The sequence below is a fragment of the Triticum urartu genome, chromosome 3A (assembly GCF_056163025.1).
Source record: "Triticum urartu cultivar PI428250 chromosome 3A, HENAU_Tu73, whole genome shotgun sequence".
Classification (NCBI taxonomy): domain Eukaryota; kingdom Viridiplantae; phylum Streptophyta; class Magnoliopsida; order Poales; family Poaceae; genus Triticum; species Triticum urartu.
In genome coordinates, this window is record NC_141875.1 from 361,933,125 (window position 1) to 362,077,303 (window position 144,179).

At 43.6% G+C, this 144,179-nt stretch overlaps 2 pseudogenes across 1 annotated transcript; one reads left to right on the top strand and one right to left on the bottom strand.

Annotated features, from left to right (window-relative positions):
- The first annotated feature begins 29,490 nt into the window (after positions 1-29,490).
- Positions 29,491-33,603, top strand: LOC125546817 (O-fucosyltransferase 9-like; annotated as a pseudogene). Its single transcript, XR_015599308.1, has 6 exons — positions 29,491-29,663; positions 29,822-29,829; positions 29,931-29,989; positions 32,218-32,386; positions 32,521-32,711; positions 33,022-33,603. The product of XR_015599308.1 is annotated as an O-fucosyltransferase 9-like (transcript).
- A 13,324-nt stretch (positions 33,604-46,927) lies between these two features.
- LOC147979707 (uncharacterized) lies at positions 46,928-100,980 on the bottom strand (annotated as a pseudogene).
- Positions 100,981-144,179: the final 43,199 nt, after the last annotated feature.

Genomic DNA, 144,179 nt, shown 5'->3' on the forward strand with positions numbered 1-144,179 from the left:
TAAGTTGATGAAGATCCAGCAGCACGACGGCGTGGTGGTGGATGCAGGGCGTCACAGTAGCAGGGCTTCGCCTATACTACGAGAGAGAGACGTAACAGGGAGAGAGGGAGGCGCCAGGGGCTGGTGTTTCAAGTCCCTCCTCTCCCCCACTATATATAGGAGGGCCAAGGGGGGTGGTGCGCCAGCCTAGGAGATCCAATCTCCTAGGTGCGGCGGCCAAGGGGAGGTTTCCCTCCCCCCCAAGGCACCTAGAGGTGCCTTCCACCATTGGGACTCTTCCCTTTTGTGGAACCCTAGGCGCATGGGCTTTTGGGGCTGGTGCCCTTGGACCATCTAGGCCAAGGCGCAACCCCTACAGCCCATGTGGCCCCCCGGGACAGGTGGCCCCACCCGGTGGGCCCTCGGGACCCCTCCGGTGGTCCCGGTACAATACCGATAACCCCGAAACTTGTCCCGATGGCCGAAACAGCACTTCCTATATATAATTCTTTACCTCCGGACCATTCCGGAACTCCTCGTGACGTCCAGGATCTCATCCGGGACTCCGAACAACATTCAGGTTACTGCATATACATATCTTCACAACCCTAGCGTCACCGAACCTTAAGTGTGTAGACCCTACGGGTTCAGGAGACAAGCAGACATGACCGGGACGACTCTCCGGTCAATAACCAACAGCGGGATCTGGATACCCATGTTGGCTCCCACATGCTCCACGATGATCTCATCGGATGAACCACGATGTCGAGGATTAAACAACCCCGTATACAATTCCCTTTGTCAATCGGTATGTTACTTGCCCGAGACTCGATCGTCGATATCCCAATACCTTGTTCAGTCTCGTTGCCGGCAAGTCACTTTACTCGTACCGTAATGCATGATCCCGTGATCAACCACTTGGTCACCTTGAGCTCATAATGATGATGCATTACCGAGTGGGCCCAGTGATACCTCTCCGTTATATGGAGTGACAAATCCCAGTCTCGATCCGTGTCAACCCAACAGACACTTTCGGAAATACCTGTAGTGCACCTTTATAGTCACCCAGTTACGTTGTGACATTTGGTACACCCAAAGCACTCCTACGGTATCCGGGAGTTACACGATCTCATGATCAAAGGAAAAGATACTTGACATTGTAAAAGCTCTAGCAAACGAACTACACGATCTTGTGCTATGCTTAGGATTAGGTCTTGTCCATCACATCATTCTCCTAATGATGTAATCCCGTTATCAATGACATCCAATGTCCATAGCCAGGAAACCATGACTATCTGTTGATCAACGAGCTAGTCAACTAGAGGCTTACTAGGGACATATTATGGTCTATGTATTCACACGTGTATTACGATTTCCGGATAATACAGTTATAGCATGAATAAAGACAATTATCATGAACAAAGAAATATAATAATAATACTTTTATTATTGCCTCTAGGGCATATTTCCAACAGTAGTTGACATTGTATTTGTGGCAAAGCCACCGTTCATAATTCTTTTATACATGTCACTCATGCTGTTGGAAATATACCCTAGAGGCAATAATAAAAGTATTATTATTATATTTCTTTGATCATGATAATTGTCTTTATTCATGCTATAACTGTATTATCCGGAAATCGTAATACACGTGTGAATACATAGACCATAATATGTCCCTAGTGAGCCTCTAGTTGACTAGCTCGTTGATCAATAGATAGTCATGGTTTCCTGGCTATGGACATTGGATGTCATTGATAACGGGATCACATCATTAGGAGAATGATGTGATGGACAAGACCTAATCCTAAGCATAGCACAAGATCGTGTAGTTCGTTTGCTAGAGCTTTTCCAATGTCAAGTATCTTTTCCTTTGACCATGAGATCGTGTAACTCCCGGATACCGTAAGAATGCTTTGGGTGTATCAAACGTCACAACGTAACTGGGTGACTATAAAGGTGCATTACAGGTATTTCCGAAAGTGTCTGTTGGGTTGACACGGATCAAGACTGGGATTTGTCACTCCATATAACGGAGAGGTATCACTGGGCCCACTCGGTAATGCATCATCATTATGAGCTCAAGGTGACCAAGTGGTTGATCACGGGATCATGCATTACGGTACGAGTAAAGTGACTTGCCGGTAACGAGATTGAACAAGGTATTGGGATACCAACGATCGAGTCTCGGGCAAGTAACATACCGATTGACAAAGGGAATTGTATACGGGGTTGATTAAATCCTCGACATCGTGGTTCATCCGATGAGATCATCGTGGAGCATGTGGGAGCCAACATGGGTATCCAGATCCCGCTGTTGGTTATTGACCGGAGAGTCGTCCCGGTCATGTCTGCATGTCTCCCGAACCCGTAGGGTCTACACACTTAAGGTTCGGTGACGCTAGGGTTATGAAGATATGTGTATGCAGTAACCCGAATATTGTTCGGAGTCCCGGATGAGATCCCGGATGTCACAAGGAGTTCCGGAATGGTCCGGAGGTAAAGAATTATATATAGGAAGTGCTGTTTCGGCCATCGGGACAAGTTTCGGGGTTATCGGTATTGTACCGGGACCACCGGAGGGGTCCCGGGGGCCCACCGGGTGGAGCCACCTGTCCCGGGGGGCCACATGGGCTGTAGGGGGTGCGCCTTGGCCTATATGGGCCAAGGGCACCAGCCCCCTATAGGCCCATGCGCCTAGGGTTTCCATGGGGGGGGAGTCCCACTAGTGGAAGGCACCCCTGAGTGCCTTGGTGGGGAGGGAAACCTCCCCTGGCCGCCGCACCTAGGAGATTGGATCTCCTAGGCTGCGCACCACCCCCCCTTGGCCCTCCTATATATAGTTGAAGAGAGGAGGGATTTCATACCTCAGCCTTTGGTGCTTCCCTCTTTCCCGGTTACGTCTCTCCCTCGTAGTATAGGCGAAGCCCTGCTACTGTGACGCCCTGCATCCACCACCACGCCGTCGTGCTGCTGGATCTTCATCAACCTCTCCTCCCCCCTTGCTGGATCAAGAAAGGAGGAGACGTCATCCGTTCCGTACGTGTGTTGAACGCGGAGGCACCGTCCGTTCGGTGCTTGATCATCGGTGATTTGAATCACGTCGTGTTCGACTACATCATCCCGTTCTTTGAACGCTTCCGCTCGCCATCTACAAGGTACGTAGATGCATCTAATCACTCGTTGCTAGATGAACTCCTAGATGGATCTTGGTGAAACTGTAGAAAAAATTTTGTTTTCTGCTACGTTCCCCAACAGTGGCATCATGAGCTAGGTCTATGCGTGGTTCTCTTGCACGAGTAGAACACAAAGTAGTTGTGGGCGTTGATTTTGTTCAATATGCTTGCCGTTACTAGTCTTATCTTGATTCGGCGGCATCATGGGATGAAGCAGCCCGGACCGACCTTACACGTACTCTTACGTGAGACAGGTTCCACCGACTGACATGCACTAGTTGCATAAGGTGGCTAGCGGGTGTCTGTCTCTCCTACTTTAGTCGGATCGGATTCGATGAAAAGGGTCCTTATGAAGGGTAAATAGCAATTGGCATATCACGTTGTGGTCTTTGCATAGGTAAGAAACGTTCTTGCTAGAAACCCATAGCAGCCACGTAAAACATGCAAACAACAATTAGAGGACGTCTAACTTGTTTTTGCAGGATATGCTATGTGATGTGATATGGCCAAAAGGATGTGATGAATGATATATGTGATGTATGAGATTGATCATGTTCTTGTAATAGGAATCACGACTTACATGTCGATGAGTATGACGATCTACAAGGATGATCATGGAGCCCCAAGATGGAGATCAAAGGAGCTATGTGATATTGGCCATATCATGTCACTATTATTATTTGATTACATGTGATGTTTATCATGTTTTGCATCTTGTTTACTTAGAACGACGGTAGTGAATAAGATGATCCCTTACAACAATTTCAAGAAGTGTTCTCCCCTAATTGTGCACCGTTGCTACAGTTCATCGTTTCGAAGCATCACGTGTTAATCGGGTGTGATAGATCCTTACGTTCACATACAACGGGTGTAAGACAGTTTTACACATGCAAAAACACTTAGGGTTAACTTGACGAGCCTAGCATGTACAGACATGGCCTCGGAACACAGAGACCGAAAGGTCGAACACGAGTCGTATGGAAGATACGATCAACATGAAGATGTTCACCGACGATGACTAGTCCGTCTCACGTGTTAATCGGACACGGCTTAGTCGACTTGGATCGTGTAACACTTAGATGAATAGAGGGATGTCTAATCTGAGTGGGAGTTCATTAATAATTTGATTAGATGAACTTAATTATCATGAACTTAGTCTAAAATCTTTACAATATGTCCTGTAGATCAAATGGCCAACGTTGTATTCAATTTCAACGCGTTCCTAGAGAAAACCAAGCTGAAAGACGATGGCAGCAACTATACGGACTGGGTCCGGAACCTGAGGATCATCCTCATAGCTGCCAAGAAAGATTATTTCCTACAAGCACCGCTAGGTGATCCACCCGTCCCACAGAACCAAGACGCTATGAACGCTTGGCAGACACGTTCTGATGACTACTCCCTCGTTCAGTGCGGCATGCTTTACAGCTTAGAGCCGGGGCTCCAAAAGCGTTTTGAGAGACATGGAGCATATGAGATGTTCGAAGAGCTAAAAATGGTTTTTCAAGCTCATGCCCGGATCGAGAGATATGAAGTCTCCGATAAGTTCTTCAGCTGTAAGATGGAGGAAAATAGTTCTGTCAGTGAGCACATACTCACTATGTCTGGGTTACATAACCGCTTGACTCAGCTGGGAGTTAATCTCCCGGATGACGCGGTCATTGACAGAATCCTCCAGTCGCTTCCACCAAGCTACAAGAGCTTTGTGATGAACTTCAATATGCAGGGGATGGTAAAAACTATTCCTGAAGTATTTGCTATGCTGAAATCAGCAGAGGTAGAAGTCAAGAAGGAACATCAAGTGTTGATGATGAATAAAACCACTAAGTTCAAGAAGGGCAAGGGTAAAAAGAACTTCAAGAAGGACGGCAAGGAAGTTGCTGCGCCCGGCAAGCAAGCTGTCGGGAAGAAGTCAATGAATGGACCCAAGCCCGAGACAGAGTGCTTTTATTGCAAAGGGAAGGGTCACTTGAAGCGCAACTGCCCCAAATACTTAGCGGACAAGAAGGCCGGCAACACCAAAGGTATATTTGATATACATGTAATTGATGTGTACCTTACCAGTACTCGTAGTAACTCCTGGGTATTTGATACCGGTGCCGTTACTCATATTTGTAACTCACCGCAGGAGCTGCGGAATAAACGGAAACTGGCGAAGGACGAGGTGACGATGCGCGTCGGGAATGGTTCCAAGGTCGATGTGATCGCCGTCGGCACGCTACCTCTACATTTACCTACGGGGTTAGTTATAAACCTCAATAATTGTTATTTAGTGCCATGTTTGAGCATGAACATTGTATCAGGATCTCGTTTAATACGAGATGGCTACTCATTTAAATCCGAGAATAATGGTTGTTCTATTTATATGAGAGATATGTTTTATGGTCATGCTCCGATAGTCATTGGTTTATTCTTAATGAATCTCGAGCGTATTACTACACATGTTCATAGTGTGAGTACCAAAAGATGTAAGGTTGATAATGATAGTCCCACATACTTGTGGCACTGCCGCCTTGGTCACATAGGTGTCAAACGCATGAAGAAGCTCCATGCAGATGGACTTTTAGAGTCTCTTGATTATGAATCATTTGACACGTGCGAACCATGCCTCATGGGAAAAATGACCAAGACTCCGTTCTCAGGAACAATGGAACGAGCAACCAACTTATTGGAAATCATACATACTGATGTGTGCGGTCCAATGAGTGTTGAGGCTCGCGGTGGCTATCGTTATGTTCTCACCCTCACTGATGACTTGAGTAGATATGGGTATGTCTACTTAATGAAACATAAGTCTGAAACCTTTGAAAAGTTCAAGGAATTTCAGAGTGAAGTTGAGAATCAACGTGACAGGAAAATCAAGTTTTTACGATCAGATCGTGGAGGAGAATACTTGAGTCACGAATTTGGCACACACTTAGGAAAATGTGGAATAGTTTCACAACTCACGCCGCCTGGAACACCTCAGCGTAATGGTGTGTCCGAACATCGTAATCGCACTCTATTAGATATGGTACGATCTATGATGTCTCTTACCGATTTACCACTATCTTTTTGGGGCTATGCTTTAGAGACTGCCGCATTCACTTTAAATAGGGCTCCGTCGAAATCCGTTGAGACGACACCGTATGAATTATGGTTTGGGAAGAAACCTAAGCTGTCATTTCTAAAAGTTTGGGGATGCGATGCTTATGTCAAGAAACTTCAACCTGAAAAGCTCGAACCCAAGTCGGAAAAATGCGTCTTCATAGGATACCCTAAAGAAACTGCTGGGTATACCTTCTACCTCAGATCCGAAGGCAAGATCTTTGTTGCCAGGAATGGATCCTTTCTAGAGAAAGAGTTTCTCTCGAAAGAAGTAAGTGGGAGGAAAGTGGAACTTGATGAAGTATTGCCTCTTGAACCGGTAAATGGTGCAACTCAAGAAAATGTTCCTGAGGTGCCTGCACCGACTAGAGAGGAAGTTAGTCATGATGATCAAGATACTTCTGATCAAGCTCCTACTAAAATTCGAAGGTCCACAAGGACACGTTCCGCACCAGAGTGGTACGGCAACCCTGTCTTGGAAATCATGTTGTTAGACAACGGTGAACCTTCGAACTATGAAGAAGCGATGGCGGGCCCGGATTCCAACAAATGGCTAGAAGCCATGAAATCCGAGATAGGATCCATGTATGAAAACGAAGTATGGACTTTGACTGACTTGCCCATTGAACGGCGAGCCATAGAAAATAAATGGATCTTCAAGAAGAAGACAGACGCGGATGGTAATGTGACCATCTATAAAGCTCGGCTTGTCGCTAAGGGTTATCGACAAGTTCAAGGGGTTGACTACGATGAGACTTTCTCACGGGTAGCAAAGCTGAAGTCCGTCCGAATCATGTTAGCGATTGCCGCATTCTATGATTATGAAATATGGCAAATGGACGTCAAAACGGCATTCCTTAATGGTTTCCTTAAGGAAGAATTGTATATGATGCAGCCGGAAGGTTTTGTCGATCCTAAGAATGCTAACAAGGTGTGCAAGCTCCAACGCTCGATTTATGGGCTGGTGCAAGCATCTCGGAGTTGGAACATTCGCTTTGATGAGATGATCAAAGCATTTGGGTTTACGCAGACTTATGGAGAAGCCTGCATTTACAAGAAAGTGAGTGGGAGCTCTGTAGCATTTCTCATACTATATGTAGATGACATACTTTTGATGGGAAATGATATAGAACTCTTGGACAGCATCAAGGCCTACTTGAATAAAAGTTTTTCAATGAAGGACCTTGGAGAAGCTGCTTATATATTAGGCATCAAGATCTACAGAGATAGATCAAGACGCCTCATAGGTCTTTCACAAAGCACATACCTTGATAAGATTTTGAAGAAGTTCAAAATGGATCAGTCCAAGAAAGGGTTCTTGCCTGTTTTGCAAGGTATGAAATTGAGCTCAGCTCAATGTCCGACCACGACAGAAGAGATAGAAGAGATGAGTGTCATCCCCTATGCCTCAGCCATAGGTTCTATTATGTATGCCATGCTGTGTACCAGACCTGATGTAAACCTTGTCGTAAGTTTGGTAGGAAGGTACCAAAGTAATCCCCGCAAGGAACACTGGACAGCGGTCAAGAATATCCTGAAGTACCTAAAAAGGACTAAGGAAATGTTTCTCGTTTATGGAGGTGATGAAGAGCTCGTCGTAAAGGGTTACGTCGACGCTAGCTTCGACACAGATCTGGATGACTCTAAGTCACAAACCGGATACGTGTATATGTTGAATGGTGGAGCAGTGAGCTGGTGCAGCTGCAAACAGAGCGTCGTGGCGGGATCTACATGTGAAGCGGAGTACATGGCAGCCTCGGAGGCAGCACATGAAGCAATATGGGTGAAGGAGTTCATCACCGACCTAGGAGTCATACCCAATGCATCGGGGCCAATCAAACTCTTTTGTGACAACACTGGAGCTATTGCACTTGCCAAGGAGCCCAGGTTTCACAAGAAGACAAGGCACATCAAGCGTCGCTTCAACTCCATTCGTGAAAATGTTCAAGATGGAGACATAGAAATTTGTAAAGTACACACGGACCTGAATATAGCAGATCCGTTGACTAAACCTCTCCCTAGGGCAAAACATGATCAACACCAGAATTCCATGGGTGTTCGATTCATCACAATGTAACTAGATTATTGACTCTAGTGCAAGTGGGAGACTGTTGGAAATATGCCCTAGAGGCAATAATAAAAGTATTATTATTATATTTCTTTGATCATGATAATTGTCTTTATTCATGCTATAACTGTATTATCCGGAAATCGTAATACACGTGTGAATACATAGACCATAATATGTCCCTAGTGAGCCTCTAGTTGACTAGCTCGTTGATCAACAGATAGTCATGGTTTCCTGGCTATGGACATTGGATGTCATTGATAACGGGATCACATCATTAGGAGAATGATGTGATGGACAAGACCTAATCCTAAGCATAGCACAAGATCGTGTAGTTCGTTTGCTAGAGCTTTTCCAATGTCAAGTATCTTTTCCTTTGACCATGAGATCATGTAACTCCCGGATACCGTAAGAATGCTTTGGGTGTATCAAACGTCACAACGTAACTGGGTGACTATAAAGGTGCATTACAGGTATTTCTGAAAGTGTCTGTTGGGTTGACACGGATCAAGACTGGGATTTGTCACTCCATATAACGGAGAGGTATCACTGGGCCCACTCGGTAATGCATCATCATTATGAGCTCAAGGTGACCAAGTGGTTGATCACGGGATCATGCATTACGGTACGAGTAAAGTGACTTGCCGGTAACGAGATTGAACAAGGTATTGGGATACCAACGATCGAGTCTCGGGCAAGTAACATACCGATTGACAAAGGGAATTGTATACGGGGTTGATTAAATCCTCGACATCGTGGTTCATCCGATGAGATCATCGTGGAGCATGTGGGAGCCAACATGGGTATCCAGATCCCGCTGTTGGTTATTGACCGGAGAGTCGTCCCGGTCATGTCTGCATGTCTCCCGAACCCGTAGGGTCTACACACTTAAGGTTCGGTGACGCTAGGGTTATGAAGATATGTGTATGCAGTAACCCGAATATTGTTCGGAGTCCCGGATGAGATCCCGGATGTCACAAGGAGTTCCGGAATGGTCCGGAGGTAAAGAATTATATATAGGAAGTGCTGTTTCGGCCATCGGGACAAGTTTCGGGGTTATCGGTATTGTACCGGGACCACCGGAGGGGTCCCGGGGGCCCACCGGGTGGAGCCACCTGTCCCGGGGGGCCACATGGGCTGTAGGGGGTGCGCCTTGGCCTATATGGGCCAAGGGCACCAGCCCCTATAGGCCCATGCGCCTAGGGTTTCCATGGGGGGGGAGTCCCACTAGTGGAAGGCACCCCTAAGTGCCTTGGGGGGGAGGGAAACCTCCCCTGGCCGCCGCACCTAGGAGATTGGATCTCCTAGGCTGCGCACCACCCCCCCTTGGCCCTCCTATATATAGTTGAAGAGAGGAGGGATTTCATACCTCAGCCTTTGGTGCTTCCCTCTCTCCCCGTTACGTCTCTCCCTCGTAAAATAGGCGAAGCCCTGCTACTGTGACGCCCTGCATCCACCACCACGCCGTCGTGCTGCTGGATCTTCATCAACCTGTCCTCCCCCCTTGCTGGATCAAGAAAGGAGGAGACGTCATCCGTTCCGTACGTGTGTTGAACGCGGAGGCACCGTCCGTTCGGTGCTTGATCATCGGTGATTTGAATCACGTCGTGTTCGACTACATCATCCCGTTCTTTGAACGCTTCCGCTCGCCATCTACAAGGTACGTAGATGCATCTAATCACTCATTGCTAGATGAACTCCTAGATGGATCTTGGTGAAACCGTAGGAAAAAATTTTGTTTTCTGCTACGTTCCCCAACACATGCATCATTGTACATACCGGTACACCGCCGGAGGCATTCATATAGAGTCATATCTTGTTATAAGTATCGAGTTGTAATTCTTGAGTTGTAAGTAAATAAAGTGTGATGATCATTATTATTAGAGCATGTCCCAGTGAGGAAAGGATGATGGAGACTATGATTCCCCCACAAGTCGGGATGAGACTCCGGACTAAAAAAAAAGAGGCCATAAAAAAAGAGAAAAGGCCCAAATAAAAAAAGAGGCCATAAAAAAGAGAAAAGGCCCAAATAAAAAAGAGGCCATAAAAAAAGAGAAAAGGCCCAAATCAAAAAAAAATGAGAGAAAAAGAGAGAAGGGGCAATGCTACTATCCTTTTACCACACTTGTGCTTCAAAGTAGCACCATGATCTTCATGATAGAGAGTCTCCTATGTTGTCACTTTTATATACTAGTAGGAATTTTTCATTATAGAACTTGGCTTGTATATTCCAATGATGGGCTTTCTCAAAATGCCCTAGGTCTTCGTGAGCAAGCGAGTTGGATGCACACCCACTTAGTTTCTTTTTGAGCTTTCATACACTTATAGATCTAGTGCATCCGTTGCATGGAAATCCCTACTCACTCACATTGATATCTATTGATGGGCATCTCCATAGCCCTTTGATACGCCTAGTTGATGTGAGACTATCTTCTCCATTTTTTTCTTCTCCACAACCACCCTTCTATTCCACCTATAGTGCTATATCCATGGCTCACGCTCATGTATTACATGAAGATTGAAAAAGTTTGAGAACATCAAAAGTATGAAACAATTGCTTGGCTTGTCATCGGGGTTGTGCATGATTTAAATACTTTGTGTGGTGAAGATGGAGCATAGCCAGACTATATGATTTTGTAGGGATAGCTTGCTTTGGCCATGTTATTTTGAGGAGACATGATTGCTATATTAGTATGCTTGAAGTATTATTATTTTTATGTCAATATTAAACTTTTGTCTTGAATCTTATGGATCTGAATATTCTTGCCACAATAAAGAGAACAACATGGATAAACATGTTAGGTAGCATTCCACATCAAAAATTCTGTTTTTATCATTTACCTACTCGAGGACGAGCAGGAATTAAGCTTGGGGATGCTGATACGTCTCCAACGTATCTATAATTTTTTATTGTTCCATGCTATTATATTATCAACCTTGGATGTTTTATATGCATTTATATACTATTTTATATAATTTTTGGGACTAACCTACTAACCTAGAGCCTAGTGTCAGTTTCTGTTTTTTCCTTGTTTTAGTTTTAGAGTATCACAGAAAAGGAAAAACAAACGGAGTCCAATTTACCTGAAACTTCAGGAAACTTATTTTTGGACCTGAAGAAGCCCACGGAGTATCAGAGATGGACTAGAAGAGTCCCGGGCTGCCCACGAGGGTGGGGGCGCGCCCCCTGCCTCGTGGACAGCCCGGAGATCCACCGACGTACTTCTTCCTCCTATATATATCCATATACCCAAAAAACTTCGGGGAGCACAATAGATCAGGAGTTCCGCTTCTAGAAGCCTCTGTAGCCACCGAAAGGCAATCTAGACCCGTTCCGGCACCCTGCCGGAGGGGGAACCCCTCTCCGGTGGCCATCTTCATCATCCCGGTGCTCTCCATGACAAGGAGGGAGTAGTTCTCCCTCAGGGCCGAGGGTATGTACGAGTAGCTATGTGTTTGATCTCTCTCTCTCTCTCATGTTCTTGAGGTGATACGATCTTGATGTATCGCGAGCTTTGCTGCTATAGTTGGATCTTATGATGTTTCTCCCCCTCTACTCTCTTGTGATGGATTGAGTTTTCCCTTTGAAGTTATCTTATCGGATTAAGTCTTGAAGGATTTGAGAACACTTGATGTATGTCTTGCGTGGGATACCCGTGGTGACAATGGGGTATTCTATTGATCCACTTGATGTATGTTTTGGTGATCAACTTGCGGGTTCCGCCCATGAACCTATGCATAGGGGTTGGCACACGTTTTCGTATTGACTCTCTGGTAGGAACTTTGGGGCACTCTTTGAACTTCTTTGTGTTGGTTGAATAGATGAATCTGAGATTGTGTGATGCATATCGTATAATCATACCCACGGATACTTGAGGTGACATTGGAGTATCTAGGTGACATTAGGGTTTTGGTTGATTTGTGTCTTAAGGTGTTATTCTAGTACGAACTCTATGATAGATTGAACGGAAAGAATAGCTTCATGTTATTTTACTACGGACTCTTGAATAGATCGATCAGAAAGGATAACTTTGAGGTGGTTTCGTACCCTACCATAATCTCTTCATTTGTTCTCCGCTATTAGTGATTTTGGAGTGACTCTTTGTTGGATGTTGAGGGATAGTTATATGATCCAATTATGTTATTATTGTTAAGAGAACTTGCACTAGTGAAAGTATGAACCCTAGGCCTTGTTTCAACGCATTGCAGTACCATTTGTGCTCACTTTTATCATTAGTTACCTTGCTATTTTTATATTTTCAGATTTCAAAAACCACTTGTATCACCATCTCTTTGCCGAAGTAGTGCACCTATACAATTTACCATTGTATTGGGTGTGTTGGGGACACAAGGGACTCTTTGTTATTTGGTTGCAGGGTTGTTTGAGAGAGACCATCTTCATCCTACGCCTCCTACAGATTTATAAACCTTAGTTCATCCACTTGAGGGAAATTTGCTACTGTCCTACAAACCTCTGCACTTGGAGGCCCAACAACGTCTACAAGAAGAAGGTTGTGTAGTAGACATCACCGATCACCGGCAAGTCAACCAAAGTCCACACTTTGTTCCCATACATGGATCCCATCTCAGATTTCATGGCTTCAAGACATTTGGCAGAATCTGGGCTCATCATCACTTCCTCATAGTTCGTAGGTTTGTCATGGTCTAGTAACATGACTTCCAGAACAGGATTACCATACCACTCTGGTGCGGAACGTACTCTGGTTGACCTACAAGGTTCGGTTGTAACTTGATTTGAAGTTTCATGATCATCATCATTAGCTTCCTCACTAATTGGTGTAGGCATCATTGGAACTGATTTCTGTGATGAACTATTTTCCAATTCAAGAGAAGGTACAACTACCTCATCAAGTTCTACTTTCCTCCCACTCACTTTTTTCAAGAGAAACTCCTTCTCTAGAAAGGATCCATTCTTAGCAACGAATATCTTGCCTTCAGATCTATGATAGAAGGTGTACCCACCAGTTTCCTTTGGGTATCCTATGAAGACGCACTTCTCCGATTTGGGTTCGAGCTTATCAGGCTAAAGCTTTTTCACATAAGCAACGCAACCCAAACTTTAAGAAACGACAACTTAGGTTTCTTGCCAAACCACAGTTCATATGGTGTCGTCTAAACTGATTTAGATGGTGCCCTATTTAACATGAATGCAGCCGTCTCTAAAGCATATCCCCAAAACGATAGTGGTAAACCGGTAAGAGACATCATAGATCATACCATATCTAATAAAGTATGGTTACGACATTCGGACACACCATTACGCTGTGGTGTTCCAGGTGGCGTGAGTTGCGAAACTATTCCACATTGTCTCAAATATTCACCTCTATGATCAGATTGTAGAAACTTTATTTTCTTGTTACGATGATTTTCCACTTCACTCTGAAATTCTTTGAACTTTTCAAATGTTTCAGACTTATGTTTCATTAAGTAGATATACCTATATCTGCTCAAATCATCTATGAAGGTCCGAAAAATAACGATACCTGCCGCGAGCCTCAACACTAATCGGACCACATACATCGGTATGTATTATTTCCAATAAGTCAGTGGCTCGCTCCATTGTTCCGAAGAACGGAGTCTTAGTCATCTTGCCCATGAGGCATGGTTCGCAAGCATCAAGTGATTCATAATCGAGTGATTCCAAAAGCCCATCTGCATGGAGTTTCTTCATGCGCTTTACACCAATATGACCTAAACGGCAATGCCACAAATAAGTTGCACTATCATTATTAGCTTTGCATCTTTTGGCTTCAATATTATGAATATGTGTATCACTACGATCGAGATTCAACAAAAATAGACCATTCATCAAGGGTGCATGACCATAAAAGATATTACTCATATAAATAGGACAACCATTATTCTCTGAATTAAATGAATAACTGTCTCGCATCAAACAAGTTCCAGATATAATGTTCATGCTCAACGCTGGCACCAAATAAAAATTATTCAGGTCTAAAACTAATCCCAAAGGTAGATGTAGAGGTAGCGTGCCGACGGTGATCACATCGACCTTGTAACCATTTCCGACGTGCATCGTCACCTCGTCCTTAGACAATCTTCGATTAATCCGTAGCCCCTATTTCGAGTTGCAAATATGAGCAACAGAACCAGTATCAAATACCCATGTGCTACTACGAGCATTAGTAAGGTACACATTAATAACATGTATATCAAATATACCTTTCACTTTACCATCCTTCTTATCCGCCAAATACTTGGGGCAGTTCTGCTTCCAGTGACCAGTCACTTTGCAGTAGAAGCACTTGGTTTTAGGCTTAGGTCCAGAGTTGGGCTTCTTCCCGAGAGCAGCAACTTGCTTGCTATTCTTCTTGAAGTTTCCATTCTTCCCTTTGCCCTTTTTCTTGAAACTAGTGGTCTTGTTAACCATCAACACTTGATGCTCCTTCTTGATTTCTACCTCCGCAGCCTTGAGCATTGCGAAGAGCTCGAGAATTGTCTTTTCCATCCCTTGCATATTATAGTTCATCACAAAGCCTTTATAGCTTGGTGGCAGTGATTGAAGAACTCTGTCAATGACACTATCATCAGGAAGATTAACTCCCAGCTGAGCCAAGTGGTTATGGTACCCAAACATTCTGAGTATGTGTTCACTGACAGAACTATTCTCCTCCATCTTGCAGCTATAGAACTTGTTGGAGACTTCATATCTCTCAACTCAGGCATTTGCTTGAAAAATTAACTACAACTCTTGGAACATCTCATATGCTCCATGACGTTCAAAACATCTTTGAAGTCCTGATTCTAAGCCGTAAAGCATGGCACACTGAACTATCGAGTAGTCATTAGATTTAGCTTGCTAGACGTTCATAACGTCCGGGGTTGCTCTTGCAGCAAGCCTTGCACCTAGCAGTGCTTCCAGGACGTAATTCTTCTGTGCAGCAATGAAGATAATCCTCAAGTTACAGACCCAGTCCATGTAATTTTTACCATCATCTTTCTACTTAGCTTTCCCTAGGAATGCATTAAAATTCAAGGGAACGGTAGCACGGGCCATTGATCTATAACAACATAGATATGTAAAAAACTATCAGGACTAAGTTCATGATAAATTAAAGTTCAATTAATCATATTACTTTAGAACTCCCACTTAGATAGACATCTCTCTAGTCATCTAAATGATCACGTGATCCATATCAACTAAACCATGTCCGATCATCACATGAGATGGAGTAGTTTTCAATGGTGAACATCTCTATGTCAATCATATCTACTATATGATTGACGTTCGACCTTTCGGTCTCTGTGTTCCGAGGCCATATCTGCATATGCTTGGCTCGTCATGTTTAACCTGAGTATTCTGCATGTGCAAAACTGTCTTACACCCGTTGTATGTGAACGTAGAGCTTATCACACCCGATCATCACGTGGTGTCTCGGCACGAGGAACTGTAGCAATGGTGCATACTCAAGGAGAACACTTATACATTAAAATTTAGTGAGGGATCATCTTATAATGCTACCGCCGTACTAAGCAAAATAAGATGCATAAAAGATAAACATCACATGCAATCAAAATATGTGACATGATATGGCCATCATCATCTTTTGCCTTTGATCTCCATCTCCAAAGCACCTTCATGATCTCCATCGTCACTGGCTTGACACCTTGATCTCCATCGTACCATCGTTGTCGTCTCGCCAACTATTGCTTCTATGATTATCGCTACCACATAGTGATAAAGTAAATCAATTACGTGGCGATTGCATTCCATACAATAAAGTGACAACCATAAGGCGCCTGCCAGTTGCCGATAACTTTTACAAAACATGATCATCTAATACAATAACGTATATCACATCATGTCTTGACCATATCACATCACAACATGTCCTACAAAAACAAGTTAGACGTCCTATACTTTGTTGTTGCAAGTTTTATGTTGCTGCTACGGGCTTCTAGCAAGAACCGTTCTTACCTACGCATCAAAACCACAACAATTTTTCGTCAAGTGTGCTGTTTTAACCTTCAACAAGGACCGGCCGTAGTCAAATTTGATTCAACTAAAGTTGGAGAAACAGCCACCCGCCAGCCACCTTTATGCAAAACAAGTTGCATGTCTGTCGGTGGAACCAGTCTCATGAACGTGGTCAAGTAAGGTTGGTCCGGGCCGCTTCATCCAACAATACCGCCGAATCGAAATAAGACGTTGGTGGTAAGCAGTATGACTATTATTTCCCACAACTCTTTGTGTTCTACTCGTGCATATCATCTACGCATAGACCTGGCTCAGATGCCACTGTTGGGGAACATAGCATGTAATTTCAAAAAAAATCTACGATCACGCAAGATGTATCTAGGAGATGCATAGCAACAAGAGGGGAAGAGTGTGTCCACGTACCCTCATAGACTGAAAGTGGGAGCGTTAGGTTAACGCAGTTGTAGTCGAACGTCTTCACGATCTAGTACCAAACGTACTACACCTCCGAGTTTAGCACACGTTCAACTCGATGACGTCCCTCGAACTCTTGAGGGAGAGTTTCGTCAGCACGACGGTGTGGTGACGGTGATGGTGATGTGATCTGCGCAGGGCTTCGCCTAAGCACTACGACGCTATGACCGGAGGAGTAAACTGTGGAGGGGGGCACCGCACATGGCTAAGAGAATAACTATTGTGCTTTGGGGTGCCCCCTGCCCCTATATATAAAGGAGGAGGGGAGGAGGCCGGCCACAAGGGGCGTGCCATAGGGGGGGAACTGACTAGGACTCCCAATCCTAATTGCCCTCCCTTCCTTTCTATCGAAGGGGAAAATGGAAGGAGAGGGAGAGGGAGAGGGAAAGAGGAAAGGGGGTCGCGCCCCCTCCCCCTTGTCCAATTCAGACTCCTTGGGGGGGCGCCACCCTTGCGGGCTCCTCTCTCTCTCCCCCATGGCCCATGAAGTCCCATTACTTCCCCGGGGGGTTCCGGTAACCCCTCGGTTCTCGGAAATATACCCAAACCATTCCGAAACCATTATGATGTCCGAATATCATCATCCAATATATCAATCTTTAGCTCTCGGCCATTTCGAGACGCCTCGTCATGTCTGTGATCTCATCCGGGACTCTGAACAATCTTCGGTCACCAAAACACATAACTCATAATACAAATCGTCATCGAACGTTAAGTGTGCGGACCTTGCGTATAACGCCCACGATGCAGCTATATCTCCCACATGTCGAGGCACGACTTAGAGGCATAACCGCATGGTGGATTTGTCGCAAGAGGGGTAATCTTCACACAATCCCATGTACTAAATAAGAAAGGGATAAGGAGTTGGCTTACAATCGCCACTTCACACAAATAACAAGTTTAAACATACATCATCCAGAATACAATCAAGGACTGACCACGGAACCAAAATAAAAGAAGACAACCCCAAATGCTAGATCCCCGATAGTCCCAAATGGGCTCCACTACTGATCATCAGGAAACAAAACATAGTAAAGACCAAGGTCCTTGTTGAACTCCCACTTGAATTCGGTAGCATCACCTGCACTGGTATCATCGGCACCTGCAACTGTTTGGAAGTAGCCGTGAGTCACGAGGACTCATCAATCTCACACCCGCGAGATCAAGACTATTTAAGCTTATGGGGAGGATAAGGTAATGAGGTGGAGCTGCAGTCAGCGTTAAGCAAATATGGTGGCTAAAATACGCAAGTGAGAGTAAGATGAGAAGCTACACAACGGTCGTGAAGCTACAAGTGATTGGTACCTCTTGAGCACTGCGTTGGTTTTCCCTTGAAGAGGAAAGGGTGATGCAGCACAGCAGCATAAGTATTTCCCTCAGTTTTTGAGAACCAAGGTATCAATCCAGTAGGAGGCCACACACGAGTCCCTTGCACCCACACAAACAAATAAACCCCTCGCAACCAACGCGATAACGGGGTTGTCAATCCCTTCACGGTCACCTACGAGAGTGAGATCTGATAGATATGATAAGATAATATTTTTGGTGTTTTTATGATAAAGAGAAATAAAGATGCAAGTAAAATAAATGGCAAAGGAAAAAACTAAGTATTGGAAGATCAATATGATGGAAAATAGACTCGGGGGCCATAGGTTTCACTAGTGGCTTCTGAAAGTGCAACTATCCCTAGGTGGTTTTGGTAATTCATAACAACATATAGCTCATTGAGCTAATGCTATTCCAAGATGATTATTTCAGGAAAGCTCAATGATTGGCATGGCATGGATGTGAAAGTGGAACCCTCAAAATGCTAAGGACAAAGGATTGGCTCAAGCTCAAAAGCTCAAGACTCTTCATTTTATATTTTAGTGATCCAAGATCACATTGAGTCTTTAGGAAAAGCCAATACTATCAAGGAGGGATGAGGTGTTGCTTAATGAGCCTCTTGCTTCATGTGCTTAGTGATATGCTCCAAAACCCTCAACTACTTTCCCATATCCACATATGACCTAAACCCTAAGCCAAACTCGGTCCTACCGATTCTTCCTATCCGGCGCCACCGAGTTTCACTTGTCATTAGCCACTGCCAAACCCTAGCAATTCGGTTCTACCGATAAGGATCTCGGTCTCACCGAGATGGGGTTGCAAACTCTCTGTTTCCCTTTCGTAACTTTTCGGTCTTACCAAAAGAGCGAATCGGTCCCACCGAGATTGCAATGTAAACTCAGTGTTCCCCTTTGTAACTTTTCGGTCTCACCGAGTTCCACTCGGTCTCACCGAAAGAGCAAATCGGTCCCACCGAGTTTACCTGACCAACTCTCTGGTTAGCTAATTACCAAATTCGGTCTCACCGAGTTTGTGTAATCGGTCTCACCGAGATTACGTTATGCCCAAACCCTAACCATATCGGTCCTACCGAGTTGCATGTCAGTCCCACCGAAAATCACTAACGGTCACTAGGTTTATATTTTCGGTCCGACCGAGCTTATTGATTCGGTCCCACTAAGATTGGAAAACTGTGTAACGGTTGGATTTTGTGTGGAGGCTATATATACCCCTCCACCTCCTCCTCATTCTATGAGAGAGCCATCAGAACACACACACCATTCCAACTCATATGTTCTGAGAGAGAACCACCTACTCATGTGTTGAGACCAAGACATTACATTCCTACCATATGAATCTTGATCTCTAGCCTTCCCAAGTTGCTTTCCACTCAAACCTTCTTTCCACCAAATCCAAATCCTATGAGAGAGAGTTGAGTGTTAGCGAGACTATCATTTTGAAGCACAAGAGCAAGGAGTTCATTACCTACACACCATTTGTTACTTCTTGGAGAGTGGTGTCTCCTAGATTGGCTAGGTGTCACTTGGGAGCCTCCGACAAGATTGTGGAGTTGAACCAAGGAGTTTGTAAGGGCAAGGAGATCGCCTACTTCGTGAAGATCTACCGCTAGTGAGGCAAGTCCTGTGTGGGCGATGGCCATGGTGGGATAGACAAGGTTGCTTCTTCATGGACCCTTTGTGGGTGGTGGCTTCTTTGTGGACCCTTCATGGGTGGAGCCCTGTGTGGACTCGCGCAACCGTTGCCCTTGGGTGGAGCCCTGTGTGGACTCGCGCAACCGTTACCCTTCGTGGGTTGAAGTCTCCATCAACGTGGATGTAGGATAGCACCACCTATCCGAACCACGGGAAAAACATCCGTGTCTCCAATTGCGTTTGAATTCTCCAAACCCTTCCCTTTACATTCTTGCAAGTTGCATGCTTTACTTTCCGCTGCCTATATACTCTTTGCATGCTTGCTTGAATTATGTGATGATTGCTTGACTTGTCCCAAAATAGCTAAAATCTGCCAAGAACTAAAATTAGGAAAAGGTTAAGTTTTTATTTGGTCAAGTAGTCTAATCACCCCCCCTCTAGACATACTTTCGATCCTACAAGTGGTATCAGAGCTTTGGTCTCCATTTGCTTGATCTCCACAGCTTTTGGTGGTCATAGCCTTGGTTTCACAACCTAGGAGAGTATGGCGTCTAGCGAGGGAAATTATCACCGTAGAGGTCCTTACTTTGATGGTACTAATTTTGCTAGTTGGAAGCATAAAATGAAAATGCATATTCTTGGACATAACCCCGCCGTTTGGGCTATTGTGTGTGTTGGTTTGCAAGGTGACTTCTTTGATGGGAGAGAACTGAACCGTGAAGCTACCGCGGATGAGTTGAAGATGTTGCAATACAATGCTCAAGCTTGTGATATTCTCTTCAACGGATTGTGCCCCGAAGAATTCAACAAAATCAGCCGCCTTGAGAATGCAAAGGAAATTTGGGACACTTTGATTGATATGCACGAAGGTACCGACTCCGTCAAGGAATCCAAGTTGGATGTACTTCAAAGCCAACTTGACAAGTTCAAGATCAAGGATGGTGAAGGTGTCGCTGAGATGTACTCTAGGCTTGCTCTCATCACAAATGAGATTGCCGGCTTAGGAAGTGAAGAGATGACCGATAGATTCATCATCAAGAAGATTCTAAGAGCCTTGGATGGAAAATATGATATCGTGTGCACATTGATCCAAATGATGCCCAATTACAAAGATCTCAAGCCAACGGAGGTGATTGGAAGAATTGTTGCTCATGAGATGTCACTTAAGGATAAAGAGGAACTTCACAACAAATCAAGTGGTGCCTATAAAGCCTCATGTGAAGCCCCTACATCATCAAGTGAGAAACAAGACTTCAATGAAGAATTGAGCTTAATGGTGAAGAACTTCAACAAGTTCTACAAGAGTAGAAGCAAAGATAGAAGCTCCAAGTCAAGGTCCTACAATGACAAAAGATCTTCTAGTCGAGAGCGAAACTGCTACAATTGTGGAAGACCCGGACACTATTCCAATGAGTGTATGGCTCCCTACAAGAGAAGAGAAGATTCTCCAAAAAGAAGAAGCAAAGGATCACCACCAAGAGAGAGAAGGAGTAGAGATGATCGTTATGAACGAAGATACTCACGGAGAAGCAAGGATTCGGAAAGGAAGGAAAAATCATCAAGGAGCTACACAAGACGAAGACATCAAGCTCATGTTGGTGAATGGGTATCCGGCTCCGACTCCGACAGCCACTCCGAGAGAAGTTATCACTCCGACTCCGAAGATACTCAAGATGAAGTTGTTGCCGGTCTAGCACTTGTGTCAACCAACTCCTACGACATATTTGACTCACCAAATGAAGGAATTGGAAGATGCTTCATGGCCAAAGGTCCTAAGGTAACACACCCCGAATATGTTGATTTCAATAATGATGAAGATGACTTGTTAGGTGATGATTTGCTTGTTGACAACTCTAGTGATGAATGCTATGATAAAATGTCAATTAAACATGCTAATCAAGATAAAACGAATGACAATGATAAGGAGAAAATTGAGGCTCTAACTAAAGAACTAAAAACTCTTAAGTTAGCTCATGACACTATCTTCGAAGATCATCGAGAACTTTTAAGAGCTCATGAGAAATTACGCTTTGAAAAGCTAAATCTTGAGCAAGAGCATGAGTTCTTAAAGGCAATCAATGATGATCTCCGCAAGAAAAGTTCTTCTTACATTGCCAAGCGTTTACTCTTATCTACTTACATGCCTCAAGTCAAGTCTAGTAACAAGAAAGATTCTTCCTCTAGCATTAACAATGATCATGTTAAATCCAATATTGTTTCTTCTAGTAGTTCTCTTGATTACACTAATGATTCTCTTAGCCAAGTTACACTTGAGCAAGAAAATAGTTTATTGAAGGAAATTATAGAGAAAGGAGTGTACAAAAGCCTTGCCGGGAGTAAGCAATTCGAGGAAATTGTGCGTAAGCAAGGAATGCACCGGAAGAATCAAGGTGTTGGTTTTGAACAAAAGTTCAATGCCAATGGAGTTGAGTGGGAAGAAGATCAATACCCCAAGACAAAGTTTGTCCCTCAACAAGAGAAGTATGCTTCTTTCAAGGGGACACAAGCTCAAGATGATCTTCCACCACAAGACTACGAGCAAAAAGGCAAGGACAAGCTTCAAGAGGAAATTGATGCATTTAAAGAAGCTCCAAAGACCTTAGTCAAGTGGATTCCCAAGACTACTTCAAGTTCCACTTCATCAAGTACGACTACAACTCCAAGGATTCCCATCAAGATGATGTGGATCCAAAAAAAGAAGAACTAGAGAGTTCTTGAGGGTGACTCCGCCAACATACTTCACTCTTATCATTTTGGCAAGAACAAGTGCAATCAACTTCCACATCTTGCACTAGTTCAAGGAGTCACAAACCCTCTTGTTGGTAAGACAAGGGACAAGGTAACCTAAAAGTTTTCATGGACATCATCTTTTGTGTGCATCACTCTATGTCTATGGATATCCTTATTTGTTCCTTGTGGGACTAACCCATGTAGGTATTGAAAGTGCAATTCACTCAAATGGATAGCTCCAAGAGATCTACATCAACATTGAGCATCCACATCTTCAATATCTACATGAAGTCATCGTCGACAAAACTCAAGGTTAGTTCATCCCTCTTAGGGGGATATCACATCTAGGGGGAGCTTTACTCTAAGACTTGAGCTAAAGCAACTCTAAAGATGTGAACACAACAATGCTTTATGTAAAACTGGTAACCCCACTTGAGCTTAAACGATGAGTATGACCTATGATCAAGTGTTCTCACTTGACTCCTAAGTCAATATACTCATATATAGATGACCTAGTAATCGCAAATTGCTTGATAGATGCTAGAATTGGTTGTGCATGCCTTGTCACATATTTCATTTGCCATCTTATTGTGTGAGCATGCTGGTTGCATATTTTACTCATTCGAGGACATCCACTTGTTGTTTTGATTGTTTGGTTTTATCTTCTTTTGTCAAGTGGATGGACAAGAATGCCTAAGAACCTCCTCTAGCTATCTATGCTTTTCTCGTCTCAAACTCTATTCATGCTGCATCACAAAATTTGATCAAGTCAGATTCGAACCACTCTGTGTGAGGAGCGCTCGGAGTCCCCGATTCGTCATAGACTTAAACTTCCAAAACCTCTTTATGATTCCCGGTCTGACCGATACTCCACTTTCGGTCCTACCGAGATCATTAAGTTGATTTAGGTTTTCGATCTCGGTGCAACCGATTTGAACCTTTCGGTCACACCGAGTTTCAGTAACTGCACGCAGTTATGAATCTCGGTGCCACCGAGTCGTTCCACTCGGTCACACCGACAGGGTCGGGCAATATATAGTCACGGGTAAAATTTGGAAATTTCTCCGAACCCCTTCGCCCGCGCGATAGCCTGCTCTGCCCTCGTGGTCTCCGGATCATCTTCTCGCCGCCAGCAGCCTCCAGTCGCTGGTCTCCGTCGCCGTCAACGGGAATTCTGCCCCGCCGTTGCCGCCGTAGCAAGTCCCCGCCGAACTAGGGTATGGACTTGATCTTTGTGCTATTCCTCAATCTGATTCCTAGCACATTGTGATCATATTGATTCTAGCCACGTTTGATAAACTTCTATCCAGTCAAAACGCTCATAGATTAGGTTTGATTCGAAAATTCTAGGTTTAGGTTTCCGCCGAAACTATCTCGGACCCACCGAGTTGAAAAACTCGGTCCCACCGATTTGGCTTATGCCATTGCACAAGTGAGACTCGGTCTGACCGAGAATTACTCATCGGTGTGACCGATTTTGGAACTCTGTGAAACCCTAGCAGTCTCGGTGCCACCGAACTGTGACTCGGTCCTACCGAGTTCACTAGTTTAGGTTCCAAAACTGCTTCGGTATCACCGAGTTTGAAAATCGGTAGATCCGAGATGATTTCAGTGGGAAACTAAAACTAAGTTTTTGGATCATTCTTTTTGCAAAAATCTCTGCATTTTGTGATGCTCATCCACTCTATCTCTTCTATAAACTATTCACAGGGTCAGCAGTCAATTTGCAGCATGTCAGACCAGAGTGATAGCTAAAATCTGTCAGAACAGCAAGTAGTGATGAGTGAGGGCACTAGTCCCTCCAGTTCATCTGATGAAGGCAGCAGGAGCACTCCTAGCAATTTGCCAAAGGCTGCCACGAGACAAAGGAAGAAGAGGACTTCAGATTCCGAAGATGAGGACTATGTGATAGAGGAAGAGGCCACTTCCAAGAGAGTTGAGCCAGCTCAAGGCACTAAGCCAGGTCTGAAAATCAAAAGGCCAGCAGGCAGGCAGCCCATGTCAAAGGCAAGAGCCTCAACTGAGAAGCCCACTCCCCAAGAGCCAGTTGCAGCTGAGGGCAAGAAAAGAAAGGAAAGGGTGAAGAAGACTGTGGCTAGAGTGCTTGTCAAAGCTTCCATCATGGAAGAGGAAGAGGAAGAAGAGGTAGCTGCACCAGCACCCAAGGCACCCAAACTGATGGGTGATGCCATAAGGTCAGGGGCTACTGCATCTAAGCCCAAAGCTGCCTCCAAGCCAAAACCAAAGAGGAATACAAGGAGCATTCCTGCAGCTGAGAAGAACAAGGCCCCAGTGCCTGAGACTGTTGCTGAAGAAGAGGAAGAGAATGTCCCGAGAAAGCTAAAGCCCAAGATCCCAGACCACAACGATGCTCATCCTGTGGCTGAGGATATGAAGCTCAGGAGAGATTCAGGGCTGAGGAAATGGAGAGAAGCAGACCCATATGCTTCAAGAAGAAGGACATCAGTGGACTACAGATTTCACACCAAGGAGCAGCAAGACTTTTATGAGACTGTTTTGCTAAATAAGAAGCCAATTGTCTGTGATATGAGATGGGTTGATTGGGCATACATCAAGGAGAATGAGGAACACTACCCAGGAGTATATGACAGCTTTAATGCTTGTGGAGTAGCTGACTTTGTTGGGCAGAAGCTCACAAAGTGGAACGAGGAACTCATCATGCAGTTCTACTCCACAGCACACTTTTATTCAGATGGGAGGATCACATGGATGTCTGAGGGTACAAGGTACCAATCTACAGTGGCTGAGTGGGCACAGATCATTAATGCCCCAGAGGAGCAAGATGATGACTTGGATATCTATGCCAAGAAGAAAATGGACCACAACTCAATGTCAAATATGTACAAGGAGATTCCAAATGAAGCACTTGATACCTTCAAGTTTGGCTCAATACATTACCTTCTATCAGGACTGCCTACGATCAATTGGATACTAAGGCACACCTTACTGCCCAAGTCTGGAGATCACAAGATGATCAGAGGCCATGCTATCAACTTGCTACATGTGTTTGATGTGCCTCAGAAGTTCAAGGTGATGAGCCTTATAGTGGAAATAATCAAGAGGACTGCAGCAGATCAGAAGAGGAGCTGCGGATATGCCCCTCAAATTCAGGAGCTCATCAACTCCAAGATGGGCACGGGCATATATCTATTGGACAAGGAACACCTGCCCATCCGTCCAAATTTTGAGGACAATGAAGTGGTGATGACTGAGAACGAGCCATCGCCTGCACAAGCATATGCAAAGAAGGAGAAGCAAGGAAGGAGAAAGCTGCCAAGATGCCTACTCAAGAGGAGGCATCTGAATACTTCTTGAAGACCAAACAAGAGCAGCTTGGTTACTTGATTGCATCCACGCTGAGGATTGAGCAAAGTCTGGCCACCCTCACTCAGAATCAGCAGACCTAGAGAGAATCATGGAACAGAAGTTCTATGACTTGGATGTCAAAGTAACGGAAGTTCAGTCTGCAGTGGAGCAGCTCCAGGAGGACATGCAGGAGAGGAGAGGCAGGACTACTACTCATGCCTTTGCCAGAGTGCCAAGAGGTCCGAGGTCGTCTGCCATGCCAGTTGCTGACACAAGAGCCACCACCTCAGCACCAGCCACAGCCTCAGTTCCACCAGCTCCAGCATCTACTTCAGCTCCAACTCCAGCGACTACTTCAGCATCTACCGAAGCCTTTGTCCTTGGAGTGATCCGGACTCCACCACCACCTGAAGATCTAGCCTGAGCGTCGATCTAGTGCTATGCATTTTCTAGGAACTTTTTGGTAACTTGTTGCCAAAGGGGGAGAAGATGTATAGATCATAGGCTTCGAGAGAGAGAGAGAGTGTTGCTTTTCTCTCTTACTTTATTTGGTGGTTTTTCGAACTTGTTTGCTTTTGAGTGCTTGAGATACTACGTCATTATTTGTGAGACATTGATGATCATATGCTACACTTAATGCTATTATCTTATCTATCTTATGTGATCATTCATTATTCTTGGTGATGAGTGCATGTATTTCATTCTTATTATTTTAAGCGCTCCACCAAGATGTATGTGACATGGAAGAGTAACCCATGACTCTAACTCTTTATGCATTTGCAGTCCAAAGCAAATTTTAAATATGCACAAATTTAGGGGGAGCTCTTACTTATCACATACTTCTCAAAGCGACGATATATTTCATGATTATTATCTTTTGTCGAAGCTTTGATCTATATGTTGTCATCAATTACCAAAAAGGGAGAGATTGAAAGTGCAACTATCCCTAGGTGGTTTTGGTAATTCATAACAACATATAGCTCATTGAGCTAATGCTATTCCAAGATGATTATTTCAGGAAAGCTCAATGATCGGCATGGCATGGATGTGAAAGTGGAACCCTCAAAATGCTAAGGACAAAGGATTGGCTCAAGCTCAAAAGCTCAAAACTCTTCAGTTTATATTTTAGTGATCCAAGATCACATTGAGTCCTTAGGAAAAGCCAATACTATCAAGGAGGGATGAGGTGTTGCTTAATGAGCCTCTTGCTTCATGTGCTTAGTGATATGCTCCAAAACCCTCAACTACTTTCCCATATTCACATATGACCTAAATCCTAAGCCAAACTCGGTCCTACCGATTCTTTCTATCCGGCGCCACCGAGTTTCACTTGTCATTAGCCACTGCCAAACCCTAGCAATTCGATTCTACCAATAAGGATCTCGGTCTCACCGAGATGGGGTTGCAAACTCTCTGTTTCCCTTTCATAACTTTTCGGTCTTACCGAAAGAGCGAATCGATCCCACCGAGATTGCAATGTAAACTCAGTGTTTCCCCTTTGTAACTTTTCGGTCTCACCGAGTTTCACTCGGTCTCACCGAAAGAGCAAATCGGTCCCACCGAGTTTGCCTGACCAACTCTCTGGTTAGCTAATTACCAAATTTGGTCTCACCGAATTTGTGTAATCGGTCTCACCGAGATTACGTTATGCCCAAACCCTAACCATATCGGTCCTACCGAGTTGCATGTCAGTCCCACCGAAAATCACTAACGGTCACTAGGTTTACATTTTCGGTCCGACCGAGCTTATTGATTCGGTCCCACCGAGATTGGAAAACTGTGTAACGGTTGGATTTTGTGTGGAGGCTATATATACCCCTCCACCTCCTCCTCATTCTATGAGAGAGCCATCAGAACACACACACCATTCCAACTCATATGTTCTGAGAGAGAACCACCTACTCATGTGTTGAGACCAAGACATTCCATTCCTACCAGATGAATCTTGATCTCTAGCCTTCCCAAGTTGCTTTCCACTCAAACCTTCTTTCCACCAAATCCAAATCCTATGAGAGAGAGTTGAGTGTTGGGGAGACTATCATTTTGAAGCACAAGAGCAAGGAGTTCATTACCTACACACCATTTGTTACTTCTTGGAGAGTGGTGTCTTCTAGATTGGCTAGGTGTCACTTGGGAGCCTCCGACAAGATTGTGGAGTTGAACCAAGGAGTTTGTAAGGGCAAGGAGATCGCCTACTTCGTGAAGATCTACCGCTAGTGAGGCAAGTCCTGTGTGGGCGATGGCCATGGTGGGATAGACAAGGTTGCTTCTTCGTGGACCCTTTGTGGGTGGTTACTTCTTCGTGGACCCTTCGTGGGTGGAGCCCTGTGTGGACTCGCGCAACCGTTGCCCTTGGGTTGAGCCCTGTGTGGACTCGCGCAACCGTTACCCTTCGTGGGTTGAAGTCTCCATCAACGTGGATGTAGGATAGCACCACCTATCCGAACCACGGCAAAAACATCCGTGTCTCCAATTGCGTTTGAATTCTCCAAACCCTTCCCTTTACATTCTTGCAAGTTGTATGCTTTACTTTCCGCTGCCTATATACTCTTTGCATGCTTGCTTGAATTATGTGATGATTGCTTGATTTGTCCCAAAATAGCTAAAATCTGCCAAGAACTAAAATTGGGAAAATGTTAAGTTTTTATTTGGTCAAGTAGTCTAATCACCCCCCCTCTAGACATACTTTCGATCCTACAGCTTCTCTCGAGAGCATAAGTATTACGGTGGGTGAACAAATTACTGTTGAACAATTGACAGAATTGAGCATAGTTATGAGAATATCTAGGTATGATCATGTATATAGGCATCACGTCCGAGACAAGTAGACCGACTCCTGCCTGCATCTACTACTATTACTCCACACATCGACCGTTATCCAGCATGCATCTAGAGTATTAAGTTCAAGAGAACAGAGTAACGCTTTAAGCAAGATGACATGATGTAGATGAATAAATTCATGCAATTTAAAACTATAATGAAGCTAGCCAACTCACCTCCAGAAGGCTCCCCCGATTGGGCCTTCGTGGGCCGTCAGATCTGGCTCTGAAACACATCTAAGCCGTTAGATCTTCAGAACAGTCAAACTCGATTTTTACCTCACGGTTGTTTTCGTTGGCCAATGACTGGTGGGCTCGTCTCGCACGCTCTGGGTAAACTTTGTTCGTGTCCCCAAGGGAATTTGCCAATCCACTCCGCCCGCGCGTCAAAACCTTAGCCGCCAGCCCTGCTCGTCCCCTCCTCCCCACTCCCTCCATCCTCTCCCATGTCGCCGCCCCTCTTCTCCTCGCTCGCCTCGGCCGCCTCCTCTCCTCCGCCGTGTCGTCGACCCCCTCCCTCCTCCTACCTCCTCCTCCCTCCTCTCAGTCCCGTGCCAGTCGCCGCCCAAACCCTAGCCCCCGTTTCCCTCGATCCCCGCAGTAACCGCATCCACAGCCACCCGCTCCTTCTCATAGCCGCCGCACCATTCCTCCCTTCCGCCCCCTCCTCCTTCCCGGATCCCCACCACGGCGCCGACCTGCAGGCAAAGGGCGACGAAGAGTGGTAGACGAGGACAACGAGGGAGAGAAAGAAGGGAGATAAAAAGGAGGCCGGCGGCGAGGCCCAGCGACTAGCGCCTCTCCGCCTCAAGCCCCGGCATCACCGCCACCAGATCCACCTCGCAACCTCTCTTCCTCCCCTGTCTGACTGCTGCGTGGTCGCGTTAGGCCCATGCCGGCGCCGCCGCCACAGCCGCAGCCGCCGCCGCTGGATGGCTCCGTCGGTCCCTCCCGCTCCAGATCGAAAACTAGGAGAGCGACGGGAGGGAAGAAGGGGACCGGGGGAGGGGAGAGCACGGGAGAGAAGGCGAGCTCGCGGCTGACCGCAGCGTGCGAGGCGGACGGGTGAGAAACATTTGTCGTCGTGCCGCTGGCGGCTGGAGCTTTGGAATGCGGCCGTGGCCACTATTAATAATTTGTCTTTGCATTTTCTGATGAGTTCGTCGAGTTCCTTTCTCTATATGCTTAGATGCTTATCTGTCGGAAATTTTGTGTGACAACAGAAGTAACGGTGCTTGGTCTACTATTCTTTTTTGCTGTCTAAAGTGTTCCTTCAACTAATCCAGTAACCTGACATTACTTTGTGTTTAACTAATATCATTCTTATCACAGTGAGTACAGATATTATTCAGTTAGCCTCCTTTTCGTGGAAGAGGAGTGAAAGTGTAAAGGTTAGAAATGGTAACTGAATGGGTGTTCTTTTTTATCACCTCTGAATTTAAGGAATATATTTGCTAATATATCAATGCTCATTGGTACCATGTCTGGTTCTTAGGTGCATGCTTGGAAGTTTAAATATGTAATCAAGTTATGAAATAGAGTGCTGTAAGAGACACTTCTATAAGCAGAGGTATGTGCCTGCATTTAGACCTTAATTATCCCTTGCTTAGTATTGTTTGGTTTGTGTGATTCATGCTTCAATGATTTCTTCACTTAGTAATTAGACGGCGCAGTACTACGGCAGTAGTATACTTTGGTGTAGAAATAAACGATGACATGCTTTACATTCCAGATATTTCTTTGTGCCTTGACTCTGGCTCTATGCTTATTAATCATCTTAGCGAGCTTTAGGACTTCAAAAGTTGTCATTTCTAGGATCATGATTTCCTATGTTTTTGGCCAAGATGGCACACATGAATAGTTTGTCAAGGATGTACCAAATCTTATGTTTTTCCTTCCGTTTATTGCATTTATGGCTGCAAACTGTATTCTCAGATTCTAGGCTGGGTGTATAAACATATATTCCGCACACTGAATTCAATTTTTTTACTTCCTATCGTGGCCTTTCGTTTGTTTTGTTCGTCTGATGTTTCCTTTGGTGATGCTTACAGATTACACCTTCTTTGTAGAAATAGGGTCACACTTCAATCGATTAGAAAAGTTTCTTTTCTTGCAAAAGTTTGTTTTTTTGCTTACATTGCGAAGGTTTGTTCACTTCATCACCATTGTGGTGATGTCAGTATCTTTGTGAAATAGGAAAAGTAGATACCCATAATCTTTACTTGCTGTAAACACTAATATGAAATTGTACCTTATCCCTACGAGAGATAAAAAAATCATGTTTAAATGATGGACACAATAATGTACCCACCAACATGACAACTGTGTTAACTTAATTCCTATAATCTACATATCTTTAACCTTGGCTATGCCAATCATCAATTGATGTGGGAGGTGCCTGATGATGCGCGTCTATGTTACAAACTCAGTGTTTCTTTTTCTTTTTACCATAACTGATTCGCTGAATTCAATAGTGCACTGGTTTCTGCAAGATCAACTATAGGTATGTACATTGGTTCTCTTTAATACATCACCGATAACCTGGCGAGGACAAATATTTCACTAGCAGTCCAGCAGGGGAGGACGTTGATGAATCCTGCATGCATGCATGGTTTATTTTTATGCTTTAGTTGTTGATGTTCATAAAGTGATGACAGATGGCTTCATTTACGTTTGATTATACACAGCAAAGACCACCAAGATCCGAAATCTGTGCATTCAGGCTACGAGTCAAAAATACATCACGTATTGGTTGAGTGTCATTGGAACAATCAAGAAGATTGCATGCTTGCTTGAGTTCATGTGTTTTTTGGTGGACTATATATCCAAGTATTTCTTACAAAGAATTAAAAATTAAGGCCAAAAGATGTTATCATTCAGAACCGAACTTAGAATGGCACTAAGCTGTTATTATCATAATTCGACAGTGCAGTGCCAAAAAAACTCTGAGTAAACAAAGAACATACCCAATTCTGTCTTCCAAAGAAAGATCATTAGTTTACCGCCCCCTGCTTGCTTAGAAACTTTACTTTGTAATTTCCCTTGGTATGAGACAATTTTCACATCGGTCGGAAAATCAAGAGTATGGGCAACCTGTGTGTACCAAGCTCTAGGAACTTCAGAAATAAAGAAGCAGAAGCTTTTACACACAAGACACTTCTTTTTCACATTTCTTTAGCATAATTGGTACACGATTCGTGGCCATGTTTCGCATCCTGCTACAAGATTGAGTTTGTGGTGGCTTCCATTTATATTTGAGCCAGGTTTATAATTTCTCATCGGGCTTTACCTCCATGACCATTTATAGCCACCTGGGTTTTATATATTTAATTTCCGTTTCTTAGCATTCAAATGGTATATACTAATCAACTTATATCTTTCTGTTCACTACTAACAGATGTCACTAGAAGCATCAATTTTCACGGGTGCTGACATTTTCTGTTATACTAGAATTGATGTTTGTTGCTTAGTTTGTGATGCTTCAGGTCAATAATAATAACCTTTAAGTTCAGTGCCATCAGTTGCGTCTCTTTAGTAGCATTCAGAACAAATTTAGAAGCTTTCAAATATGTAAATATACTCACTAGAGCTAATATGTTAACTGACTTAATTTGAGCAGATTGGTATGATGCTTCGAGGCATGGGGTTTGACAATACAACCTTCCTCTACGTTGCGTCCGGTAAAATATACAATGCTGCAAAATACATGGGTCCCCTTCGCCAGATGTTCCCTCTTTTTACAAACCAAGGACACTCTTGCATTGTCTAAAGAGCTTGCTGAGTTTGAGGTATTGTTTCCGCCAGCCAGCCCATAAGCCTAGCTGGATGTCGTTCTGAATGTCAGATGAATATGCATGCATTGAACTGTTCATCAATTCACATTGAATCTTCATACCGTTACTCACCAACCTATTCTCTGTAGGGGTACTCTTCTCGGTTAGCAGCATTAGATTACACCGTCTGTGTTCAGAGCGAAGTGTTTGTGACGACTCAAGGGGGAACTTCCCTCACCTTTTTGATGGGACACAGGCGTTACCTGTTAGGAGGGAATGCAAAGACAATAAAACCCGACAAACGGAAGCTGGTCTTATCTTTTGATGACCCAAATATCAGGTAAGTTTGGGCTGCCATTATATCGTCAACAAAGTATTACAAATCACACCGAATCAGTTTCAGTTTTGAGTATATGCTGGAATCTTTCACCAAATCAAACTGCTGAAGCAGTTCGCTGCCCTTGTTGTTCCTTCACCATCCAAGACTGTAGCTATTCCCTACTTTTCGGAACGCATTAGCCATGTTAACAAATTGAAATACATCTCCGAGTTGACCTTCACATACATGCTCTAAATATTTTCCCATCTTTCCTTAACGTGTAAATGGATATAGTGGTGTATGAAACTCAAATTGTTTCTTTGAACTGCAGATGGAGTCGATTCAAGCACCACATGCTGGAAATACTGCACCATAGTGACATAAGGGGCATCACATTCAGGAAACCTAATGATTCCATATACACCTTCCCAATGCCTGATTGCATGTGCCAACAAGATGGAATATGATCTAGGCGTTAGCATGCATAACTGAGGGATGCATATCCTCTGCCTTTGTGCACCAAAGGCACCAAAGGCATGGCATTGTTGACTGCATGATCAGGATTTGATGGTCATGATGAAAATTGGAGTGAAATAAAGCATTTGGTGCTTCTCAGGAGATTCTGAAACCCTCTGGCATACCCCCAACCGTTCGATTCTGGATATAATGGTCAAAAGGTGCCAAATGACAATGAATTCCATAGTATCAGAAATTGAGAGGATGTGAGGGATTTTGTAAAGTTAGTAATCTGTAGGTAGTCCACCATATAGCAATCTCCATTTGTTCAATCCGTCTGTAGGTTGTAAAGAGAAGAGCTACGAGATTGGGTTGTAGATATGAGTACAACCTGAGTGCCTCGATGTATATTCGAAAAACAAGGGCTAACAACAACAAAGAACGGAAATTTTCAGTATATCATTACTCATCAGTGCTTGTTCTCGCATTTCATCTTGCCCTTGACAATTCATATTTATGAGCATGTTCTTACAGTTCAGACCTAACGTTCTTTTTTCTTTCCTTGGGCACTTCCTCAAGAATCTTGTTGAGGTGTCTGTTTCCCCTCTTTGTGTCATGAATGATTGTGATGGCTGCAGGGTCTTCGCAAGGAGTTGAAGGCATATAAAAACCATGGATCCTTTGCTCCCCAGGCCACAAAATGATCATAGTGATATCTACGACCTCCTAGATGTATTAATCTCAATCTCATGTTTGGTTTTCTTTCCTTTTCTCTTCTAATGATGTAATTTCTTTTACTAAGATAACACCATGTATCCTTTTTCTACTTTGAATGAATTTACTGTATATATTTCTTATTTAGTTTAGTTCATCATTCAGAGACGGTGGAATATTTTTGTCCTTCACAGGTTAAATGAGCATTGCGTAGTCCTTCACATGTTAAATGAGCATTGCGTAAAAGTATGTCTTAAGTTTTCTTTCTTCAAGTGCTTCAAGTAAATGAAATTGTCTATTTCGAATTTAATAGCTTTTAATAATAATCATAATGAGAGAGGGGTATGCTTCTCTCTCTCTCTAGAAATGTGTTTGAATCGCACAAAAAGAGTTCGTAGTTCTTATTCATACTTGAAACACGTGAGGCTCTGCAAATTAAACCATGTTTTTTTCAAGGCGCATATGGATTTAGTAGACCAGAACTAAACCGACTGTATATACATGGCCTGTCCTTAGTAAAGGAAACTATTTTCATCGCGAACATGGTTTTAGTTGAAGGTTCTTGCAGCATGAATCTATTTTCATCGACAACATGTCTTCAGCAGGTCTCTGCGCCATTTGCCGCAACGGGTCAACTAGTATGATATAAACCCCATCTTGTTATTCTCAATGGCAACAATACAACACGTGCCTTGCTGCCCCTTCTGTCACTGGGAAAGAACACCACAAGATTGAACCCGAAGCTAAGCACTTCTCCCATTGCAAGAAAGATCAATCTAGTAGGCCAAACCAAACTGATAATTCGAAGAGACTTGCAAAGATAACCAATCATACATAAAAGAATTCACAGAAGATTCAAATATTGTTCATAGATAAACTTGATCATAAACCCACAATTCATCGATCTCAACAAACACACCGCAAAAGAAGATTACATCGAGTAGATCTCCACAAGAGAGGGGGAGAACTTTGTATTGAGATCCAAAAAGAGAGAAGAAGCCATCTAGCTAATAACTATGGACCCGTAGATCTGAAGTAAACTACTCACACTTCATCAGAGAGGCTATGGTGTTGATGTAGAAGCCCTCCATGATCGATGCCCCCTCTGGCGGAGCTCCGGAAAAGGCCCCAAGATGGGATCTCGTGGATACAGAAAGTTACGGCGGTGGAATTAGGGTTTTGACTCCGTATCTGGTAGTTTGGGGGTACGTAGGTATATATAGGAGGAAAGAGTACATCGGTGGAGCAACGTGGGCCCCACGAGCATGGAAGGCGCACCTAGGGGGGTAGGCGCCCCCCCTGCCTCGTGCCTTCCTGGTTGATTGCTTGACGTAGGGTCCAAGTCCTCTGGATCATGTTCGTTCCGAAAATCACGTTCCCGAAGGTTTCATTCCGTTTGGACTCCGTTTGATATTCTTTTTCTGCGAAACCCTAAAATAGGCAAAAAAACAGCAATTCTGGGATGGCCCTCCGGTTAATAGGAAGTCCCAAAAATAATATAAAAGTGTATAATAATGCCCAATAATGTCCAAAACAAGATATAATATAGCATGGAACAATAAAAAATTATAAATACATTGGAGACGTATCAGTGATCAAGAAGTGATCCTGAAACTACTTACGTTCAAGCATAACACAAGACCGTGTTCACTTCCCGGACTCCGCCGAAAAGAGACCATCACGGCTACACACGCGGTTGATTCATTTTAATTAAGTCAAGTGTCAAGTAATGACCCACAAGTATAGGGGATCTATCGTAGTCCTTTCAATAAGTAAGAGTGTCGAACCCAACGAGGAGCAGAAGGAAATGATAAACGGTTTTCAGCAAGGTATTCTCTGCAAGTACTGAAATAAGTGGTAACAGATAGTTTTGTGATGAGATAATTTGTAACGAGCAACAAGTAACAAAAGTAAATAAAGTGCAGCAAGGTGGCCCAATCCTTTTTGTAGCAAAGGACAAGTCTGGACAAACTCTTATATAAGGAAAAGTGCTCCCGAGGACACATGGGAATATCATCAAGCTAGTTTTCATCACGTTCATATGATTCGCGTTCGGTACTTTGATAATTTGACATGTGGGTGGACCGGTGCTTGGGTGCTGTTCTTACTTGAACAAGCATCCCACTTATGATTAACCTCTATTGCAAGCATCCGCAACTACAACAAAAGTATTAAGGTAAACCTAACCATAGCATGAAACATATGGATCCAAATCAACCCCTTACGAAGCAACACATAAAGTAGGGTTTAAGCTTCTGTCACTCTAGCAACCCATCATCTACTTATTACTTCCGAATGCCTTCCTCTAGGCCCAAATAATGGTGAAGTGTTATGTAGTCGACGTTCACATAACACCACTAGAGGCTAGACAACATACATCTCATCAAAATATCGAACGAATACCAAATTCACATGACTACTAATAGCAAGACTTCTACCATGTCCTCAGGAACAAAAGTAACTACTCACAAAGCATAAACATGTTCATAATCAGAGGGGTATTAATATGCATAAAGGATCTGAACATATGATCTTCCACCAATTAAACCAACCAGCATCAATTACAAGGAGTAATTAACACTACTAGCAACCTACTAGCACCAATCCCGGACTTGGATACAAGAATTGGATACAAGAGATGAACTAGGGTTTTGAGATGAGATGGTGCTGATGAAGATGTTGATGGGGATTGCCCTCTCCCGATGAGAGGAGCGTTGGTGATGACAGTGGCGACGATTTCCCCCTCCGGGAGGGAAGTTTCCCCGGCAGAACAGCTCAACCGGAGCTCTAGATTGGATCCGCCAAGGTTCCGCCTCGTGGCGGCGAAGTTTCATCCCTAAAGGTTGCTTCTTCTTTTTTTCGACGAAAGACTTCATATAGGAGAAGATGGTCATCGGAGAGCCACCAGGGGGCCCACGAGGTAGGGGGCGTGCCCTGGGGGGGGGGGGGGGCGCCCCCCACCCTCATGAGAAGGGTGTGGGCCCCCTGGTCTTCATCTTTGACGAGGATTTTTCATTATTTATTATAAGGTATTCCGTGGAGTTTCAGGACTTTTGGAGTTGTGCAAAATAGGTCTCTAATATTTGCTCCTTTTCCAGCCCAGAACTCCAGCTGCCGGCATTCTCCCTCCTTATGTAAATCTTGTAAAATAAGAAAGAATAGCCATAAGTATTGTGACATAATGTGAAATAACAGCCCATAATGCAATAAATATCGATATAAAAGCATGATGCAAAATGGATGTATCAACTCCCCCAAGCTTAGACCTCGCTTGTCCTCAAGCGAAAGCCGATAACAATAAATATGTCCCCATGTTTAGAGGTAGAGGCGTCGATAAAAATAAAATACGGACGTGAGGGCATCATGATTATTCTCATAACAGCAACATACATAAATATTGTAATATGATTACTTATGTTCAAGTTATGATCTATTCACAATGCAAAAGTATGAATCAGAAACCTTATTGAGAACCAACAAACTAGAACCTCAGTCATTGAAGCAATTGCAATTTATCATAACATCAGAAAGAGTCTATGTCAGAGCTAAAAAGCAAGTCCACATACTCAACTATCATCTAGTCCTTCATAATTGCTAACACTCGCGCAATACTTGTGGTTACGGAGTTTTAATCGGACACAGAGAAAGATAGGGGCTTATAGTTTCGCCCCACAACCTTTTACCTCGAGGGTAATGTCAACAATAATAACTCATGCCCCCCTACATCCAATTAGATATATCTATCAGGATCTTTTCCAACACACTGTGCTTGCCAAAGGATAAAATGTAAAAAGGAAAGGTGAAGATCACCACGACACTTGCATAAGGTAGAAGATAATAATAAAAAATAGGCCCTTTGCAGAGGGAAGCAGAGGTTGCCATGCACTTTTATGGTTGGATGTACAAAATCTTAATGCCAAAGAACGTCACTTTATATTGCCCCTTGTGATATGAACCTTTATTATGCAGTCCGTCGCTTTTATTACTTCCACATCACAAGTTCGTATAAAGCTTATTTCTCCCACACTAATCATACATATTTAGAGCAATTTTTATTGCTTTGCACCGATGACAACTTACTTGAAGGATCTTACTCAATCCATAGGTAGATATGTTGGACTCTGATGGCAAAACTGGTTTAAGGGTATTTGGAAGCACAAGTAGTATCTCTACTTGGTGGTGAGAATTTGGCTAGCATGAGGGGGAAAGGCAAGCTCAACATGTTGGATGATCCATGACAACATACTTTATCTCAGATATAAGAAAACATAACCCATTAAGTTGTCTTCCTTGTCCAACATCAACTCTCTAGCATGTCATATTTTGATGAGTGCTCCCAATCATAAAAGATGTCAATAATAGTATATTTATATGTGAAACCTCTCTTTCCTTATTACTTCCTATTAATTGCAACGATGACCAAAGCTATGTCTGCCAACTCCCAACAACTTTTAATCATCACACTCTTTCTATGTGAAGTCATTACTATCAATAAGATCAATATGAACTTTTGTTTCTTCTTATTCTTTTTCTCTTTTCTTTTCTTTTATTTGGGATCATGGCAAAAATAAGCAAGCCCTTGACTCAATCACTAATCTTTATTATATAGCTCACGGACTCGATTACATAGAGAGATCATAAAGCAAAACTCGAAACTAGATCATGCCATAAACTTTATTCTACTAGATCAAAATACTACTAATAGGATCGAACTAAGAAAAATGGTAAAGATAGGAGTTGTGATTGTGATACGATACCGGGGCACCTCCCCCAAGCTTGGCAGTTGCCAAGGGGAGTGCCCATACCCATGTTATTATATCTCCTTGGTTGGTGAAGAAGGTGGAGGTGTTGTTGATGGATAGTCGCACATCGAGCGTAGGAGGTCTTCTAACTTGCGGATAATGCCCTTGAGTGCGATGATATGCTCCTTCAACAAAATATTTTCACATGTGAGATACTTATTTTGTATACAAGCCAACTCAATCATCTTGAAAGCTTCGATTTCTGTAGGGGTAAGAAGATTATGATCCAGTTGAAGGGTGTCTTCTGTTGTTGGAACTTGGTCCTCCATGGCCTTCTTGATCCCGTCATCCTTGTTAACCTCCATAGGTTCTTCTCTCTCCAGCTCTATCTTCATTAGCCAAGGATCGTTTCCCTCATGGTTGGAGGAGGAGGGAAACGACATAGTGCCTGGCCTTGACAACCCTGACAAAAAACAGCTCGAAAACAAAGACAGGAGATTTTTGCGTGATACAGGAGTTAAAACCTTCGGGAGAATATATAGTGAATTTTTACCGACCAAAATACGTATCGTGCAAGAAAACGGAGTCCGGAAGGCACACGAGGATATCACGAGGTAGGGGGCGCGCCCAGGGGGGTAGGGTCCGCCCTCCACCCTCGTCGGGCCCTCATGTCCTTCCCGGACTGCTACTTAATTTTCTATTTTTCTAAATATTCCAAAACGGAGAAATATTGGCTTAAAAATTATTTTGGAGTCGGTTTACTTACCGTACCACATACCTATTCCTTTTCGGAGTCTGAAACGTTCTGGAAAGTGTCCCTTATGTATTCCTCCTGGGTTACGGTTTCAATAATATTGGTTTCAACATTTATGGGATTACCTGAGATATAATGTTTGATTCTTTGACCGTTTACCACCTTCGGATTTGTGCCTTCGAAGTTGTTGATTTTTATGGCACCGTAACGATAGACCTCCTCGATAACATAGGGGCCTTCCCATTTAGAGAGAAGTTTACCTGCAAAAAATCTTAAACGAGAGTTGTATAGCAATACATAATCACCTACATTAAACTCACGCTTTTGTATCCTTTTGTCATGCCATCTTTTAAACTTTTCTTTAAACAACTTGGCATTTTCATAAGCTTGGGTTCTCCATTCATCAAGTGAGCTAATATCAAATAGCCTCTTTTCACCGGCAAGTTTGAAATCATAGTTGAGCTCTTTAATAGCCCAATAAGCCTTGTGTTCTAGTTCGAGAGGTAAGTGACACGCTTTTCCATAGACCATTTTATACGAAGACATACCCATAGGATTTTTATATGCAGTTCTATAGGCCCATAATGCATCATCAAGTTTCTTGGACCAATTCTTTCTAGACCTATTGACAGTCTTTTGCAAAATTAATTTGAGTTCTCTATTACTCAATTCTACTTGACCACTAGACTGTGGGTGATACAGAGATGCAATTCTATAATTGATGTCATATTTAGCAAGCATTTTATGGAAAACACCATGAATAAAACGTGAACCACCATCGGTCATTAAATATCTAGGGACTCCAAACCTAGGAAAAATAACTTCTTTAAGCATTTTAATAGAAGTGTTATGATCAGCACTACTAGTTGGAATAGCTTCTACCCACTTAGTAACGTAATCAACAGCAACTAAAATATGTGTATATCCATTAGAGGCAGGAAAAGGTCCCATATAATCAAATCCCCAAACATCAAATGGTTCAATAACAAGTGAATAATTCATAGGCATTTCTCGACGTCTACTAATATTACCAATTCTTTGACATTCATCACAAGATAGGACAAACTTACGGGCATCCTTGAAGAGAGTAGGCCAATAAAAACCGGATTGCAATACCTTATGTGCAGTTCTATCTCCCGCATGGTGTCCTCCATAAGTTTCGGAGTGGCACTTGCGTAGGATCTGTTCCTGTTCATGCTTAGGTACACAACGTCTAATGGAGTGTCGAACCCAACGAGGAGCAGAAGGAAATGATAAACGGTTTTCAGCAAGGTATTCTCTGCAAGTACTGAAATAAGTGGTAACAGATAGTTTTGTGATGAGATAATTTGTAACGAGCAACAAGTAACAAAAGTAAATAAAGTGCAGCAAGGTGGCCCAATCCTTTTTGTAGCAAAGGACAAGCCTGGACAAACTCTTATATAAGGAAAAGCGCTCCCGAGGACACATGGGAATATCGTCAAGCTAGTTTTCATCACGTTCATATGATTAGCGTTCGGTACTTTGATAATTTGACATGTGGGTGGACCGGTGCTTGGGTTCTGTTCTTACTTGAACAAGCATCCCACTTATGATTAACCTCTATTGCAAGCATCCACAACTACAACAAAAGTACTAAGGTAAACCTAACCATAGCATGAAACATATGGATCCAAATCAGCCCCTTATGAAGCAATGCATAAACTAGGGTTTAAGCTTCTGTCACTCTAGCAACCCAACATCTACTTATTACTTCCCAATGCCTTCCTCTAGGCCCAAATAATGGTGAAGTATTATGTAGTCGACATTCACATAACACCACTAGAGGCTAGACAACATACATCTCATCAAAATATCGAACGAATACCAAATTCACATGACTACTAATAGCAAGACTTCTCCCATGTCCTCAGGAACAAAAGTAACTACTCACAAAGCATAAACATGTTCATAATTAGAGGGGTATTAATATGCATAAAGGATCTGAACATATGATCTTCCACCAATTAAACCAACTAGCATCAATTACAAGGAGTAATTAACACTACTAGCAACCTACTAGCACCAATCCCGGACTTGGAGACAAGAATTGGATACAAGAGATGAACTAGGGTTTTGAGATGAGATGGTGCTGATGAAGATGTTGATGGAGATTGCCCTCTCCCGATGAGAGGAGCATTGGTGATGACGATGGCGATGATTTCCCCCTCCGGGAGGGAAGTTCCCCCGGCAGAACAGCTCTGCCGGAGCTCTAGATTGGATCCGCCAAGGTTCCGCCTCATGGCGGCGGAGTTTCATCCGATTCTTCTTTTTTTCTTGACGAAAGACTTCATATAGGAGAAGATGGTCATCGGAGAGCCACCAAGGGGCCCACGAGGTAGGAGGGTGCGCCCTAGGGGGGGGCGCCCCTACCCTTGTGAGAAGGGTGTGGGCCCCCTGGTCTTCATCTTTGGCGAGGATTTTTCATTATTTATTATAAGGCATTCCGTGGAGTTTCAGGACTTTTGGAGTTGTGCAAAATAGGTCTCTAATATTTGCTCCTTTTCCAGCCCAGAACTCCAGCTGCCGGCATTCTCCCTCCTTATGTAAACCTTGTAAAATAAGAGAGAATAGCCATAAGTATTGTGACATAATGTGAAATAACAGCCCATAATGCAATAAATATCGATATAAAAGCATGATGCAAAATGGACGTATCATCAAGTTCTCTACAACCGGATATTAACAAATTCCCATCTACCACATAACCGCGAGCATGGCTCTCGAAAGTTTATACCCCGCAGGAGTGTCCCAACTTAGCCCATCACAAGCTCTCACGATCAACGAAGGATATTCCTTCTCCCGGAAAGACCCGATCAGTCTTGGAATCCCGGTTACAAGACATTTCGACAATGGTAAAACAAGATTAGCAAGACCACCCGACTGTGCGGACAAATCCCGATAGGAGCTGGACATATCTCATTCTCAAGGCACACCGGGTGAGCAATCCGTACAACTAAAACCAGCCCTCAAGTTTCCCCGAGGTGGCGCTGCAAAGGGCTCTAGTTTGGACCAACACTCAGAGGAGCACTGGCCCGGGGGGGTTAAAATAAAGATGACCCTCGGGTCTGCAGAACCCAAGGGAAAAGGCTTAGGTTGTCAAATGTAAAACCAAGGTTGGGCCTTGCTGGAGGAGTTTTATTTAAAGCTAATTGTCAAGGGGGTCCCATAACCCCAACCGCGTAAGGAACGCAAAATCAAGGAACATAACACCGGTATGATGGAAACTAAGGCGGCAAGAGTGGAACAAAACACCAGGCATAAGGCCGAGCCTTCCACCCTTTACCAAGTATGTAGATGCATTAATTAAGATAAGAGATATTGTGATATCCCAACATAAACATGTTCCAACTTGGAGCAAACTTGAACTTCAGCTGCAACTAACAACGCTATAAGAGGGGCTGAGCAAAAGCGGTAACATAGCCAAACAACGGTTTGCTAGGAAGGTGGGTCAGAGGCTTGACATGGCAATATGGGAGGCATGATAAACAAGTGATAGGTAGTGAGACATAGCGATAGAGAGAACAACTAGCAAGCAAAGATAGAATTGATATCGAAGGTATGGTCATCTTGCCTGAACTCCCGCCAGGAAGTAGAACGAGTCCATGAAGTAGACGAACCAACATAGTCGAACGGATCCTCACAAACGCAATGTTACAGGAACTAACACGAAGAAGCAACACCGGAAAGAAGCAAACAACATGGTAAACCAACACACATAAACATGGCATGATGCACAATCAAGTATGATGCATGTCCGGTTTAAAGAGGCATGGCATGGCAAGGCAAAGTGCAACAAACAATACTACAAGTTAAGTGGAGCTCAATATGCAACGAGTTGCATATTGACGAAACACCACATGACTTATTTAGTTCTCTCTCGGTTATGTACTCAACAATATTAAATGTTGTTAAACATGGCAAGAGGTGAAGCATAAGTAAGCTAACTATTTAGGCAAGTTTAAATGAGGCTGGAAACAACAACCAACAAATCCGGAAAATCCCCATGTGCATACTTTGGATATGGTACTATTCTTCCCTAAACACAATTTTAGAGTTATTAAACATGCAAAGTGTAGCGACCCGACCTCAGAAGGTCAAGTCTCTGTGCTTACATGTCATCCCTGGATTGGTATGCTGACACACACAGTACTCGAGGATTTATAACAGAGGTAAATCACATGTATAAAATAACGTAAATACTATTACCTCCATCCAATAGCGGAAGTAACAACAAGGTTTTGGATTCCCATCAACACCAACGGCAAAGTTGAGTGTAGAAATCATAACCCTAACGTATCACTTACTCGTCGTAAGAATCTTGCAACAATGAGACATTGCAGCCACAAAGGGTCAGTACATTGAATGTACTGGCAAATTCACACCATAGGATAATGATGAATAAAGGCTATCACTACATGCATATTTGGCTGGTGGAAAGGCTCTATGGTTATAATGTTTTTGCGAAAAGCCAATTTTTCCCTACTGCAAAGGAATATAATTTATTTAACTACAAAGTTGGTTGAAAATATTGAGAAGGTTCCTCCAACTCAATCCCAAATTAACATCAATAACCCAAAAAATTATTTAAGTAACATGATGAGATCAATATGATAATCCAAGAACCAGATACTCAAGATGTCCATAACCGGGGACACGGCTAACCATGATTAGTTTGTACACTCTGCAGAGGTTTGCGCACTTTTCCCCACAAGACCCGATCTCCTCCATTGGATTTCTCGCACTACATGGTGTTTGAGAAACGAATGAACGAGACACAGTCTTTCAGAAGCATTAACCCCTTACTCCGGGCAGACCATACCAAACCTATCCCACTACCTGCCGATCCACCTCTTCGGGAGCTTCACGTAACTTACTCAACTATGCTAGAGCCCAGAAGTTTCTAGCATGAATAATCTTATGATCCCTTTGAGCCTGGGTGGCGGTCCATAGGAAGATCCCACGGGTACTCCAGGATTTCCAAAAATACAGGCAACACTGGGTAATCCAGGTGCCTAAATCCACCCAGATGTGTGTTTAAGTTGCCACCTTAAGTTGAACCATTAATTAACAATCTCACATCTGTCATGGATTTCACTCACCCAAACCACGTCTACGAGCATAGCATAGCAATATAAGCAACACATAGAAGTAACTCCCAAGGGTTTGAATGTAACAGGGCAATAGGTTCTACCTCATCAACTACTTCCCAACCCACATGTTAATAACATCCTAACCATGCAATGTTTGAGGGTTGAAACTAATGCATAAAAATTGGGTATGAAAGGGATATGATCAAAGTGTGAACTTGCCTGCATTGTTGATGAAGGTGATTCGCACTCATAACTCTTGATAGATCTACTCGTCACACTCCGGTCAATCTATCTATGCAAGCAATAGAACCACACATAAGCAATCACTCAACAGATCAGAAAGAACGAAGAAGACGATTCGGAAAATATCAAAACCAAATAACTGTTGCAACATAAAACAATTTCTAACAATACCAAAATTATTTCAATTTGGCCTTATCAGAAAGTGTGGGTCAAGAGCTTTAATTTGCAAAAACAATCAACTCAAACGGAGCTACGAAACTCAAGTTATGATCAAACGAAGTTTGAATCTAAATCTGATCTAATTCAAAATTTAAAATTTCAAAAACAAGTTCAAGTTGTTTTACTGGATAGAGGAGATCATAACGAAGAAGTGGGCGTTGGTTTCGTTGGATTTGGTTAAACGGGTAAAATGTAGTGATCGTTTGAAGCAGAGGGACTAAACTGTGAAGAAAGAATTCACAGATGAGTCCCTGACCGAAAACTAAAACTAAAATAAAAGAAAAGGACTAAATAGCGAAGGTCGCTACATAAACTTATATGACGAAAACGTTCGCTGCGAAGAACAAAACAACGAACGTTCACTACTTAACTAGGTTATTAAGAAAAACCGGTTTTAATCAAAAGAACCGAATCGGACCGGGGCAATGGTTTTACCGGTCGGGGCGGTTTTCCTAGAAAACCGGTGGCGGCGGCGGTTAGCTCCGGCGACAGCGAGGCGAGGCGGCGCGGCGGTTCCGGTGAGGCGACAGCAGCGGCAGGAGGCGGCGCGGGGCGGCTACGCGGCGTGAGGCAGCGGTAGCGGCAGCTGGCGGCGGCGGCGAACCAAAGCGGCGGCGGCGGCTTGGATTGGGCGCGGGCGGCGATCTATGGCGGCGGCGCGAGATGTGGGCGAGAGCGGCGGTGAGAGGAGAGAGAGGGGGCTGGGCCTCGGGTTTATATAGAGGAGGGGGGTGGCGAACCTCGCGAGGAGTCCCGATCTCCCACGGTGGCGCAGCGATGCTCCGAGCGGAGTCCCGCTCGAAGATGAAGGCGGAGGCGGTAGGGCGCTAGTGTAACACCCCGAGTGTCATGCTACAGTAACCCTCTGTGATTAAGCCTAATCATTTGGCTAAAGAATGCTTAATCACCTTTGTTCAATACCTCTTTTGAACTCCCATCTGAATTCCAATTCAAATCATAAGTGAAATTTGAAGTTGCACAAAAGTTGCTGGAAAAATGTTCATCATTTAGCAAATATTCCAATACAACTTGATGTAAAGAAAAATAACATCACTCCTATGCTCAAATGGACACTAACATTTATAACAGTGCCATTCCAGCAATTTAAAATGCAAATTCAATTATGAAAATTCCAAATGAATCTAAAACTCTCCCAAAATAATTGTGGAAGTGCCTAAAAATGTACTGGACTTTTATTATCATGTTCCACATTTTCCTAAATCCTTATGGTCCCCAGATAAATCTTTTTTCCTTCTCTGGTAATTAGAGAAAAAGAAAAGAAAAGGCGAGGAGAGAAAAGAAGACCCCATCTCCCCATGGGCCACGGCCCATCCCACCTCAGCCGGCCAGCCCACCCCGACTGGCCCAGCCGTGCCTACATAACCTTCCCCCGTGGAACCCTAGGGCCCAACCGCACCTACCCCCACTCCTCCTGATGCCCTAAGCTCCACTCCTCCCACGTTCCCCCCTTTCCCTCGTCTCCTCCCCCCGTCTGGATCGGGGCAGAGGAGCCAGATCCCGCGCCGCCCCGATGCCTGTCGCCTCCTCGACCCCGACGCGCTACCTCGCCACTCGCCGGACTGCCCCGCCGCCGCTCGGACCCCCCCTCGCCGGACCGCTGCCCCGACGTCGAGCTCCTTCATCCTCGGCCTCCTCCTCGCGCCCGCTGCCAATCCCCTGCATCGGACGGTGAGGCCGTGGCCTCCCCCTTCTCTCCCCTGCTCGCGGTTCCTCACGCTCCGGCCGCGCCCTGGCCGCTCTGCTCCGCGCCGCCCGCCGCATCCCCGCGCAGCGGTCGCTGGCTCCGCGGTCACCGCGCCCTTCCCCGCACGCACGCGCTCCCGCTCACCTCCTGGCCGCCCCGCTCACCTGCTACGCTGATCGCGCGCCCCAGCGCCGCTGCCGGTCGCGCCCTCCGCCCGGCGCTGCTTCGGCCGCCGCACCTGCCGCTGCGATGCTGCTGGCCGCTACTGCTCTTCCCCACCGCCATTGCTGGCCTCACCTGCGCCCGCACCTGCCTCCAGCGCTCGCCTCCCGCACCACCGCACGCCCGACTCCCCTGCTGCTGCTCTCTCTGGCCACGGCCTCACCTAGTGCTTGCTGCCCTGCGCCGCTGCTGGCCTCGCCGGCGGCCACCGCAAGCCCCTTGTGCGCGTCCGTCCGCCCGACGCCACGCTCGGGTTCGCCCGTTAGCGCCCGCCCGTCGCCCGCTAGGCTCCCCCAGAGCCACTGACACGTGGGGCCCGCCCAGAAATGTTTTTGTTAAAAAAATAATAAAAATAATAATAAGTAAAATAAATAATAAAATTAATTAATTAATTAAAGAGTTAATTAACTTAATTAATTTTGATTAATTAAACTAAATTAATTAACCTAATTAATCTTGTTTAATTAATCTAAACCTTAATTAACCTAATACAGAGAATGACAGGTGGGTCCCACGGGGCCCACACGTCAGGTTGACCAGGTCAATGGTCAACGTTGACTGCTGACGTCATGATGACGTCAGCAAACACTATTCTGAATATTGTTGATTAAATTAGTTAAATAAATCCTAAAAATGATTTAAATATTTTAAAATTAATATAAAATAAACCGTAGCTCGGATGGAAAAACTTTGTACATGAAAGTTGCTCAGAACGACGAGACGAACCCGGCTACGCAACCCGTTCGTCCGCCACACGTCCCTAGCATAGCAAACCTGCAACCGTCCTCCTCCGTTTCATCTGTCCGGAATCCGCCTAGCGCCGGGAATTCATCGTCGGATGTTTATCCCCTCCGTCTGCAACGTGTAGTATTACGTTAGGGCAACCCTAGCTCTGCCCGTCGTCATGTTATGCCTTGTGATGCATTGTTTGCTCTGTATTTACTGTTTCTTCCCCCTCTTCTCTCCGGTAGACCCCGAGACCGATGATGCCGCTGTGATCGACTACGTCACCGACGACCCCTCCTTCTTGTCTGAGCAACCAGGCAAGCAAACCCCCCTTGAGCATTCCGATATCGCCCATTTCTTTCCCTCTCATGCTTGCATTAGAACTTCTACTGCTTTCTGTATGATCCTACTCTGATGCATAGCTTGTTGTTGTTACCTGCTTTCATATCTTACCTACTGATCCTAAACTGCCTAGTATAGGTTGGTTAGTGATCCATCAGTTATCCCCACCTTGTCCTAGTTGCCTTGCTTTATGTTCGATGACTCGATCAACATGATCGACGTCCAGGCCCCGACACCGCACATCACCCCCCTAGTTGTACGACTCTGCAGAGTTACCATCGAGTGCCGAGGGTGGAACCTCTTACATCACTCCTGATGAGATCTCCGTAGTGTAGCTATACGGTCGAGGTCATCGAGGGTGATTTCCTCCTTAACCACTTCCGTTACGGCTCTGTCGTGCAACCCATCAAACGTGAACCTCGAGGGTGGATCCTCTTACGTTCACCTTGATGACAACATCGATTGGAATTCACCGGGGGTGATTCCTCGGGTTTTCCCTTTGGTGTTAGACACACAGTTACTATGGTTACTATGATTTTACACTGAACCATGTTACTAAAGACGGGTCGACCCTGAGGGGTACCCGCGCAAGCTTAATAGCGAGTGATGTGGAGTCGGGTTAACCTGGAAGGTGCCCGCGAGATACTTACGAGGCGTGGCCGGGCATTCTTAGCCCTTGCCGCAAGTACTCGAGACGGGGCGATGGGGTCACATCGATTGTGAGTCTCTGCTCGTTACCACGCGTTCCTAATCCACTACGATTTGGATATTTGATCCGAGGGGCCTCTGGCTTGATAGCACTAACCATCACGTGGGCATAGTATGGGCGTTCTGCATCGTATACATCAGCCGAAGCTTAATAGACGTCAGCGATTGAGCGGCGCGCGCCGGGTTGGACTGCGCAAGCTCCTACCTTGTTGAAGGAGGTAGCTAGGTCTGCTCACCGGCCGCGTACGCAACGTGCAGGAGTTCCTGGGGAGATGGCCCATGACCCCTGAGGGCATAGGTTTAGACCGGCGTGCTGGCCTCTCTATTAAGCCTAGGTCTGGTTGCGGCGTATTGTTTGGCCGAGGCCAGGCATGACCCAGGAAAATGTGTGTCCGGCCGGAGTTAATCGAGCGTGGTGGGTAAGTTGGTGCACCCCTGCAGGGAAGAAAACATCTATCGATAGCCTGTCCTACGGTAACGGACACTTGGAGTTGTATCCCGATCGATACAACCAGAACTGGATACTTGTGATGAGAACTGGATGGTGATGAGATTTGGAATGTGTTGACACTTGGATAGTATGACTCTGGGATTGCTTTCTCGCAGGGAGTCGAGAAAGGATCTCTGGCCGAGGTTGATAACATTACTGCTACGTTACTTTATGCTACTCTACTCCCTCCTGTTGCTGCAAGATGGTGGTTTCCAGAAGATGCTAGTTTTCGATAGACTAGGATTTCCCCTTCCCTTCTGGCATTCTACAGTTTAGTCCACAGATACAACCCATTCCTTTGATACAGATGCATACTTAGTTTAGATCTGATGTAAGTCTTGCGAGTACTTTGGATGAGTACTCACGGTTACTTTGCTACTTCTTTTCCCCCATACCCGATTGTTGCGACCAGATGACGGATCCCAGGAGCCAGACGACGCCACTGATGACTACTACTACCCGGAGAATGCCTACTACTACGTGAAGACCACAGACGACTTGGAGTAGTTAGGAGGCTCCCAGGCAGGAGGCCTTGCCTTTTTGATCGTTGTTGCTTTTGTGCTAGCCGTCTTAAGGCAATCTTGTCTAACTTATGTCTGTACTCAGATATTGTTGCTTCCGCTGACTCTTGTGTATTCGAGCTTATGTATTCGAGCCCTCGAGGCCCCTGGCTTGTAATATAAAGCTTGTATTATTTGAATTTGTGTCTAGAGTTGTGTTGTGATATCTTTCTGTGAGTCCTTGATCTTGATCGTACACATTTACGTGTATGATTAGTGTACGATTGAATGGAGGGCGTCACAAGTTGGTATCAGAGTCGACTGCCTATAGGATTCCCCCTTTCCAACTCCTTGGCCGAAGTTGAGTCTAGAAACCAAAAACCGTTTTACTAACTTGGATGTGTGGCTTACGGGCCCACGTCACCATTGGGTGGTATTAGGATCTTTTATTCCTCGTCTATACTCTCGGACTCTGATCTCTCGTCTATTCGGGTTAAACTTTTTACTAACTCTGATTCTAGGAGCTCGTAACCACTTCCTCTCGAGGAGCCCCGACATTACCGATGATCGCTTGCTTCGCCAGAAGATTCTGCAGATACTCCTCGATGTTTGTCGAGGCCCTGTGCCCACTGCCTTGCAGATCCTGACCATAGTCAATCCCCGTGAATAATATCCTTGCCGCTTGTACCTTCATATCCAGTTGCTCCTATTATTACAAGATGTATTCTCCGTTGTTTCAAGAATCCTTTGTGCCTTCTGCTTTGCGGCTTATTTTTTCACTATGGATAATTCACTGAACCCGTTCATCCCTAGTTGTTCATATGCTTTCCAAAATACTTGGAAATACTATCGATCTTCCAAAAATACTCTGCAACCTATTGCTCTTGATTCTCCTTGCCTGTTTGCATTAGGGTTAATTCCATATGTTTAGCAATATTCTTTTAAATTCTTTGTGGTTGTCATTCTGTTCCTATGGATTCAACGTGTGAGCGAATACTCACAATCATCAATTAATTCTTGGAAACTTTCTTTCTGGCTCCGACATCGCTCTGGTTATGAGCTGGTTCTTGCCCAATTAAGATTTGATCGGGTGCACCTCTAAGTCTATTCAACTTACTCATCTTTTGATCAGAGCCTCTGCTTCTGATCCTTCGACTTGAAATCATAACTCCTTTGTACTCAAGCATCGAATTATTCAGATGTTTCTATAATCCAATGCCTTTGCACTCTTTCCTTCTTCTGATTGAGTACTGATACTCACATCAGATCCATTAAGGACCACTGAATCCTTTGTTGGATTATTATCCGGCAATGTCCTTCATATTCAAAATCTCGTGCACTCTTCCCCTGATACTGAAAGTGCGTTATATCGACTAGAGGGGGGGGTGAATAGGCGATTTTTATGAAAGTCTTCAGAACATGGGAGTTTTGAAGAAAAACGATAAAATTGAACCTATTACCATGCAGCGGAAGGTAGACTACACTAGGCAAACCATAGTCAAGTATTCAATGAAGTGAAAGCACAAAGACTAATAGCAGCTAGGTAGGAAGGATCAGGTAGGAAGATATTGTGAAGTCAAACAGAACACGCAGTCACTCAGTGAAGACAAATGATAGAGCAAACATACAATGACTTCACAAGGAGTAACAGTAAGTAACGTGAAGTGAAGATGAAACCAGTGACTCGTTGAAGACAATGATTTGTTGAACCAATTCCAGTTGCTGTGACAACTGTACATCTGGTTGGAGCGGCTAGGTATTTAAATCTTAGGACACATAGTCCCGGACACCCAGTCCTGAACACGCAGCTCAGGACACCCAGTCCTCACCGTATTATCCTTGAGCTAAGGTCACATAGACCTCGCCCAATCACTCTGGTAAGTCTTCAAGGTAGACTCCCAAACCTTCACAGACTTCGTTCACTGGCAATCCACAATGTCTCTTGGAAGCTCAGAACGCGATGCCTAATCAGCTGGAGGATGCACAGTCCTCAAGTGTAATAAGTCTTCAGATCACACAGACAAGAAGACTTAAGTGATGCCCAATTCTCTCTGGCTCTGGTGGTTAGGGCTTCTATCCTCGCAAGGAATTCTCTCTCAAAGGCTTCGAGGTGGGTTGCTCTCAAATGACAAAATCTATACTCTCAATCTGAGCAGCCAACCGTTTATGGTTGTAGGGGGTGGGCTATTTATAGCCACTTGGCAACCCGACCTGATTTGTACGAAATGACCCTGGGTCACTAAGGAACTGACACGTGTTCCAACGGTCAGATTTCAAACTCACACGGCAACTTTACTTGGGCTACAAGCAAAGCTGACTTGTCCGACTCAGGACAAGATTCGCTCTCATAGTCTTCACTCGAAGACATAGGTTTTTGGTTTAGGCATCACTTCAGTCATTCTTACTGGTTCTCTTGGACCCCACTTAACAGTATGGTGGTTCCTATGACTCAACACAAAAGAAAAAGAACTACGAAAGATCTAAGTCTTCGAGCTCCATAGGCTTCATATAGTGTCTTCTCTTGTCATAGTCTTCAATGTGAATATCTTCATATACCACCTTTGACTTCAATGTCTTCATACATTTTTAGGGGTCATCTCTGGTAGTAAAACCGAATCAATGAGGGACTTCTACCTGCGTTATCCTGCAATTCTCACAAACACATTAGTCCCTCAACTAGGTTTGTCATCAATACTCCAAAACCAACTAGGGGTGGCACTAGATGCACTTACAATCTCCCCCTTTTTGGTGATTGATGACAAACTAGTTGAAGTTTTCAACGGGGAATATAATCTGTGAAATTGTAAAGGATAAGGAATTGTCTTCATAAGTTGCAAGGGCTCCCCCTGAAGATGTGCATATAAGTTAATTTGCTTTTGGAATGCAAATGCACATGGCAGGTTGTACTTGTGGAGATCCACTTCAAATTATGATGACAATCCACTATGCATGTGAAAGTATATGAAGATAATGACATGCATAATGGAAAATGGACGTCTGCAGAATGAGCTAAGTGCGGAATTTATCGTCGCACATGCGGAATTTATCTTCGCAAAACAAGGTGGCAAATAAGTAGCAGACGACCATCTAGTTTAAGTGTTACAACTCATAAGAACCAAATGTAGCAAAAACGAGAGTTGTAAGCACGAAGCAAAATATAAAGCACCCGCCCATATGGACCCGCTTGAAGACTATCAATCTCATATGCTTCTCCCCCTTTTGTCAGTAATGACCAAAAAGGTTTGAAGACATAGAGCCTCTACTCGTTCCCATGAGGAGTAGGTGAAGTAGCAGGGTTGTTGGTGTTGTTTGGCGGTGCAGAAGAGCTTGGAGGTGCTGAAGGAGGTGGCGGTGAAGTAGCATCGTCTTCTTCCTCAATAATTCTGGCAGTCACTGTGGCAGCAGAGGAAGAGAACTCAGAGTCTTCAAGGGATGGAGTTCCTAGCAGCACAACCCTTCGAGGAGGTGTGGATTCAAACTTGAATCTCTCAGTGAAGCCATCCTCTTGAAGATCAGCTTCAGAACACATCATCGTGAGCCCTTTCCATGTGCGGCGACAGGTTTCATGGGCAACGAAAGCATTCTTGGTGGCAAGATTTCGAGTGTGATTAACATCCACCCAGAGGCTTTTCATCTGACGCTTCAGCCAGTCATGATGCCTATCCTGTTTCTGATGTAGAGCCACAAGAAGCTCTCGGTCGTTGAGAACACGAGTGCGCTTCTTTGGTCTTGGAGCAGTGGCACTGTCAGTGGCTTCAGTGGAAGCAGGGTGTGGTGCACGTGTAGTGCCAGCCAAAGGATACACCCGAGAAACTGCTTCAACGCCTTCAACGTTCTGTGTAAAACTCTGATGTTCTGCATTCTGAAGACTTAGAGGTTGCTTGGCAGGCTCAGAATATATGGCTCCAGTAGACATGTCCACGTCAGGCAAGAAGATCTGATGGTTGCGGGCTGAGGGCTGATAAGAGATGGCGGAGTGTAGCTTGATCAGCCTCATGACCCAAGTGGCGTAGAACTTCAAACCAAACAAATCAATGCCTGATGCAGCAAGTTGGCGTATGAAGAAGTCCTGTGCATTGAAGCATTTGCCATGAAGTATATAGAAGACCAAAGTCTTCATTGCACCCTGAAGCTTGGCATTTGGAGAGTGCCCTTTGATAGGCCGGAGAGTTCGCCTGATGATGCGATAGATGGTTCTGGGCAGGTACTCAAGGTCTTCAATGAAGAACTCTTTGGGATACGCAGCATCTTGGGGCAATGGCTTCATCATGCTGAGCATTTGACTCATATCAGGTTCTGGCCGCTGAAAGATGCTCTCAATAGCTTCAGCATGCAACTGACAGCCTTGCTCGAAGAGATCGCCAGGAGTGGGCAAGCCAGTGAGCTCAATGATGTCAAATGCATTGGCTTCGTGATGAACGTTGCCAGTCATCCACTCCAGGACCCAAGTCTTCGGATCTCTGCTGTACCCTTTGATGTGAAGTGTGGCATAGAATTGTAGCAGCAGCTCTTCATTCCAATGCTCTTCATCAGTAACAAACTGTAGCAGACCCACTTGCTTGAAGCAATCCAACGCTTCTTCTAGACAGGGCAGACCAGCTATAGCTTCAATGTCAAGGCGCTTGTGTGGGAAGATGCGACTTTGGTTGTAAAGAATGCAAGAGTAATAGCTTCGCTGAGGATAGCTCCAGAACCGATCAGATGATATCCTTTCCCTTGAGTAGGGGTTCCTGGAGCTATTGAAGAACGTGTTGTCTGCCCTGAAGCCATTGATGTTGAAGGAGCCAGGTGCTGATGCAGGACCTGGAAACCTTGGCAGTCTTGGGATTGGCTTCTGGACCTGAGGCCTGTGCTCAACATGATAGTTGAATTGGGGACCGACAGCAGACTCAGGAACAGAAGTGGCGGGATCAGTGGCTTCGCTGTCTTCTGAAGCTTTTGCTGGGGAGGGCTCCACATTAGCTTCATTGTTGGTTGTGGCAGCCTCAAGATTTTCATCCTCCACTTGACTAGTTAGAGGGCCGGTCACAGGCACGTTCTCCTGGAGAACTGTTTCTTGGTGGAGCAGGGGAGTGGGATCTTGTGGTACTTCTTCTTCTACGGCTGATGCAGCCGGAATGTCTTCAGCAGAGACTTGAGGCCTTGGACCTTTGCGAAGCCTGCAAAACGCAGACGACGCCTGTGGAGTTGGAGTGGGCTGGGCCTCATAGTCTTCTTCCTCTTGTGGGCGATCCGCCCATGAAGCATCCTGTGTAATTGTCGTCAGTGGACGACCAATGCTGATGAGTTCGCTGTTTTCTAACTGAGGAAGGACTGCATCATCTTCTACATTGTCATGATGACCAATGTCTTCAGCAGCGATGGGATCAGCTGCTGGAATGTCTTCAGCTTCAGGAGCCTCTGTGGAAGCAGGCTCATGAACTGTCAGTTGACGTTCTGCGTCAGGATGAACCATAGAAATGGGTTCAACTATCAAGGGCTCTGTGGGAGCAGCCCGAGCTTTCTTGGTCTTTCGCTTTTTCTTGGTGGGCCAGTAGGAGAGTCTTCAGAGTGTTTCCTCTTCCTGGCTTCAGCCTCAGCAGTTCTTGTCTTCTTGAGCTCTGAAGCTGTTGACCGACTCTTTGGCTTCGAGCCAGTCATTCTTGTTGGGAAGACAATCGGAATTGCTTCTTGCCTTGGTGCATCAGATTCAGCCGTAGCAGGCTTCTTCTTCTTCTTTGCAGCCATCCTGGGGTCGATGCCAGGACGCCCAAGTGCCTTGCGCTTCTCAGCCTCATTATAGGCTTGCACACATCTGTCAGCCAGAGTCTTCATGCGCTCACGCGAACCCTGAGCTTCTGCACGCTTCTTCACAAAGGCTTCCTTGAGCTCGTGCATCATTGTCTTGAAGTTCTTCACTTCTTGCACGCTGAGCTTGGCCATATGCTTCTTGAACTGAGCCTTTTCATAGTCAATCTTTTGCTTCAGCTCAACAATGCGCTGGGCAATAGCAAGTTCTGAAGCAATGGCGCCTCGGAAGGCGACACTGAGGCCAATGGGTAGCTGCAGATCTTCAAAGCTGATGTTTGGCGTGTCAAACCACTCGTCAATGAAGTTGTGGATGATGGTGACATCAAAGAGAGGCAGATCATTGAAGATTTCTGCTTCTTCTTTGCTCTTGATGAGTTGCTCAAGAGCATCATCTGCAAGATCTTCATCACTTGACAGATCAATGTCGTCGTTGCGCAGAATGGCAGCAGCTGTTAGCTCTTTGCCAGTGTGAGACAGAGGCATCTTGGCCTTCTGGGGCCTTGAGACACATGATAAGTCTTCAGACTGCACACTGTCTTCAGGAGGTGCAGTTGCCAATGGCTTCGCCCTTGAGATTTTTGGTGAAGGGGCCGGCTTTGAAGCTTTTGGCTTCTTCAACTGCTTTGGCTTCGGCACTGCAGGCGCGTCATCAGACTCAGTGTCAGCTGCAGGCTCATTCACTGCAGTCCCTTGAACCAAGATGTAGGTGATGAGGCCTTCAAGGTTGGCGAAAGGACCGATGACATTGGGTTCTGCATGTCGTGTGCCATCTGCCCTTGGAGATGAGGGACCAGGGTTGAAGTCTAACCCAAAAGTCTTCTTGTTCTGCTTCGCTGAGTTCTGAGAAAACAGGAAGTTGTGCTTGAACAGATTGTCGTCACGACACCATAGCAGTGACGACGAGTGTGCATCAGCAGGCTGTGGTCCACGGACCATGCATGGATAGAAGCCTTGAGCAATGGCTTCATCTCTGGACCTGGGTAGAAGATTCTTGAATAGGATGTCTCCCCACGATCTCTTGATGGCGTTTTTCTCAGCATACTCCTGGGTCACAAATCTGTATTTGAACCATTGTTCTGCCCAATATCTTCGAATCCATTGGATTCGGGTCTTGCGCTGACTGTAATCCTCTTCAGGATCTGTCTTGTACATTTCTGAGAGTTCATCTGGCAAATCTCTGGAGGTCTCACCATGATGCTTTCTACCACCCTTCCTTGCTGCTTTTCTCTGAAGCCATAAACTTTAACTTGAAAGGCTTCAAGACATTCAAAGGCTTCAAATGTTTTTGTTTGCTGGACCAACAGGAACTGGCTTCAAGAGAATTTATGTGATGCTGTAAGAATTCTGCAAATGAATGCAGACTATGAGAACCAAAGGATTCTCCCACGGACATGTACCTGTGACAGCATTAAGGTGCGAGGGAAGGGGAAGAGGTCATATGCATTCTCAGAAGATTTTGAAGATAAATCAGTTTAGAAGACATTGACCTCATCGTGCGAAGACATTCACTCATAGATAAGAAGTTGGTTCCAGATTTGTACGAATCCACAGATCAGTACAAGTGAGGAATCTAACTACTTTGTGAAGCACAAGTGAATATACTAGGCATGTTTATGAGATGCAGTATGAGAGAGATCTAGTTTGTGTGAACAGAAACTGCTTGTGGTAGAAAGTGACAGATCAATAGGATCAACGGTGCTGTAAAAAAGGGAGTTTTATTTACCACACTGAGAACTGCTAGACGAAATGGGAGATGAGGCCGAGCAGTTCGATCTTCCGTGCCCTAACTTGGCGACGGAGGACACCTACGGCGATGGCGGAGAGGACGATGTCCGCGGTCGGCGTGAAGATGGCGTCGGAGAGGTTGCGGCAGTGAAGCGCTTCGTCGCCGGCGTCGTCGAGAGCTAGCGGTGGCGCTAGGGTTCGTGCGAGGGTGGAAGAAGAGATAATGACCGCTGTGAGTGTGTATTTATAGGCACAGGGGCGGCACTGTGTTATTACACAGGTGCCCCTGGCGATTCGCATTTGAGGAACATGTGGCCATTATGCGGAATTTTGGGGTTTGTTCCACGTCCCACGCACGCCTGGATTGTCGGGTGGTCGTTCCTACTTCTCCGGAATTCATGTGGAGGAATGAGCATTGAAAACGGACTTAATGGTTGTTTCTGTATCTTCTGCTGACAAGGACGCAGAGAAGACATTCGACAGTTTCAATAGAATGCATATGACTTGGAGAGATAGAGTTTGAGATAGAAAGCATAGAGAGGTTAGGGTCCGATCACATTCACTTAGTTCAAAAGATTCAACACAAAGACATAGCTATAAGTGAATGCTGTAGAGGACAGAACACTAGCATATATATATATATATATCTATAATCAACATAGTGAAGATAATCATGAAAATATGTTGAGATCGAAGCCAAACCAAATGTGAAGACATTGCAAGGTAACGCCATGAGTGAAACACTTCAAAATAGAACGTTTGGTGGTGGCGTTACCCACCGTATAGGAAGTATTAGACCCAGACACGGCGCACAATTATCGTGGCGCTCCAAAGTCAAATTCCACATTAATGTATTCACACTTAGAATATATGTCTTCATTGATTGAAGATATACTTCACTTCGTGTGTTGCACATCTAAGTCATCAATATGCATACGGGTTAGGATGTGTGCCTGATCACAGGACATTTGAGGATTCCAGGATATTTAACTCACACCGTAACTTGCAAAACCTCTTCTCATCCAAGGGCTTGGTGAAGATATCTGCCAATTGCTCTTCAGTGTTGACGTGTATGATATCAATGTCTTCCTTCACAACATGATCTTTGAGAAAGTGATGACGAATTTCAATGTGCTTTGTCTTCGAGTGCTGAACTGGGTTGTTAGCAATCTTGATGGCGCTTTCGTTGTCGCAGTAAAGTGGCACTTGCTTCAGATGAATGCCATAGTCCTTGAGTGTTTGCTTCATCCACAGAAGTTGAGCGCAGCAAGATCCAGCAGCAATGTATTCAGATTCAGCAGTGGAGAGAGATACACAGTTCTGCTTCTTTGAAGACCAACATACAAGTGATCGTCCCAGAAAGTGACATGTGCCTGATGTAGACTTGCGATCAACTTTGTCACCAGCATAATCAGCATCCGAGAATCCAACCAGATCAAACTCTGAGCCCTTTGGATACCATAATCCTAGAGTTGGGGTGTGAGCCAAATATCGAAGAATTCGCTTCACAGCTAAGTGATGCGACTCCTTTGGTGCCGCTTGAAATCGAGCACACATGCAAACACTAAGCATAATATCTGGCCTAGATGCACATAGATAAAGTAAAGAACCAATCATGGAGCGGTATACCTTTTGATCGAACTCTTTACCATTGTCGTCAGGACCCAGATGATGTTTGGCTGGCATTGTTGTTGTGAAGCCTTTGCAGTTTTGCATACCGAACTTCTTCAGGCAATCTTTGAGATACTTCTCTTGAGATATGAAGATGCCATTGCGTTGTTGTCGTATTTGAAGACCAAGGAAGAACTTAAGCTCCCCCATCATGGACATCTGATATTGCTCTTGCATCATATATCCAAACTCTTCACTGTACTTCTGATTGGTGCAGCCGAAGATAATGTCATCCACATATATTTGGCACACAAACAGTTCACCATCATATGTCTTCGTGAAAGGAGTGGGATCTAGGGAACCAGGTATGAAGCCTTTGCTCTTTAGGAAGTATTTGAGTGTGTCATACCAGGCCCGAGGGGCTTGTTTGAGGCCATACAGTGCCTTGTTGAGCTTGTATACCATGTCAGGATGTTTTGGATTTTCAAAGCCAGGTGGTTGTGCAACATACACTTCTTCTTCAATCTTGCCATTGAGAAAGGCACTCTTCACATCCATTTGATATAGAAGTATGTTATGATGATTTGCATAGGCCAGCAGTATGCGTATGGCTTCAAGTCTAGCCACAGGAGCAAATGTTTCATCGAAGTCAATGCCTTCCACTTGAGTATATCCTTGAGCAACGAGACGAGCTTTGTTTCTGACAACTTGACCATGCTCATCTTGCTTGTTGCGGTATATCCATTTGGTGCCTATTATATTGTGCTTCCGTGGATCAGGACGCTTAACCAGTTCCCATACATTATTCAGCTCAAACTGTTGAAGCTCTTCTTGCATAGCTTGAATCCATTCAGGTTCCATGAAGGCTTCTTCAACTTTCTTGGGTTCTGCTATTTAGACGAATGCGAAGTGCCCACAGAAATTTGCTACCTGAGTTGCCCTTGAATGAGTGAGTGGACCAGGTGCATTGATGCTATCAATTATTCTTTCAATCTGCACTTCATTGGCAACGCGAGGATGTACAGGGCGAAGACTTTGCTCTTGCTGTTCATTGTCGTTGTTGGAAGGAATATCTTTAGGCTGAGCATTGTCTTCATGTTGATCAGGTGCTGAAATGATAATTTCTTCTTCAGGATGAGCTTCAGAAGGTATAATTTCTCCAGTTCCCATTAGCTTGATTGATTCACTGAATGGAACTTCATCTAGCACATTTGGCAGCTGCTCTCTTTGTGAACCGTTGGTCTCATCGAACCGCACATCCACTGTTTCAACCACTTTGTAATGAAAGAGATTGAAGACTCTATAGGAGTGCGAATCCTTTCCATATCCAAGCATAAAACCCTCATGTGCTTTTGGTGCAAATTTTGAGGTGTGATGTGGGTCGTTGATCCAGCACCTTGCGCCAAATACTCTGAAGTAACTGACATTTGGCTTCTTGCCAGTAAGGAGCTCATAAGATGTCTTGTTCAGTAGCTTGTGAAGATAAACACGATTGATTGTATGGCATGCAGTATCAATGGCTTCGGGCCAGAATTTTCTTAGGGTCTTGTATTCATCTAGCATCGTTCTGCCCATCTCAATTAGTGTTCTGTTCTTGCGTTCGACGACGCCATTCTGCTGTGGCGTGTATGGGGCTGAGAATTCATGTGTGATACCCAAGGTATCAAGATATGTATCAAGGCCAGTGTTCTTGAATTCAGTGCCATTGTCACTTCTGATGTGCTTTATCTTGGCGCCAAAATTGTTCATAGCTCGATTGGCGAAGCGTCTGAAGATATCCTGCACTTCAATCTTGTAAAGGATTATGTGCACCCAAGTATATCTAGAATAATCATCAACAATAACGAAGCCATAGAGGCAAGCAGTAGTAGTTAGAGTTGAGTAATGAGTGGGACCGAAAAGATCCATGTGAAGCAGTTCGAAGGGTCGAGTAGTGGTCATGATTGTCTTCGAGGGATGTTTGGCCCTCGTCATCTTCCCTGCTTCACAGGCACCGCATAAGTGGTCTTTCTTGAACTTGATGCCCTCGATGCCTATGACATGCTTCTTCTTCGCAAGGGTGTGGAGGTTCCTCATGCCAGCATGTCCAAGCCTCCGATGCTAGAGCCAGCATTCTGAAGCCTTTGCTAGAAGACATACTGCAAGCTGTGGCCCTGCTGAGAAATCTACCACGTACAAATCATCTTTTCGATACCCTTCAAACACTAGAGACTTGTCAGATTCCATTAGTACAAGGCAATGATATTTTCCAAACATTACGATCATGTTCAAATCGCAAAGCATTGAGACAGACATTAAGTTGAAGCCAAGGGATTCAACAAGCATGACTTTATCCATGTGTTGATCCCTTGAGATTGCAACTCTACCTAGACCCAATACCTTACTTTTACCAGTGTCAGCAAATGTGATGTGGCTCTTGTCGGATGGACGTAAGGTTGAGTCCATAAGAAGACTTCTTTTGCCAGTCATGTGATTTGTACACCCACTGTCAATAATCCATTCTGAAGACGCTGGTGTCGTACCCTACAGTGCAGTTAGGGGGATAGGCTTCACCAAGAGCATTGTGAAGCAAAAACATTTGGCGAACCAGTGGGTTATGAAAGCTTAGATCTAGGTTAGGACTAATAGGGAGAGTAGCAAGCGATCCAGGTACGAAGTACATAGTAAGACCATTTGGGCATTTGATCTTGCGCCCTACAAGATGTTTAAGGTCCCCAGCAATAGCGTCAAACAATTTTGGTTTTCTGCTGGAGACCTTTCCCTGCAAAAGAGAGTTAAGCCTTCTTAACCACCCACATCTTCAAGGGTGGCTTAGAAGCAATAAGTCTAAGTGCAGCATCTGAGAATTTTGGCTTTGAAGCCTTAGCAAACAGTCTTGCAGGCGGACAATAGTACTCATAAGAATAAGCAGAATAGTTCTTGGTCTTATGAACATGGCGGTTTGATGAACCGCTCTCATATTCATATGCCTGAGTATGGTTTCCCTGCAAAACATTTGCGTTAGTGCGACTCAGGTGAGTCCTCTGTTTGTATGAAGCCTTTGGACCGTATGAAGCCTTTGGTTCGAGGTTTGTCTTCTTCAAGTGAGGTGTCATGAAGACATTCACAGGAAGATTTTCCAGACACCTTTTTGGAACCCAGATCTTCTTCATAGGCGGTCCATTCCTGCAGTTAGTACCAATGTACTTGGAAAACACTTCACCATTCTGATTCTTAAACAGTATATAGTTTGCATCAAAGGATTCATCAATGATAATGGGGTTAGCACAAGTGAAGCCAGTTAGATTGGATGGATCTGCTGAAGGTTCCTTTGCAGCAACCCACATGGTTTTGGGGTACTGCTCAGGTTTCCGGTAAGATCCATCTGCATTCATTTTCCTTACGAACCCAACACCCTCTTTCCTAGGGTTTCGGTTCAGAATCTGCTTTTTGAGGACATCACATAGTGTCTGATGCCCTTGAAGACTTTTGTACATCCCTGTTTCAAGCAATGTCTTCAACCTAGCATTCTCATCAGCAATAGCGGTGGTATCCTCAGCAGAGGGGTTAGCTACCACATCAACAGTTGAAGATATTGCAACAGCAGTAGCAGTAGAACATTCAGCAACAGAAGTAGCATTATCACGCTCAATGCATTTACGACATGGTGGTTCAAATCCTTCCTGAGCGGGACTGATCTGTTTGGCGCGAAGTGACTCGTTTTCCGTTTGAAGATCTTCATGAACCGCTCTCAATTTCTCAAGATCCTGCTTCCTTTGAAGATAATCATAGGAAAGCTTTTCATGAGTTGTTGAGAGAGTTTCATGACGACTTTCAAGTTCCTAATACTTAACGTGAAGACTTTTTATGTCTTCAATTAAGGATTCAGATCGAGTCATTTCAGCACCTAACAGATCATCGCTTCTGTCTAACAGTTTTTGAATATGTTCCATAGCTTTCTGTTGTTCAGTTGCAATTTTAGCAAGTGTTTTGTAGCTAGGTTTTGAACCACAATCAGAGTAATCGTCACTAGATGTTTGATAGTGAGTAGTGCGTGTGTTTACCTTGGCACCGCGTGCCATGAAGCAGTAGGTAGAAGCGGAGTAGTCCTTGTCATTTGCATCGGTGTCGGTGATGAAGTCATTGTCTTCAGTGTTGAAGATGGACTTGGCAACGTATGCTGTAGCCAGACTTTCGACGCCTGAGTCGGATTCCTCCTCAGACTCCACCTCCGCCTCCTCAGAAGCAGACTCCTCCTCTGAATCCATTTCCTTGCCAACAAACGCACGTGCCTTGCCAAATGAGCTATTCTTGTATGATGAAGACTTTGAGGAAGACTTGGAAGAAGAATTTGAGTATTTCTTCTTTTTCTTGTCGTCAGAGTCATATTCCTTGCTCTTCTTCTTCTTTTTGTTCTCATTGTCCCACTGTGGACACTCAGAGATGAAGTGGCCAAGTTTCTTGCACTTGTGACATGTTTTCCTCTTGTAGTCATGAGCAGGAGCTTCATCATTCCTTGAACTTGATCGGGAAGACTTTCTGAAGCCTTTCTTCTTGGTGAATTTTTGGAACTTCTTGACAAGCATAGCAAGTTCCCTTCCAATGTCTTCAGGATCATCAGAACTGCTGTCAGATTCTTCTTCAGATGAGGAGACAGCTTTTGCCTTCAAGGCACGAGTTCGCCCATAGTTTGGACCGTAGATATCTCTTTTCTCCAAAAGCTGAAACTCACGTGTGTTGAGCCTCTCAAGTATGTCAGACGGATCGAGTGTCTTGAAGTCAGGACGTTCTTGAATCATCAGGGCCAGGATGTCAAACGAACTATCAAGTGATCTCAGCAGCGTCTTGATGACTTCGTGTTTGGTAATCTCAGTGGCGCCGAGGGCTTGAAGCTCATTTGTGATGTCAGTGAGTCGGTCAAATGTGTGCTAGACATTCTCATTGTCATTTCGCTTGAAGCGATTGAAGAGGTTGCGAAGGACACTGATTCTCTGATCTATCTGGGTTGAGATGCCTTCATTGACCTTGGAGAGCCAGTCCCAGACCAGCTTGGATGTCTTCAAAGCACTCACACGGCCATACTGTCCTTTGGTCAGATGACCATAGATGATATTCTTGGCAGTAGAGTCCAGTTGAACGAATTTCTTGACATCAGCAGCAGTGACACCTTCTCCAGCCTTGGGAACGCTGTTCTCGACGACACACCATAGGTCGACGTCAATGGCTTCAAGATGCATGCGCATCTTATTCTTCCAGTAGGGATATTCAGTTCCATCGAAGACGGGGCACGCAGCGGAGACTTTAATTATCCCTGCAGTCGACGTAGCTAAAACTCCAGGTGGTTAAACCGAATCACACAGAACAAGGGAGCACCTTGCTCTGATACCAATTGAAAGTGCGTTATATCGACTAGAGGGGGGTGAATAGGCGATTTTTATGAAAGTCTTCAGAACATGGGAGTTTTGAAGACAAACGATAAAATTGAACCTATTACCATGCAGCGGAAGGTAGACTACACTAGGCAAACCATAGTCAAGTATTCAATGAAGTGAAAGCACAAAGACTAATAGCAGCTAGGTAGTAAGGATCAGGTAGGAAGATATTGTGAAGTCAAACAGAACACGCAGTCACTCAGTGAAGACAAATGATAGAGCAAACATACAATGACTTCACAAGGAGTAATAGTAAGTAACGTGAAGTGAAGATGAAACCAGTGACTCGTTGAAGACAATGATTTGTTGAACCAGTTCCAGTTGCTGTGACAACTGTACGTCTGGTTGGAGCGGCTAGGTATTTAAACCTTAGGACACACAGTCCCGGACACCCAGTCCTGAACACGCAGCTCAGGACACCCAGTCCTCACCGTATTCTCCTTGAGCTAAGGTCACATAGACCTCGCCCAATCACTCTGGTAAGTCTTCAAGGTAGACTCCCAAACCTTCACAGACTTTGTTCACTGGCAATCCACAATGTCTCTTGGAAGCTCAGAACGCGACGCCTAACCGGCTGGAGGATGCACAGTCCTCAAGTGTAATAAGTCTTCAGATCACACAGACAAGAAGACTTAAGTGATGCCCAATTCTCTCTGGCTCTGGTGGTTAGGGCTTTTATCCTCGCAAGGAATTCTCTCTCAAAGGCTTCGAGGTGGGTTGCTCTCAAACGACAAAATCCATACTCTCAATCTGAGCAGCCAACCGTTTATGGTTGTAGGGGGTGGGCTATTTATAGCCACTTGGCAACCCGACCTGATTTGTCCGAAATGACCCTAGGTCACTAAGGAACTGACACGTGTTCCAACGGTCAGATTTCAAACTCACACGGCAACTTTACTTGGGCTACAAGCAAAGCTGACTTGTCCGACTCAGGACAGGATTCGCTCTCATAGTCTTCACTCGAAGACATAGGTTTTTGGTTTAGGCATCACTTCAGTCATTCTGACTGGTTCTCTTGGACCCCACTTAACAGTACAGTGGTTCCTATGACTCAACACAAAAGAAAAAGAACTACGAAAGATCTAAGTCTTTGAGCTCCATAGGCTTCATATAGTGTCTTCTCTTGTCATAGTCTTCAATGTGAATATCTTCATATACCACCTTTGACTTCAATGTCTTCATACATTTTTAGGGGTCATCTCTGGTAGTAAAACCGAATCAATGAGGGACTTCTACCTGCGTTATCCTGCAATTCTCACAAACACATTAGTCCCTCAACTAGGTTTGTCGTCAATACTCCAAAACCAACTAGGGGTGCACTAGATGCACTTACAGATACATATTGCCTTCGGTAAATTGTATCCTCTGCTTATTGTCAACCATGCTCTGCTATTGAGCTGGTGTTATATGCCCTGGAAGTTAGTGGTAGGTGTTCCTAAGATACCCCTACGGGTTGAACCTATGCCTTCCCTAATCCGTGTGAACTCAAAAGAGATGTGAATCTTACTCTTCTGGTACTTCACCAGATAAATCTTTTGCACTACAATTTCTTCCAAAATGAGGAGTGAATGAAAGGTTATGCATTGAAGAAGTGGGAGTCGACCTTGAACTCTGTGTTCATGCCCATGGACCCGATGTAGAACTTATCATGAAGCTTCTTGTAATAATATTATTCCCCTTGTTATAACTTCATCTTGTATCTATGCTTGGTCCTTTGCAACCGTGGTTCCGACCATGATTGTTTTACTTGATTCCATTTCTCGAACAAGTTAAAGCACGTGTCTTCTACAGATCAATGCATCTCCGCAACCTCTATTTTGATCTTCCTTCAAGTATTGCCCTCCGGTATCTCGAGAATAACAAAGAACTGTGTTGCTTCCTATGAGTCTTCATATGGTATTGCTACTCGTCGATTTCAGGATTCCCCGGGTTTTGAGTTATTAGTCACTCGAGAACGCCGATAAGTGAATTGATTCCACACTCCGATTCTATAAGTATAAGTAATTTTTATTGCTTACAAGTTTAATAATCCTTCAAGTCATTCCTAGCCTGATCGATCGGCTATATCATTATCGTGCTAAATTTTAACTGTGCTACCTGGTCCTTCTTCCCGGAGCACAATTTTTGACGACGAGCTAAGCCTACGCCGATCTTCCTCGTCATATCATTTCGTCTTGGACAACAAGCTTAATTTCGAGTTTGTGTCATACCCATGGTTCCAATAACCTTCGCTTCATCATCCCTTTGACTGAATGTCATCGCCGATCGATTACCTCTTCATGAAATATCTCGACAAATGTGTTGTGATCATCATCAACATTCAGAGATTTTCCAGGATATCAATCGAATTCATGATGAGTAATGCGATCCTTTCCCTCAATGATTTATGTTATCATCGATAACATTCTTGCCTTCCCCAACACAAACTGGTTCATATAATTTTGGAAATACCTCCCTTTTGGCATGTCGATGGATTATGGCTGAGCCCGTCGGCCACACCCTCATCTTTTCCCTGCTAAAATTGTGTGACTTATTTTCTAAGTTGTTTCCGATGGATCCTTGGTGTATCCAAAGTCTAACCTTTGCTTGAAACCATGTCAATGCTATCTTGAAGCATGTCTGTGGTAATCCATTCTCCAAAAAGAACATTTGAAACACGATACTAAATTTTCTTTATCAATTATCCAAACACCGTTGTATGGGGAATGTCATGAATTTTCTTCCCCCTTACCTGAATGGTTTTATACTTCTATCCTGTCATGGATATCATGCCCTACTTGTCCTTGGGAAGGATATATCCCTGAAATATGTGTTTGAACACATTTTCCTTTCCATTGTTCTGTTTAATCTGACAATTACATTTTCCTTTCCATTGGTTTCTTTAAACCTTATTGTGATCTATATTATATAAGGAGTAATATTTCCCTGCTTATGTAAACACCTCGTTGTATCACGCTGTCAGTAAGACCCTGTTACTATTGTTGATGACATTCCGGTAACCACCGATGGACGAGAACTTTGCCTAATGGCCCGCCTCGTTCAACGAGCAGGAAAATGGTTCTCTTCACCCCTCGCCTTTGGTACCGACGTTGTTGCCGACATAACTGACAGGCTACCCTCTGACATGCCTTTCTATCATGACTGTGCAAAATGCTAGCGCCTTTTCTACTTTTAACCCACATGGTGGGCTCATAACCCACAGTCCCATATGATCGGAACCTGACTCTCCTGTATATCTTTGATTCCAAATTATTCTTGCAACTGGCTTCGTATCATGTCACGGCCACTTTTCGAGAGATATCTATTTCCAATGCTCTGAACCCCTTTCTCACACTCTGTTCAGGTATCAATTTGTCCATTCGCATGAAACTTCCTATTGTACCTTCATACTTTGCTCTCGATGTTTATTAAGTTTCAGCTCGAGAGATACTTCTACCTCATTCCCTGAATTGTTCACTAGATAATTAACCCTATAAGGGTCAGTTTTCTGAAGTTACTCTTTACTTCCCCACTTAAATCTCGGGACGAGATTTCTTGTAGTGGAGTGATGTCTACTACACAACCTTCTTCTTGTAGACGTTGTTGGGCCTCCAAGTGCAGAGGTTTGTAGGATAGTAGCAAATTTCCCTCAAGTGGATGACCTAAGGTTTATGAATCCATAGGAGGCGTAGGATGAAGATGGTCTCTCTCAAGCAACCCTGCAACCAAATAACAAAGAGTCTCTTGTGTCACCAACACACCCAATACAATGGTGAATTGTATAGCACTACTAGGGAAAACCTTATACACAGAATCTTAGCAGCAGCGCGGCATAAAAACAGGCGCTGCTGCTAAGTAGTAGCAGCGCGGCTACGGAAAGCTCGCTACTGGTGCAAACTTAGTAGTAGCGCGTGACGCTTAAACCGCGCTACTACAAAAATCCACCGACAGTACACAACGACATAAGTTTACCAGTAGCGCGGCGCCAGGGAGCGCGCTGCTGCTAATGCCATAGTAGCAGCGCGCTTTTTTGTCACCTCGCTGCTGCTAATTTTGAAATTGGGCACAGGGTTGGCCCGTTTAGCAGTAGCGCGTGACAGGAAAGCGCGCTGTTGCTATGCTCTTAGCAGCAGCGCGCTTTCTCTCCCGTGCTACTGCTAAGATGCAGCACCCACCACCTTTTCCACCTCCCCCTCCCCATCTCCTCTCCTCCCTTTCCCCTACCTCCCACATCCTCCCTCTCTCACTCTTCTTCTTCCTCAATACTTCCCCCCCATTACTCTCCCTCTTCTACCTACCTTTCTCTCTCTTCATTACTCCTAGCTATAACTACACCACCTCCATTAATTCATCTCCTTTCTCTTTTTCCTCCCCCCTCCACTAGTTGAAGTTGTCTCCTCCCAAATTAGCTAGCTAGGTAGATGTAGCATTTAGTTAAGTGACCTATTTGCCCCCTAACTAGATCTTTCTTTGTCAAGAAGAGCTTTGTGCACTTTTGACCTCCCTACATCATCATCTCCACCGTGTGCTCGATCTCGAGATAGAGGTGTGATTAATATTTCATGCTTTTGCAAAATGGAAATATGTTTATGCATGTGTGTGTGATATTTTTATGGAAATTGTGTGTGTGGCATGAGTTGACGCCAAATTGTGCATTTGAGTTGCCTATGTTTTGCCGAAATGTCGATTTATTTCCGTTTCGGTGAATTCCGGGCAAACTCTAGATCTATATATGTCCTACTTTTAAGGAAGGTCATGCTGAATTTTTGTATGACTTTGATGAATGCACGCATTTTTATAATCAATTTGTTTATTATTACCGTGCAGAGTTCACGATGGTCAGTGGAACGATGGTGGACAGGTGGTTGCGGTCGGCGGTGCAGGACATGAAGGAAAATAACCTGACAGAGGTTTTATGTCCGTGTTGAAAATGCAAAGGAATAGTTTGGCTTGACCCCCATGTTGATGGTCGTGTCGAAGCGCACCTGCTCATGACTGGTTTCATGGATGGCTATACTCGGTGGATAACTGAAGATGAGGATGACGATGCTGAGGATGCCGACGGGGCAGGCAATGATGACACGGGGCAAGACGAAGAGATGATCGATAATGGCGGCGGGGAAGAGGCCGGACATGGCGGCGGAGAAGGGGCCGGACATGGCGGCGGGAGAACGACATGGACTCCACGCAGCAGAGTTCGTCGGTACTAAGTTCAATCGTGCGGGACCCTCATGTTCAAGCATTGCTTCGCAAGGAGACGAGTACTAGAGAGCTGCTTCTAGAGAGGAGGCTAAGCTGGAGCAACTGGTGGTAGACTCGAACACTCCATTGTATGATGATTGCAATCCTGAGGTGACCCGCTTGAGTTTCACGCTCCAAGTGCTGAAGACGAAGGCTAAAAACAAATGGACCGACACTAGCCCCTTGGAGCATGACTTCATCAGGGCCCACTACAAGTGGGACAAGGAGAAAAAGGTTTTTTACACGGACAAGATCACGAGGAAATTGATTAGACTACTGGAGAAGCAACACCAGCTTGCAGCCGAAAACCCTACTTCTCCGATGAGGCCCAAGTGGGACACCCCTCTCAACCAGGCCTTGAACGAACTAAAGGGACTCCCTTTGGGCCAGCGGCCGCAATATGGTCGTGTGCACGGCGCTGGAGATGGCGCCACGTGGAAGGTGTTTTACAACGAGGGCCTGGAGGCCAAGAAGCAGAAAAAGAAGTTTAGTCAGGTGGACATCGACGCGAAGGTGAAGCTTGCGGTCGAGAAAAAAGCAGCTGAGGACGCGAAAAAAGTAGCCGAGGACAAATATGAGTTGCTACAGCAGGCAGTCAATGTAGCTGTAACTGCCTGCAGAAATGATTTTGCTACTAACTTGGTTCCAGTTATCATCAACTGGACGAAGGAAAATCCAGACAAGACGGTACATGATTTCCCGTTGCCCAGTTTCGTCGGGAGCAACTCCATGAACAACAACACCATCGCACCATCACTTGCTCACGCAACTGGGCCTCCTCTCGCAGCCGCTCCCGCTCATAGCAGCCCGTCCTCAGTCTCTGGCGCGCTTGGTGGGCCTTCGTCTTTGTTTGAGCTCGACGCCGTCACGGTAATTACATGTCGCACCAACATATATATATATAATATTCCATTTTTGTTGCCTTTCGGATGTTTTACGCCACAGACATATGTGTTTGCAGGCGAAAGAAACCCCGTGCACCATACTCTACTTGATCAAAGGCCAGAAGGTGGACGTGGGAAAGGGGATGATAGTGGACCCCTTGCAACCCACGTTCCACAACCAGCCAATCCCTGCTGGGCACTTCAGGGTTAGCTTGTCCAGTGTGAAATCGGGGCACGGGGATTTGCCTCCTCTAGTACAGCATGTGGGAGCGGACGACGAGACCCCGCCGCGGATTAGAAGCTGCAAGGGTTGGGTGCTACTATGGCCGAAGAATCTTATTCGTCTGGAGCCGGCCGAGAGCACACCAATAACCACACATCAACAAGCATGTGCGGAGACCACCACCCCACCTACGCAATTACCAGCTCCTGTAGTGCCGGGTGAGAGCGGCGAACGACATGATGAAGGGGGTGTAATAGTGCTGGCTGATGTAATTTGTCCTATAGAACAGAGAATGGATGATGAGACGGAGGTCGACCCTATGGATTTCCTCAATACAAACGCGTATGACTGTGACATAGAATTGATGAGTCAACCATATGACGAATCGGGCTATCAGCTTGCTAATGAGGATATGGATGATATGCCCGGGCAGGAAGGTCGTAGCAGGGATTGCAAAAAGTCTCTCTTCATGAAATCCTCACAGGACACGCCTGAAAATGCCGCCTCAACATAGGCTCAACTATCCCAGCGCGAGGGTCGTACAGTACTTAGCCCGGGAACACTGGGGCAGGGGTTAAGGAAGGGTCTAGAAGGTGTGCCCAAGAAAAAGGAGAGAAAGAGATCGGGGAAGATAGCTGCCTCCAAACAAGCCAGAGCACATAGCAGCCAAACGATGCATTCTGAAGAGCGTGTACCCATGAAAGGTGCGGCCATGTTCCATCTCACGGGCGAGCCGATGCTACCGCCGAAACCGCTGGAGGCACTATCAGGGGATCTCAGGAGACTGCACGACCATGTGCTGTCGACTGAGAAAAGCCTACTAGCCTCAAAGGATCCAGGATATCCGACATACGCGGCTCGTGTGCCTGAGGGGAAGTGCTACGTCGAGACACGGCCCGCGGAGGTGTTCTTCCTGCGGTTTGACCATATCTTTGAGATGTTTCTGACAAGGCGGCTCAATTTTACAATCGTCCGCCTTTTTGCGCTACATATGAGCTCTGTCATGGACAGTGAAAAAGTCTCGCAAATCTGTGTGGCGGATCCGTACTACATGCACGAGTCTTTCTTGAGTCTCGGTGACTTTGAGCATGAAACTGCTAGGGACTACCTCCAAAACTTCATGGTACAGAATAAGGACCGGGAAATTGTCCTCGTGCCTTATCATCCAAAGTAAGTCAGTTTCGAACAACCCTTTCATACATTTCAATCATTCCTTCTCTCTCTATGGGGAATAATTTGAGGTGTCTTTTCCCCGCAGCAACGGGCGCGCCGTCCTTATCGTTCTTTATCCGCAAGTCTCCCACGCCGTGTATTTTGACCCTTCCAGAGACTAAGAGAAAAAAGACTACACCCACATAATGAATATTCTAGATGATGCTCTCCAAGGCTTCAGCTTTAGAGGTGGCCACATGCAGATCAGGAAACAAAGGAATAAGAAGATGGGTTTCGCGCATAAAACTAACTTCTCCTGCATCCAAGTCCCAAAACCAAGCAAGAAGGATGGATTGTACATCCTCCATCTCATGATTCAGTTCAACACGGATCACCAAAAGCTTCGCATGAGAAGCAGAAATGATGATCATATCCACAAGTAGCTAGAATCTCACGGAGAAGCGGATTATAAACTTAGAGATGACTTCTTTCGCATCCAAAGCGACATTGCGACGATCATCATGAAGAAGTCGTCGATGATAAGGGGATGTTCCACCACGGCCCTATATCGCGAGCTGACGTCCGAACTCGCATAGGCATGCAACGTCTAGACCTCATGCCGTTCAAGAAGCTAGGGTCCATCCTCGATGATATGGAAGGATGGAACTTCTAGTGATTTATGATGCCGATGATGATGATATGTGTCGGTTGAACTTGTATACTATTTGTAGCGATGCAACTTTGTGATGTCCACGATCCCTGCCGAACTTGCGTAACGCTACTTTGTTAGTTTGCGTACGATGACCTGCCTACCTCTAGTTAATTAATTTGCGTACTGTATGTTGCATCTAGTTGCTAACCCTTTCTTTTTCGGTGTTCTCTAGTATATTTTGTTGCATATATATGATTGTACATCCTCTTCATGAACATGCATCTCTAACAGGTACCTAGTTTCTTGATGGCGAGATGGAACTGCTAGTCGTGTACAAAGGGAAGGTTCCGGGGGTGTACAACGAGTGGCATGAGTGTCAGGCGCAAGTGAATGGGTTCTCGGACGCCAGCCATAAAGGCTTCAAAAGCAGACAAGAAGGAGAAGATAGTTACTTGAGGTTCACGCTAGCGCGAGAGAGGACTTGTAACCGCCATCTCATGTACTGCATAGTTCCGCTCTCACTCATAGTGATAGCTCTTCTCGCGTATACGTTTGTTTAGATGGATGACGTTGTAGTTGCAAGTATTCGAGACTTGCATGTATCGCTATTTTCGAGATGATGACAAGATACCACTTTGTGTTGGATGATGATTATGACGAGACTATTTGTATGTATATGCTATGATTACATTTGTGGTCTCGCAGGCATTTGTATGTGTATCATGATGACATTTGTATGTGCTAAAGATTCTTCTATAAAGCCTGTTCAAATACAAAACAAATATGCCGAAAAAACAAAAAACTACTAAAATTAGCAGTAGCGAGTGGAGAAAAGTTAGCAGCAGCGTGATTGTAGCAGTAGCGCGCACAGGGGAAGCGCGCTATAGCTATTAGCAGCAGCGAGGTTCCTTTAAGCGCGCTGCTGCAACACTTGTGTAGCAGTAGCGCGGGTGGACCAGCTCTACTGCTATACGTTAGCTGTAGCGCCTTATTAGTAGCGCTGGCCCCCGCGCTACTAAAACGCCGAAAACCCGTGCTGCTGCTAGGCTTTTCCCTAGTAGTGTAGGTGCACTAGTTCGGCGAAGAGATGGTGATACAAGTGGTATATGGATAGTAGATAATAGTTTTTGTAAGCTGAAAATATAAAAACAGCAAGGTAACTAATGATAAAAGTGAGCGTAAACGGTATTGAAATGCTAGGAAACAAGGCCTAGGGTTCATACTTTCACTAGTGTAAGTCCTCTCAACAATACTAACATAATGGATCATAAAACTATCCCTCAACATGCAACAAAGAGTCACTCCAAAGTCACTAATAGAGGAGAACAAACGAAGAGATTATGGTAGGGTACGAAACCACCTCAAAGTTATTCTTTCCAATCAATCCGGTGGGCTATTCCTATAAGTGCCACAAACAGCCCTAGAGTTCATACTAGAATAACAGCTTAAGACACAAATCAACCAAAACCCTAATGTCACCTAGATACTCCAATGTCACCTCAAGTATCCGTGGGTATGATTATACGAGTGCCCCAAAGAGTGCCCCAAAGTTCTACCGGAGAATCACGACGAAAACGTGTGCCAACCCCTATGCATAGGTTCATGGGCAGAACCCGCAAGTTGATCACCAAAACATACATAAAGTGAATCACGTGATATCCCATTGTCACCACAGATATCCACGGCAAGACATACATCAAGTGTTCTCAAATCTTTAAAGACTCAATCCGCGCATTCCTAATCCACTACGATTTGGATATTTGATCCGAGGGGCCTCTGGCCTTATAGCACTAACCATCACATGGGCATAGTATGGGCGTTCTGCGTCATATACATCAGCCGAAGCTTAATAGACGTCAGCGACTGAGCGGCGCGCGCCGGGTTGGACTGCGTAAGCTCCTACCTTGTCGAAGGAGGTAGCTAGGTCTGCTCACCGGCCGCGTACGCAACGTGCAGGAGTTCCTGGGGAGATGGCCCATGACCCCTGGGGGCATAGGTTTAGACCGGCGTGCTGGCCTCTCTATTAAGCCTAGGTCGGGTTGCGGCGTATTGTTTGGCCGAGGCCGGGCATAACCCAGGAAAGTGTGTCCGACCAGAGTTAATCGAGTGTGGTGGGTAAGTTGGTGCACCCCTGCAGGGAAGAAAACATCTATCGATAGCCTGTCCTACGGTAACGGACACTTGGAGTTGTATCCTGATCAATACAACTAGAACTAGATACTTGTGATGAGAACTGGATGGTGATGAGATTTGGAATGTGTTGACACTTGGATATTATGGCTCTAGGATTGCTTTCTCGCAGGGAGTCGATAAAGGATCTCTGGCTGAGATTGATAACATTACTGCTACGTTACTTTATGCTACTCTACTCCCTCCTATTGCTGCAAGATGGTGGTTTCCAGAAGATGCTAGTTTTCGATAGACTAGGCTTTCCCCTTCCCTTCTAGCATTCTGCAGTTTAGTCCACAGATACAACCCATTCCTTTGATATAGATGCATACTTAGTTTAGATCTGATGTAAGTCTTGCGAGTACTTTGGATGAGTACTCACGGTTGCTTTGTTACTTATTTTCCCCCCATACCCGATTGTTGCGACCAGATGACGGATCCCAGGAGCCAGACGACGCCACTGATGACTACTACTACCCAGAGAATGCCTACTACTACGTGAAGACCGCAGACGACTTGGAGTAGTTAGGAGGCTCCTAGGCAGGAGGCCTTGCCTTTTCGATCGTTGTTGCTTTTGTGCTAGCCTTCTTAAGGCAATCTTGTCTAACTTATGTCTGTACTCAGATATTGTTGCTTCCGCTGACTCTTGTGTATTCGAGCTTATGTATTCGAGCCCTCGAGGCCCCTGGCTTGTAATATAAAGCTTGTATTATTTTAATTTGTGTCTAGAGTTGTGTTGTGATATCTTTCCGTGAGTCCTTGATCTTGATCGTACACATTTGTGTGTATGATTAGTGTACGATTGAATCGAGGGTGTCACAGCTGGGCTGCGGCCTGGCCCAGTTGGCTGGGCCGGCCCAGTCGGAAAGGGAAAGTTTTTTTTAAACATTTTCTCACACAAATAAAAAAAAATATATATATTATATAGGCATATAATATATCAAAATTTTCAGAAAAATATTTCCTACAACATGAACATTTTTCTAGAGTCAAATAAAATTCACACAAATTCAGATGATTCAAAGAGTGCTACTGGTGCAATAAAAACTCAATAAAATCATTTAAAAAACCAAAATGATTTCAAATTAATTTTTCTCCAATTTTCTATTGTAGGGAATCATGTTACCCTATTTTCCATATATTTTATTTTTGGAGAAAAATAATTTGAATAAAACCCAAATAACTCAAAATTGAAAATAATTTCCAAAAGGACTTTGAATTTGATCGTTTTAACTTCCAACTCGTATTTCATATATTTTGAAGTCATTTTATCTTCTCTCATGAAAATCATTGAGTTGCTTGAAGTTTATGAATTGAAAATATTTTCAAACAAAATTCAAATCTTTTCAAAACCCCCTTTTCATTTAATTAAATGGAAGAAGTCATATCATCTTCTCTCAAGGGTTTTGTATTTGAAAAGAATTTGAATCACGGAGATCAAAATGCAAAATGAAAGTTTGGGGAAGTCCTTTTATTCCCTCTCATTTAACTTTCAAAAAGTTTCGAATTCACTCACTTTCAGTCAATCAATCAAACAATCAATCAAATCTATCTATTTAATATAACATTCCAAAATTTAGAATTTTGGGATGTTACAAACCTACCACCCTTAAAATGAATCTCGTCCTCGAGATTCAGAGAGGCTAGAAAGAAATAGGTTAGGTTTGGGGGGGTCTTCTCAAATCCATCAATCATCACGAGGGGTCTGGGGTGCTACCACCCTTAGAAACATTGTTCGATCCCATCAATACTCATATACTCCATCCTTATTCTTGACGGGGCCGGTCTTCTCAAATTCTCTGGAAAATTCCTTCTCTGAGCTCTTCCAGTAGCGGCATAACCTTTACCACAATTCTCCCGTCATTTCATCTTGATACGGTCATTTAGAGGCTGGGTCTTCTTAGCTGACGGGTCTGGCGCCAATACTAAACAACTTTCGATATCTCATGGTGGTCAACCATTTATGGTTTCTCCTGCAGGAAATGGGTCTGGGTTGATCCTCACCGTATATCCTATGGTTGGCAACAACTGCCTTGTAGAAGGGAAAAATTTGCTATACCATTCTAAGGTTTAAACAAGGTTTAATATCGTTGTCTCTCTTCTATAGGTAAGTCACTCAGATTTACCATCCCATATAGCAAGGCGAATAATAAGAGTAAGTCAGTATGGTGATCAATCCATCCCGCACCCAAATCATTACTTTGTATACGGTTTAGCGAATCTCGCATCCTAACACTCGGTCATCCTCACAAGCATTGCAGAATTTCTCTTGTCGATGAACCAAGGTTCAGATAAATCCATTGATTCTGCAAGCCAAACAAACATCTATCGTTCCTTCACAACTCTCAGGTTTTGCGTAAACTCCTATAAAATTGTTGGTCGATAAACGTAACTTCTTCCAGGGTTTTTCCTTCAGCAAGAGTGTGCTTGCTCCTTGGCAGGTCCTGGGGCCCGTGGGTTATGGCCCATCTCATTACTTGTAATCCTTGAACTCATCCTCTGGGCAACTGATCGTTATTCCAACATCCAACTTCCAGCTTCCTAGCATACTTAAAATCCATCCAATTGTATTGTCTCTCTTCCTTCTATTGGCACCAAACTAGGACATGATTACTCAGACTCATCATGGAGTTTCTATTGATCCATAATACCAACATCATACCTCCTTTATATCCAATAGTAATTCATCTGTTCATCCTCGTGGGATATCCTACATACCGAGATAAAAACTTATACTTATGTAGTCCATACTCCACTTCGTGGAACATCATTATCCTTTCCAGGGTCAAGCGTCCTTACAGGGGAATATTGGCCATCTCTGCATGGCACTTCTTCAACTGGGAAACGTGAAACACATCATGAACTCCTGACAGTCCTTCGGGTGACTCCAACTTGTTGGCCACTTCTCCCATACGCTCCAAAACTCGGTATGGTCTTACAAATCTCGGGGCTAACTTTCCCTTAACTACAAATCGTTTAACTCCTCGCAGAGGGGACGAAGACATGTTCTGTCTCCAATCTCATAGACTACCTCCTTGAGTTTTTGAGTCTGCATATCTCCTCTGCCTGGACTGAGCTACCTTTAGTCTATCTCGAATCAACTTAACATTCTCTTCTGACTCCTTGATCACATTTGGTCCAAACAACTGACGGTCTCCAAATTCATCCCACATACTCTTGGGGTATCACACATATCGAGACAAAACTCGTATTCATTTTGTCCGAAATCCACTCAGTGGAGTATCCTTATCTTTTCCTGGGGTCAAGGGTTCTTACAGGGTACTACCACCCTTAAAATGCACAAATCTTCCATAGACCATATTTCTCATATCCTGAAAATGGTCAAAATCCTTCTTCATAGAGTAACAACTCATAAAATCCATATCAGTACCAACGATACTAACTTTATTGATTCTCAAAGTATTACAATTTCCCGCACTTCCATTACATGCCTCAACTCAACACCTCAATATAAAGGAAAATGTTCTCACTACTACTACTATACTTCTCACATACACCACTAATTATCACAAGTCTCCTTCTCCTTGGGGTATTCTCTGGCAAAATGCCCTGCTCCATTACAACGAAAACATATTACTTCTGACAAGTCTCAAGGTTTCCTTTTTGGGCAATTGCTGAGGTAGTGCCCTGACTCCTTGCACCTATAACAGGTGATATGCCTCAGATCCTTCCTGGAATCCACTCTACTTCTCTTTCTGGACTTTTCCGTTCCAATTAGGGCTTCTATTTCCTGTGGGTCATACTCTACTTCCTCTGTCGGGAATACTACTAGATCCCCATTCAAACAATTCTGGGAGATGTGTCCTTCTTGTCCACATGAATAGCATGACTTGGTGCAGGGTTTAATCGGTTCTTCTTTGGGTGTGTCCCCGACATCTTCCTTCATCACGGGTTCTTCTAAAATTTCCATAAGGGCTCCTTTCTTTACTTCTTTCTTCTGCTGTACAGTTCTTCGTACCATGGGGTAAATGTGACACTGAGCAAGATAGTGGGTAGTCCCTTCACATAAGAAACAAGTAATCTGCCTAGTTGGGCATTCTTCAGCTGGGTGACTTCCTTCACAATTAGGGCATTCATCCTTGTGTTCTTTGTGGGTGTGTCCTATTTCTCCCCAAATCTTGCATGCACAAGGTTTCTTCATATCCTTTCCATAAGGCTTCAACTTCTGGGACACAAGATGAGATCTTTGTAGAGTCAACTTAAATTCTTTCCAAGTGGTTACTCCTTTCCATCCATTCATGGTTTGGTACATCCTCCACCAAGTAGCAGCACCTCTTTCAAAGCACTGAAGAGCATGCTGGGTCATATCATTTCCAACTATAGGGTTATTCTCCATGTGATCCTCCATGTTCTGAATCCATCGGTCTGTCTCCAACTGACTCATCGGTCCAGAAAATACAAGCTCATCTCCATTCATCCTCTATTGGGTCCAAGGGTTTGGGGTGAGATAAGAGAGATAGAGAGGGATACACATAATGCAAACAACAATTTTGAAAAGACAAATTTTATTGTGGCTGTCGGCAAACATCAAACAAATGATAGCTCACAATCGTCGCATCTAATGTAGGTATATAATAGGGGTTTGGTCTTCTAAAGGTCAATAAATCTTCAACGTCGCCAGACTCTTCAGGTCTGGTTCATGTCTCTGATGCCTTTTTCTGATCATGCTTGTCCTTCTCAAGTTCCTCTACCAGATTTCTGTTGACGCAAACTCTCTAATGACATCCTTTAATATTTCTGGAGTTGTGTTCCAAACTTCTGGGTTTCAACACCCTTGGCATGAGCCATGGTCCTACTGTCCTTCAGTTCCTGACAAATTTCCGGTATCTCGAGGTTTTGTTCCTCCAATTTGGCTACTTCAGCTTTTGGTTCCTGAGTTCTTCACGAAATGCTTCCTTGTCTAATACCGCTTCCTGGAGCTCCATCTTAAACTTCTTGATGTACTACTCCAGATCCTGGTGATACACCGGCTAAGGTTAAAACTTCATCTTTTGCTGATAGATGCTCCATTAGCCTTCTACAATCCAATCCTTTTGGAAAAAATGCATGCTTAGCTCAGCTCGGTGACCATAGTATCAGTGGCGATGGCATCACGGATAACTGTGTTTCTGCCCTTGTCATTGCCATGAGCTATCTTCCATAGTTGATATGTCCTGCCTTAGGGTTTTCTTGACAAAACCTTGGGTTCTAATGCTCCATGTTCCAGTCTTTCTCCGATACACCTTGATTTCAGGTATTGACAGCTTCCTTAGTCTGCCAAGTTCCATAAGGGGTGCCTTCCTAGGTCATACAAATCTGGAAAATTCTACAGGGCCTTCAAATTCTCCTAGTCTTCGGAGTCTTCAACCGTTGTAGTTTCCATTATTATAATACACGGTAAAGTCCTCTTCATTCCGAATGGTCTTAGTTGTCCAATATCTTGTCCTTCTAGGAGTGGTCTCATCAGTTGAATCCTCGAGTGGCCAAAAGGGAAAAGGGGTATGGTCTCACTAAAAGGGAAATATTTTGATAAAGATCAGAAAAGAGGAGAGCTAAAAGATCTTTTGAAAATGAAGTTTGTAGAGAAAATCTTTCCTATGGGCTTGCCAGTTTCTAGGGGTCACGTCCTACAGTCAACATGTGCTCTGATACCATCTTGTAGTGACCCAACCTCAGACGGTCAAGTCTCTAAGCTTACGTGTCATCCCTGGATCGGTATGCTGACACACACAGTACTCGAGGATTTATAACAGAGGTAAATCACATGTATAAAATAACGTAAATACTATTACCTCAATCCAATAGCAGAAGTAACAACAAGGTTGTGGATTCCCATCAACACCAACGGCAAAGTTGAGTGTAGAAATCGTAACCCTAACATATCACTTACTCGTCATAAGAATCCTGCAACATGAGACGTTGCACCAACAAAGGGTCAGTACATTGAATGTACTGGCAAATTCACACCATAGGATAATGATGCATAAAGGCTATCACTACATGCATATTTGGCTGGTGGAAAGGCTCTATGGTTATAATGTTTTTGCGAAAAGCCAATTTTTCCCTACTGCAAAGGAATATAATTTATTTAACTACAAAGTTGGTTGAAAATATTGAGAAGGTTCCTCCAACTCAATCCCAAATTAACATCAATAACCCAACAAATTATTTAAGTAACGTGATGAGATCAATATGATAATCCAAGAACCAGATACTCAAGATGTCCATAACCGGGGACACGGCTAACCATGATTAGTTTGTACACTCTGCAGAGGTTTGCACACTTTTCCCCACAAGACCCGATCTCCTCCATTGGATTTCTCGCACTACATGGTGTTTGAGAAACGAATGACCGAGACACAGTCTTTCAGAAGCATTAACCCCTTACTCCGGGCAGACCATACCAAACCTATCCCACTACCTGCCGATCCACCTCTTCGGGAGCTTCACGTAACTTACTCAACTATGCTAGAGCCCATAATAGCTTGTGGCTGCACACATAAGTTTCTAGCATGAATAATCTTATGATCCCTTTGAGCCTGGGTGGCGGTCCATAGGAAGATCACACGGGTACTCCGGGATTTCCAAAAATACAGACAACACTGGGTACTCTAGGTGCCTAAATCCACCCAGATGTGTGTTTAAGTTGCCACCTTAAGTTGAACCATTAATTAACAATCTCACATCTGTCATGGATTTCACTCACCCAAACCACGTCTACGAGCATAGCATAGCAATATAAGCAACACATATAAGTAACCCCCAAGGGTTTGAATGTAACAGGGCAATAGGTTCTACCTCATCAACTACTTCCCAACCCACATGTTAATAACATCCTAACCATGCAATGTTTGAGGGTTGAAACTAATGCATAAAAACTGGGTATGAAAGGGATATGATCAAAGTGTGAACTTGCCTGCAATGTTGATGAAGGTGATTCGCACTCATAACTCTTGATAGATCTACTCATCACACTCCGGTCAATCTATCGTAAACAAGCAATAGAACCACACATAAGCAATCACTCAACAGATCAGAAAGAAAGAAGAAGACGATTCAGAAAACATCAAAACCAAATAACTCTTGCAACATAAAACAATTTCTAACAGTACCAAACTTATGTCAATTTGGCCTCATCAGAAAGTGTGGGTCAAGAGCTTTAATTTGCAAAAAGAATCAACTCAAACGGAGCTAGGAAACTCAAGTTATGATCAAACGAAGTTTGAATCCAAATCTGATCTAATTCAAATTTTAAAATTCCAAAAACAAGTTCAAGTTGTTTTACTAGATAGAGGATATCATAACGAAGAAGTGGGCATTGGTTTCGTTGGATTTGGTTAAGCGGGTAAAAAGTAGTGATCGTTTGAAGCAGAGGGACTAAATTGTGAAGAAAGAATTCATAGATGAGTCCCTGGCCGAAAACTAAAACTAAAATAAAAGAAAAAGACTAAATAGCGAACGTTCGCTACAGAAATTTATATGACAAAAACGTTCGCCCGAAGACCAAAACAACGAACGTTCACTACTTAACTAGGTTATTAAGAAAAACCGGTTTTAATCAAAAGAACCGAATCGAACCGGGGCAACGATTTGACCGGTCGGGGCAGTTTTCTTAGAAAACCGGCAGCGGCGGCGGTTAACTCGGGTGACAGTGAGGCGAGGCGGCGCGGCGGTTCCGGTGAGGCGACAACAGCGGCAGGAGGCGGCGCGGGGCAACTACGTGGCGCGAGGCAGCGGCAGCGGCGTCGGCGGCGAACCAAAGCGGCGGCCGCGGCGGCTTGGATCAGGCGCGGGCGGCGATGCGGCGATCTGTGGCGGCGACGAGATGCAGGCCAGAGCGGCGGCGAGAGGAGAGAGAGGGGGCTGGGCCTCGGGTTTATATAGAGGAGGGGGGGGGCGAACCTCGGGAGGAGTCCCGATCTCCCATGGCGGTGCGGCGGTGCTCCGAGCGGAGTCCCGCTCGAAGACGAAGGCGGAGGCGGCGGGGCGCTGGGCTGCGGCCTGGCCCGGTTGGCTGGGCCGGCCCAGTCGGAAAGGGAAAGTTTTTTCTAAACATTTTCTTAGACAAATAAAAATAGAATTTATATATATATATATTATATAGGCATATAATCTATCAAAATTTTCAGAAAAAGATTTCCTACAACATGAACATTTTTCTAGAGTTAAATAAAATTCACACAAATTCAGATAATTCAAAGAGTGCTACTGGTGCAATAAAAACTCAATAAAATCATTTAAAAAACCAAAATGATTTCAAATTAATTTTTCTCCAATTTTCTATTGTAGGGCATCATGTTACCCTATTTTCCATATATTTTATTTTTGGAGAAAAATAATTTGAATAAAACCCAAATAACTCCAAATTGAAAATAATTTCCAAAAGGACTTTGAATTTGATCCTTTTAACTTCCAACTCATATTTCATATATTTTGAAGAAGTCATTTTATCTTCTCTCATAAAAATCATTGAGTTGCTTGAAGTTTATGAATTGAAAATATTTTCAAATAAAATTCAAATCTTTTCAAAAACCCCTTTTCATTTAATTAAATGGAAGAAGTCATATCATCTTCTCTCGATGGTTTTGTATTTGAAAAGAATTTGAATCACGGAGATCAAAATGCAAAATGAAAGTTTGGGAAAGTCCTTTTATTCCCTCTCATTTAACTTTCAAAAAGTTTCGAATTCACTCACTTTCAGTCAATCAATCGAACAATTAATCAAATCTATCTATTTAATATAACGTTCCAAAATTTAGAATTTGGGATGTTACACAAAGTAATGCCACCATGTTAAACTATGCATTTTTTAGACAAGATGCATATAAAGTTTATTAAATTCCGATTTATGGTTATTTAGTAATGAATTAAGCCATTTTAACATGCCATTTATGCAAAAATAAACAAACAACATTTTAAACATGGATGGAAGTTGGAAATTATGTAACTAGACAAAATTCTAAGAATTTCCATATTTAAAACATTTTAAACCGATGCAATGTTGTGGAGATATTAAATGCATGAAGTATCACGGTTTTTCTGCAAAACAGAAAATCCTGGGAAATATGCTAAAATCGCAGATCTGGAAAAAATGTCTATGGGCCGAAACTGGTGGAACTGGGCCAGCTACCGCACGCGCTGCACACGGGTGGCTTCGGTGGAGTCTCACCTCGGGCCCAAGGGCCTGTCGGTGCTGGGTCGGGCCGATGGAGGCGGCTCTGGGCCTGGCGGAGAGAAGGCCGGCCCACGCGGGAGTCAACGTGAGCGGGCGCGAAGCTCGTCGCCCTTGATCCCGAGAGGGACCAGGCCATGGCGGTGTCGGCGGCCAACGGTGACAGCAGCGGCGACGGGTCCAGGAATGGGGAGGCAGAGGGCACTCTGGGCGGCGGTGCGAGCATCCTTGACGGTGGCGAGCTGCAGTAGGTAGACGACGGCGACAGTTAGAGAGAGAGAGAGAACGGGAGAAAGGGAAGGAAGCAAGAGAGGGGAGGGTTCGGCCTGCTGGTGGTGGTCGACGGCGGCGACTCCAGCGAGGGGACGGGGATGACGGCGAGGTCCGGTGGGAGGGGGTCGAGGTGGGCGCAAGGAGGCGCGGTCGGATGGAGGAGCTCGGGGCTCTCCCGATCCAGATCGGAGATGGCGGCGCGAGCGAGCACCTCGGGCTTGGATGGGCTCGGCGGGCCCTAGATGGGCTTGGCAGGGCCGGCGCGAGGTGGGAGGAGGGAGGCGCTGGCAGGGGCATGCTACCTCTTAAGCACTGCGTTGGTTTTCCCCGAAGAGGAAGGGATGATGCAGCAAAGTAGCGTAAGTATTTCCCTCAGTTTTTGAGAACCAAGGTATCAATCCAGTAGGAGGCTACGCGCGAGTCCCTCGCACCTGCACAAAACAAATAAATCCGCGCAACCAATTCAAATAGGGGTTGTCAATCCCTATAGGGCCACTTACGAGAGTGACATCTGATAGATATGATAAGATAATATTTTTGGTATTTTTATGATAAAGATGCAAAGTAAAATAAAGGCAAAGTAAATAGCAAAGGAAATAACTAAGTAGTAGGAGATTAATATGATAAAGATAGACCCAGGGCCGTAGGTTTCACTAGTGGCTTCTCTTGAGAGTATAAGTATTCTACGGTGGGTGAACAAATTACTGTTGAGAAATTGACAGAATTGAGCATAGTTATGAGAATATCTAGGTATGATCATGTATATAGGCATCACGTCTGAGACAAGTAGACCGACTCTTGCCTGCATCTACTACTATTACTCCACTCATCGACCGCTATTCAGCATGCATCTAGAGTATTAAGTTAAAAACAGAGTAATGCCTTAAGCAAGATGACATGATGTAGAGGGATAGACTCATGCAATATGAAGAAAACCCCATCTTGTTATCCTCAATGGAAACAATACAATATGTGCCTTTGCCCTTACTGTCACTAGGAAAGGACACCGCAAGATTGAACCCAAAGCTAAGCACTTCTCCCATTCCAAGAAAGATCAATCTAGTAGGCCAAACCAAACTGATAATTTGAAGAGACTTGCAAAGATAACCAATCATACATAAAAGAATTCAGAGAAGATTCAAATATTATTCATAGATAGACTTGATCATAAACCCACAATTCATCGATCTCAAGAAACACACCACAAAAAGAAGATTACATCGAATAGATCTCCACAAGAGAGGGGGAGAACATTGTATTGAGATACAAAAAGAGAGAAGAAGCCATCTAGCTACTAACTATGGACCCGTAGGTCTGAGGTAAACTACTCACACTTCATCGAAGAGGCTATGGTGTTGATGTAGAAGCCCTCCGTGATCGATGCCCCCTCTGGCGGAGCTCCGGAACAGGCCCCAAGATGGGATTTCGTGGATACAGAAAGTTGAGGCGGTGGAATTAGGTTTTTGGCTCCGTATCAGATCGTTTGGGGGTACGTAGGTATATATAGGAGGAAGGAGTATGTCGGTGGAGCAATAGGGGCCCCACGAGGGTGGAGGGCGCACCTGGTGGGGGTGGGCGCGCCCGCCTACCTCGTGGCCTCCTATTTTCTTTCTTGACGTAGGGTCCAAGTCTCCCGGATCATAATCTTCCTAAAAATCACGTTCCCGAAGGTTTCATTCCGTTTGGACTCCGTTTGATATTCCTTTTCTTCGAAACCCTAAAACAGGCAAAAACAGCAATTCTGGGCTGGGCCTCCGGTTAATAGGTTAGTCCCAAAAATAATATAAAAGTGGATAATAAAGCCCAATAATGTCCAACACAGTAGATAATATAGCATGGAGCAATCAAAAATTATAGATACGTTGGAGATGTATCAAGCATCCCCAAGCTTAATTCCTGCTCGTCCTCGAGTAGGTAAATGATAAAAACAGAATTTTTGATGCGGAGTGCTACTTGGCATAATTTTAAATGTAATTCTTCTTAATTGTGGTATGAATATTCAGATCCGAAAGATTCAGGACAAAAGTTCATATTGACATAAAAATAATAATACTTCAAGCATACTAACAAAGCAATTATGTCTTCTTAATTGTGTTATCCCTACAAAATCATATAGTCTGGCTATGCTCTATCTTCACCACACAAAATATTTAAATCATGCACAACCCCGATGACAAGCCAAGCAATTGTTTCATACTTTTGACATTCTCAAAACTTTTTCAATTTTCACACAATACTTGAGCGTGAGCCATGGATATAGCACTATAGGTGGAATAGAATGGTGGTTGTGGAGAAGACAAAAAAGGGGAAGATAGTCTCACATCAACTAGGTGTATCAACGGGCTATGGAGATGCCCATCAATAGATATCAATGTGAGTGAGTAGGGATTGCCATGCAACGGATGCACTAGAGCTATAAGTATATGAAAGCTCAAAAAGAAACTAAGTGGGTGTGCATCCAACTTGCTTGCTCATGAAGACCTAGGGAAATTTGAGGAAGCCCATCATTGGAATATACAAGCCAAGTTCTATAATGAAAGATTCCCACTAGTATATGAAAGTGATAACATGAGAGACTCTCTACTATGAAGATCATGGTGCTACTTTGAAGCACAAGTGTGGTAAAAGGATAGTAACATTGTCCCTACTCTCTTTTTCTCTCTTTTTTTATTTGGGCCGTTTCTCTTTTTTATGGCCTCTTTTCTTTCTCTTTTTTTATTTGGGCTTCTTTGGCCTCTTTTATTTATTTTTCGTCCGGAGTCTCATCCCGACTTGTTGGGGAATCATAGTCTCCATCATCCTTTCCTCACTGGGACAATGCTCTAATTATGATGATCATCACACTTTTATTTTTCTTACAACTCAACAATTACAAGTCGATACTTAGAACAAAATATGACTCTATGTGAATGCCTCTGGCGGTGTACCGGGATATGCAATGACTCATGAGTGACATGTATGAAAAAATTATGAATGGTGGCTTTGCCACAAATACGATGTCAACTACATGATCATGCTAAGCAATATGACAATGATGGAATGTGTCATAATGGTGGAAAGTTGCATGGCAATATATCTCGGAATGGCTATGGAAATGCCATAATAGGTAGGTATGGTGGCTGTTTTCAGGAAGGTATATGGTGTGTGTATGATACCGGCGAAAGGTGTGCGGTATTAGAGAGGCTAGCAAAGGTTGAAGGGTGAGAGTGCGTATAATCCATGGACTCAATATTAGTCATAAAGAACTCATATACTTATTGCAAAAATCTACAAGTTATCAAAGTAAAGTATTACGCGCATGCTCCTAGGGGGATAGATTGGTAGGAAAAGACCATCGCTCGTCCCCGACCGCCACTCATAAGGAGGACAATCAATAAATAAATCATGCTCCGACTTCATCACATAATGGTTCACCATACGTGCATGCTACGGGAATCACAAACTTCAACACAAGTATTTCTCAAATTCACAATTACTCAACTAGCATGACTTTAATATCACCATCTCTATATCTCAAAACAATTATCAAGTATCAAGCTTATCATAGTATTCAACACACTCATAAGAAAGTTTTATTATTAATCTTGTATACCAAGCATATTAAGATTTTAAGCAAATTACCATGCTATTAAGACTCTCAAAATAATCTAAGTGAAGCATGAGAGATCAATAGTTTCTATAAAACAAATCCACCACCGTGCTATAAAAGATATAAGTGAAGTACTAGAGCAAAATTATATAACTCAAAAGGTATAAGCGAAGCACATAGAGTTTTCTAACAAATTCCAAATCATGTATGGCTCTCTAAAAAGGTGTGTACAGCAAGGATGATTGTGGTAAACTAACAAGCAAAGACTCAAATCATACAAGACGCTCCAAGCAAAACACATATCATGTGGTAAATAAAAATATAGCTCCAAGTAAAGTTACCGATAGAAGTAGACGAAAGAGGGGATGCCTTCCGGGGCAACCCCAAGCTTTGGCTTTTAGGTGTCCTTATATTATCTTGGGGGTTCCATGTGCATCCCCAAGCTTAGGCTCTTGCCACTCCTTGTTCCACAATCCATCAAATCTTTACCCAAACTTGAAAACTTCACAACACAAAACTTAAAGTTGAAAATCTCGTGAGCTCCGTTAGCGAAAGAAAATAAAAGATCACTTCAAGGTACTGTAATTAACTCATTCTTTATTTATATTGGTGTTATACCTACTTTATTCCAACTTCTCTATGGTTTATAAACTATTTTACTAGCCATAGATTCATCAAAATAAGCAAACAACACACGAAAAACAGAATCTGTCAAAAACAGAACAGTCTTTAGTAATCTGTAGTTAGCGCAAGATCTGGAATCCCAAAAATTCTAAAATAAATTTCTGGGCGTGAAGAATTTATCTATTAATAATCTTCAAAAATAATTAACTAAATATCACTCTCCAAATAAAAATTACAGCAGTTCTCGTGAGCGCTAAAGTTTCTGTTTTTTACACCAAGTTCAAAAAGACTTTCCCCAAGTCTTCCCAACGGTTCTACTTGGCACAAACACTAATTAAACACAAAAATACACAACCAAAACAGAGGCTATAGAAATTATTTATTACTAAACATGATAAAAAAGCAAGGAATAAAAATAAAATTGGGTTGCCTCCCAACAAGCGCTATCGTTTAACGCCCCTAGCTAGGCATAACAAGCAAGAATAGATCTAGGTATTGCCATCTTTGGTAGGCAATCCATAAGTGGCTCTCATAATAGATTCATAAGGTAATTTAATTTTCTTTCTAGGAAATTGTTCCATGCCTTTCCTTAATGGAAATTGGAATCTAATATTTCCTTCCTTCATATCAATAATTGCACCAATCGTTCTAAGGAAAGGTCTACAAAGAATAATAGGACATGAAGGATTGCAATCTATGTCAAGAACAATAAAATATACGGGCACATAATTCCTATTTGCAACAATAATAACATCATTAATTCTTCCCATAGGTTTCTTAATAGTGGAATCCGCAAGGTGCAAGTTTAGAGAGCAATCATCAAAATCACGGAAACCTAACAAATCACACAAAGTCTTTGGAGTTGTGGAAACACTAGCAACCAAATCACATAAAGCATAGCATTCATGATCTTTAATTTTAATTTAGTTAGTTGGTTCCCACTCATCATAAAGTTTTCTAGGGATAGAAACTTCCAATTCAAGTTTTTCTTCATAAGATTGCATCAAGGCATCAACGATATGTTTAGTAAACGCTTTATTTTGACTATAAGCATGAGGAGAATTTAGCACGGATTGCAACAAGGAAATACAATCAATCAAAGATCAATTTTCATAGTTAAATTCCTTAAAATCCATAATAGTGGGTTTAGCAACATCTAGGGTTTTAATTTCTTCAATCCCACTTTTATCAAATTTAGCATCAAGATCAACAAATTCCGAATTCTTGGAACGCCTTCTAGGTAAAGATGGATCATATTCAGTCCCATCATTATCAAGATTCATATTGCAAAACAAAGATTTAATGGGGGACACATCAATAACTTTTAGATCTTCATCTTTATTTTCATAGCAATCTGGTTTAGCGGCCATCTTATTAACTAAGGTAGCCTGCCTATCCGAAATTTTAGCAGTTAATTTCTCAAGATGAGCAATTTGGGATCTTAAACCATCGAATTCTTTAGACATATCATCAAGCTATTTATTCATAAAATTCATAAAACTTTTTTGTTCTTTAAGCTCGTTTTTGAAGAAACTATTATGTTCAAATTGCAAGACCATAAAACTCCTGACATTGCTTTCGATCTCTTCTAATCTTTTAAGGTGAAGGTCACCAAATTTAGGTAGAGCCATCGAGACAAGCAAGCAAACTAACACACAAGCAAACAAAAAGAGAGCAGGCAAAAAGAGGCAAATAGAGAGGGAGGATAGAGAGACATAGGGCGAATAAAACGGCAAGGGTGAAGTGGGGGTGAGAGGAAAACGAGAGGCAAATGGCAAATAATGTAATGCGGGAGATAAGGGTATGCGATGGGTACTTGGTATGTTGACTTTTGCGTAGACCTCCCCGGCAACGGCGCCAGAAATACTTCTTGCTACCTCTTGAGCACTGCGTTGGTTTTCCCCGAAGAGGAAGGGATGATGCAGCAAAGTAGCGTAAGTATTTCCCTCAGTTTTTGAGAACCAAGGTATCAATCCAGTAGGAGGCTACGCGCGAGTCCCTCGCACCTGCACAAAACAAATAAATCCTCGCAACCAACGCAAATAGGGGTTGTCAATCCCTATAGGGCCACTTACGAGAGTGAGATTTGATAGATATGATAATATAATATTTTTGGTATTTTTATGATAAAGATGCAAAGTAAAATAAAGGCAAAGGAAATAGCAAAGGAAATAACTAAGTAGTAGGAGTTTAATATGATAAAGATAGACCCGGGGGCCATAGCTTTCACTAGTGGCTTCTCTCAGGAGCATAAGTATTCTACGGTGGGTGAACAAATTACTGTTGAGCAATTGACAGAATTGAGGATAGTTATGAGAATATCTAGGTATGATCATGTATATAGGCATCACGTCCGAGACAAGTAGACCGACTCCTGCCTGCATCTACTACTATTACCCCACTCATCCACCGCTATCCAACATGCATCTAGAGTATTAAGTTAAAAACAGAGTAACGCCTTAAGCAAGATGACATGATGTAGAGGGATAGACTCATGCAATATGAAGAAAACCCCATCTTGTTATCCTCAATGGCAACAATACAATACGTGCCTTGCTGCCCTTACTGTCACTAGGAAAGGACACCGCAAGATTGAACCCAAAGCTAAGCACTTCTCCCGTTGCAAGAAAGATCAATCTAGTAGGCCAAACCAAACTGATAATTCAAAGAGACTTGCAAAGATAACCAATCATACATAAAAGAATTCAGAGAAGATTCAAATATTATTCATAGATAGACTTGATCATAAACCCACAATTCATCGGTCTCAAGAAACACACCGCAAAAAGAAGATTACATCGAATGGATCTCCACAAGAGAGGGGGAGAACATTGTATTGAGATCCAAAAAGAGAGAAGAAGCCATCTAGCTACTAACTATGACCCGTAGGTCTGAGGTAAACTACTCACACTTCATCGGAGAGGCTATGGTGTTGATGTAGAATCCCTCCGTGATTGATGCCCCCTCCGACGGAGCTCCGGAACAGGCCCCAAGATGGGATCTCATGGATACAGAAAGTTGCGGTGGTGGAATTAGGTTTTTGGCTCCGTATCTGATCATTTGGGGGTACGTAGGTATATATAGGAGGAAGGAGTACGTCGGTGGAGCAACCGGGAGCCCACGAGGGTGGAGGGCGCGCCTGGTGGGGGTGGGTGCGCCCCCTACCTCGTGCCCTCCTGTTTTCTTTCTTGACGTAGGGTCCAAGTCTCCCGGATCATAATATTCCTAAAAATCACGTTCCCGAAGGTTTCATTCCGGTTGGGCTCCATTTGATATTCCTTTTCTTCGAAACCCTAAAACAAGCAAAAAACAACAATTCTGTGATGGGCCTCCGGTTAATAGGTTAGTCCCAAAAATAATATAAAAGTGGATAATAAAGCCCAATAATGTCCAAAACAGTAGATAATATAGCATGGAGCAATAAAAAAATATAGATATGTTGGAGACGTATCAGGGCACATGGCGCGCTGCCATTGGCCCTAGGCGGCGGCGATGGGGGTTCAGGTGGCGGCTCGCCCGCAGGGGCAGCGCCAAGTGGCGGCGGTGGGTTAGGCCGGCGTGGAAAATGAGGAGGAGGTGGGAGGAGGCTGGCGGCGCACGGATTTCAAGGAGGGGCTAGGTTTTCCAGAAATGGAAGGGGGAGGTGGCTATTTATAGGCAAGGGGGCTAGGTTAGGGGGATTAGCTTCGTTTCGGAGCCGTTTGATCACCGTCGGACGGTCCAGAGCGGAGGGGTAGGTAGGTGGGCTAGATGGACTATGTAGAGGGGGTTGGGATGAGAAGAGGGGGAGGAAGTGAGGCCCGGCAGCAATTTCCGAAGACCAAAAATGTCCGACGATTTGACCGACTATATTGTCGCTATAGTTATCCGTTGGGGCATCAAACGAACTTTGAATGCGATGAAATTTGACAGGCGGTCTACCTACACTATAATAAGACTGCACACCAACTTTCATACCATTCAGAGAACATTTTCTAGCCATTTATAAAATACTATTTCGGACGTGTCGCGGGCGCGTGCGAGTGTGTCTGGGCTCAGAACGGACAACAGAGAGAACTGGGGGAACCCGGATGGATGCAAGTTTTGAAAACATGATGATGCAATGCACATGATGACATGGCAAAATGCAACATGCAAACAAATGACATGGCAAAGACATCGAATAACTGGAAGACACCTGGCGCAACGGTCTCGGGGCGTAACAACACTCCACCACTACAAGAGGATCTCGTCCCGAGATCTAGGATGGCACCGGAGAGAAGTAGAAAAAGAAGAGGAGAGGTAAACTAAGTTGCTTCTTGAACAAACGAGTGAGACCATGGACCTTGATAGGTTGAACAAATTGGAAGAAAGAATACAATGAAGATGAACAAAGTTGAAAACACTCTGTTAAAAAAGAGGAACAAGGAACATTGCGGGAACCTTGTAGGTTGAAAGACAGAAGAAAAGGGTTACAATGGCCAAGAAGTACTTGCAAGCTCTCCGTTTGAAACAAGATGTACAAGGAATGATAAAGACCAATTACGACAACACTCCGGTTGGAAATGGAAGGCATAGAATATGAACTTGGCAAATTGGATACTTGATGAAATCAACAACACACTGCCTCCGGAACTATTGAAAGAATGCCACAAGGGGTTAGAAAGATTTCAGATAGCACTCCGATTGAGAAGGGAGGCAAAACTTGATAAGATGAGAGAACTTGAATGGAGGACATGACACTCCGGTTGAATGGATAAGCAAAGGAAAGAACACGATCTTTGATAACCCACAAGTATAGGGGATCGCAACAGTTTTGAGGGTAGAGTATTCAACCCAAGTTTATTGATTCGACACAAGGGGAGCTAAAGAATATTCTCAAGTATTAGCACCTGAGTTGTCAATTTAACCACACCTGGAAACTTAATATATGCATCAAGGTATTTACTAGCAAAGTAATATGATAGTAGTGGTAACGGTGGCAAAAGGTAACGGTAGCAAAAGTAATATTTTTGGGTTTTGTAGTGATTGTAACAGTAGCAACGGAAAAGTAAATAAGCGAAGAACAATATATGAAAAGCTCGTAGGCATTGGATCGGTGATGGAGAATTATGCTGGATCTGATCGATCATGTAACAGTCATAACCTAGGGTGACACAGAACAAGCTCCTGTTCATCAATGTAATGTAGGCATGTATTCCGAATATAGTCATACGTGCTTATGGAAAAGAACTTGCATGACATCTTTTGTCCTACCCTCCCGTGGCAGCGGGGTCCTATTGGAAACTAAGGGATATTAAGGCATCCTTTTAATAGATTACCAGACCAAAGCATTAACACATAGTGAATACATGAACTCCTCAAACTACGGTCATCACCGGTAAGTATCCCGATTATTGTCACTTCAGGGTTAACGGATCATAATACATAATAGGTGACTATAGACTTGCAAGATAGGATCAAGAACTCTCATATAATGATGAAAACATAATAGGTTCAGATCTGAAATCATGGCACTCGGGCCATAGTGACAAGCATTAAGCATAGCAAAGTCATAGCAACATCAATCTCAGAACATAGTGGATACTAGGGATCAAACCCTAACAAAACTAACTCAATTACATGATAAATCTCATCCAACCCATCACCGTCCAGCAAGCCTATGATGGAATTACTCACACACGGTGGTGAGCATCATGAAATTGGTGATGGAGGAAGGTTGATGATGACGATGGCGATGGATTCCCCTCTCCGGAGCCCCGAACGGACTCCAGATCAGCCCTCCCGAGAGAGTTTAGGGCTTGGCGGCGGCTCCGTATCATAAAACGTGATGAATCCTTCTCTCTGATTTTTTTCTCCCCTAAAGTGAATATATGGAGTCAAGGTTGAGGTCGGTGGAGCATCAAGGGGCCCACGAGGCAGGGGGCGCGCCCAGGGGGGTAGGGCGCGCCACCACCCTCGTGGACAGGGTGTGGGCCCCCTGACATGGATCTTTCTTCTAGTATTTTTTATATATTCCAAAATAATTCTCCATTGATTTTCAGGTCATTCCGAGAACTTTTATTTCTACACAAAAATAACACCATGGCAATTCTGCTGAAAACAGCGCCAGTCCGGGTTAGTTCCATTCAAATCATGCAAGTTAGAGTCCAAACCAAGGGCAAAAGCGTTTGGAAAAGTAGATACGTCGGAGACGTATCAACTCCCCCAAGCTTAAACCTTTGCTTGTCCTCAAGCAATTCAGTTGATAAACTGAAAGTGATAAAGAAAAACTTTTACAAACTTCTATTTGCTCTTGTTGTTGTAAATATGTAAAGCCAGCATTCAGGTTTTCAGCAAAGATTATGAACTAACCATATTCACTATAACATTTAGGTCTCATGTTTACTCATATTAGTGGCATAATCAACTAGCAAGCAATAATTATAAATCTCGGATGACAACAGTTTCTCAAAACAATCATGATATGATATAACAAGATGGTATCTCGCTAGCCCATTATGAGACCGCAAAACATAAATGCAGAGCACCTTTAAAGATCAAGGACTGACTAGACATTGCAATTCATGGTAAAAGAGATCCAGTCAAGTCATACTCAATGTAAACTAACAGTAATGGATGCAAATGACAGAGGTGCTCTCCAACTGGTGCTTTTTAATAAGCGGATGATGACTCAACATAAAAGTAAATAGATAGGCCCTTCACAGAGGGAAGCAGGGATTTGTAGAGGTGACAGAGCTCGGTTTTGAAATAGATATGAATAATATTTTGAGCGGTATAATTTCATTGTCAACATAACAACCGAGAGATCTCGATATCTTCCATGCTACACACATTATAGGCGGTTCCCAAACAGAATGGTAAAGTTTATACTCCCCCTCCACCAACAAGCATCAATCCATGGCCTGCTCGAAACAACGAGTGCCTCCAACTAACAAGAGTCCCGGGGGAGTTTTGTTTGCAGTTATTTTGATTTAATTTGCATAAAGCATGGGACTGGGCATCCCGATAACCAGCCATTTTCTCGTGAGTGAGGAGCGGAGTCCACTCCTCTTGAGAATAACCCGCCTAGCATGGAAGATACAGACAGACCTAGTTGATACATGAGATATTCGAGCATACAAAACAGAATGTTTATTTGAAGGTTTAGAGTTTGGCACATACAAATTTACTTGGAACGGCAGGTTGATACCGTATATAGGCAGGTATGGTGGACTCATATGGAATAACTTTGGGGTTTATGGAATTGGATTCACAAGCAGTATTCCTAGTTAGTACAAGTGAAGGCTAGAAAAAGACTGGGAAGCGACCAGCTTGAGAGCGACAACAGTGATGAACATGCATTAAAATTAATCAACACCGAATGCAAGCATGAGTAGGATATAATGCACCATGAACATAAATATCGTACACGCTATGTTGATTTTGTTTCAACTACATGCGTGAACATGTGCCAAGTCAAGCCACTCGAATCGTTCAAAAGAGGACACCACCCTATCATACCACATCACAACCATTTTAATAGCATGTTGGCACGCAAGGTAAACCATTATAAGCTCCTAGCTAATTAAGCATGGCATAAGCAACCACCATCTCTAATTATCATTGCAAATATGTTTCTTTCATAATAGGATGAATCAGGAACGATGAACTAATCATATTTACAAAAACAAGAGAGGTCGAGTTCATACCAACTTTTCTCATCTCAATCAGTTCATCATATAATCATCATTATTGCCTTTCACTTGAACGACCGAACGGCATGGAAAATAATAATAGTGCACGTGCATTGGACAAAGCTGGAATTTGCAAGCATTGAATTCAAGAGAGAAGACAAGGTAATATGGGCTCTTTGTTAGATAAGTAATTATGCATATGAGAGCCACTCAACATTTTCATTATGGTCTTCTCCTCTCGACCCCTAAAGGAAAGGAAAGAAATAAAACTATTTACACGGGAAAGCTCCCAACAAGCAAAAGAAGAACGAGAAAACTTTTTGGGTTTTCTTTTTAATTACTACTACTACAACATGAAAAGTAAACTAACTAAAAGCTACAACTAATTTTTTATATTTATCTTAATGTTTATCAAACACACAAGAAGAAAGCATAAAAAGGGAAATAAACTAGCATGGATATTACAATGAAAAAGTATGAGCACCGACAACTAGCATGAGTGTGTGAACAGGAATGTAATGTCAGTGAGAGATACGTACTCCCCCAAGCTTAGGCTTTTGGCCTAAGTTGGTTTATGGCCACGGCTAGCCTAGCGGATATCCAAAGTTGTAGCTGGGGTCGTATTGAGAAGGACTCCCCTGGTGCCACTGGTTGGCGGTCTCTTCCGGATTCCACTGATAGACAGACTGCCGGTGGGGATCAAATTGTGGTTCCGTCTCTGGCTCTGGAGCTGATGTGGGGTTTTGGTAGGCGTGAATGGCCTCCGGCGGAACAAGGTACTTGCCTGCAGATAAGTCAAACAAGGAAGGAGCAGGCAAAGTAATAGTCTCAGGGTGATTTTTATCAAATATCAGCTTGTACTTAAGCATCTTTTCCTTATTCTCAACGATAAAATCATGTGCTACCATACTCTTATAGTCTAGAAAAACAGGAGGCAGCAACTTTTCTTCTTTCTCATAATGCCGAATAGGTATGTTAAAATGTGCAGCGAGGCGCGAGGCAAAGATACCTCCCAAGATGGGGCCCTTAGTACGGTTAGGATTTAACCTCTTTGAAACAATAGCACCCATACTAAATGTGTCATCACGGAACAAGGCATGGCACAAAATAACAATATCAGGGGCACTAAGGTTGCCACAGTTTCCGTGACCAATTAAGCATCTACTAGCAAATATTGCAAAGTAACGTAAAACAGGAAAATGTATGCTAGTAGTTCTTGCATCAGAAACTTTCCTCGTTTCCCCTACAGCAATTGTATCAATAAACCCTTCCACATCGTCACGATGTGGTTCCTCTATGATTCCCTCAAAAGGTATCAAAGAAACTCGACAAAAATCACGACGTGACATCTCCTTATGCTCATCATATAAATAAAATTCCACCGTAGGTGGTGAGCTCCTAGCATGGAAATGAAAGTTTTGCACCAAGATATTGGTGAGTAAGAGATACTGTTCGCGTTGGTTGTGGAGGAAGGCCGTGAGGCCTGCATTCTCAGCCAATTCATAGAAATCATCATAAATCCCGGCTGCTCTCAAGAAATCATCACAAGGCCATTCGCACGGCCGAACCTCTGCAGTACGAGGGAGATTATACTTGGGCTTCTTGTTCTCTTCACTTTGTTTATCCTTCGAGCTCTGGCTCGATGAGCCCCTCAAAAATCTCTTCATCGTTTTCTGAAATTTTTAGTAACTCAAAAATAAAAGTGAACCAAACTCAACAATATTTATAGCAACTACTCCTACAAGTGCCTAGAGGCACTATCATGCATTAAAACTACTTTTGACCACATAAATTTGACATGCAAGCTCAAGAACAGGGTCACCTAAGCAGGAAAAAAATGCAATAAATAAAGCACTAGAACAAAAACTAATTGGACCATTGGAGGAGTCACATACCAAAGAACAATCCCCCAAAGCAGTTTTGTGAATGGAGTTTTGAGCTAGGAGATCGAAAATGGCAACAAGATGAGCTAGAACTCGAGTTTGAGCTGGTTGGTGAAGTTTCTGGGAGGAAGAAGGAGTGTGTGGTAGCTGGAATAAGTGGAGGGGGGCCACCATGGGCCCACGAGGCAGGGGGCGCGCCCAGGGGGGTGGGCATGCCCTGGACCCTCATGGCCAGGTGCTTGCTCCCCTGGTGTGTTCTCAGTGCCATATATTCTCAAATATCCTAGAAAAAAATCATATTTAAATTTCAGGGCATTTGGAGAACTTTTATTTTCAGGGTAATTTTTTATTGCGTGGATGATTTAGAAAACAGACAGAAAAATACTATTTTTCTTTGTTTAATATAAATAACGTAAAGTAAAAGGAGGGTACAGAGAGTTGTGTTTTCTAACTTCATCCATATCATGCTCATCAAAAGGAATCCACTAACAAGGTTGATCAGGTCTTGTTTACAAGCTCATTTCGAATAGCATGAAACCGGAGAATTTTCGAATAACACTAGGTTCCTCAACGGGGATATGCATGTCCCCAATAATAAGAATATCATATTTCTTTTTGACAGTAGGAAGAGGAAATTCAAAACCTCCAATAGTAATTGTTGAAATTTTTCCAATAGAATTGATACTATGGACTTGAGGTTGTTTCCTTGGAAAATGTACCGTATGCTCATCACCATTAACATGAAAAGTGACATTGCCTTTTTTGCAATCAATAATAGCCCCTACAGTATTCAAGAAGGGTCTTCCAAGAATAATGGACATACTATCATCCTCGGGAATATCAAGAAGAACAAAGTCCATTAGAATAGTAATGTTTGCAACCACAACAAGCACATCCTCACAAATACCGATAGGTATAGCAGTTGATTTGTCAACCATTTGCAAAGATATTTCAGTAGGTGTCAACTTATTCAAATCAAGTCTACGATATAAACAGAGAGGCATAACACTAACAGCGGCTCCAAGATCACATAAAGCAGTTCTAACATAATTTCTTTTAATGAAGCATGGTATAGTTGGTACTCTAGGATCTCCAAGTTTCTTTGGTATTCCACCCTTAAAAGTATAATTACCAAGCATGGTGGAAATTTCAGCTTCCGAAATCTTTCTTTTATTAGTAACTATTTCCTTCATATATTTAGCATAAGGATTCTTTTTAAGCATATTAGTTAAACACATATGCAAAAAGATAGGCCTAATCATTTCAGCAAAGCGCTCAAAATCCTCATCATCCTTTTTCTTGGATGGTTTAGGAGGAAAAGGCATGGGTTTCTGAACCCATGGTTCTCTTTCTTTACCATGTTTCCTAGCAACAAAGTCTCTCTTATCATAATGTTGATTCTTTGATTGTGGGTTATCAAGATCAACAATAGGTTCAATTTCTACATCATTATTATTGCTAGGTTGAGCATCAACATGAACATCATCATTAACATTATCACTAGGTTCATGTTCATTAACAGGTTGTGTTTCAGCATCAGAAATAAAATATCATTAGGATTATCAGGTGTGTCTACAACAGGTTCAGTAGAAGCATGCAATGTCCTATCATTTTTCTTTTGCTTCGTTTTAAAAAGATTAGGTACATCTACATTAGCTCTCTGAGAATCTTGATCAATTCTCTTAGGATGGCCCTCAGGATACAAAGGTTCCTGAGTCACTTTACCTCCTCTAGTTGCAACTCTAACAACAAAGTCATTATTCTTAATATTCAATTCATTGAGCAAATCATTCTGAGCTTTAAGTACTTGTTCTACTTGAGTGGTAACCATAGAAGCATGTTTACTAATAAGTTTAAGTTCACATTTAACATTAGCCATATAATCACTCAAGTATTCAATCATGTAAGAATTGTGTTTCAATTGTCTACCAACATAAGCATTAAAATCTTCTTGCTTAACCATAAAGTTATCAAATTCATCCAAACATTGGCTAGCAAACTTAGCAGGAGGGATTTCAGCTTTATCATATCTATAGAGAGAATTTACCTTTACTACCTGTGTCGGGTTATCGAGACCGTGTGTTTCTTCAATAAGTGATGAATTAAGACCATGTATTTCTTCAACAGGAGGTAAATTCTTAACATCTTCAGCTTTTATACCTTTTTCTTTCATAGATTTCTTTGCCTCTTGCATATCTTCAGGACTGAGAAATAGATTACCCCTTCTCTTCGGAGTTGGCTTACGAATTGGTTCAAGAAGTGTCCAATTATTTTCATTGGTCAACATATTATTCAATAGAATTTCAGCGCTATCAACTGTTCTTTCCCTGAAAACACAACCAGCACAACTATCCAGGTAATCTCTAGAAGCATCGGTTAGTCCATTATAAAAGATATCAAGTATTTCATTTTTCTTGAGAGGATGATCAAGCAAAGCATTAAGTAATTGGAGAAGCCTCCCCCAAGCTTGTGGGAGACTCTATTCTTCAATTTGCACAAAATTATATATTTCCCTTAAAGCAGCTTGTTTCTTATGAGCGGGGAAATATTTAGCAAAGAAGTAGTAAATCATATCCTGGGGACTACGCACACAGCCAGGATCAAGAGAATTAAACCATATCTTAGCATCACCCTTTAATGAGAATGGAAATAATTTAAGGATATAATAGCAGCGAGTTTTCTCATCATTAGTAAACAGGGTAGCTATATCATTTAATTTAGTAAGATGTGCCACAACAGTTTCAGATTTATAGCCATAGAAGGGATCAGATTCAACCAAAGTAATTAACTCAGGATCAACTGAGAAATCATAATCCTTATCAGTAATAAAGATAGGTGAAGTAGCATAAGTAGGATCATATTTCATTCTAGCATTTAGAGATTTTTCTTTAAGCTTAGCTAATAATTTCTTAAGATCACTTCTCTCATTGCAAGCAAGAAAGTCTCTAGCAGTTTCTTCATCCATAACATAACCCTCAGGAACAACAGGCAATTCATATCTAGGGGGAGAATCTTCATCATCACTTTCATCAATATTATCAGTTTCAATAATTTCATTCTCTCTAGCCCTAGTGAGTTGTTCATCAAGAAATTCACCTAGTGGCACAGTATTATCAAACATAGAAGTAGTTTCATCATAAGTATCATGCATCGCAGAAGTGGCATCATCAACAACATGCGACATATCAGAATTAATAGCAGGTGTAGGTGTCGCAAGTTTACTCAAAACAGAAGGTGAATCAAGTGCAGAGCTAGATGTCAGTTCCTTACCTCCCCTCGTAGTTGAGGGAAAAATCTTGGTTCTTGGATCCTTCAAGTTCTTCATAATGATAAGCAGATATAAATCCCAAGTGACTCAAATAATAGAGCTATTCTCCCCGGCAATGGCGCCACAAAATGTTCTTCATAACGCACAAGTATAGGGGATCGCAACAGTTTTCGAAGGTAGAGTATTTAACCCAAATTTATTGATTCAACACAAGGGGAGCCAAAGAATATTCTCAAATATTAGCAGTTGAGTTGTCAATTCAACCACACCTAGAAACTTAATATCTACAGGAAGGTATTTAGTAGCAAAGTAATATGATAGTAGTGGTAACTGTGGCAAAAGGAAATGGTAGCAAAAGTAATATTTTTGGGTTTTGTAGTGATTGTAACAGTAGAAATGGAAAAGTAAATAAGCGAAGAACAATATATGAAAAGCTCGTAGGCATTGGATCGGTGATGGAGAATTATGCCGGATGCGATCGATCATGTAACAGTCATAACCTAGGGTGACACAGAACTAGCTCCAGTTCATCAATGTAATGTAGGCATGTATTCCGAATATAGTCATACGTGCTTATGGAAAAGAACTTGCATGACATATTTTGTCCTACCCTCCCGTGGCAGTGGGGTCGTATTGGAAACTAAGGGATATTAAGGCCTCCTTTTAATAGAGTACCGGACCAAAGCATTAACACATAGTGAATACATGAAGTCCTCAAACTACTGTCATCACCAGTAAGTATCCCGATTATTGTCACTTTGGGGTTAACGGATCATAACACATAATAGGTGACTATAGACTTACAAGATAGGATCAAGAACTCTCATATATTGATGAAAACATAATAGGTTCAGATCTAAAATCATGGCACTCGGGCCCTAGTGACAAGCATTAAGCATAACAAAGTCATAGCAACATCAATCTCACAACATAGTGGATACTAGGGATCAAACCCTAACAAAATGTAACACCCTCGATGCGACTATATCTCCCACGTGTCGAGGCACGACTTAGAGGCATAATCGCATTGAAGGCATATGTCTCAAGTGAGGTAATCTTCACACAACCCATGTAATATAATAAGGGAAAGAGATACATAGTTGGCTTACAATCGCCACTTCACCCAATTACATGAATAAAGCATTACATCAATCAGATACAATCAAGGCCCGACTACGGAGCCAAAATGAAAGAAGAACCCCAAAAGCGACAAAAGGTCCACGATCGACCCCAACTGGGCTCCACTACTGATCAACTAGAACGAAACACCACAAAGGACAAGATCTGCATCGAGCTCCTCCTGAGCTTGGTTGCGACATCTGCACGGACTCATTGGCACCAGCAAGATGGTTTGGAAGTAACTGTGAGCCACAGGGACTCAGCAATCTCGCACCCTCGCGATCAAGACTATTTAAGCTTATGGGTAAGGTAAAGGTATGAGGTGGAGCTGCAGCAAGCGACTAGCATATATGGTGGCTAACATACGCAAATGAGAGCGAGAAGAGAAGGCAAAGCACGGTCGATAAAAGTATGATCAAGAAGTGATCCTATAACAACCTACGTCAAGCATAACTCCAACAACCATGTTCACTTCCCGGACACCGCCGGAAAGAGACCATCACGGTTACACACGCGGTTGATGTATTTTAATTAAGGTCGACTTCAGGTTTTCTACAACCGGACGTTAACAAATTCCCATCTGCCCATAACCGCGGGCACGGCTTTCGAAAGTTCAAATCCCTGCAGGGTGTCCCAACTTAGCCCATCACAAGCTCTCACGGTCAACGAAGGAATAGACCTCCACCCGAGACGTTCCGATCAGACTCGGTATCCCGGTACAACAAGACATTTCGACAGGGTAAAACTAAACCAGCAACACCGCCCGATGCGCCGACATCCTGATGGGAGCTGCACATATCTCGTTCTCAGGGCAACACCGGATAGGTCAAGCTACGAGTAAAACCAGCCCTCAAGTTTCCCCGAGGTGGCCCCGCAGGCTGCCCATTTCGGACCAACACTTAGACAAGCACTGGCCCGGGGGGGTTAAAATAAAGATGACCCTCGAGAGAGCGACTCCCAAGGGAAAAGTAGGTGGTGGTGAGGCAAATGGTAAAACCAAGGTTGGGCATTGCTGGAGGAGCTTTACTTAAGGTGAACTGTCAAGGGGTTCCCATTATTACCCAACCGCGTGAGGAACGCAAAATCCGGGAACATAACACCGATATGACGGAAACTAGGGCGGCAAGAGTGGAACAAAACACCAGGCATAAGGCCGAGCCTTCCACCCTTTACCAAGTATATAGATGCATTTATTAAATAAGATATATTGTGATATCCCAACAAGTAAATAAATGTCCCGACTAGGAACGGCCTCCAATCTTCACCTGCAACTAGCAACGCTATAAGAGGGGCTGAGCAAAGCGGTAACATAGCCAATCAACGGTTTGCTAGGACAAGGTGGGTTAGAGGTTCAACATGGCAATTGGGAGGCTGGCAAGCAAAAGGTAGGCATCGTAGCATTGGCATAGCAAAAGAGCGAGCAAACTAGCATAGCAAAGATAGTAGTGATTTCGAGGGTATGATTATCTTGCCTGAGATCCCGCAAGGAAGAAGAACGAGTCCATGAAGAAGACAAACGGACGTAGACGAACGGGTCCTCACAAACTCGACGTTAACAGAACCAACCCGAAGAAGCAACATCGGAAAGAAGCAAACAATCATGGTAAACAACCATCACACGATCATGGCATGATGCACAACAAGTATGATGCATGTCCGGTTTAAGTATGCATGGCATGGCAAAGTGCACAAGCAATCCTACAAATTAAGTGGAGCTCAATATGCATCGGGATGCATATTGACAAAACACCACATCAATTATTTAGTTCTCTCTCGTTTATGTACCCCAACAATATTAAATGTTGATTAACATGGCAAGAGGGTGAAGCAAATGTAAACTAACTATCTAGTCAAGGTTAAATGAGGCCGGAAGCAACGAACAACAATTCCGGAAACTCCTCATATGCATATATTAGGTTTGGTACTGTTCTGCCCTAAACATTATTTTAGAGTTGTTAAGCATGCAAAATAAGGCCAACATGTTAAACTAGGCAAAATTCTACCCCATTTACATATAAAGTTTATTAAAATCGGAGTTACGGTTAATTAGTTATGAATTAAATCATATTAGCATGGCATAGGAGCAAATTAATGCAAACAAAATTTTAATCATTTTAAACATAGATGAAAGTTGGATATTATTAATCTACACAAAATTCTGAGCAAGTTTCATATATAAATCATTTTAATCCGATGCACGGTTAGTGAGTTATTAAATGCATGAACTAGGGGGACTAATCTGTAAAACAACAATCTCAGGAAAAATAGACAAGTACACAGATCTGAAAAAAAACACTGGGCCGAAACAGAGGCGGGCTGGCCCAACAGGAAAAAAAACTAGAGGAAGGCGCTGGGTGGCCTCACCAGGCCACTTGGGCCGGCTGGACTGGATCGGGCGAAGGGGAGGCGGGCTGTGCGAGGGGGATCTCTTCCCCGACCTCCCGCCGAGGCCGAGGCGACCCATGGTGGCGGCGGCAGAGTCCGGTGATGGCCTGAGGCGGCGGGGCGAGGCAGGTCCGGCAGGCAGGCACGGCGGGGCCTGCGGGAATGGACGGATCCGGGCACGGGGAGCCCGGATCTGGCCGCGGTGGTGAAGATCCGGCGACGAACGAGGTGGCGGCGGGGAACTCCGATGATGACCGGCAAAGGGGCGGCGGCGCTGCGTAGATCCGGCAAGGTGAAGGGGAGGCGGGCGCGCGCGGGCTGCGACGGCGCTGCAGATGGGCTCCGCGGGCCCCTCTCGGGCCTGGCAGGGCCGCGGGAGGTTGGGGGAGGACAGGGGCGACGTGGCGGCTTCCTGGTGGTGGAGGGCGGCGGCTGCGGTGGCGCTGGCCGCATAGGCGGCGCCAAGTGGCGGAGGCAATGTGGTCGGGCGCGGAAAACGAGGCAGAGGGGAGAGGATTAGGGTTGCACCGTGAAATTTTGGAAGGGATCACGTATTTATAGGCATAAGGAGCTAGGAGAGTCCAAACGAGGTGCGGTTTTCGGCCACGCGATCGTGATCGAACGACCAAGATGATGGAGCAGAGTTAGGTGGGTTTTGGGCCAAATTGGAGGGGTGTTGGGCTGCAACACACACGAGGTCTTTTCGGTCCCTCGGTTAACCGTTGGAGTATCAAACGAAGTCCAAATGATACGAAACTTGACAGGTGGTCTACCGGTGATAAACCAAGGCCGCTTGGCAAGTCTCGGTCCAATCCGGAAATGTTTAATGCCCACACACAAAAGAAAGGTAGAAATGACCACCAGAGGAGAACGAAGCACCAGATTGCAAAACGGACAACGGGGAAAATGCTCGGATGCGTGAGACGAACACGTATGCAAATGAAATGCGCATGATGACATGATATGCAATGCATGACACGCAAGGAATGACAAGGCAACACCAGCGAATAACTGAACGACACCTGGCATATCGGTCTCGGGGCGTTACACAAAACTAACTCGATTACATGATAAATCTCATCCAACCCATCACCGTCCAACAAGCCTACGATGGAATTACTCACACACGGCGGTGAGCATCATGAAATTGGTGAGGGAGGAAGGTTGATGATGACGATGGCGACGGATTCCCCTCTCTGGAGCCCCGAACGGACTCCAGATCAGCCCTCCTGAGAGAGTTTAGGGCTTGGCGGTGGCTCCGTATCGTAAAACGCGATGAATCCTTCTCTCTGATTTTTTCTCCCTGAAAGTGAATATATGGAGTCAAGGTTGAGGTCGGAGGAGCATCAGGGGTCCCACGAGGTAGGGGGCGCGCCCAGGGGTGTAGGGCGCGCCCCCACCCTCGTGGACTGGGTGTGGCCCCCCTGACGTGGATCTTTATTCCAGTATTTTTTATATATTCCAAAATAATTCTCCATTGTTTTTCAGGTCATTCCGAGAACTTTTATTTCTGCACAAAAATAACACCATGGCAATTTTGCTGAAAACAACGTCAGTCCGGGTTAGTTCCATTCAAATCATGCAAGTTAGAGTCCAAAACAAGGGCAAAAGTGTTTGGAAAAGTATATACGTCGGAGACGTATCAATCTTTGAAAAAATGGGATGATGGGTCGAAGCGTGCAACATCACAATGCCTCCGGAACAAAAGATAGAACGGACTAAAAGTAACGAAGAAGAAAACAACATCTTCTACCTCGAATGAATTTTAAAGCATCCTTCCGTAGAGGATTGGACGGAGTTGTTGGGAAATGAACAATGAAAAGAATAAACTTGTTGTGGGATTATGGAAAACATCCCAAAACTTGAGGCAAAATTCTGCCACTAACGGAATCAATTGCTTGCTTGAAGGCAATGAAGAGATGAAAACTTCTTTCATCACGAGAATAGGAGGAAACTTGGATTATTGATAAACACCACAATAGTAACATTCCTTAGGGATGTCTTTAGGTGAAATGTAACCCAAGATAACTCCAACAAAGAGATTAATGGATTTAAATACCTCATTCTTGACAGCATGTGAATCACGAAACATGACTGGAAATTTTCAGGAATGATATAACACCATCTCAAAAGATAAGGTAGAAAGGAATTGCACTTTCGATGCAAGATGAAGAATGCTTGAGCTCCTCTAATAAGAATCTTGAAGAACTCTTCAAGAATGAAAGAAATATTTGGTGAACCACCATGTAGAGCCTCCATGAAGAACTCCGGTAATAAAAGGATGATAAAAGAAAGAGAAGTTGAAAACACAAGGTGAAGCCTTGCGATGATTTAGATGGAGCTTCGCGACGATATAATGCGGAAAACTAGGAACTCCGGAAAATAAAAGATGAAGCATCTCGAACCGAGAAATGTGGCATGATGAACAACTCTGGAAAGAAGAAACTAGATCACTTGGATGAAACAATAATAAGAATTACGTTATGCTATCCTTCGCCAATTTAAATTGATGACAAATAATGGATTTGGCATACTACTTATTCTCGTAGAAAGGATTAAGAGAGATATAGCTTAAACTTGAGAAAGTCTTCAACGAACCACCGGTAGGATTTAGAGAGAACGAATGAATTAATGTGAGAACATAAGAGGAATCTTGAACAAACCGCCGTAAGAATTAAATAATGAACAAAGAAAAGATAGTGAAACGCCGGGAAGAATTTAAAAAAGAACGAAGATACTTGAGAGAATATAGATACATGAGAACGAATAGATCATGAGATGACTAGAGGATACTTGAACGAAGCACCGGAAGAATTCGAGAACAAGAGCTGAAAGCTGAGAATGAATGGCGAGACATCAATTTAGAATAGTTGGAGAACAAAGCTGAAAACTTAGAACAAAGAAATCTTCTGAAATGATGGCCTTCGGAGAATCAAAATGAAAAGACTCCTGAAATGCTCCGGATGGGTGAAAAGAATTCTCACATTGAAAACAATTATGAGAGGATGGAATGAAGCTAGAACCATGAATCTTGAAGAGAACGGACCAAGATTTAAGAGAAACTCTTCTTCGGTCTTCAAAATTCGAGAATGACGACGAGAAACACCACTCTGAATTGTTGAGGCACTCCGGAATGACAAATACAAAGGTTGAACCAACGATGAAAATAATTTGAAATATCTTGGTGAAAAACATTTGACTGATGATAACTCATACTTATGTCAAACTTTGAAATCAATTTGAGAATAACTCCGGAAAAAGAATTAGAAGAATCAGGTAAGACCCTGGGAAAAGACCCGTGGGTTAGGTCCCACTCAAAGAAAACACCGTTGGAAATGACTACTTAGGAAGAGATAATGCACCGGTAAGATTTAAATGGCTTGAATAAGGTAAGAACCTTGAAATAGCTTGAAAGGATTAAGAATGGAAATGCGAATCTACTGAGAGATCTTCAACACATCGGAACCCTTGAATAGCAAGAAATGAATAAATAAGAGAGTCTTCGATAAGAAATTCCAACATGGAAAACATGTGAACCAATGAAAATGATATGATCAACACCGAAAGCTTGAATTGAATCCACTGGAAAAGAAAAATAATGGAGAATGATGAACTTGAAGCTCCGTTACTATCTTCCTGAGAATCACCGGCTAAGAACATTGACGGAAAAGAATGGAGAGATTTCCCATCGATAAAATGATACTCGATTAAGAAATCTGAGTCCTTGAAGAAAAAGGGTGGGATGGCGGGAAAACAAAGGCAACTTGGGACGGATGTAATGGATACCGTTGAGAAAAACTGATAACTGATCTAGCAGAAATTGAAAGGATATTAACTTGAAGAGAAGCACACCGGTTGAAAAGGATTGACATGACAATTTTGATGATCGAAAGGATTAGCACTTCCATAGAAATATGAGAACACCGCTTGGAAAAGGTAGGGAATCAACACTTGACATTGAAGCAACTCGAATACCACAACTCAAAACAAAACAAAGGATTGGCTTGCAAAATAAGTTGGAAACAAACATATGATAGAGATTTCGTCTGAAATTTTCGTGGTGGGGCCCACACGGGCTCGATCGTACAGCACCATCATGTACAAGGCAGTGCACATGACATACGAAGCATCCCCGAGTTAGCATAGCCAAGGACTCTTTAAGACACAACGAGACCACTGTAAAACCAACCGTGGATAGGCGGACCACTAGACGTCGAACCCCAATCTCATATCATGCATTTGTTAGAAAGATATCCTAGGAGCTACTTGAATTCCCACCTATAAACTCCCGAAACTTTCTGGTTATGCAATCTGGTGTTGGGGATACAGGGAGGCACAATATATATCACACAACTAGCAAGCCCTACGCTCCAACTGTATCCATCCGTCAACACATAACCAAGAAAACTCCGGAAATCCTGTACCTCAACCTTCAAAAAGCATCCGTTATATGAGTTATGGCAATACTCCCTAACTCCCGCCCCAGTACTGGGTGGCGTCGAGGTTATCTCACCAACAACTACATAAAATAGATTTTCAATGTCGGCGAACTCAGGTATTCCAGAACTACAACGATAAAATTGTGATGACAACACCTCAGAGCTCAACTCCCCGGGACACTGTCATAACCCCTAAATGTCAGGAGGCACCAAGAACAATGTTCTCGTCACAAGAATATCGGAACGATTCCAAGATACCAGCGTGATCCTAAAAAAATTTCATGAAATTTGACGAGAGTTAAGTCAAAACATCTACGTCAGGAGGCCTCACCAGTGTGACGAAGGGACTAAGGAGTAAAAGAATCCTACTCTCCGATATATATATATATATAATCCTAAGACTCAAAACATATTTCTTCTAGACTCGACAACGTCAGCGATTCGATCAAGCAGGGGGCTCCTAAGTCGGGGATGGCTCTGATTACCAACTTGTAACGCCCACGATGTGGCTATATCTCCCACGTGTCGAGGCACGACTTAGAGGCATAACCGAATCGTGGTTTTGTCGCAAGAGGGGTAATCTTCACATAATCCCATGTACGGAATAAGAAAGGGATAAGGAGTTGGCTTACAATCGCCACTTCACACAAATAACAAGTTTAAACATACATCATCTATAATACAATCAAGGTCCGACTACGGAACCAAAATAAAACAAGACAACCCCAAATGCTAGATCCCCGATCGTCCCAACTGGGCTCCACTACTGATCATCAGGAAATGAAACATAGTAACGACCAAGGTCCTCGTCCAACTCCCACTTGAGTTCGGTAGCATCACCTACACTGGTATCATCGGCACCTGCAACTGTTTGGAAGTAGCCGTGAGTCACGAGGACTCAGCAATCTCACACCCGCGAGATCAAGACTATTTAAGCTTATGGGTAGGATAAGGTAATGAGGTGGAGCTGCAGCCAGCACTAAGCAAATATGGTGGCTAAAATACGCAAGTGAGAGTAAGATGAGAAGCTACGCAACGGTCGTGAAGCTACAAGTGATCAAGAAGTGATCCTGAAACTACTTACATTCAAGCATAACACAAGACCATGTTCACTTCCCAGACTCCGCTGAAAAGAGACCATCATGGCTACACACGCGGTTTATTCATTTTAATTAAGTAAAGTGTCAAGTTCTCTACAACCGGATATTAAAAAAAATCCCATCTGCCACATAACCGCGTGCACGGCTCTCGAAAGTTTATACCCTGCAGGAGTGTCCCAATTTAGCCCATTACAAGTTCTCACAATCAATGAAGGGTATTCCTTCTCCTGGAAAGACCCGATCAGTCTCGGAATCCCGGTTACAAGACATTTCGACAATGGTAAAACAAGACCAGCAAGACCACCCGACTGTGCCGACAAATCCCGATAGGAGCTGCACATATCTCGTTCTCAGGGCACACCGGATGAGCAATCCGTACAACTAAAACCAGCCCTCAAGTTTCCCCGAGGTGGCGCTGCAAAGGGATCTAGTTTGGACCAACACTCAGAGGAGCACTGGCCCAGGGGGGTTAAAATAAAGATGACCCTCGGGTCTGCAGAACCCAAGGGAAAAGGCTTAGGTTGTCAAATGTAAAACCAAGGTTGGACCTTGCTGGAGGAGTTTCATTCAAAGCAAACTGTCAAGTGGGTCCCATAACCCCAACCGCGTAAGGAACGCAAAATCAAGGAACATAACACCGGTATGACGGAAACTAAGGCGGCAAGAGTGGAACAAAACACCAGGCATAAGGCCGAGCCTTCCACCCTTTACCAAGTATATAGATTCATTAATTAAGATAAGAGATATTGTGATATCCTAACATAAACATGTTCCAAGTTGGAGCAAACTTCAACTTCACCTGCAACTAACAACGCTATAAGAGGGGCTGAGCAAAGGCGGTAATATAGCCAAACAACGGTTTGCTAGGAAGGTGGGTTAGAGGCTTGACATGGCAATATGGGAGGCATGATAAGCAAGTGATAGATAGCGCGACATAGCGATAGAGCAAACAACTAGCAAGCAAAGATAGAAGTGATTTCGAAGGTATGGTCATCTTGCCTGAACTCCCGCTAGGAAGAAGAACGAGTCCATGAAGTAGACGAACCAACGTAGTCGAATGGATCCTCACAAACGCAACGTTATCAGAACTAACACAAAGAAGAAACACCGGAAAGAAGAAAACAACATGGTAAACTAACAAGCATAAACATGGCATGATGCACAATCAAGTATGATGCATGTCCGGTATAAAGAGGCATGGCATGGCAAGGCAAAGTGCAACAAACAATACTACAAGTTAAGTGGAGCTCATTATGCAATGACTTGCATATTGACGAAACACCACATGACTTATTTAGTTCTCTCTCGGTTATGTACTCAACAATATTAAATGTTGTTAAACATGGCAAGAGGTGAAGCATAAGTAAGCTAACTATTTAGGCAAGTTTAAATGAGGCCAGAAACAACAACCAACAATTCCGGAAAATCCCCATGTGCATACTTTGGATATGGTACTTTTCTGCCGTAAACACAATTTTAGAGTTATTAAACATGCAAAGTAATGCCACCATGTTAAACTATGCATTTTTCTAGACAAGATGCATATAAAGTTTATTAAATTTCGAGTTACGGTTATTTAGTAATGAATTAAGCCATTTTAACATGCCATTTATGCAAAAATAAACAAGCAACATTTTAAACATGGATGAAAGTTGGAAATTATGAAACTAGACAAAATTCTAAGCATTTCCATATTTAAAACATTTTAAACCGATGCGCGGTTGTGGAGATATTAAATGCATGAAGTATGGGGGTTTTTCTGTAAAACAACAAATCCTGGGAAAATTGCTAAAATCGCATATCTGGGAAAAAATGTCTATGGGCCGAAACTGCTAAAATTGGGCCAGCTACTGCACGCGCTGCACACAGATGGCTTTGGTGGCGTGTCACCTCGGGCCCAAGGGCCTGTCGATGCTGGGTCGGGCCGATGGAGGCGGCTCTTGTTGGGGAACGTAGTAATTTCAAAAAATTTCCTACGCACACGCAAGATCATGGTGATGCATAGCAACGAGAGGGGAGAGTGTTGTCCACGTACCCTTGTAGACCGAAAGCGGAAGTGTTAGCGCAACGCAGTTGATGTAGTCGTACGTCTTCACGATCCGACCGATCAAGTACCGAACGCACGGCACCTCCGAGTTCTGCACATGTTCAACTCGATGACATCCCTCGAACTCCGATCCAGCCGAGTGTTGAGGGAGAGTTTCGTCAGCACGACGGCGTGGTGACGATGATGATGTTCTACCGACGCAGGGCTTCGCCTAAGCACCGCTACGATATGACCGAGGTGGATTATGATGGAGGGGGGCACCGCACACGGCTAAGAGATCAAGAGATCAATTGTTGTGTCTATGGGGTGCCCCCTGCCCCCGTATATAAAGGATCAAGGGGGAGGCGGCCGGCCTAGGAGGAGGGCGCGCCAAGGGGGAGTCCTACTCCCACCGGGAGTAGGACTCCTCCTTCCCTTGTTGGAGTAGGAGAGAAGGAGAGAGGGGGAGAGGAACAAGGAAAAGGGGGCTGCACCCCTTTTCCAATTCGGACCAGAGGGGGGCGCGTGCCTCCTTCCTTTTGGCCTCTCTCCTCTATTCCCGTATGGCCCAATAAGGCCCATATACTCCTCGGCGAATTCCTGTAACTCTCCGGTACTCCGAAAAATACCCGAATCACTCGGAACCTTTCCGATGTCCGAATATAGTCGTCCAATATATCGATCTTTACGTCTCGACCATTTTGAGACTCCTCGTCATGTCCTTGATCTCATCCGGGACTCCGAACTCCTTCGGTACATCAAAACTCATAAACTCATAATATAACTGTCATCGAAACCTTAAGCGTGCGGACCCTACGGGTTCGAGAACAATGTAGACATGACCGAGACACGTCTCCGGTCAATAACCAATAGCGGAACCTGGATGCTCATATTGGCTCCCACATATTCTACGAAGATCTTTATCGGTCAAACCGCATAACAACATACGTTGTTCCCTTTGTCATCGGTATGTTACTTGCCCGAGATTCGATCGTCGGTATCTCAATACCTAGTTCAATCTCGTTACCGGCAAGTCTCTTTACTCGTTCTGTAATACATCATCTCGCAACTAACTCATTAGTTGCAATGCTTGCAAGGCTTTAGGTGATGTGCATTACCGAGAGGGCCCAGAGATACCTCTCCGACAATCGGAGTGACAAATCCTAATCTCGAAATACGCCAACCCAACAAGTACCTTCGGAGACACCTGCAGAGCACCTTTATAATCACCTAGTTACGGTGTGACGTTTGGTAGCACACAAAGTGTTCCTCTGGTAAACGGGAGTTGCATAATATCATAGTCATAGGAACATGTATAAGTCATGAAGAAAGAAATAGCAACAAACTAAACGATCAAGTGCTAAGCTAACGGAATGGGTCAAGTCAATCACATCATTCTCCTAATGATGTGATCCCGTTAATCAAATGGCAACTCATGTCTATGGTTAGGAAACATAACCATCTTTGATCAACGAGCTAGTCAAGTAGAGGCATACTAGTGACACTCTGTTTGTCTATGTATTCACACATGTATTATGTTTCCGGTTAATACAATTCTAGCATGAATAATAAACATTTATCATGATATAAGGAAATAAATAATAACTTTATTATTGCCTCTAGGGCATATTTCCTTCAGCTCTGGGCCTGGCGGAGAGAAGGCTGTTCCATGCGGGAGTCAACGCGAGTGGGCGCGAAGCTCGTCGCCCTCGATCCCGACAGGGACGAGGCCATGGCGGCGTCAGCGGCCAACAGTGACAGCGGCGGCGACGGATCCGGGAATGGGGAGGCAGAGGGCACTCCGAGCGGCGGCGCGAGCATCCCTGACGGTCGCAAGCTGCAGTAGGCAGACGACAGCGACGGTTAGAGAGAGAACGGGGGAAAGGGAAGGAAGCAAGAGAGGGGGGGGTTAGCCTGCTGCTGGTGGTGGTCGCCAACGGCGACTCCGGCGAGGCGATGGGGATGACGGTAGACAGCGGGGTCCGGTGGGGGGGGGTCGAGGTGGGCGCGAGGAGGCGCGGTCGGATGGGAGGAGCTCGGCGCTCTCCCGATCCAGATCGGAGATGGCGGCGTGAGTGAGCGCCTCGGGCTCGGATGGGCTCGGCAGGCCACAGATGGGCCTGGCAGGGCCGACACGAGGTGGGAGGAGGGAGGCGCTGGCAGGGGCACGTGCCGCGCTGCCACTGGCCCTAGGCGGCGATGGGGGTTTAGTTGGTGGCTCGCCCGTAGGGGTAGCGCCAAGTGGCGGCGGCGGTTAGGCCGGCGCGGAAAATGAGGAGGAGGTGGGAGGAGGCTTGCGGGGCGCGAATTTCGAGGAGGGGCTAGGTTTTCCAGAAATGGAAGGGGGAAGTGGCTATTTATAGGCAAGGGGGCTTGGTTAGGGGGGATTAGCTCCGTTTCGAAGCCGTTCGATCACCATCAGACAGTCTGAAGCAGAGGGGTAGGTAGGTGGGCTAGATGGACTGTGTAGAGGGGGTTGGGCTGAGAAGAGGGGGAAGAAGTGAGGCCCGGCAACATTTTTTGGAGATCGAAAACGGCCAATGATTTGACCGACTATATTGTCGCAATAGTTATCCATTGGGGCATCAAATGATCTCCGAATGCGATGAAAGTTGACAGGCAGTCTACCTACCCTATAATAAGACCGCATGCCAACTTTCATCCCATTCCGAGAACATTTTCCGCCTACTTATAAAATACTATCTCGGACGTGCCGCGGGCGCGTGTGAGTGTGTCTGGGCTCAGAACGGACAACAGAGAGAATTGGTTGAACCTATACGGATGCAAGTTTTGAAAACATGATGATGTAATGCACATGATGACATGGCAAAATGCAACACGCAAGCAAATGACATGGCAAAGATAGCAAATAACTGGAAGACACCTAGCGCAACGGTCTCGGGGAGTTACATTACGGGTTCGAGAACTATGTAGACATGACCGAGACACATCTCCGGTCAATAACCAATAGCGGAACCTGGATGCTCATATTCGTTCCTACATATTCTACGAAGTGAAGGAAATATGCCCTAGAGGCAATAATAATGTTGTTATTTATATTTCCTTATATCACGATAAATGTTTATTATTCATGCTAGAATTAAATTAATCGGAAACTTAGTACATGTGTGAATACATAAACAAACAGAGTGTCACTAGTATGCATCTACTTGACTAGCTCGTTAATCAAATATGGTTTTTCCTAGCCATGGACAAGAGTTGTCATTTGATGAATGGGATCACATCATTAGAGAATGATGTGATTGACTTGACCCATCCGTTAGCTTAGCACGATGATCGTTTAGTTTGTTGCTGTTGCTTTCTCCATAACTTATAAATGTTCCTATGACTATGAGATTATGCAACTCCCGAATACCGGAGGAACACTTAGTGTGCTATCAAATGTCACAACATAACTGGGTGACTATAAAGATACTCTACAGGTGTCTCCGATGGTGTTTGTTGAGTTGGCATAGATCGAGATTAGGATTTGTCACTCCGTGTATCGGAGAGGTATCTCTGGGCCCTCTCGGTAATGCACATCACAATAAGCCTTGCAAGCAATGTGACTAATGAGTTAGTTACATGATGTTGCATTACGAAACGAGTAAAGAGACTTTCCGGTAACGAGATTGAACTAGGTATTGAGATACCGATGATCGAATCTCGGGCAAGTAACATACCGATAACAAAGGGAACAACATATGTTGTTGTGCAGTTTGACCGATAAAGATCTCCGTAGAATATGTAGGAACCAATATGAGCATCCAGGTTCTGCTATTGGTTATTGACCGGTAGTGAATCTCGGTCATGTCTACATAGTTCTTGGACCCGTAGGGTCCGCACGCTTAACGTTAGGTGATGATCGGTATTATGAGTTTATGTGTTTTGATGAACCGAAGGTAGTTTGGAGTCCCGGTTATGATCACGGACATGACGAGGTGCCTCGAAATGGTCGAGACATAAAGATTGATATGTTGGAAGGCTATGTTTGGACATCGGAATGGTTGCGGGTAAGTTCGGGCATTTACCGAAGTACCGAGGGGGTTACCGGAAACCCCCGGGGAGTGTATGGGCCTTATTGGGCCTTAGTGGGAGAGAGGAGGAGGGGGCCAAAGTGTAGGGCGCGCCCCCCAAGCCCAATCCAAATTGGGTGGGGGCCGCCCCCCCTTCCTTCCCTCTCTCTCTCCCCTTCCTTTCTCACCTACTCCAACAAGGGAAGGGGGAATCCTACTCCCACCGGGAATAGGACTCCCCCCTTGGGTGCGCCATGAGGGGGCTGGCCCTCCCCCTCCTCCACTCCTTTATATATGGGGGAGGGGGGCACTCCATTGACACACAAGTTGATTGTTTTAGCCGTGTGCGGTGCCCCCCTCCACAAATTTCCACCTCGGTCATATCATTGTAGAGCTTAGGCGAAGCCATGTGTTGGTAACTTCATCATTGCCGTTATCATGCCGTCATGCTGACGAAACTCTCCCTCGACCTCAGCTGGATCTAGAGTTCATGGGACGTCACCAAGCTGAACGTGTGCAGATTGCAGAGGTGTCGTACCTTCGGCGCTACGACCGGTCGGATCGTGAAGACGTACGACTACATCAACCGCGTTGTCATGTCGCTTCCTCTTACGGTCTACGAGGGTACATGGACAACACTCTCCCCTCTCGTTGCTATGCATCACCTAGATGGATCTTGCGTGTGCGTAGGAATTTTTTGAAATTACTGTGTTCCCCAACAGTGGCATCTGATCTAGGTCTAAGCATAGATGTTATATGCATATTACTTGCGTGGGTATATACATATTACTTGCGTCACTAGTTGATTCTTTATTCAGCGGTATTGTTGGATGAAGCGGCTCAGACTGACATTACGCGTAAGCTTAGGTGAGCCTGGTTCTACCGACGTGCTTCACACACATGTGGCTAGTGGGTGTCAGTTTCTCCAACTTTAGTTGAATCAGATTTAATGAACAGTGTTGTTTCTAAAGATCAAAAAGCAGTTACTATACCGCGTTGTGGTATTTTTGATGCGTAGGTAAGAGCGGTTATTGCTCAGCCCGTAGCAGCCATGTAAAACTTGCAACAACCAAGTAGAGGACGTCTAACTTGTTTTTGCAGGGCATGTTGTGATGTGATATGGTCAAGACATGATGCTAAATTTTATTGTATGAGATGATCATGTTTTGTAACAGAGTTATCGGCAACTGGCAGGAGCCATATGGTTGTCGCTTTATTGTATGAAATGCAATCGCCATGTAATTGCTTTACATTATCACGAAGCGGTAGCGATAGTCGTAGAAGCAATAGTTGGCGAGACGACAATGATGTTTCGATGGAGATCAAGGTGTCAAGCCGGTGACGATGGTGATCATGATGGTGCTTTGGAGTTGGAGATCGAAGGCACAAGATGATGATGGCCATATCATATCACTTATATTGATTGCATGTGATGTTTATCCTTTATGCATCTAATTTTGCTTAGTTCGGCGGAAGCATTATAAGATGATCTCTCACTAAATTTCAAGATATAAGTGTTCTCCCTGAGTATGCACTGTTGCTACAGGTTGTCGTGCCGAGACACCACGTGATGATCGGGTATGATAAGCTCTACATTCACATACAACGGGTGCAAGCCAGTTTTGCACATGCAGAATACTCGGGTTAAACTTGACAAGCCTAGAATTTGCAGATATGACCTCAGAACACTGAGACCAAAAGGTTGAGCGTGAATCATATAGTAGATATGATCAACATAGTGATGTTCATCATTTAAAACTACTCCATCTCACGTGATGATCGGACATGGTTTAGTTGATGTGGATCACATGATCACTTAGATGATTAGAGGGATGTCTATCTAAGTTGGAGTTCTTAAGTAATATGATTAACTGAACTTTAATTTATCATGAACTTAGTACCTGATAGTATTTTGCATGTCTATGTTGTTGTAGATAGATGACCCGTGCCGTGTTCCATTGAATTTTAATGCGTTCCTAGAGAAAGCTAAGTTGAAAGATGATGGTAGAAATTACACGGACTGGGTCCGTAACTTGAGGATTATCCTCATTGCTGCACAGAAGAATTACGTCCTAGAAGCACCGCTAGGTGACAAACCCGCTGCAGGAGCAACACTAGATGTTATGAACGTCTAGCAGAGCAAAGCTGATGACTACTCGATAGTTCAGTGTGCCATGCTTTATGGCTTAGAACCAGGACTTAACGACGTTTTGAACATCATGGAGCATACGAGATGTTCCAGGAGTTGAAGTTAATATTTCAAGAAAATGCCCGAATTGAGAGATATGAAGTCTCCAATAAGTTCTATATCTACAAAATGGAGGAGAATAGTTCTGTCAGTGAACATATACTCAGAATGTCTGGGTCCCACAACCACTTGACTCAACTAGGAGTTAATCTTCCTGATGATAGTGTCATTGACAGAGTTCTTAAATCACTGCCACCAAGCTACAAGAGCTTCGTGATGAACTATAATATGCAAGGGATGGATAAGACGATTCCCGAGCTCTTCGCAATGCTAAAGGCTATGGAGGTAGAAATCAAGAAGGAACATAAAGTGTTGATGGTCAACAAGACCACCATTTTCAAGAAAAGGGGTAAAGGGAAGAAGGGGAACTTCAAGAAGAACGACAAGCAAGTTGCTGCTCAAGTGAAGAAGCCCAAGTCTGGACCTAAGCCGGACACTGAGTGCTTCGACTACAAAGGGACTGGTCACTGGAAGCGGAACTGCCCCATTTATTTGGCGGAGAAGAAGGATGGAAAAGTGAAAGGTATATTTGATATACATGTTATTGATGTGTACCTTACTAATGCTCGCAGTAGCGCCTGGGTATTTGATACTGGTTCTGTTGCTAATATTTGCAACTCGAAACAGGGGCTACGGATTAGGCGAAGATTGGCTAAGGACGAGGTGACGATGCACGTGGGAAATGGTTCCAAAGTTGATTTGATCGCCGTCGGCACGCTACCTCTAAATCTACCTTCGGGATTAGTATTAGACCTGAATAATTGTTATTTGGTGCCAGCATTAAGCATGAACATTATATCTGGATCTTGTTTGATGCGAGACGGTTATTCATTTAAATCAGAGAATAATGGTTGTTCTATTTATATGAGTAATATCTTTTATGGTCATGCACCCTTGATGCATAGTCTATTTTTACTAAATCTCGATAGTAGTGATACACATATTCATAGTATTGAAGCTAAAAGATATAAGTTTAATAATGATAGTGCAACTTATTTGTGGCACTACCGTTTAGGTCATATGCCATGCTGATGGACTTTTGGAATCAATTGATTATGAATCAGTTGATGCTTGCGAACCATGCCTCATGGGCAAGATGACTAAGACTCCATTCTCTGGAACACTGGAACGAGCAACAGACTTATTGGAAATAATACATACTAATGTATGCGGTCCAATGAGTGTTGATGCTCGTGGCGGGTATCATTATTTTTCTGACCTTCATAGATGATTTGACCAGATATGGGTATATCTACTTAATGAAACATAAGTCTGAAGCATTTGAAAAGTTCAAAGAATTTCATAGTGAAGTGGAAAATCATCGTAACAAGAAAATTAAGTTTCTACGATCTGATCGTGGAGGTGAATATTTGAGTTATGAGTTTGGTCTTCATTTGAAACAATGCGGAATAGTTACGCAACTCACACCACCTGGAACACCATGGCGTAATGGTGTGTCCGAACATTGTACCCGCACTTTATTAGATATGGTGCGATCTATGATGTCTCTTACTGATTTACCGCTATCATTTTGGGGTTATGCTTTAGAGACGGCTGCATTCACGTTAAATAAGGCACCATCTAAATCCATTGAGACGACATGTTATGAACTGTGGTTTCACTACTACAGGATGCTGCTAACACGACACTACAATCAGAGACCCTTCGAGAAACGACGTGTGATGCCATAATCGCAAACGGTGCTGTATGAAAACCGTCAAAAATGTATAAAACGTTTGCGATGATGGATGCATCAAACACGATTCAGGTTTTAGTTGCGTGTGCGATGAAGGGCATACGGTTAAGTTCAATTAACTATTTGCGATGAGGAGGAACAAAAGAAATGGGCAGCCAGATGATGGCGTGTGCGATACACAGCATACGGTTCACCCGGATGAACTATTTGTGATTAGGCAACACAAAAGAAATGGGTAGCCAGATGAAGGTGTGTGCGATATACAACAAACGGTTCACTCGGATGAACTGTTTCTGATTAGGCAACACAAAAGAAACGGTCAGCCAAATCAAGGTGTGTGGGATATACGGCATGTGGTTCACTCGGATGAACTGTTTGCATTGACACAAGAGTACAGAAATGGTTCAACTTAACAAGACGTGTGTGTTGTGCAATGGGATTGCATGCGGTTAGCTCAGCCCTTGTCGTCAGTGTGTGACCTCCGTGGCAACCGTTCGCTCCCCAGGTGCCTCTTCGTGTACCGTGGCAACCGTCCACCGACTCTTCGCCTTTCCCTCTCAATTTGGAACTACTGTCGCACGCTAGCTCTTCCTCCCTCCTCCATTTGCCTTCACGCTTCCTTCTGCCCTTGTTTGATCGTCTTCTCCATGGAGGGAACAAGCCGAAAACGACCCCGTTATTCTTGCCCCGATCTAAATGATGACGCGGTGGAGGAGCTCATTGATCGGTGCGTCATCATCACCTTGGCTAGCATGGCAGGTTCGTTCAAGACCATTCTTGACTCAACTAATAACATCATTACAAGGAACCCAAGGGTCCAGCAGCGGTTTGATCTCCCCTATCTTCTTCGCCGTGACCCTGCTGACTGGCGCGGGGACGAGGGAAGCCTCGCCTTGTGTAAGTTGATGCCGCTTGGTAATGATACGTATGATGTTAAGATGCCATCGCTTGAGGGCAAGGCTTGGGCAGGCGCAAATGGAGATTGGATTGTTTATATTGGTTACAACTGCGAGTGGGAACTTGTGAATGTGTACACTCATCACCGGGTTCCACATCCAAAAATCTCAGATTGCCCAGAGGTTGAGCACACAGATGGTCTATGTGAGTTCAAATATGATCATGGTAACTGTCGTCTACGAAAGATAGCAATTTGTCGAGTTCCCAACCGCTCTTGGGATTACACGAACTATGAAGTTGTTTGCTATCTTCGACAAGCTTATTGCCTTCCTTACTTCCACGCCTTGATGGATATTGCTCAAAAATCAGTTTCTATACATGGATGAGTACTGTGATGCAATTCAATACGAGGGTCTTGTGTTTGCTGCCACCACTCGTGGCACTGTTTTTGCATGGAATCCTCATGATTTCGGTACGTTTGTCTTCCACCGTAATTATAATTGTTTCATCCACATGCATGCGGGTTAGCTAGTTTCCCTTTACTAATTAACCTTCTTGTGTTTCCAACGTCCTGTGGACATTCCACCACCTATACTTGAAAATTTTATTCACGAGCATGAGGACGAGCAAGACCCATATACTCAGTGGCGCCTGGCAACTTATTCCGATGGATCACCTCTTCTTGTCTGTATACGGGGCACTGCTGATGTTACTAAGGGAGCAGGTGTTGTCTCGTATGGCCGCACTCTCCAGACCTATTCCAACATCCGTTGCAGGGTATTCGGGATGGATACTGGTGTACTAGCACCAACACCTTCTCCCTGGTTCAGTATTGAAAGTCTTGGAGGAAACTCGCTCTTCCTTGGACAAAACTATCCAATGATGGTGGAAGGCGATCCAACTGCTATTGACACAACATTACTACCAATTCTGAGAAGCAACTGTATCTACACCTCAGACATTGCGGTTATTCCCTACCCTGGTCGTGATATAGTAGGCCGCTTCAACCTAGATGATCAGTCCTGCGTTGGTCTCGAGATTGACAGTAGCTGGCCCTTCCCAGAGAATCACTTCTGGTTCAAAGCAAGCGTTTCCAACGCCAACGAGTGGTTGATCTTAAGTTCATTTCATCGCTTTTTTATTTGTTGTGTGAGAAAAACTTTACTAGAATGTTTTGTTGGAAATGATCTATAATCCAACGTGTATCCTCGTTGTCGTTGTGGGTTGATGACTTGTTGTATGTAATCAATGGTACATTTGCATTTGTGTCCATGAACTCACGCCTGCTAGTGGTGTCCATATGAACAGTGCTAGTGATTTTAGTTGCAAAAATTAGATAGTGCTAGTGATTTGTAGCTGCATATTTTGACAAATCACAGTGTTACAAGGTTAACAAATGGCAATGTTACTAGATAAACAAATGTCAATCTTTCCAGTTTGAGAAATGGCAACATACCCAAAATGACAGATATGCAAATCTTACCCAATTGTTTGTACGTGGTTGCACACGGGTCATGCAAAACAACCGTTTGCATTGAAGGGATGCAGAAATCCTGCTCGGCACATTTTCCCTTGGCTTCCTGGGGAAGCTGTCGGTTTGCATACGGGTGTTCTAACTAAAACGTTTGTGATGAGTGTTTTATATTTAAAAACCGTTGACTTTTTTTCAAAAGAAAATCATTTGATAAGTCTGTACATTAAGAGAGAAAAATGCAAGTTCATTCAAACCATATCTTTCATTCAGTCACACTGCGAATTTATATCCATATGATCGAGAATTCGAGATACAGTATTAAACCCGAAAAAAACTATTTCTGGCGGCGGCGTGCCGCGCCGTCGTTGTCGTTGTCGTACTCCGGGACACCGTTGTTGAAGTCTTCAAGGCAGCACACAATGTTCTTCACTTGTAAATCAAACATCATGTCGTTGTGCGATCAACGGGCGGGGCATGAGAGGATGGCAACTGGCAACGCTGAGAGGTAGCGGTCGACGGCAGCGTGCCATGGCACTGAGGGGAGGGGGCACATGGGCATGGGCGCGGTGGGTGCAGCCAAACACATGGGGACCAGCACCGCGGTGGGTGGAGGGGCGCGCACGGGCACGGTGGATGCAGCCAAACGCATGGGGCCGGCGGGCACGGTGGGTGGAGGGGTGCGGACGGGCACGGGCGCTGGCGCTGGCATGTACACGAGCTCGTGCGGGTCCGCGGAGACCTCGCTGACACCCGCGGCTTCCAGCTCAGCGATAGTGCTCGGCGACCAGCCCGTCGATGCTACAGGGATGGTCGCTGGCGCGGGCGCGTGGATGGGAGCTGGGATGGGAACGGGGGCAGCAACCGCCGCGGCCGACTCGTTTTGGGCCATGTCCATGAGGCCCCATTCCTCCTTATTTTCTATCTCATCTGGCTCGGAGTCGACTTCACCAAACTTGAAGACCAGTGGCAGATGATCATTCTGCACCATGGCGGTGGAGTCCTGCGGGGGGGGGGGGGGGGGGGGGATGGGAGGCGAACAGTAAGGCCGCGTGTATTAAACAGCAGATCGGGCGCCATTAATGGAGAGGAAGGCAGGCGGCCATGGAAGTCTAAGGGCTCGCTTTGTAGTGAGTCTACACAGCATAAAGCTCGCACACTTTTCGGTGAGCCTGCGCATTGGAGGACTGCTTGCACGCCTCTCGGTCAGCCGGCGCACCGGACTACGCTCGCACGCCTCCCGTTCAGTCAAGGGCAAGCAGCTGTCCGCACGACACCTCCTACGGCCATTAAAATGAAGACACGTGGTGTCACGTGAATGGTTCATAGAACGCACACGTTTTGAATTATACAAACGTTTGAGATATTAAGTGGCAGCTATTTTTTCAAAACGCCTTTGTTGGCTGTCATCATTCGAGTGCGCCTTCTCTCAAAATGGACACGAAAAATACCACATCATGTCGGGCGCCATTCCATGATAGCATGCCAATTTTCATGATTTCAGACGAGTTTTGGATTTAGTAGAATTTAAAAACTAGGCATCTCAATGTTTTGTCGGCAATCAACGATGCCCCGGTGTTTGAAATTCATTCCCGTTTATTGCATGGGACCTAAGCATGCACCCAAGGACACATATTTGATTTTTCAACCGATTTATATGCACTGGAGCATGTGCATGTAGTTCAAATTTGAATTATGCACATATATGCATTGAAAACTCAGTTAATGCATAAAAATGTCCAAAAGAACCCTAAAAAATCACAAAAATTGACACAACACTCCTGTTGTTCTATGTTGACACGAGAAAAAATTTGGAAGCAATAAGAGGCAGTGGATATCGTTTCATCCCCAAAGGTGGGACGTTCCCTACCGAAACCATGATGCTTGTTGTGAGAAGCTCTGGTTTGTGAGAAGCATATACCCAAAGCTGCCCCAAACGGGACAAAACTTTTACCACAACATGTTGATGCCGCTCCGTGAAAGCATGCAAAGTTTCATGAATTTCAGACGAGTGTTGGATTTACTAGAATTGAAAAACGAGGCATCTCAATGTTTTGCTGGCAATCAACGGTGCCCTGGTGTTTCAAATTCATTTCCATTTCTTGCATGTGACCTAAGCATGCACATGCACTGGAGCATGTGCATGTAGTTCAAATTTGAATTATGCACATAAATGCATTGAAAACTCAGTTAATGTATAAAAATGTCCAAACGAACCCCGAAAAATACCAAAAATTGACACAACACTCCTATTGTTCTATGTTGACACGAGAATTTTTTTGAAAGCAATAAGAGGCAATAGATATTGTAGTCCCCAAAGGTGGAACGTTCCCTACCGAAACCATCATGCTTGTTGTGAGAAGCTCTGGTTTGTGAGAAGCATATACCCAAACCTGCCCCAAATGGGACAAATTTTTTAACACGGCATGTTGATGCCGCTCCATGATAGCATGCTGAGTTTCATGAATTTCAGACGAGTTTTGGATTTACTAGAATTTAAAAATGAGGCATCTCAATGTTTTGTCGGCAATCAACGGTGCCCTGGTGTTTGAAATTCATTCCCATTTCTTGCATGGGACCTAAGCATGCACCCAAGGACACAGATTTGATTTTCAACCAATTTATATGCACTGGAGCATGTGCATGTAGTTCAAATTTGAATTATGCAAATAAATGTATTGAAAACTCAGTTGATGCATAAAAATGTCCAAACGAACCCTGAAAAATCCCAAAAATTGACACAACACTCCTGTTGTTCTATGTTGACACGTGAATTTTTTTGAAAGCAATAAGAGGCAACGGATATCGTCCCGTCACCAAAGGTGGTACGTTCCCTATCGAAACCATCATGCTTCTTGTGAGAAGCTTTTACCCGAACCTGCCCCAGATGGGACAAAATTTTCACCATGGCATGTTCATGCCGCTCCATGATAGCATGCCAAGTTTCATGAATTTTAAACGAGTTTTGGATTTACTAGAATTTAAAAATTAGGCATCTCAATGTTTTGCCGGCAATCAACAGTGCCATGGTGTTTGAATTTCATTCCCATCTCTTGCATGGGACCTAGAAATTCACCCAAGGACACACATGTAATTTTTCAACCAACTTTGGTGCATTAGAGCATGTGCTTGTAGTTAAAATTTGAATTATGCACATAAATTGCCTAGAAAACCAAGTTAATGCATAAAAATGTCCAAATGAACCCCGAAAAATCCAAAAAATTGACACAACACTCCTGTTGTTCTATGTTGACACAAGAAAATTTTGGAAAGCAATAAGAGGCAACTGATATCGTTTTGTCCCCAAAGGTGGGACGTTCCCTACCGAAACCATCATGCTTGTTGTGAGAAGCTCTGGTTTGTGAGAAGCATATACCCGAACCTGCCCCAAATGGGACAATTTTTTTAACACAACATGTTGATGCCGCTCCATGATAGCATGCCAAGTTTCATGAATTTCAGACGAGTTTTGGATTTACTAGAATTTAAAAACCATGCATCTCAATGTTTTGCCGGCAATCTACAGTGACATGGTGTTTGTATTTCATTCCCATCTCTTGCATGGGACCTAGAAATTCACCCAAGGACACACATGTGATTTTTCAACCAACTTTGGTGCATTGGAGCATGTGCATGTAGTTCAAATTTGAATTATGCACATAAAATGCTTAGAAAACCCAGTTAATGTATAAAAAGGCCAAACGAACCCCGGAAAATTCCAAGATTGAACACAACACTCCTGTTGTTCTATGTTGACACTAGAAATTTTTTGAAAGAAATAAGAGGCAACGGATATCATCTCGTCCCCAAAGGTGGTACGTTCCCTATCGAAACCATCATGCTTGTTGTGAGAAGCTCTGATTTGTGAGAAGCTTATACCCAAACCTGCCCCAAATGGGGCAAAATTTTCACCACGACATGTTGATGCCGCTCCATGATAGCATGCAAGTTTCATGAATTTTAGACGAGTTTTGGATTTACTAGAATTTAAAAACCAGGCATCTCAACGTTTTTGCCGGCAATCAATAGTGCCCTAGTGTTTGAAATTCATTCCCATCTCTTGCATGGGACCTAGAAATTCACCCAAGGACACACATGTGATTTTTGAACCAACTTTGGTGCATTGGAGCATGTGCTTATAGTTCAAATTTGAATTATGCACATAAAATGCCTAGAAAACCGAGTTAATGTATAAAAAGGCCAAACGAACCCCGAAAAATTCATTTCCATTTCTTCCATGGGACCTAAGAATGCACTGAAGGACACATATTTGTTTTTTCAACCAATTTGTATTCACCGGAGCACGTGCATGTAGTTCAATTCTGAATTGTGCACCTGAAATGGCTAGAAAACCAGTTTAATGTATGAAATGTCCAAACGAACCCTGAATAATTCCAATTCTTTTACGACACACATACAGTTGCATGTTCACTGCAGATAAAAGGTCTAGCAATTCAAACACCGTCCATTGCCGCTGTGACCCCATTATGTAATTCAAATCAAGATGAAAAATCAAGTAGATCGCACACAATTTATTATCAGCAACCGTGTGAGATGTAGTACAAAATATCTTGGAGCACCGTCGGTGTATAGTACGCTTATGGCTTACGCGAGAAGGTGCGTCAGCTACAGTCCACAGCCGGCGTGTCAAGCACACTAGCTCGCTCCCCCGAAACTCCCGCCTCTGCATCCCTCTCTGCTTCAGTCCCTTGATTCAAATTTTCAGTAGCCCCGGCATTTTACTCCCGCCTGTGCATCCCTCGCAATCTCAATAATATCTGCTCGCCCTTGATCCAAATTTTCAGTAGCCCCGCCTTGTTACTCCCACCAAGTAAAATTTTCAGTCGCTGCAGTATTTCCTCAAACACAACCTCCGCTCACATAGACACACACAACCCTCGAAACCATTGGTAGGTCGCCGCCATCGCCGGGCCTCCATCCTCAACCTCTGCCTGTGTTCCGGGGAGCTTGAGTAGCCAATGGCCAAAAAGAGGTTTATCGTGGCCTTTTTGCCTGACGCCGATGAGGTGGCCGCCGAGGTGTCCCCGTCGTCCTCCACGGGCCCGATCCGTCGTCGCCGGTCCCCTGATTCGCCTGCCGCCGCGCCCCTATGCTGGTTCGAGGACTTCCCCGTCCTCCCTCGGACCCGGCAGCCGATGAAGTCCTACCTCGGGGACCGGCAGCGGCGGTGGGGGACGTGGGTCACCGAGATTATAGATCGAGAGACCCACACCCGCCGGTTGCTCGGTAGCTTCCACACGACTGAGCTCGTGGCCATGGAGTACGACCGCTGGCAGGTCCGCTACCACGACGCAGCGACTAGGCTCAATTTCCCCTTCGGTACACGTCCGGTCCACCTCGTTCCGCCGGAGCCAGGGGTGGAGAGCTCGGCTATGGCGTGGGAGGACCGCGAGGCGTGGGAGCATCTCAAGGCCGAGGCCGCCGACGAGGCCTACATGCAAGAGCTCCGCCGGCAGCACCCGGAGCTCGTGGAGGCGGTGCGGGCGATCTTTGCCGGCGCGGAGGGCGGTGAGGTTATCGCGCTCTCCTCCGATGACGAGATCGAAGGCGGCGAGGACGGCGGAGCGGAGGGCGGCGAGGTTATCACGCTCTCCTCTGATGGCAAGGTCGAAGGCGGCGACGGCGGCACAGAGGGCGTCGAGGTGGGCCCCCGGGACGAGGAGATCGACGTCGACGAGTGGAGGAGTGACTTCCCCAACGACCCCGATGACGGTACTGGCCTGGACCCGGCTCGCGGCACGCCGTACATGATGGGAAGGATTGGCTCGACCTCTACTTCGACCGAAAGTAGTTTAGCTTAGTTTAAATTTATGTTTTATGTTCGGTTATGCAAAACTATCAATGTTTATGTTTGAATGCATGCTACTTTCGGTTGAACCTACTTTGAACTTGATCAAATTGAAGTTTACAACCTTAAATTTAGGGGATCGACTAGAAAAGGCCAAAAATTGCTGGAGTATATATATATATATCCACTAAGGTTTTACTCCTTTAACTTTTTAAGGATCTCCTAGAGATGTCCTTATGACTTGTTTATTTCAGTTCTTCACAATGTGATGCTCTATATGTGCAACTATTTGCTATGCAGTTCAATTTCATCAATAACAGTTTCAGTTTCAACAATACCACTATGAATTACGATATTTGGTTGATGTTAAGGATATTGCAGTTAACATCCTTTTCATTTTTCAATTGTTGTTTAGCAACATGCATTGTACTGAATGACTAAATATGCAATCCCAGGCTACATAGCAACAAGGAAGAGTGTTACCTTAATGTTCTAATTATGTCTAGATATACATATAGTAAAATCTTATATAATGGGATGGATGGAATGCTATACTACATCATTTTTCAATTGTTGTTTAGCTTCTAATATTAACATGGTGCTTTTAGGTACATATATCATTGCCAAAGATCCACACTTCGACCCTTTCTGCGCATGGGGCAATGAGATATTCATGAACCAGCATCAAGTGAGGAAACTGATAAAGATTGTTACTAAAATGGGTCAAAAGATGTCAATCGAACTATTTGTTTACACTTTATACAAGACAAATTGCAGGATAGTAAGTAAGAACCGTGTAGCCTTCTTTTTACTGCCTGTAATGAGTTGTGTTATCTGAATCTTTTTTCTTTTGCAGTGCATCCTAAAGCAGTTTACTCAAGATTACCTCTCAAACTACATGATTGGCGGCCGACCATCACAAGGGGTTGGACTAGAGTCCTGCATGCCTTCTGCATCCAGGAGAGCACAATAGGGCCATTCCGCTTCACCTTGTTCAGCAACTGGAATGTCTGCCGCCTCTTTCTTTACCATTTGTAATAGTATAAGTATAGAACCCTGGTACATCATTCTTTATTTGGTGCTTCTGTAATTCTTAAACATATGTACCTGTGAATCGAATAATGCATTGTTTGTTTGAACCTGATGGATATGAATAAAGCTATAGCCTACTTTCAAGTTTAAATTAGGTACAATTTTAAATAGCAGCAAATAAATTAGGGTGAAATTACATTGTGTAGGTCATTACGGCACACACGGTTGGTAAAACACAAATGTTTGCGATATACACCATAATCTGAGATGGTTCACAAAGAGGAAATGCGTGCAAGCATGCACATAGTTGCCGTTTGCAAAGCATGTGTGATGTCAGATACTATCACATACGGCGCCGAAAAACTAAATGTGTGTGATTGTCTACCTATCATACACGGTCTATAATCATGAACTGTTTGTGATGTGCCAGGCATCGTATGTCTCCCGTGCCTGGAATCTGCCTAGAATCCGCCTAGAAAGCTCCCGTGCCTAGAATCTGCCTGGTTTTAGGCAGACCACAAAACTCCGACTGCGATGGCAATGCGAGCACAAACGAGTAGCAAGGATGAAGCGTTTGGGATATTTGAGATAACGGAAACGGTTATACAGGGACAACTGTATGCATCAAGGCTCCCTATCCCCAACGGTTTCTGGGTCGTGTGGGAAGGACCCCCCTATCGCCCACACTCACTTGGAGACGGTTCCATATGCCGTCGCAGAAAGGGGTTAAAAACCGTTTGTTTAGGACCGGCGCGCACCAGTGTTTGGCAAGAAACCCAAGTTGTCGTTTCTTGAAGTATGGGGCTGCGATGCTTATGTGAAAAAGCTTCAACCTGATAAGCTCGAACCCAAATCGGAGAAATGTGTCTTCATAGGATACCCAAAGGAGACTGTTGGGTACACCTTCTATCACAGATCTGAAGGAAAGATATTAGTTGCTAAGAATGGATCCTTTCTAGAGAAGGAGTTTCTCTCGAAAGAAGTGAGTAGGAGGAAAGTAGAACTTGACGAGGTAATTGTACCTGCTGCCTTATTGGAAAGTAGTTCACCACAGAAATGAGTTCCAGTGATTCCTACACCGGTAAGTGAGGAAGCTAATGATGATGATCGCGAAACTTCTGATCAAGTTACTACCGAACCTCGTAGGTCAACCAGAGTAAGATCCACACCAGAGTGGTACGGTAATCCTGTTTTGGAAGTCATGTTACTTAACCATGACAAACCTACGAACTATGAGGAAGCGATGATGAGCCCATATTTCACAAAATGGCTTGAGGCCATGAAATCTGAGATGGGATCCATGTATGAGAACAAAGTGTGGACTTTGGTTGACTTGCCCGATGATCGGCAAGCCATAGAGAATAAATGGATCTTCAAGAAGAAGATTGACGCTGACGGTAATGTTACTGTCTACAGAGCTTGACTTGTTGCAAAAGTTATTCGACAAGTTCAAGGAGTTGACTATGATGAGACCTTCTCACCCATAGCGATGCTTATGTCCATCTGAATCATGTTAGCAATTGCTGCATTTTATGATTATGAAATTTGGCAAATGGATGTCAAAACTGCATTCCTTAATGGATATCCTAAAGAAGAGTTGTATATGATGCAACTAGAAGGTTTTGTCGATCCAAAAGGTGCTAACAAAGTGTGCAAGCTCCAACGATCCATTTATGGACTGGTGCAAGCCTCTCGGAGTTGGAATATACGCTTTGATAGTGTGATCAAAGCATATGGTTTTATACAGACTTTTGGATAAGCCTGTATTTACAAGAAAGTGAGTGGGAGCTCTGTAGCATTTCTGATATTATATGTAGATGACATATTGTTGATCGGAAATGATACTGAATTTCTGAATAGCATAAAAGGATACTTGAATAAGAATTTTTCAATGAAGGACCTCGATGAAGCTGCTTATATATTGGGCATCAAGATCTATAGATATAGATCAAGATGCTTAATTGGACTTTCACAAAGCACATACCTTGATAAAGTTTTGAAGAAGTTCAAAATGGATCAAGCAAACAAAGGGTTCTTGCATGTGTTACAAGGTGTGAAGTTGAGTCGGACTCAATGCCCGACCACTGCAGAAGATAGAGAAAAAATGAAACTCATTCCCTATGCTTCAGCCATAGGTTCTATCATGTATGCAATGCTGTGTACCAGACCTGATGTGTGCCTTGCTATTAGTTTAGTAGGGAGGTACCAAAGTAATCTAGGAGTGGATCACTGGACAGCGGTCAAGAACATCCTGAAATACCTGAAAAGGACTAAGGATATGTTTCTCGTTTATGGAGGTGACAAAGAGCTCGTCGTAAACGGTTACGTCGATGCAAGATTTGACACTGATCCAGATGACTCTAAGTCACAAACCGGATACGTACTTTTATTGAATGGTGGAGCTGTCAGCTTGTGCAGTTCCAAGCAGAGCGTCGTGGCGGGATCTACGTGTGAAGCGGAGTACATAGCTGCTTTGGTATGAAGGAGTCTGGATGAAGGAGTTCATATCTGATCTAGGTGTCATACCTAGTGCATCGGGTCCATTGAAAATCTTTTGTAAAAATACTGGTGCGATTACCTTGGCAAAGGAATCCAGATTTCACAAGAGAACCAAGCACATCAAGAGACGCTTCAATTCCATCTGCGGTCAAGTCAAGCAGGGAGATATAGAGATTTGCAAGATACATACGAATCTGAATGTTGCAGACCCGTTGACTAATCCTCTCTCACGAGCAAAACATGATCAGCACCAAGACTCCATGGGTGTAAGAATCATTACTGTGTAATCTAGATTATTGTCTGTAGTGCAAGTGGGAGACTGAAGGAAATATGCCATAGAGGAAATAATAAAGTTGTTATTTATATTTCCTTATATCATGATAAATGTTTATTATTCATGCTAGAATTATATTAACCGGAAACTTAGTACATGTGTGAATACATAGACAAACAAAGTGTCACTAGTATGCCTCTACTTGACTAGCTCGTTGATCAAAGATGGTTAAGTTTCCTAGCCATGTACAAGAGTTGTCATTTGATGAACGGGATCACATATCACATCATTAGAGAATGATGTGATTGACTTGACCCATCCGTTAGCTAAGCATGATGATCATTTAGTTTGTTGTTGTTGCTTTCTCCATAACTTATACATGTTCCTATGACTATGAGATTATGCAACTCCCAAATACCGGAGGAACACTTAGTGTGCTATCAAACGTCACAAAGTAATTGGGTGACTATAAAGATACTCTACAGGTGTCGCCGATGGTGTTTGTTGAGTTGGCATAGATCGAGATTAGGATTTGTCACTCCGTGTATCGGAGAGGTATCTCTGGGCCTTCTCGGTAATGCACATCACTATAAGCCTTGCAAGCTACGTGACTAATGAGTTAGTTACATGATGTTGCATTACGGACCAAGTAAAGAGACTTGTCGGTAACGATATTGAACTAGGTATTGAGATACCGACGATCGATTCTCGGTCAAGTAACATACCGATGACAAAGGGAACAGCGTATGTTGTTATGCGGTTTGACCGATAAAGATCTTCATAGTATATGTAGGAACCAATATGAGCATCCGGGTTCCGCTATTGGTTATAGACCGAAAGTGAGTCTCGGTCATGTCAACATAGTTCTCGAACCCGTAGGGTCCGCATGCTTAACGTTAGGTGATGATCGGTATTATAAGTTTATGTGTTTTGATGAACCGAAGGAAGTTCAGAGTCCCGGATATGATCACGGACATGACGAGGAGTCTCGAAATGGTCGAGACATAAAGCTCGATATATTGGAAGGCTACGTTTGGACATCGGAATGGTTCCGGGTAAGTTGGGGCTTCTACCAGAGTACCGGTGGGGTTACCGGAAACCCCCTGGGAGTGTATGGGCCTTATTGGGCCTTAGTGGGAGAGAGGAGGAGCTGGCCAAGGTGGAGGGTGTGCCCCCTAAGCCCAATCCGAATTGGGGGGGGGGGGGTGCCCCCCTTCCTTCCCTCTCTCTCCCCTTGCTTTCTCTCCTACTCCAACAAGGGAAGGGTGAATCCTACTCCCACTGGGAGTAGGACTCCCCCCTTGGGCGCGTCATGAGAGGGCCGGCCCTCCCCCTCCTCCACTCCTTTATATACGGGGGAGCGGGGTACCCCATAGACACACAAGTTGATTGTTTTAGCCGTGTGCGGTGCCCCCCTCCACAGATTTCCACCTCGCTCATATCGTTGTAGAGCTTAGGCGAAGCCCTGCGTCGATAACTTCATCATCACCATCATCACGCCATCGTGCTGATTAAACTCTCCCTTGACCTCAGCTAGATCTAGAGTTCGTGGGATGTCATCGAGCTAAACATGTGCAGATTGCGGAGGTGCTGCACCTTTGGTGCTAGGATCGGTCGGATCGTGAAGACGTACAACTACATCAACCGTGTTGTCATAATGCTTCCGCTTATGGTCTAGGAGGGTATGTGTACAACACTCTCCCCTCTCATTGCTATGAATCACCTACATGGATCTTGCGTGTGCATAGGATTTTTTTTTGAAATTCTGCGTTCCCCAACACGAAGATCTTTATCGGTCAAACCACAATGACAACATACGTTATTCCCTTTGTCATCGGTATGTTACTTGCCCGAGATTTGATCGTTGGTATCCTCATACCTAGTTCAATCTCGTTACTGGCAAGTCTCTTTACTCGTTCCGTAATGCATCATCCCACAACTAACTCATTAGTCACATTGCTTGCAAGGCTTATAGTGATGTGCATTACCGAGAGGGCCCAGAGATACCTCTCCGATACTCCGAGTGACAAATCCTACTCTCGATCTATGCCAACCCAACAAACACCTTCGGAGACACCTGTAGAGCATCTTTTTAATCACCCAGTTACATTGTGACGTTTGATAGCACACAAGGTGTTCCTCCGGTATTCGGGAGTTGCATAATGTCATAGTCAGGGGAATATGTATAAGTCATGAAGAAAGCAATAACAATAAAACTTAACAATCATTACGTTAAGCTAATGGATGGGTCTTGTCCATCACATCATTCTCCTAATGATGTAATCACGTTCATCAAATGACAACACATGCCTATGGTTAGGAAACTTAACCATCTTTGATTAAAGAGCTAGTCTAGTATAGGCATACTAGGGACACTTTGTTTTGTCTATGTATTCACACATGTACTAAGTTTCCGGTTAATATAATTCTAGCATGAATAATAAAAATTTATCATGATATAAGGAAATATAAATAACAACTTTATTATTGCCTCTAGGGCATATTTCCTTCAGTCTCCCACTTGCACTAGAGTCAATAATCTAGATTACATTGTAATGATTCTAACACCCATGGATTCTTGTGCTGATCATGTTTTGATCGTGGAAGAGGCTTAGTCAACGGGTCTACAACATTCAGATCCGTATGTATTTTGCAAATCTATATGTCTCCCTCCTTGACTTGATTGCGGATGGAGTTGAAGCGTCTCCTGATGTGTTTGGTTCTCTTGTGAAATCTGGATTCCTTCGGTAAGGCAATTGCTCCAGTATTGTCACAAAAGATTTTCGTTGGATCTGATGCACTAGGTATTACACCTACATCGGATATGAACTCCTTCATCCAGACTTCTTCATTTGCAGCTTCCGAAGCAGCTATGTACTCCGCTTCACACGTAGATCCCGCCATGATGCTCTACTTGGAACTACACCAACTGATAGCTCCACCATTCAATATAAATACATATCTGGTTTGTGACTTAGAGTCATCTAGATCAGTGTCAAAGCTTGCATCGATGTAAACATTTACGACAAGATCTTTCTCACCCCCCATAAACGAGAAACATATCCTTAGTCCTTTTCAGGTATTTCGGGATGTTCTTGACACTTATCGAGTGATCCACTCCTGGATTACTTTGGTACCTCCCTACTAAACTTATAGCAAGACACACATCAGGTCTGGTACACAGCATTGCATACATGATAGAACCTATGGCTGATGCATAGGGAATGACTTTCGTTTTATCTCTATCTTCTGCAGTGGTCGGGCATTGAGTCTGACTCAACTTCACACCTTGTAACACAGGCAAGAACCCTTTCTTTAACTGATCCATTTTGAACTTATTCAAAACTTTATCAAGGTATGTGCTTTGTGAAAGTCCAATTAAGTGTCTTGATCTATATCTATAGATCTTGATGCCCAATATATACGCAGCTTCACCAAGGTCTTTCATACAAAAATTCTTATTCAAGTATCCTTTTATGCTATCTATAAATTCTGTATTATTTCCAGTCAACAATATGTCATCCACATATAATATTAGAAATGCTACCGAGCTCCCACTCACTTTCTTGCAAATATAGGCTTCTCCAAAAGTTTGTATAAAACCATATGCTTTGATCACATTATCAAAGCGTATATTCCAACTCCGAGATGCTTGCACCAGTCCATAAATGGATCGCCAGAGCTTGCACACTTTTTTAGCACCTTTAGGATCGACAAAACCTTCTGGTTGCATTATATACAACTCTTCTTTAAGAAATCCATTAAGGAATGCAGTTTTGACATCCATTTGCCAAATTTCATAATCATAAAATGCAGCAATTGCTAACTGACACGTCTCCAACGTATCTATAATTTTTGATTGTTCCATGTTGTTATATTATCAATCTTGGATGTTTTATAATCATCTTGTAGTAATTTTATATCATTTTTTGGTACTAACCTATTGACACAGTGCCAAGTTCCAGTTGCCATTTTTCCATGTTTTTTACATCATAGAAAATCAATACCAAACGGAGTCCAAATGCCACATAACTTTACGGAGATTTTTTTGGACCAGAAGGAACATAATGGGCCTTGGATGCGCCTGAAGGGTGCTCCGAGGAGAGCACAACCCACCAGGGCGCGCCAGGAGGCCCAAGCACACCCTGGTGGGTTGTGCCCACCTCGGGTGCCCCTCGGACCGCCTCTTTGCTCTATAAATACCCCAATATTCCAGAAACCCTAGGGGACTCGACGAAATATTGATCTAGTCGCCGTAGAGTCCAGAACCACCAGATCCAATCTAGACACCATCTCGTATGGGGTTCACCACCTCCATTGGTGCCTCTCCGATGATGTGTGAGTAGTTCTTTGTAGACATTCGGGTCCGTAGTTAGTATCTAGATGGCTTCCTCTCCCTCTTTTTGCGATGGTCTCTTGGAGATCCACATGATGTAACTCTTTTTGCGATGTGTTTGTTGGGGTCGATGAACTTTGAGTTTATGATCAGATCTATCTTTGTATATCCATGAAAGTATTTGAGTTTCTTTGATCTCTTTTATGCATGACTGCTTATATCCTCATATTTCTTCTCTGATATTTGGGTTTTGTTTGGCCAACTTGATCTATTTATCTTGCAATGGGAAGAAGTGCTTTGTAGTGGGTTCTATCTTACGGTGCTTGATCCCAGTGACAGAAGAGGAATCGACACGTATGTATCGTTGCTACTAAGGATAAAATGATGGGGTCTATCTCTACATAGATAGATCTTGTCTACATCATGTCATCATTCTTATTGCATTACTCCGTTTCTCCATGAACTTAATACACTAGATGCATGCTGGATAGCGGTCGATGTGTGGAGTAATAGTAGTAGATGCAGGCAGGAGTCGGTCTACTAACCTTGGACGTGATGACTATGTAATGATCATTGCCTGGATATCGTCATGAGTATTTGAAGTTTTATCAATTGCCCAACAGTAATTTGTGCACCCACCGTTTGCTATTTTTCTCGAGAGAAGCCACTAGTGAAACCTACGACCCCCGGGTCTCTTCCTCATATTATTTGCCTTTGCGATCTATTTTCCTTTGCATTTATTTTCAGATCTATTAAACCAAAAAACCCAAAAATACCTTGCTGCAATTTATTTTATTTGGCGTTTGATCTATCAATATTTATAACTCTCTCATGTCCGTTTGCCCATCTTGGGGCGCCGCTACCCGAAAGGGATTGACAACCCCTTTTACATGTCGGGTTGTGAGTAGTTGTTATTTGTGTGCATGTGCTGATTACGTTGTGTTGCTTGGTTCTCCTACTGGTTTGATAACGTTGGTTTCATATCTGAGGGAAATACCTACCGCCGTTGTGATACATCATCCCTTCCTCTTTGGGGAAATGCCAACGTAACTTCAAGCGACATCAAAAGGAATTTCTGGCGCCCTTGCCGGGGAGGATCTTCAACATATACCAGGTTCCTAATCAAAAATCTCATCTCCTCACAATTTACATTATTTTCCATTTGCCTCTCGTTTTCCTCTCCCCCACTTCACAAAAAAATTGCCGTTTTATTCGCCCCTCTTTTCCATTCACCGTTTTCTTGTCGGATCTATTTTTGCGTGCACCCTTGTTTGCATAGTCATGATGCCTCAAAGAAAATATTATGACGTTCCTTATCCCAATATTTTTCTTGAAATTGAGAAAAGTAATAAGGAATATATGACTACACAATTTGAGCATAATAAGTATTCTATCGAAGAACTTAAGGAACACTCTGTTGTGCTTGATGCTATAACAAAACAACTTGATGATATTAGTACAGAAGTTTGCAATCTCCAATCTAAGTATGCTTTTGCTGAAAGTTTGCTAGGAAAAATATCCGATGCACAAGCTACTCTAGTTAATCAAATGGTTGCTAAACCAATCTCACTAGAGGATAAAAGTGATGGAGATCTTAAAATGATTGGTGTTTATTCTATTGATTCCTTGTTTAGTAAACTTAGATTGATGAAAAAGGTACTGGAGAAGAGTCAGCTTTAGGTAGAAGGCGTCCCAATGATTCGGAGGGTGAAAATATTGTTGAGAAAATTGATAAAAGTTGGTTTGAAGAGGTCAAAACTTTAGCTAGTGATGTGCCCTCTCTTTTGGATTACAAAGACTTTAATTATGATAGTTGCTCTTTGATTGATTGTATTTCTTTGTTGCAATCCATGATAAATTCACCCCATGCTTATGAACAAAATAAAGCTTTTACTAAAGATATTCTTGACGCTATGATGAAAGCTTTTGAAGAAAAGTTGGAATTAGAAGTCTCAATTCCTAGAAAGTTGCATGATGAGTGGGAACCTACTATCAAAGTCAATATTAAAAATTATGAGTGTTTTGCTTTATGTGACTTGGGTGCTAGTGTTTCTACAATTCCGAAATCTTTATGTGATGTGCTTGGTCTTACCGATATTGAATCGTGTTCTTTGAATTTGCACTTGGCAGATTCCACAATTAAAAAGCCTATGGGAAGAATTAATTATGTTCTTATTCTTGCAAATAGAAATTATGTTCCCATAGATTTTATTGTTCTTGATATTGATTGCAATCCGTCTTGTCCAATTATCCTTGGTAGACCGTTTTTACGCACTATTGGTGTCGTGATTGATATGAAAGAAGGCAATATTAAGTTCCAATTTCCTTTGAGGAAGGGTATGGAACACTTTCCAAGAAGAAGAATTAGGCCACCATATGAATCAATCATGAGGGCATCTTATGGATCTCGAACCATAGATGACAAAACTTAGATCCTTGCTTTATGCCTAGCTAAGGACGTAAAACTATAGCGCTTGTTGTGAGGCAACCCAATGAATAAAATTTATTTTTGCTTTTTGCTTCCTGTTTTTTATAGCACAATTATGCTACTGTTCTGATTATGTTTTTTATGTTTTAGTTAGTGTTTGTGCCAAGTAAATCTTTTAGGATCTTGTTGGGTGATAGTTGTTTGATCTTGCTGAAAAAATAGAAACTTTTACACTCGCGAAAATAATTCTCATTTTTAACCAGTGAGCGATAAAATACTCATTCCACTTACAGTAGATCAATATAAAAATTGCTCAGGTCTTCCTAATTTTTCAGAATTTTTGGAGTTGAAGAAGTATTCGAAATAGTCAGATTGCTACAGACTGTTCTGTTTTGACAGATTCTATTTTCTTTGCGTTGTGTGCTTATTTTGATGGATCTATGGTTTTGTTTGATGAGTTTTTGCCATAGAAAAGTTGGAATACAGTAGATATAATGCAAGAAAAAATTATGAATTTGTTTTATACAACACTTATAGTAGTGATTTATGTTCTTATACTAACGGATCTCATGAAGGTTTTGTTGAGTTTTGTGTGATTGAAGTTTTCAAGTTTTGGTTTATCTTATGATGGATGAAGGAATAAGAAGTAGAAGAGCCTAAGCTTGGGGATGCCCTAGCATCCCAAGCTATTATCCAAAAATGAGCAACCAAGTAAGCTTGGGGATGCCCCCGAGTGGCATCCCCTCTTTCTTCTAACAACCATTGGTATTTTACTCGAAGCTATATTTTTATTCGTCACATACTATGTGTTTTGCTTGGAGCGTCTTATATGATATGAGTCTTTGCTTGTTTTATTTTGTGTTTTAAGTCTTGATCCCTTGATGGACACACCTATTTGAGAGAGCCAAAATTATGTCATGACTTGTTAGAATTGCTCTCTTTGCTTCACTTAAATTTTTATGAGTGATGGACTTGCTCTAGTGCTTCACTTATATCTATTTGAGCATGGTGTGCTTTAGTATTTTTGAAGAAATGCTCTCTTGCTTCACTTAGATTTATTTGAGAGTTAGTAAAAATTTCGGGAAATTCTCTCTTGCTTCAATTAAATCAATTTGAGAGAAAGAAAGAAATATTATGCTCATAATCATCACTTATATTTGTTTGAGCTTATGAAAAGCAACACATGAAAATTAGTCCCAAAGTGATAGATATCCAAAAATAATATAATAAAAAAACTTTCATGAAGATCATTGGACAAAATAAACTTGATTCTTAGTAATAGTTTTGAGATATGATGATGTGATATGTGAGTCATCTTGGTGAGTAATTATGCTTTAGTAAGAATATTGTTGTTAAGGTTTGTGATTCCCTATGCAAGCATGAAAGTCAATAGTCATGCAATGAAATTATATCCTACTTGTGGTGCATTATTCGGTGTTAATTATGCTTAATGCTTGCTTATGAGATTATCTATTTCTTGGTTGGTCGCTTCTCAATCTTTTCCTAGCCTTCATTTTGCACTAAGTAAGATGTCTACTTGTGCATCCAAAATCATTTAAACTAGTTTTGCCACATGAGTCCACTATATCTACCTATATGTGGTATTCTTTTGCCGTTCTAAGCAAATTTGCATGTGCCATCTCTAATTTTCAAAATAAACTTCTGTTTTGTGTGTTCGTTTTGCTCGCGGAGCGGTGAGGGGTGGCTAATAATTTCCATGCTAGATGTGTTATTCTCATGATGAGTGTTTATTCACTTGTCATTGCATGAGAGTAAGGCAAAGGTATTAGGGATGCCTAGCCCCGAAATGAAAAATGAATTTACTTTATGTTGTCAAATAATATATTCCTTGGAAAGTGTTGGTATGGAAGGCACATGTGGATACGGTTAGCCATGGAAAGTGAAAGTATGGTGGAAAAATGATTAAAATTTATTTTCTGTTTGGGAACCGCCTATGATATATCTAAGCATGGAAAGTGTTGGGAACTCTAAGTTGTTTTCGTTGGTGGGAAGGATACACCTCCCAAAATGTTTTTATCTCTAAGTTTTTTGCTTTGAGCTCTAGCACCTCTGCAAATCCCTACTTCCCTCTGTGAAGGGCCTTTCTTTTAATTTATGAAATTTTTATTTTGAATTTGAGTCTCCATCTTCTCTTATAAAAGCACCAACTAGGAGGCAATATGATCATACTTGAGTATTGGGTGTAGCTAATATGCGAGTGTGTTTCATGAATGGATCAATGATTGAGCATGATGGGCTAGTGATAACTTATTTTAGCATTGATATTTTGAAAGACATGGTTGCTTGTTGATATGCTTGAGTATTTAAATTATCATGTCAAAACTAGACTATTGCTTTGAACAATATAAAAGTCCAAATTTCCATGCTATAAAGAAAAGAATATATATGACATGTTAGGCAGCATTCCACATAAAAAAATTGTTTTTATCACTTAGCTACTCGAGGACGAGTAGGAGTTAAGCTTGGGGATGCTATTACATCTCCAACGTATCTATAATTTTTTATTGTTCCATGCTATTATATTATCAATCTTGGATGTTTTATAATCTTTTTATAGTCATTTTATATCATTTTTTGGTACTAGCCTATTAACACAGTGCCAAGTGCCAGTTGCTGTTTTTTCCATTTTCTTACATCGCAGAAAATCAATACCAAACGGAGATTTTTTTTGGACCAGAAGGAATATAATGGGCCCTGGCTGCGCCTAGGGGTGCTCCGAGGAGAGCACAACCCACCAGGGCGCGCCAGGAGGCCCAGGTGCGCCTTGGTGGGTTGTGCCCACCTCGGGTGCCCCCCAGACCGCCTCTTTGCACTATAAATACCCCAATATTCCAGAAACCCTAGGGGAGTCGATAAAATAATTATCCAGCCGTCGCAGAGTCCAGAACCACTAGATCCAATCTAGACACCATCTCGGATGGGGTTCACCACCTCCATTGGTGCCTCTTCGATGATGTGTGAGTAGCTATTTGTAGACCTTCGGGTCTGTAGTTAGTAGCTAGATGGCTTCCTCTCTCTCTCTTGATTCTCAATACAATGGTCTCTTGGAGATCCATATGATTTAACTCTTTTTGCGGTGTGTTTGTTGGGATCGATGAACTTTGAGTTTATGGTCAGATCTATCTTTTTATATCCAGGAAAGTATTTGAGTTTCTTTGATCTCTTTTATGCATGGTTTATTATAGCCTCATATTTCTTCTCCGATATTTGGGTTTTGTTTGGCCAACTTGATCTATTTATCTTGCAATGGGAAGAGGTGCTTTGTAGTGGGTTCGATCTTACGGTGCTTGATCCCAGCGACAAAAGGGGAACCGACACGTATGTATCGTTGCTACTAAGGATAAAACGATGGGGTCTATCTCTACATAGATAGATCTTGTCTACATCATGTCATCGTTCTTATTGCATTAGTTCGTTTCTCCATGAACTTAATACACTAGATGCATGCTGGATAGCGGTCGATGTGTGGAATAATAGTAGTAGATGCAGGCAGGAGTCGGTCTACTAATCTTGGACGTGATGCCTATGTAATGATCATTGCTTGGATATCATCATGAGTATTTGAAGTTTTATCAATTGCCCAACAATAGTAATTTTTTCACCCACCGTTTGCCATTTTTCTCGAGAAAAGCCACTAGTGAAACCTACACCCCCCGGGTCTCTTTGTCATATTTTTTGCCTTGATCTATTTTCCTTTGCATTCATTTTCAGATCTATTAAACCAAAAACCCAAAAATACCTTGCTGAAATTTATTTCATTTGGCGTTCGATCTATCAATATTTATAACTCTCTCACGTTCGTCTGCCCATCTTGGGGCGCCGCTACCCGAAAGGTATTGACAACCCCTTTTACACGTCGGGTTGCGAGTAGTTGTTATTTGTGTGCAGGTGTTGATTACGTTGTGTTGCTTGGTTCTCCTACTGGTTCGTTAACCTTGGTTTCGTATCTGAGGGAAATACCTACCGCCGTTGTGATGCATCATCCCTTCCTCTTTGGGGAAATAGCGACGTAGCTTCAAGCGACATCACTAACATGATTCGGACAGACTTAAGCATCGCTACGGGTGAGAAGGTCTCATCATAGTCAACTCCTTGAACTTGTCGAACACCTTTCGCTACAAGTCGAGCATTGTAGACAGTAACATTACCGTCAACGTTAGTCTTCTTCTTGAAGATCCATTTATTCTCTATGGCTTGCCGATCATCGGGTAAGTCAACCAAAGTCCACACTTTGTTCTCATACATGGATCCCATCTTAGATTTCATGGCTTCAAGCCATTTCGCGGAATCTGGGCTCATCATCGCTTCCTCATAGTTTGTAGGTTCATCATGTTCTAGTAACATGACTTCCAGAACAGGATTACCGTACCACTCTGATGCGGAACGTACTTTGGTTGACCTACGAGGTCCGGTAGTAACTTGATCTGAAGTTTCATGATCATCATCATTAGGTTCCTCATGAATTGGTGTAGGCATCACCGGAACTGATTTCTGTGATGAACTATTTTCCAATTCGAGAGAAGGTACAACTACCTCATCAAGTTCTACTTTCCTCCCACTCACTTCTTTCAAGAGAAACTCCTTCTCTAGAAAGGATCCATTCTTAGCAACGAATATCTTGCCTTCAGATCTGTGATAGAAGGTGTACTCACCAGTTTCCTTTGGGTATCCTATGAAGACGCATTTCTTCGATTTGGGTTGGAGCTTATCAGGCTGAAGCTTTTTCACATAAGCAACGCAACCCCAAACTTTAAGAAATGACAACTTAGGTTTCTTGCCAAACCATAGTTCATATGGTGTCGTCTCAACGGATTTAGATGGTGCCCTATTTAACGTGAATGCAACTGTCTCTAAAGCATATCCCCAAAACGATAGTGGTAAATCGGCAAGAGACATCATAGATCGTGCCATATCTAATAAAGTATGGTTACGACATTCGGACACACCATTACGATGTGGTGTTCCAGGTGGCGTGAGTTGCGAAACTATTCCACATTGTTTCAGATGAAGACCAAACTCGTAACTCAAATATTCGCATCTGCAATCAGATCGTAGAAACTTTATTTTCTTGTTACGATGATCTTCCACTTCACTCTAAAATTCTTTGAACTTTTCAAATGTTTCAGACTTATTTTTCATTAAGTAGATATACCCATATCTGCACAAATCACCTGTGAAGGTTAGAAAATAACGATACCCGCCGCGAGCCTCAACACTCATCGGATGGCATACATCAGTATGTATTATTTCCAATAAGTCAGTGGCTCGCTCCATTGTTCCGGAGAACGGAGTCTTAGTCATCTTGCCCATGAGGCATGGTTCGCAAGCATCAAGTGATTCATAATCAAGCGATTCCAAAAGCCCATCTGCATGGAGTTTCTTCATGCGCTTTACACCAATATGACCTAAACGGCAGTGCCACAAATAAGTTGCACTATCATTATTAACTTTGCATCTTTT